Here is a 144,179-nt window from a genome sequence, read left to right as displayed (position 1 = left end):
TTGGACAAAACCTGAACAAGCATGCGTTTACAAGCGATGGTTTGCGAGGGGCTGCCAAAGCAGATATCAAACCACGATTTGAAGCTGGTTCGTAGTAACTGTGGTATGTTGTAATGCTTGAATTCCCAAGCTACAGTCAGGGCTGTTGCACCACCTCAAGAGCCTGCTGCAGCATGGAGATGGGAGTGAACTTTAAAGAAGAGCGCTTGAGCAGATAGAAACAAAAACAGACAAGGAGCTCTAAACCACGGTTTGGCTGTTGTGTGTTTTGAAGCTGAAGCCATGGACCCTGCTCAGACAACACACTAAGCCATGGTGGTTAAGCATTTTGAGCTAAACATTATAGCTTAGTGTGTCATGTGAACCATTCCTAACCATGGTGGCTACATAACCACAGCTTAAACATGCCCACTAACCATTTGCTGCAATAGGGTTAGAGGCCTAACTATGGCTTAGTGTGTTGTCTGAACAGGCCCACTGTGTGGGTTTTTAACTGTGGTTAGTGCAAACTATGGTTTGGTGTGTGAAGGCTGAATTGAGTTGAAATGTATAACATGATGTGATTTATTTGTTTGTTTGTTTCATTTCTACACTGCCCAATAGCTGAAACTCTTGCATCACACATTTTTAATATTTGTAGGTTTTGAGTTGGATTCGGACTTAGGCCTTAGCAAGACCTAAGGTTTATCCCGGGGACATCCCGGGGTCATCCCTGCCTGCTCCCGGGATATCCTGTGTATCATTTACATGAACAGGGATGATCCCGGTATAAACCTTAGGTCTAGCTAAGGCCTTAGTTATATGAAGATTACTCCCACTGAGATCAATGGGATCAAATTAGGCATGGCTAACAGAAGTCCTGTTGATTTTAATAGGTCTACTCTGACTAAGTCTGGATTTAACCCACTTTATTGTAGTGCATATGATACCACTATGTATATGTAGTGCATATGATACCACTATGCTCCATAGAGAGGTGGGGAAATATAGGTGGTGGTCTATTCAGTCTCAGTTCAGACACCATCCCAAACCATGGTTTGTACTCACCATAGTTAAAAATCCACACCATGCTTCAGCTTCAAAATGTACAACAGGGAAACCATGGTTTTCTATTGAATCAGTCATGTAAGTCTTATAATCGCTATGTTCGCACATCACAACAATCCTGGGTTTACTTTAAAAATAAGCATGGTAGTTGTGAATGAAGCAGGAGTGAGCATCCCCAGTTTGTTTAGCATGACATCTGAACCTGGAATTTTGTGGTATTGTCTTCCCAACAACAACACAGAATTCCCAATTTGGATGTCATGCTATAAACTCTCCCAGGTTGTTTAGCCCCAGCAGGAGAGATTTAGCTGTGGAACCAACACACTCCCACTTCGTTTACATCAATGTATTGTGATGTCTGAAAATGGCCAGGGTCTAGTGTTTATCTCATACTTCTGGGTGGTTCACTATTACAGTCCTCAGCTTGACAAAGGAGGAGTTTACACCAGCGATTTATTGTAGGATTGTATTGCAGTCATTACTTGATGTTCACCTGCTCACACAGTGATCTCAGGTCCACCATTCAGTTATACTGGAATATTCCTGACTCCTTTTGTTGCAGTTCTTCCAGCTCTCTCACATCCATTCTGAAGAACATGTGCGGTGTGCCTCCCCTTTACGAGGTAGTTGCTGTTCGCCATGAGTTCTGGGCACAGCGAATAGCCAGTCAGCTGTGAAGGGTGTGTGCATGGGTATCGGAGGTGTGCAGGAGTGGACCTGTCTACCATTTCTCCCATGTTTTGGATGGGTATTGGTGTGTTTTACTGCCAAGTGTGCTTGGGGTGTTTTTTTAATACAAACATATCTCTGCACAGGAGCGCGTATTCAACAGAGTTCATATCCCCCCATGCACTGCTGCATGTCTGCGCTCTTGCACACGCCTCATGAGTCATAAAAAAATCTCTGCCCTGTAGCTACGCTATCTGCCCAACACTGCCCACTTCTGCCAATCCACATGTGGAAGTGATGTAACAGGGCACATGTGCTCCCACAATGGCACTCCTGTAACTGTAGTAAACATTGGTCATGTGTGCCCCATGAGCGCCAATCGTGGAAGCGGAGAACATTCGGAAGCAGCCCTCTTCCTTTGCAAAAGGGCTGCAGGTGTAGAATAGGCCAAAGATTGGGCAGTGTCCTTCAGCCAACAGGAGAATGAAAACCTACATCAGGGTTTGCTGTACAATGCGCAACAGTTACATGTTTTCCACAGGGTGGGTTATCCCTGAACCACCCAAAAACTAACTATGGGTTCTCAGGGTGGATTCTTTGAGAAAATAAGCCACACTGCATGATTAACAAGCCACCCTGGCTGCATTCAAACAATACAATAACCCACAGTTCAACCACCACTGAGTGTGGGTCAGCGTATTCTATGAACATCCCCTTGCTTTTCAAAGGATTTTGGTCAGAACCAGGTTCCACTGCTACAAATACTTCATAAGATCCAGATTCCAGTATTGCCAGTACTGAAAAGTGTCCCTACAGATACTCACAACAGTTCCAGCTCATTATCCCAATTCATGGAAATATCATCATCTGATGCAATAATGATGAGAAAGAAAGAAGGAGAGCATTTTGTTTTCTTAAGGCTGGACATACAACTATATTTCTTCCATTGTCTTTTTAGCATGCAGGATCTCCCATGTGCAGCAGAGTTCCACGGACCGTTGGACTGGCCTGTTTGCCTAGCCAGCACCAGAGATATCCAGAAATGCCTTTCACTTTCATGAAGGCAGGCATGACTGCAAACACTCTTGTTTTTAAAAGCAGCTCATGTCAAAATTACTCATGATAATGAATAGCTCCCCTGTCAGGAATCGCTCAGTGTTAAATGTTCCTGAATGACTTCCTTGGAAATGCACAAGCAGAATAAGGAGCAGGACATCAACCCATAACTATATAGAAAGGTTTTTGAGGTAAAGAAAGGGGGGATTGTATGATGCACATATAGGCTTAACACCTCCCTGAGAACTAGGCCAGAGTCTCCAGGGATAGAGGTCACGGGAGGCCTGAGGAACATGGGCTTTGCTGTGGGATTAATAGTAGGAAATGGAGGAGAACTAATCCAGTTGGGAACATTATTATTTTCTTGCAGTACTATGAGAAAAAGAATAGCAGTCTATGACTGCTATATCCCAACGTGTGAAAAAATCTTCATGGTCGATGAGGACTTGTGTAGATGTAAATACGATTAAAGCCGCATAGTCAAAGGTTAGTATGAAACAACACTTTCTTTCTCTTTCTCTATACTTTAAGCCTCTTAGATATTCAGAAAAGGATTAGGAAGGCTGTACTTTTGCGAGGACAATACACAGTGTCGCTCGGTGTACTTACAGAAGCCAATTCCAAACAAGAATACAATATATGATGATGAACTTGAGACTGACCAGCTGAGGGCCAGCACTGAATCTGCATTTCTCTTTTCATTGAAAAGAATAGCAGTGAAGGGATTACATTCTTTGGAATTTAGCCAGGCACCATTATCCAGGAAGCCACAAAGTCCCTATTCAACATTCATTGAATACATGACATGATAGAGGTGTGCAAAATTATGCAGGGTATGGAGAACGTGGATAGGGAGACATTTTTCTCCCTCTCTCAAAATACTAGAACCAAGGGACATGCCATGAAGCTGATTGGCGGGAGATCCGGGACAAATAAGAGGAAGTACTTCTTCACACAGCACATAGTTGAATTATGGAACTCACTACCATGATAGAAATGCAATAAATAAATAATATTGCCATGTATTCCCCACTTCCAAGAGCCGGGAGAACTTCCAAGAGCGGCACTGTCAGACTAACTTTCCATTACATGAGAGAATGGTAGAGACTTATGATGTGTTTGTAATGTTTGCTTTCTATACCGATATATCTCAGTAGAGGTAAACAGGCACTCTTTACAGGCAGCACTGCAGAGCCACGGTCCTACATCAGATCTCCAGAGAGAGCAACTCTGCACACCACTGTGCTTCATCTTCAGGCAACATAGGGCTCATCTACACCAAGCAGGACATTGCGCTATGAAAGCAGTATATAAAAGGCAGGAGCCACACTACTGCTTTATAACGGTATTGAAGTGCACACAAAGCCTGTCTGGAATGTGAGAGAAGACTATAGCAGTGCAGTTGGGGAGTGATGGGGCTGGGGTTATTTGGGGGGGGGCTTTGAGGGGGGGAGCATTCTCCCCAGGCCAAGTTTTGAAGCCAACATGCCCCATCTGAGGAGAGATGGGAGCACAGACTCAATTACTGCACGTGTTACAAACTCCAAGCCCTATTCAATAACATTGACCTGTTTAGTGGAGGCAACGTGTAATGCACTACGAGGATTTGACCAATTTAGAAACTGAGCAGGCCTTATTATAGAAGTCACACACTGCCTCCTGCCAGACTGTAAAGGAGGCTGCAAGAGAGCTAGCTTCTCTCTCTCTCTCTCCAATTAACAAGCTTAAAAGAAAGAAGCAGTGGTGAAATAGACTGAAGTCTGAAGTCTTCCTTTTAGAGAAGGAATCTTCAGCTGTACTCTTAACTGCAATTTAGGTCAGTGGAATGCCTGCAAGAAACAAAAATAAGTAACCAAGCTGAGAAGAGTGAGGATAAAAGTGAAGAAAGGCTGTGGCATGGGGCGGCGGGTTTCAGCTTTCAATAGGAGGGGGGGTGAGCACGGACAAGATTCAGGGCAAAGTCCAACAGCCTGCTGCATGGAAGATTAAACTGCAAAAAAGAAGAAAAGATTCAGGAGCATTTGTTTGTGGTTACTTTTTAATCATTTACTTATGGTTGTTTATTACTGATTTGCAGCATTGAAATCCTGGCTACCAACTGAAATTCTCGAGGTGAATTATATATTTCAAAGACGATCAAATCGGCAAGATAATATTAGGGAAAGGGAAAGGAGACTATTTATTTATTTATTTATTTATTTATAACATTTATATACCGCCCCATAGCCGAAGCTCTGTGAACGGCAGAACTATGAATGTTCCCCCAGTCCTCAGAAGTTCCAGCAGCCGTTCTGTTTCGGAATCTCTGGCAATGGCACATTTCTGCTTAACTATGCATTAAATTAAATGTGCATCATTGACAGAGTTTGTTTGGGGGTGTTTTTTTAGCTAATACTAGGTTGGATCCCAGATTTAGACACATGGAACTGGGCTGGCAGAAGGTTCCTTTTTCTTGACTTGAGGGATCCCTCATCCCCCCTTCCTGCTGCCTAGTCCAGGGATAGGTAACCTTTTGTGCTTGTGGACTCATTTGGAAATTTGAGAAATTGTCCATATAAGATGGCTGCCGTGAGTGGGCATGGCCAGCCACCAAGGACAAGTACCCTGCCCAGAGGCATCCACAGGAAATTAAGACGGCAGCAGCTAGAGTCTACCACTTCAGTTTAAAGCCATCTCAGCTGCCAGTAAGAAAATACAAAAAAAAAACCCACCATTTTTGATATAAAAATTGGGAGAAGTTGGATGTTCCAGTGGGCACCAAGGACACTGTGTGGGAATACACTGGTGCCCATGGGCACTACATTGGCTACCCATGGCCTGTCCCATTCAGCAGGGTCCCCCAAGCATCTGTGTAACGTTTGGGGGGCTCCAATGGGGAGGGGGGACCCGGGAAGGCTGCTTCTGCCTTCCCAGGTGCATATGCACAACTCTGGACACAGCCCCTGTGTGTGTGTGTGTGTGTGTGTGTGTGTGTGTGTGTTGGAGGATGGGGTTTTAATCAGGACCATGGCATGCAGACGGAAGATTTCACCTTTCTATCTGCAGCATTGATCCCCATGAAAATCCCTGCCTGCCCCAGGTGGGAATTTCCTTTGGGGGGAAAGCTCCCAAAGGCTTAAAGTACTGAGAGCATTTTTGCAACAACGACAACAACAACCTCTTTCACTGGTTTTTACAAAAGGCCTGAGAAGCAGATTGTTGGACTGATTCCTGAATGGCTGGAACGACATAGGGTTTCATTCCACCATTCTTGAATATACCAGACTTACCCTGATTAAAACCAAAAACTAAAACACAAAAATAGTTGCAAAGAACGGGAGAGGCTCAGGAGGATGAGCATGTTGTGTAAGTCACCCACAAACTATTGTGGGTGAAGACTCATGAGCACACAATAAATGCTTCATGTTGAAAGGGTCAGAATCACTGAAAGGGGATGTTGTTGCTCTAACCATTTGGGGCCAATGGGAACTTTCACTAGTACAGGAAATGTTGCCTTCACTTGCCCTTGGAGACATCAGCATATAGCCTAATCTGATTGGTTTTGTTGTTTATTCTTCAATCGTTTCCGACTCTTCGTGACTTCATGGACCAGCCCACGCCAGAGCTTTCTGCCAGTAAACAATCCCTGATTAGTTGGGACCACTAGAGGGGGAATAGAAGTGTGGGCGTGAAGTCAAACTAGCAGCAGAGGAAACAGTGGGGGAAACAGATCCTGCAAATTTTAGTGAGCAGCCATGAAAAAAGACAAGATTAAGAACTTTTCCAGAGGCTTTACCCTCACACCCCTCAATCACATTCAGCTCACATTCAAGTTGCCATATTTTAATGCTCCTTTGCTTTAAGAATTCCCTAATACATCAGGGAGAAAATTTCTCACCCAGCTTACTCCTTCATGTATGAATTTTCTACTGGCAATATTTTTTTTTAACATAATAGAACATTACAAAACCGTGATCCTCCACCCACACTCTGAAGTAATACTGTCCGTTCTACCACCTGATTCCTTCCTTATTCTGCAGCATCTGTAAACTGGGCTTCAGATATACATTCTGTGTGGAATTAAGGAATTATATGACTTTCTTGACGAGTATCAAGAAATAAAGTTCAATGCAGCACTGAGCGTTGGAGCAAGCCTTTAAATTCACCTGGCTTGCACATTGTTTTAACTGTTTTAATTGTTTTTACTGCTTTTAAATTATATATTGGTTTTAACTTGATTGATGGTTTAATTTGTTTTTAGCTGTGTGTATTTATTGTTTTATATTGTGTGATTTTATCTGTACACTGCCCTGAGATCCCAGTGATATAAGGCAGGATACAAATGTTTTAAATAAAGAAATAATAACCAAGCAGAATAGGAAACTTCAGACCACTGATTTAAATTCCACTTTGGTTGTGTAAGGAGGGTATTTGCACCTCCCTGTGGGGGGCAGAGCAAAAGATACAAAAGGGGTGGAGCAAATTCAAAGGCCTGCTGTTGGATAAGTTCAAGATTATTATTTTTAAAAGGCAGTGTATTTTAAAAAGATATGTGCTGTGGTGATTTTCTTCTTTTTCTACTTTGTGATTTAATCACAGCTGCAGTGTCATCATCTCAGAACAGACATGCAGGGTCTTATTAGGTCTGGACACATGGGGCCCTAACACTGGTTCTATTTTCTAGGGTCCCAGATCTCATCCATGGAGCTCTGTCCATTGCTGCCAATGGAAGGGTTGGTTGTTGTTTTTCTCAGATTAATTGCCAGGCAGTTTTCAAGGGCAATTGCAGCTGATGAGGGAAGGTTAACTCTCCCCTTCCCACACCCCGAAATAAAAAAATCTTGCCTTGCATGGCAAGTAAATCTCCTTTTGCATGGCAAGTAAATCTCCTTTTGCATGGCAAATAAATCTTGCAAGCTTGCAGGGCAATTGAAACTGGCAAGGGAGTTAAATCTTCCCTTGCATTGCAATTAAATTTAGGGTGGGGGAGATGTTTTCTAGTGGTTTGGGATGATCTGGGTCAGGGTGCAAGTTAACTGAAGAATTTGTTTTATTTCAGACAATTTGGATGTGAAATCAGTTGGCTGGGTTTGTCTCCTACAAAATTAAATAAAATGTAGTAATTATTTCCAAGTTTGCATGTATAGATTTGAATGAGCAAATGCAGATTTTCTCCAGATTTCTGTCCTTTGTGCCTGAGCCTGGAAACTGTTAAATACCTAGCAATGTCCACATGCATGGCCCCTTTAAGTAAAAAGAGCTGTAACTTTGACATGCTGTTCAAGCAAATAAGCCCACTGAGGGAGCAATCCTGTGCCCCCGCCCCCAAGAAATTTGCCCGAGGGGGCATTGGATGCAGGGGCTTCACTTCCTACTGGCTAGGGTGACCATATGAAAAGGAGGACAGGGCTCCTGTATCTTTAACAGTTGTATTGAAAAGGGAATTTCAGCAGGTGTCATTTGTATATATGGGGAACCTGGTGAAATTTCCTCTTCATCACAACAGTTAAAGCTGCAGGTGCCCTGCCCTCTTTTAAATCTGGTCACTCTAGTATAGCTCCTGCACTTTAACTGCTGTGATGAAGGGGGAATTTCACCAGGTTCTCCATGTGTACAAATGACACCTGCTGAAGTTCCCTTTTCTATGCAACTATTAAAGATACAGGAGCCCTGCCCTCCTTTTCATATGGTGACCCTACTACTGGCAGAGAGGAAGGTCTATCAGCAGAGCAGGAGATGCATCCACACTAGTCTTCCCTGCATGTTGTCAGAAAGTTCTGATGCTGTGGCTACTACATCCGGTGGTATTATATCTACAGTGGGTCAGATAATGGGGCAGTTAGCAGGAGGAGAAAGTTGAGGGTATGTCAGGGCAACCAAGAATTCACAGGATTCTGGGAGCCCTTGTTCTTCCAATAAGACTCAGAGCCAGAAAATTTGCCAGTTCGTGCACTGGTGTTACAAATTCCCTCCGTTAGAGACAATGGGAGGAGAATGGGAAGAAAATGGCCACTGCCACCACACTTCCTGCCATGACCTCTGAGAATGGAAGGTCTCTGGATTCAATGGCGGCTCCACTAAAGATCTTCTTCAGTCTGGGCCATAGGATTGCTCCTGAAATGTACTTTGAAATGCTGTGGATCTAGGCCTAATCTACACCAAGCAAGTCAATGCACTATGAAAGAGGTATGAATGCGGTATATTGTACGTGTCAATCGGCCCCAAAAGTTGTCAGTGGACTTCAATACCACGATAAAGCAGTAGTGTGGCTCCTGCTTTTCATAAACCACTTCCATAGCACTTTCATAGTGCAATATCCTGCTTGGTGTAGATTAGGCCCTTGTCTTCCTGAAAGGCAACCCTGAAAACCAGGCGTATCTCATATTTAATTTGTCTTCTAACCATTGGTGACTTTCTTTCAATTCCAGCTTTGAAATTGATGTTTTTTAAGCGATTAGTTCTGTTAAGTGGTTATCTGTGCTCTGATTTCCTCAGGAAACACAAGTTAGTTTAATCCTCTTATGCTCTTAAATGACGCAACAGGCTACTATGGCTGCTGTTTCAAAGTCCCGCTAGTACCAAAACAAACAAGTTAGAGAGGAAAAGGAGTTTCTGCACAAACTGAAGGGGTTTCTTTTTTCATGCTTTCTTTTATCCTTCCAAGCATTTGTCAAAGATAACGAGCTGCATTTCAGTCAACGCACACATTGGGGAAAAGACTGGTTGACTAATTTAAAAGGACAGCTTAATTTTATTATATACTTATGGACACTCCCAGTGATGCTAACAGAGTGACTCACCTGCAAAATGACCTTTGTAACCTGCAAATCTCTTCCTGCACACGTAACGCAATTGCAGGCTGAGCTTCCCAGTTGCTGTTCTCTTCCTAGAAATAAAAGAAGGGATGTTAGTCTTGGTCATACCCACTGCCACCAAAAAAAGAAAGAAAGAAAAGAAGAAAAGAAAGAAAATGAAATGGCACCTGTTGTATCTCTTTCTGAGGGCGAATAAGGCCATAGCTAGACCTAAGGTTTATCCCTGGATCGTCCAGGGGTCAAACCTGTTCATCTAGGTGACACACAGGGGATCCAGTGCTCAGGCAGGGGCGAACCCTGGATGATCCCAGGATAAACCTTAGGTCTAGCTGTGGCCTGAGTGACAACTGAGCAAGTGGTGCTGAGCTGAAATGGCAGGGTATTTTTTCAAGAGCAACAAAACCGCCCCCCTCTCTGTATTCTCCCCCCCCCCAGGAATTGTTGCAAATTGTTTGAGACATTGATTCTAAGATTGATCCCTGATTGGTTGGATTGCCCATGTGACTAGTACAGGAAGACATACAGTCAGTGGAGGCTAGCGGCTATGATTTTGGCAGGGTTGTGTAGTTTCAGTCAGAACCAGACACAACTCTAAAGGAGCTACCCATGGTGCTAAACCCATTTTGTGCCTAGGATCGGCGCCTTAGACAGCTTCTTTAGCATTCTGGCTGGTTCTGGCTGAAACCTGGAATGGATTCACGGCCCACCAAAATCAGAGCCAGCAGCCTCCACTGTGAGAGGGAGTTTCTGCCCTGTGAGCCAGATATGGCTAGTAAGTGTTCCCCATCCAACCCACCAGTTTGTGTCCCAAGATTGACCCAATGCTCAGTGCTAGAGAAGACATCAGAGAACAGGGCTTAAGAGGGAAAGGTTGGGATTTCAGGAGAAGGGGGGGGGCTTGACATCATCTGGCCCTGGGAGATGTCCCGGGAGGCAACCCAGCCCTCCACTCTAGAACAGTTCCCAACCCCTGATGTACAGGATTCCAGAAAAACTTTATGTAGCATCCATCTGTTGAACCAGGCTAGATGGCTGCACTTGGTGCTTAAGTTTGTTGGGTATTTGTTGCTCATTCCAGGTCCATCTGTTTAATAAAGTCCTGCGCCTTCCACCCAAAAGTTGCATGTCATGGTGTCATTCCGGTGGTGTGCCGGCTGCCTAGATGCACAGCAGAGTTGGAACTGAAAACCTCAGTGGCCCTGGCTGACTTGGAAAAGCTCCATTTCCTTAGCAATTGGATTTCTGCATATTTTTACCTAAACTGGTGCCTGGTTCTATTTATTGAAATTGATTTGCGATGGGAATCACTCATCTTGATATAAATTTAAATTTAGTGCTCAGGAAAGCAACTTATGCATGCACTTCAAATCCCAGGGTATGGAGACACTTCTAGAATCACCTCCATTGAATAACATTTTCTCAATTGACTTGGGTTTGTTTGGTTTTTGAAGCTTTACTGGAAAGGTATGAAAAATATATGACATGGGCATGGACCTAATTCTCACGAGCAAGGAAGAACAACTGGAGACCCAAGGGTCGCACTCAGAGATGATAGATAGATAGATAGATAGATAGATAGATAGATAGATAGATAGATAGATAGATAGAGTCTCATCCTTGATTTCCTGGATATTATGAGTAGCACCATTTTGGTTCCATATTGATGAATCCATGTCCTCCTTCCTGCACCAGCAACTTTTCCTTACATAACCAGCAGTGCTGGCTCCAGGCTTTGGAGGGACCTTGGGCAAGACACCGTCACTGGGGGCCTTCCCTCAGTGAGCCTACTTTTTCACCACCTTTTCCACCAGCTGCTCTTGCTCCTCCTCCTCTTTCTCATCATTGCTACCATTGGCTCACTTGACAGGCAGAGAGCCAGTGAACAAGCAGACAGTGGCACCTGCTGCCCCTCCTTCTCAGCACCACTGTTGTTTGGTCAGACCCATAGGCGTGCACGGCACTTTTCATTAGGGTGTGCACCCAGGGATTTTCTCTTTTAAAAGATAAGCATTTATTGACTACTCAGTCATAAAGGACATTATTTTTATTCATTTATTTATTAAGCACTGTAGACAATGATGCCCTACTCTGCGTTCAGCTTGCCTGACAATAGGAGGGCCGTTGCAAGGGGTGGGATGAGGAGATGCACTTCAAGCCCTGCACTGACGGGGCTTTGTGGTGACACTGGCCTTTTCATTCCTGCTGCCAGGAGCAATGATGTTCTCTCAGAGGCAGCGGTTCTTCGATGCAGCATCAGAGCAGCCAGAGGGCAGTTTCCACTGTTTCTGGATCCCCCTTGAGATCCCTACTCAATACCCCCTCAATTCAGCACTTATTCTTGAGACATTTGGATGTGCCTGGGCACACCTGGCACACCCCTTGCACACGCCTACGGCCATGCACCGATTGTTTCCAGTTCTCTTGCCTTCTGCACCCTTTCTGGCCACCGATCAGGTTCTAATGATCTGGATGCAGCGGCAACACTACTTCCAGCCACAGGGGTTGCTCCCCTCTGCAGCTCTCTAGCCTGTTGTTGTTGTTTTAATCCATGGCTTTGCAAAGTCACTGCTGTGCTTCTTAAACCTACATCTCACTAAACCCCTGCCCTTGCTCTTCGTTCCTGCACCTACCCAGCACTGGGATCTGCCCTTGGTACACCCACTTTGTGAACCCAAACTGAAGCCGCCACTGACAGACGACGAAACAACAGTGGTGACTGTTGCAATGGGAAAGTCTCAGTAAATTTGCAGTTAGAAAAAGCACAGTTTCGCAGGGAAAAGCCCAATGTTGTTGTGAGTTGGCAACTGGGTCATACAAATGATGGGGAACAACTGTGCAGCCATACACGATGAGGTATTTAGACAAGCCTTTAGTCACTTCCCTTCCCTCTGATGCTTCCGAAAGCAAGGGGGAAAGAGAGAGAGAAAAACACTCTAGGAATGGGCTATATGGTTCCTGCCATAAAAGCCTCATTCCTAGAGTGTCACCTGAGTGCCCTAAGAAGCAGGCAGAAGCCTTCACACTCTGCTTCCTCGGACATTCTAGCAATTAGGCTTCTATGGAATAAATAATAATGCCCATTCCTATAGCATGTCTTCCACTCTTTCCCCCTCTTTTTTCAGTGGCAGTAGATGCTGGGGGGGCACCAGGCAGGGCTTGGGAGGGGGCACATGTGCCTCTCATTTTGCAAGCTGCATGTAACCCATGAAGCTAGCAGTTGACACAGTCTCTGCACACTAGAGGTGGCCACTAGACATAGCACCTTTTCGGTGGTGGCCCCACATTTACGAAATTCCCTCCCTAGGGAGGTACACATGACCCCTACTTTGCCATTTTTTTAAAATGGACCATGAACATGCTCTTATTTTAAGTTGCTTTTAACTAATACTTTGACTGCTCTGGGTTGGTCCCATGTGCTGCTGTTCAGCTGCTCTATTTTAAGCTGGTTTTAATTGGCATACACAGTGCTTTGCATTGTTCTAAACTGCTCCTGCATTGTTAGTTTAATGTTCTAATGTTTTAGCATGGGCTGTGATTTCTATTGTTAGATGGTGATTCTATGAGCCCATCCTATTTTAGTAGGATGTGAGCTGCTTTGGGAGGGCTAGCTCAGAAAAGCAGTGTCTCAGGAGTGGGCAAATTGTGCCCCCCTAAATGTTTTGGCCTACAACTCCCCTCACCCCTCACCATTGGTTATGCTGGCTAGAGCTGGTGGGAGTTGTTGGCCAAAACATCTGGAGTTGCCCACCATTACCATATACCAATGTTGAAATAAAATGAAATAATATATCCTAAGCATTTGAATGTAAGTCCTAATGAACATCTGAGTAAACATACATAGGATTGCACTATTAGAGAACTGTCATCTTTCCAGGTTTGAACTCCTAATCATTTTTCTTAGAGTGAGTGCCCAATTGAAGTCATGGAGATTTTCTCCCAGGCCAATGGGTTTAGGGTCATGCTGCAAACTACCACAGTGCCTAATATGATGCCCACACAGGGGGGGAAATGACTGCTAGACCTGGGTTTAATCATGGTAGCTTGGCCCGTCAGGTGGCTTTAAGGTGATGGAAGAAGTGGATCTTAGGTCTAGTTCTGTCTGGAAATGGTGTTTGCCTGCCTCATGGGGAGGGGAGCAGTCACAGTGGGACTGCTCTCAATGGGCTCAGCCGTGATTTCAATCAACAGCCTGGCTGTGTTTGCAACCTTCCAAATTAGAAAGGAAAATTGTGTGATCTACTTAAACAATTAGGCAGGGCAGGGCATGGATTTCTGGCTGATTATCACACCCCTTGGCCTTGCCAAGGTGCTCTAATCACTCAACAAGTGTGGTAATCTCTTTCAAATGTGCAGCCTATTGTGACATTACATGGGTTATGAAAACCCATTGTCACATCATAGTTAATGTGAGTTTGATGAAAATTGTGCACCAAATGATAGCATGAACATGAGAGTTCACATATTGCCTGGTCAACATGCAACTTCTCCCCAAATTATGCTGAAAAAATGTGCACAGGTAAGTGTGTACAAGGATGGATACACACACACACGTATTGTCTAGGCAATCTAGAAACTGTCTCTGATCAATTCAAATTCCCTGGACTCTACTGGCAGTTGTCCATTGGCTGTATGCGAGATCTGCTGTCAATACTCTCAATTGATGCCTGCTCACTGTGCCTTCTTGGAAATAGCCACAATTGCTGGTGCTGTTTCTGCACATTTACAAGTCAACTCACATTAACCTTTCACCCAGATGCATAAATGCAATGATGTATAAGCAGTCTGTAAGCATAACTGTGCAAATGTTACTGGGGGGGAGAAATGGGGGGGGGGAGAAGGTAGCATATTTATCTCAGGCAAATCTGCTTTCAATATGTACATTTACCAATGACACAACTGCGGCAAACTCTTGGTTGTGCTGCCCACTTGGTCTGTTAATTACAGTATTTTGAGTGTGAACATAAGAACAGCCATGCTGGATCAGACCAAGGGTCCATCTACTCCTGCATTCCGTTCAGAGAGTGGCCATCCAGCTGCCCACGAGAAGCCCACAAGCCAGACATGAGTGCAACAGCATCCTCTCACCCATGTTCCCCAGCAACTAGTGTATACAACCTTACTGCCTCTGATACCGGAGGTTGCACTTAGCCATCAGGACTAGTAGCCATTGATAGCCTTCTCCTCCAGGAATTTATCCAACCTCCTTTTAAAGCCATCCAAATGGTGGCCATCACTACATCTCGTGCAGGGCTGGGCTGGGCAGAGGGGCCCGCCAGTGGGGCCCCTGGGCAAAGTTGCTTGATTTTTCTGTGGTTGATGATGAATTTGCCCAAAGAAAAGCACGTAAAGCATTTCTGAATGTGTAAGAAGTGATGTCTTATATACACCTTGAAGAAAAGTGCTTGCCATTACCTTTTTTATAAATCGTTCTAGTACATGTGTATTTAGAACTGATTTGAAATCAGTTTGAAATGGGGCCTACATTTCCTATCTGGCCTGGGCCTATATTACCAGCTTTGCCTGGCCCTGGTCTTGTGGTAATTCCCTAGTTTAACTATGCGCTGTGTGAAGAAGCTCTTCCTTTTATCTGTCCGGAATCTCCCACCAATCAGCTTCACAGGATGTTGCCGGGTTCTAGTTATTATTATTATTATTATTATTATTATTATTATTATTATTATTATTTATTTATTTATTTATTTATTTATTTATATAGCACCATCAATGTACATGGTGCTGTACAGAGTAAAACAGTAAATAGCAAGACCCTGCCGCATAGGCTTACAATCTAATAAAGTATTATGAGAGAGGGGGAAACAGGTCTTTCTGTCCATATTCTCCACACCATGCATAATTTTGTACACCTCTATCCTGTCTTCCCTTACTGGCCTTTCTCAGGCTGAACAATCCCAGCTGTTGTAACCTTTCCTCTTAGGGGAGCTGGTCTAGCCCTTGATCATTTCAGTTGTCCTTTGGTGCAGTTTTTCATTTTTTAGGTGTGGTGACCAGAACTGAGCACAGTATTCTAAGTCTGGTCACTCCATAGATTTATATAAACACAGTATGATATTGCAGTTTTATTTTCAATTCCTTTCCTAATTATGCCTGACATGGAGTTTGCCTTCTTTTTTAACAGCAGCCACATGCTGGGGTTGACATTTTCATCAAGCTGTCGAGCACAAACCCAAGATATATTTCTTGGCCAGTCACTGCTAGCCCAGATGCCATCAGGTTATATTTGAAGTTGGGATTTTTTGCCCCAATGTGCATCACTTTACATTTGCTGACATTGAACTGCATTTGCCATTTAGATGCCCATTCTCTCAGCTTAGAGAGATCTTTTTGGAGCTCCTGACAATCCCCTTTTGTTTTCACCACCCTAAATAATTTGGTGTCATCGGCAAACTTGGCCACTTCACTGCTCATTCCTAATTCCAGATCATTTATGAAAAGTTGATAAGATCTCCCAATACAGATCCCTGTGGGACCCCACTATTCACATCCCTCCATTGGGAGAATTTACCATTTTCTCCTACTCTCTGCTTTCTGTTCTTTAAGCAGTTACTGATCCATAAGAGGACCTCTCTTCTTATTCCATGACAGCCATGTTTGCTCAGGAGTCCAAATGCCTTTTGGAAGTCCAAGTAAACAATGTCTACCAGATCACCCTTGTCTTCATGTTTATTCACACTCTAAAAGTTTAGTAAGACAGGACTTACCTTTGTGGAAGCCATGTTGAGTACTTGGTTTAAATGTTTTATATAAAGTTTTTAAAAATATTTTATATCATGTTTTCATAAATACTAGTTGGTTCGCTGTAAACACAGTTGGTAGAGAAAAATGAAATCTAAAGGGATGTTTAACTTAACCCAAGGTGTATAGAAACTTTTAAATGTTATTTTGTTAAATTTAACAGCTGTTAAATTTAGCAAAATATGTCCTTTCTCAGCAATAATTATGCATTGACTTAGTTACTTTTAACTGTAGGTGTCTCTTTATTCCTTCATGATTTACTTATTTATTGCATTTATATACCGCCCCATAGCGAAAGCTCTCTGGGCGGTTTACAAAAGTTTGCAGGCCGTATGTTACTGGCATGTCATTGTACTTTGACCTGCACCTGTATTTTTAAAGGTGAACAGAGACTTCTTTTGTGTTAATATTTCATTTCTCTCCAATTTGCAATTAATTACATTTGTTTAATTATACCTAACTTTTTTAATGTTAAAAATAAAACTTTATATTACATTGTTAAAGACGATAGCCTAATTCTTTTTTATTCTTTTTTTAAACAAAAAAACAAAAAACCAGCTCAGTGGGTGTAAATGAACTCCTGGCTTTGAATTACAGTGAAAACCATTGTTATTCATGGAATCTGCATGTCAAGAGCTTTTCAATGAAGTGTGTTTCATGAGAATCTGTCAATGGAAGGCAGTCAAAAAGGGATGACTAACTCCTGACTTTGAATAATATATTAAAGATTTTATATAATGAATCATTAAAGTTTTATATCATGTTTTAATAAAAGTTTTATATAAATGTTTTTGTAATTAATATTATGTATTTTAATCTTTCTTTGCAAACTACAAATGAACCGGCAAAGGTGGAAAAAAATAAAAAAGATGTTCTTTTTAAAAATATTGTTTACCACTCCTTTATTTTTTTAATGTTTATTATAGGAATTGCTCTGACATTTCCCATTAGCTTTGTGGTCCAACGATACATGCAACAAATTAACAAAAGACAGGGATTTTTAATTTGATTTGTACAAGTGCTTGTTTGCAGCAAATAAAAACACTTTTTTAAACTTGATATGAAAAGCAAATTATACATTTGCAAAACAGACGTGAGGCAACCAAAGTTAAGCAGCCTTTCGTGGGACTCATAGATGTGTTTTAAAGCTGTTTAGCTATACTACAATACTAACCCATTTTAAATGGTCTTAATGCAATTATATATTTCAAACACCAGGTGGCAGCAAACTGCCGCAGAAAATTGAAAGCGCTGTCCATGCTCTCCTAGTGCTGAAGTGGGGATTGTTGTACACACAAGTAAAACTGACAGTACTGTGCATCCAGTGGCTATTTCACACATTATATAGCAACGGAACTAGGGTTCCCACATTGTGTACAGGTGGCAGAGATCTATAGCCAATTCTGGCTGATTCCTGGAGAAGAGATTCCTGGGGAGACATGATAGCACTCTTCAAATACCTAAAAGGTTGTCACACAGAGGAGGGCCAGGATCTCTTCTCGATCCTCCCAGAGTGCAGGACACGGAATAACGGGCTCAAGTTAAAGGAAGCCAGATTCCAGCTGGACATCAGGAAAAACTTCCTGACTGTTAGAGCAGTACGACAATGGAATCAGTTACCTAGGGAGGTTGTGGGCTCTCCCACACTAGAGGCCTTCAAGAGGCAGCTGGACAACCATCTGTCAGGGATGCTTTAGGGTGGGTTCCTGCATTGAGCAGGGTGTTGGACTCGATGGCCTTGTAGGCCCCTTCCAACTCTACTATTCTATGATTCTACTGAGAGTACACATTTTCCCCAAATACCTTTGTCTGATTCACATATTATAGGTGTATATTTAAAATGTCCCACCCTTTGCAAGGTAACAAGAAGCATAGCTTCCTCTGAAAAAGTCAAAAGGAACTCTATCTTTCATAACCATTTGTAATACGTAACCAGTGTTTTAAATGAAGTTTTAATAGTTAATCTCTAAATCTCTTTCAGATTCTTGTGTTTGTTGGACCTAGCAGGGAATTCTTCCACATGGCCAATGGCATTGTCATTTATATTCCAAATTAAGGAACAGTCAGTTCTGTTCCATTTGGCGTTGGGGGGGGGGGGGATAAATGGCTTTTATTTCCTCCATCAAGAAAGGATGTTTGGTAGGGAATCAATTGGAGAAAATTACTGAAACTGTGGCAGCCTTTGCATGAGTGTCCTGAAAAACTAAAGAATGACCTGATGTTAGTTAGTTAGTTAGTTAGTTAGTTAATAAGAGAAGTTATATCCTTCCTTTAGGAAGCTGCCTCAGGCTAGCCCAGACTAACTTCAATCTCATAGTCCTGGGCAGGATCTACACTACATCTTTAAAATGGTTTATACCAGTAGTGACAACTGTTGGGGCCCAGGACACACTCCACATACCATTTTCAAAGTGTCATATCTGGCCGTGGTCTCCTTTCATTTCACTTTGGTTTTCTTGCTGAATTATGTGAGGAAGCAGGGCATTTTGAGTGAAATCCTATAGCACAGACTTCCCCAATCTTGTGGTCTCCACGTTGGAGAAGGGTTCACTAAACTGGACTTCAACTCCCATTAGCCCCAACTCACATGGGTAATGATCAGGAATGCTAGGAGCAATCATTAAAAACATCTGAAAGACACCAGGGCCAGATCTACACCAAGCAAGATAGAGCACTATGAAAGCGGTATATGGTCTGTGTCTTATGGGCCCCAACAGTTTTCAGTGCACTCCAATACCACTATAAAGCAGTAGTGCAGCTCCTGCTTTTTATGTACTGCTTTCATACCACTTTCATAGTGCAATATCCTGCTTGGTGTAGATCTGGTGCAGGTTGGAGAAGACGGCTCTAGTGAAATGAAAGAGAAGGAGTCAAATGATTCCATTTGGGGTGGAAAGGTAGTTTGCAGGGGAAGGAAAATTAATTATTGTTCCACCATGGGAGATCTTACCTTTTTCTTTTCCTTCCTCATTTCTCTTTTCTTTTTATTTTAGTTCTTCTTTTCCTTTAATATTTTAAGCTGCTGGCTTTATGGGCACTGCCGCTTTGGTGATGCAGCAGCAGCAGCTGAACTTCACCACCCTTCTGCCTTTGTGGACTTTTAAAAAATGTTATGCAAAGGAAGGGGGAAATATCTCTTCTTCCTAGCATTGGCATTGCGGTCTCAGGAAGAAGCCATCCACTTCCCTTGCTTTCCGGACCTTTTAAGTGGAGCTGCTATCAGGGACTGAACTTGGCCCCTTCTACTCCTGAGAGGTAGTCCTTCTCCTTTCCGTGATATAGTGCCAAATGACACTTTGCACTAGACCAGTGCCTCCCAGTTTATTTTACTGCAATTCCCATTAAGCTCAGCCAGCAAGGAGTGGTGGTCATGGATTATGGAAATTGTCATCCAAACATATCTGGGAGAACATGAGGTTGTGCAAGGCTGCCTTACATTGTTTATCCTGATGAAAAGGCAACTGTGGGGATGTTGCTATTTGCCCCCGTTTACTGCAAACCACACTCTCCAGGCCCAAGGGCTGCCAGCATTCTTTCTTCTAGGTGTGGTGTCTCAGTGTGCTCCATTTCGAGGAGGATGGAGATTGCGTTCTCTCACGAATCAGAGAGTCCTGCCAAGTCATCTTTACATAATCCGTCGGTAACCTTGAAGGCTGATCACATCAGGTGGAAAGAGAATTATCTGCACACCTCTGACAACCACACTGAGGAAGTCCCTGGGGGATAAGCAAACCTTACAGCAGATGTTGGATGAGGCTGGCGCTGCTTTGATCCTTGACACATGGCTGGTGCGCTAAACATCACTCCATCACTTAGGGGGACAATGTCAGCAAAGGGGTCATGCAGCAGAACTTTCCCAGAGGGGCTTCGTGAGAAGGAAAATAGTTGTACTCAGCTGATCTCTTTAAGGAGTCTTCCAAAATGGTGGACCAGTATACATATTGGGCTTTGGGAATAAGATGAGCCCTCCTCAGTTATTCCAGCTAAAGATCCGTTTAGGCCAGCATTACCAGCTATCAGATGCTTCCCAGAAGCCCACAAACACGGCAAGAAGGTCACAGCCCTCCTTGATTATTTATCCCCTGAAGCTCGTCATGCTGCCTCTGCTGAGCATGGAGGTTCCATTCAGCTTTCATAGCTAGCAGCCATTGATCGACCTATGCTCCAACATCCAGGCCATGGGAGAAGAATCTGTGGCCCTGCAGATGTTGCTGGACTCCTATCAGTCCCAGGCACCATGGTCAATGGTCAAGGGTTATGGGTAGCACCCCAACTCCTGATCCAGACTGGTGGCTATCAGCCTACCTTTGGGAGGATTGTTAGGGAACATGAACTTCCCATAACATGCGCTTATTTATTTATGCATTGTTCCCTCCTTCTGCCTCCAGTTTTGATTATTCCAGAAACTCCTGTTTCCACTTTATGTAGACCAACCAGGCAATAGAAATCTCCCAAATCAATTGGTCTCTAAGATAAAACAAAAGTGGTTAACAATATATGAAAAGACACCAAATTACAAAGTCAGTAGCCATAACAACGGAAGAGTTCAAACTCATAGCAATAAAGGTGTTAAACCAGCTCATCTCAGAGGTCCCGTGTTTGTGTGTATCATAGAACACTTCCCAGAATCTTCTGCAATGTAAAGGGGTTCCTGGAGGGAGATTTAATGTTGAAGATCACAAACACCCCTAGCAGGGCAATCTCTTCTGGTGTGCAAACCAGAGAAGACAAGGCTGCAGTCAGCGGTAAGTGGGGCTGAAGCCAAAAGTGGGTGTGAGCAGCGGCAGTGAGGCCACCCATTTTCATTCTGCCACTCCCTCACCTTTTCCTCTCCCTCTCCCTCTTTCTTCTCTTCCTCCTCTTCTTCTCTCCTTCCCCCTCTCTCTCCTTCTTTCCCTCTCTCTCTCTCTCACACACACACACACACTCTTCTTCTTCTTCTTCTTCTTCTTCTTCTTCTTCTTCTTCTTCTTCTTCTTCTTCTTCTTCTTCTTCTTCTTCTCCAACTACTACTACTACTACTACTCTCCTTGCCCCCTCTCTCGCCTCTCTTTCTCTCCTTTCCTCCCAGCTAAAATCACCCCTCCTGAATGGGTGGCAATTAGGGATAGGCATATAAGACGTTCCTATTCACATGAATGAGACCTTCCCGCCACCAAGCCTAATTACCGAGGGAGTGATTTTCAGGGGGGTGGCATCATGTGGGGAAAGAGGGTTAACACTTCCTTTCCTAGCTGCCATACCCCTGAATTGCACACACACACACACACACACACACACACCATTCAGAGTTTGGGGCGGGGGGGGAGAGAAGGTCCCATTCATGCCAATGGGATCTTTCTTCCAAGCCAAATTGCTGCTGCAAGGGATGGAGCCATGGAGGGTAGGCCACAGGCCAGATTCAAAGGCACCACAGGCTGCATCCAGCCCACCATCCAGCAGTTCCTCCCCTACCCCCAAGATAAAGAGTTAGGAAGACCTTAACTATGAGAGCAGCTTAACGATAGGATTAGCTGCCTCTACTACCATGGAGAGTTTCAACAGAAGAACATGGTAAATAGACATGAATTTTTGCCAGTGCCCTGTATGCAGGCTTCTCAGAAGCATCTGGCTGATCACTGACAGAAACAGTATACTGGTCAAGATCTAGAAAACCTTTAGTCTGTTGTCAAATATTCAAATTTGGTTTAAAAATGTTATAACACTGCCACTTAAATTTCTGATGAAATAATTTGAATTTGCACTTTGAACATTTTTTTAAAAAAAAAATTAAAATACATACATTTTTGTTTTAGATTAGCTAAGCCTGTGTGCACCAGTTGCTGGGGAACATGGGTGGGAGGGTGCTGTTGCACCATGTCCTGCATGTTCATCCCTGGCCGATGGCTGCTTGGCCACTGTGTGAACAGAGTGCTGGACCAGATGGACCCTTGGCCTGATCCAGCATCGGGGCTCTTCTTATGGTCTTATGTTCTTATTTATTTTGATTTTGGCAAGCATCAACTATAAAAGCCCATCCACTCTCATCTCATTCAAATACTGCCACGCATTAAATCCATTATCTATCAGCTATTGAATGCAATCAGATATTAAATCACTTTGCATACCATCAAATAATAAAAAAAAATCATTGCAAGTCCCCTATTCTGTATCCCATTAGGATCAGCAAACAGTAGGATGTTACATTAACATTCCCTTAGATCAGACTTTCCCAGCCATATCCATCCAATACAATTCCAATTGTCCCCAGTCAGCATGGCCTTCCTGGCTTGAGCTGCTGGGACTGTTGTCCAATGCATTTGGATGGTGCCCAGCTGGGGAACACTACCTTAGATCGACTTTCCATGTTAAGCCATACCTCAAACACATAGCACATTACACACAGACTCAGGAAGAAGAAGGAGAGATTATATCTCTGGGTTTAATCAACGGCTGCAACTTCATGAAACCATCTCTGTAATAGAAGAAACACCTTAACTTTAATTAAACCACCCACAATGCAGGTAACTCCCTGGGCAGAGGCTGCAAATGCTAATAAAGGTGACAATTGTTCCTGAAACAATTTGCTAATCTTACCCTGAAGAGCACTAGGCCCCCATCTATATGACAACGGGATTGCTCCTCATTGAATATAAACCCAAATTTTCGTAGATTTGAATCTAGGCAAAGAGCGTCACACTGCAGCTGCAACAGCAAAGTTGCTCCACTGGGCGTGAAGCTTTTTTATATATATAGTGCAGTTATTACTGCGCACATACGAAGCTACTGAACACTAATGTTTTATCTGTAGAGTTCCGCAGATTCTTATCAAAGAAAAAAGGGGGAACAAGGCAGCAGAGGAGGATGCAAAAGGGGGACTGAACACATCTCCTCCCTCTGGCTGCCCATTCCACCCCTTTTTCTTTTAATTTTATAAGCTCTATCTGCGGAGCTCCACAGATTCATATAATTAAAAATGACAACAGCAGGAAAGAACGAGGCAGCCAGAAAATGATGCAATGGGTGGGAAGGCGGGAAATTGGCTAATCACTTTGTGCTGCCCTCAAAGCTATGGCCACATTTCAAAAATCAATTTAACTCCCCCAATGACACATAACTATAATGCGGTGCAAAGTTGAAGACTGATCAAAAGCCGTACTAAATTGCAATTACGAATCTGCGAATTATCCAGTTAAAAACCCGGTGCTATGGTGAATGGGCGGTTGCATCATGTGTCCTGAATCGCGAATCTGCGTGTTTAGGTCAGGTTAAAGAAGCCATAAAGACACGCCCTAGGTTAGTTGCATGGTGCAGAGCTGAAGTCAACTACTATTGGAGAAGTGGTTTTCCTGCCCTGTGTAAGCCAGGCTGCGTGAGACTCATGCAAGTTGGCCATTGCCTGCACCTCATCACTTGTTGAGCACAAAGCCATCCCACCCATCCATTCACCGCTTGTGGAGGTGCGGGCCAGTGGAGGCTGGTAGCTCCGATTTCAGTGGGGCTGTGAATCCATTCTTGGTTTCAGTCAGAACCAGCCAGAATTCTAAAGGAGCTGTTCAAGGTGCTGAACCCTATCCCTGAGCTAGGTTCTGCATCTTGGGTAGCTCCTTTAGAGTTCTGACTGGTTCTGACTGAGTCCCGGAACGGATTTACACCCCACCAAAATCAAAGCCACCAGCCTCCACTGGTGGGGGTTAGCCTGGCCAAGATTATGCAGAGATCAAATTAGTATCATAGAAACACAGAATAGTAGAGCTGGAAGGGGCCTATAAAGCCATCAAGTCCAACCCCCTACTCAATGCAGGAATCCACCTTAAAGCATACCTGACAAGATGGTTGTCCAGCTGCCTCTTGAAGGCCTCTAGTGTGGGAGAGCCCACAACCTCCCTAGGTAACTGGTTCCATTGTCATACTGCTCTAACAGTCAGGAAGTTTTTCTTGATGTCTATCCAGAATCTGGCTTCCCATAACTTGAGCCCATTATTCCATGTCCTGCACTCTGGGAGGATCGAGAAGAGATCCTGGCCCTCCTCTGTGTGACAACCTTTCAAGTATTTGATGAGTGCTATCATGTCTCCCCTCAATCTTCTCTTCTCCAGGCTAAACATGCCCAGTAAGTAACTAAACTATTAGTGTAAGCAAGAACTGAGTCAGCATGTTGACATAAAGATCAAGAGTTTCCCATGCTAAACAAATGGATGTGATGTGGTTGGAAGATGATGTCACAGGTCAAATGTTCTGAGGCTGGGATTAGGTGATGTTAAAAGCAGCATCCTTCTACCTTCTCTTCCCTCCTCCCCTCATAATGTTTAACACAGCCTTCCCCAACCTGGTGCCCTCCAGATGGAATGGACTACAACTCCCACCATCCCAAGCATGCTAGCTGGGAATGACGGGAGTTCCAGATAGATTATACCCCATGTGTTGGTTGAGGTGATGAGAGAATTGTACTTCAACCCACGTGGAGGATTTCATTTGGAGAAGGCTGGTCTAGCAAGTTTCGACCTGTGATATGCACAAGTTGAGTGTCATCCATGCTGTCCCACCATGCAGATTGTTTTAGGAGAAGTGACCAGGTAACAGTCTGGGAACAGACATAGAACTTCTGTTTTCAACAGCTGCTGTGTGTTGTATTATCTAGCTTTGGCCTGGTTTCATGAGGAGGTGGAAATGTCAAGAATTATTAAGGGCACAATCCTATGCATGTTTAGACAGAAAAATGTCCTACAACTCTCATTATTCCCCAGCTGGCATTGCAGATGGAACCATTTGGTTGAACCCAATGTTAACCCTAGTGGACATGTTGAAATGAATGGAACTTAACTTAGTCCTGACTTAGTCCTTAATTTAGTCATTTCAGTAGGTCTACCCTATGTAGAACTAACATTGGATCCATCCAATTTTCTGGATTTTCAGGATGTTAATTTCAAACATACTAGGTTGGATCCAGGATCTGTCTTCCATGGGCAGAAGGGCAATGCTCAGGGCAGGCGCCTGTACCCAATTTGGAGGACCTTCCCTTCCCTCCTGCATCACAGCTCACTCCATTTAACAGGGCCCTTTGGCCCTCTGTGTAGCATTTTCAGACGACTAGAGAGGATGCCATGAGGAAGACAGGACAGGGAAGTCCACTTCCACCAGCCCAGTGGCATGCTCCTAAATCAGGACCCAATTCCTGGCTTCTACAATACAGCAATGGGATATATGGAAAAAATGCAATATACAATGCCTCACAGTATTAGTTTGGGAAAACAATCTTAAAAAGGAACAGTTGTTAAGAAGAAGCACAGAAAACAAAGTCATCTCTCACATCTCGAATCAAATATCATTGGCTGTCACATGCAGATATGGAAAAAAAGTAGTAAACCTTTGGCAAATATTCAAGTTTTAAGCAAATAGCTGTATAGCAGGAAAAATAACAAAATTTGGGAGAGCAAGTCAATCTAAGCTCCAAGCCATAGCACTGACGATATCTGTCAAGAACATAGTTCATTCCATGCAATTGGGGACATGTTTCATCTTATAGCAATATACATTAATTCACCTGCCAAAAGTGATTCAATCTTTACAGCCAATTAGCCTTTGAAAGCCCAAGAGACGGCTGTCAGATATCTCTGGAACTGGGCTTTTTTTTTTCTTTAACGATTTTTTTCAAAACCATTTCCTGCCATTCCCTCTTATTGCACTGGGCAGAACATTAAGTGATTCATCATATGACTGCATCGATCCACACTTCCCTGGGTTAATTCTTTTAATTGTCCCTATGCATCATTTCCCATGAGACTGACGCAGCCCTGCTTAAGTACACGTGATCTGAGTTATGGCAGCCCTCGAGATGTTAACTGCAGTGCTGGGATACAAGCTATGGGTTCCGGAGAAGAGGGAGAGGTCCCAACTCAGGCCTAAACAAAGTGCCACACCTCTGGTGCTGAGTTCAAGGAGTTTACCCAGAGGGATCGTCTGAGGTAAATATTCAGCCAGCTGGCCTGAGAAAGTACTCGTGCTGCTGTATTGAAATCATGTGACTCACTCTTTCCCAAACCTTCTGCCATTCACAAGAATTGCTTGGGTGGTGTGAGAAAGTAATGACTTACATAATTTAATGTGCACCTGCACACCCTGAAAGCCAAAATTCCCAGAAAGCAGGGTGGTTCTTCTGTCACTGCATGAAGCATTGCTCCGGGCTCGCCTCCAACGTAGCCAGGTAACCGCACCACATCTGTGCTCCAGATGTGCTTGGATCACTCAAGTCACTCTCCTCGGATCAACGCTTTAAAAAAAAAAAAAAACCAGGCAGTTGCAGGAGCCCAGGAGTTCTTCCTGAATGTCTGTTGGAGAGGATGAGGTCACATATTCTCCAGTAGGCATTACTAAAGAACTGCCAGGCTTCTCCAAGTGCTGAGGGTGTTGTTGTTTAAAAAAAATGGACAGAAGCCCCCTCAGCAATTGGCTACACTTTTAAAAGGTATGTGAAAATGCTGTGTTCCCCCTGCCTCACAAAGGAGAAAAATTCTCTGAAATTCTCCCCCTCCTTGCAAAGGAGGCAGAACAAATAATGGCTATTTCACAAGGAGAGAAAAGGTTCCTAAAAAATAGGGGGTAGAATTCACCACAGCACATTCAAGCAACCCAGGAGTCTGCAAGGACAGAATGGGAGGCAATCATAAAAGAGCACACACACACACACACACACACACACACACACACACACCTCAACCGCCTCAGCTTTGTTGTGGTGGGACAGAATGGGCCAGAGCAAATGATGCCAATAACCTGGAGGAAGGCCGGTGAGAGTACATGGCCTGGAGAGAGGACACAGAGGTCCAGGTTGAGAGGCCTGGAGGGCCTCATTTGGCCCACAGAATGGAGGTTCCCACAACTACTATACATGTTTACTCAGAAGTAACCCCCACTGTGTTCAGCTGTCCCTCCAGGTGTGCATCTTGGACTACACATGTGTACTCAGACGTGAGCCCCACTGTATGCAATGGGACTTCCTCTCTAGCAAGTACACAGAAGATGGCTAGCAGACTACCATTTTTAACCTACATCTGATCAAGCCTGTGCAGTGCAGCTTAAGTTTCAAGACCAGATGGTGGATTTTGTTTTGTTTTTTCAGACCAGCTGTTCGTTGAGAGAGCAATCTGCAAACTCACAATGACCTGTGAGATTTTAAATGACGAATGTGAAACCAGCCCAGATCACTCAGAGATCAATTCATAAGCAGAAGCCCAGCTAAATTCCTTGAGTGAATTATTGATTATGAATTATGCACTCAGCCATCCCCCTGGTATCAAAGATGGCTTTGATTTTTCTAAAGGAATCAGCATGGGCACTTGACCTTTCCGTATCTGCCAAGAGAACCTAGACTCACCAAACCTAACTTGAAAATTGAATATGCACTTGGAATGATTTCCCCAGACCATAATAAGACCTTCTTTTAAAATCCCATATACTTTTTTTCATGATCGTCTTTTTTAAGAAACTATTTTGCATATTCCACACTGTAAATCTGTGTATATATTCAGCCACAAGGTGTCACAAAGCCTAAAGTATGATCCATAGATCAGAGATACCGTTCAGCTGTTTCGTTCTGCTAGAGGAAGAACCCCCAAACATTTGAAGCCACATTATATTATTCACACAATTAGCAATTACTTGATGTAGCATTTAAAGCAGGGGTAACTAACCTGCCCCACCCCCTGATATTTTGGACTGTTCATGCCATCAGCCCCAGCCCTTATGGTCAATGGATGAAGACTGTGGGAATTGCAGTCCCAAACATCTGGGGTTGCCAGGTTGTCTACCCTGGTTTAAATAAAGAGCATCTGTTGTTGGAGGGGAGTCTGGTCTGGATTGGGACAGTGTCATGGGGGAAGGGTCCCACCATGGTCCCAGTTCTGGTCATCCTCACCAGTGGTTACAACATGCATTAAGAGGAAAGCTCCCACTGGTGCAAGTCCCGGCATGAAAAGCACTTCCAACGGAATCCGGTGGGGGACTCAAAGGGCACATTCAGCCAGTCCTTCTTAACAATCTCACTGCCCTATTTTGGACCAGCTGAAGTTTCTAGGCCATTTTCAATGGAAGCCCCACATATACTGTATCACAGTAATCCAAATGAAAGGCTCCCAAGATGTGGATAACTAAAGCTAGGCCATCTCCGTCCAGATAGGGTCGTACCTGGTATATCGGCCTTAGCCGACAAAAGGTGCCCCATTCCACTGAGGCCACCTGTGCCTCCAGTGACAATGCTGGATCAAAGAGCCCCCCCATATGCACCCCCATACTATGGACCTGATCCTTTAGTGGGAGTTCAACTCCTTCCAGAACAGGTTCAAATCCAATATAAAACAAATCAAGTGACAAAGACCTCTTCAACAGCTCTTGCAGCCTGAACATCAGAAACAGAGAACAAGAACAATTGGTTAGATCCAGGATCTGCCTTCCATAAGAGGAAGGGCTGGGTTTGCAAAAGTCTCCTTACACACACACACACACACACACACACACACACACACACACACCAGCTCACCCCTATTCAACAGGGTCTCCTGACTCTCTGTGTAGCTTTTTTAGGAGGCAGGAGGGGCTGCCATGGGAAGGAGGAGGTAGGGAAGTCCATTTCTATCAGTGCAGTTGATCCAGCATAAATCTGGATCCAACCCAAGATGATGATGATGATGATGATGATGATGATGATGATGATGATGATGATTTCTCTTTTCTCACTCATGGCAGTTTTTGTAGATGGACATGACAGGCTTTGCCAAGTCATGCTGTCTTTTACTGATTCCGAAATTTCTTGACTTATCATCGTCACCACCACCACCACCACTATCACCATTATCCTTTTCACATGGTGGAGAAGGTAAACTAAACCAAATCAGAAAGCTGGTTTTGCCCAATTTATGGCTAAGAGGTGGTCCATTTGGAAGCCCAATTCATATGACTTTTCCCCTTCAAAATGGGGTGGGGTGGGGTGGGGCAGGGAGATCGCTTGAATCACTATGTATGAGAATTTCATCTTTGTAATTTTAACTTACACCATTGTGCCTCCCTTGCAGGATTGTTGGAAGGATGAACTGAGCTGATGTACAGAAAGTGCTCTGAACACTCAAAAACTCTTTATCAAGGCTACAACGGAGACTGAAATTGAGTGTGTGGATTTGGCAGTGGAAAAGGCGGTGTGACGAAATGTCCCAGGTGCATGTGTGTGCAGTCTCTTGCGTCACTGACTCCATTGGGCTGCAGCCATCAGCTGCCAGCTTGCGTTAGAAGCACATGCCAAGGGTGCCTGCGCATATGGAATTGTCATAAGATGATAGGCATGAAGCCAAGTCTTCGGTAATCAGTAAAAGTTCTCCATTTTCCCTTCGACTGCATTGAGCGTTGGCTTGTAAATTCCAAAGCCGGTCAGGACAAGATTTTTTGGAGTGCAAGGCCTATCTATCACTTCGTTCAGTGTCTAACATGAATTTCCAGATCGTTTCTTTAGTTATATGCATGCAAAACATGATCAGAATGCCCATGGTGTTGAAAAGCTTCCCTCCACTTGCTAAACTGGAAACCTGATTGTCAAGATAAGAAGTTGTAACTCAACTGGAAAAGCTCTTGGCAATTCAAAGAGGTGTTTGCAGGTAGAGTGATAATAGGTGTGGAGATACACATAGTATATATAAGTATATATATTATATGCATGGATTCTGAAGACTCTTACCACTTCCTTGGTCTCTGAACACACTTTTGGATACATTCAAAAGTGTTGCCGTGTTAGTGTATTGCAACAAGAAGAACAAAGGGTCTTGTGGCACCTTAAAGATTCTGGCATAAGCTTTCATAGACTATAGTCTACTCCACCAGATGTATCAAGACAGCTTTGCCACCATGAAGAAAAGACAGCATCTGAGCAAGAGAGGCAATGATCTGACTGGGAATAAGAAAAAGGGCAAACGGAGGTGAGTTCCAAATCCATATAGAATATGAAAGTACATATGGCCCCTCTGTGCAGAGCTTATGTTTGTGTGTTTGGTACTGAGACTGACAATTAAATACTGGATTGGATCCAGACTTCCAGTATTCTGGCTTGAGATCATTGTTTGAGTCTTGAGCCCAATTCTGTGGCATTCAGAGATATTCATGGCTCTTTTCACAGTGCCGGACATCTGCTCAACTCTTTCTTTGTTCTATGCCTGGAATTGTTCTAGAACACATCTGGAACATCATGGAACTTCATTTGCAGCTCTCTGCAGGAGTCACTGGCATCTGGAATCTTTGACACTCAGAGCCCCGAATACCTATTTTGGCTGCATTTCTAGTTGTTGTTCATCAAGTCAGCTTCTTCATGGAGCAGAAGTACTTGGAAACAATGTCTGTGCACTGTATCAGCACTCTCTCGAGTTCCTTGGTGACTTAAAAAATCTGGTAGTGTTGGGTGAAGACATCTATCACTGAGCAGGAGATGAGATCATGCTGAGATGTCTGTTGGAACCCATGTTCTTCATCTCTTTTGTAAGAATTGTAGAAACACATCTTCAGTCTCATCCAGTCACTGCATTATAAACTATGCAAGGTAGTCAGGCAACTTTGTTGAAGATAGGACAAACTTTTAAAGAGTGAAGCAAGTTTATATTGTTCGTGTCTCTTGAACAGCTGGTACCGTTCATGTTCTTCTAGTGTTAAAACTAACTATTTGAATGTGTTAGTTATTATGTATATATATGTGCATGTTTGTGTTAAGATTTTTGTCTGTACGCTCTCTGCTTACCTTGAAGGTGTTATCCAAATCAGGAGAAACAACAGGAACGTGGCAATGCACATGAATCAAATCTATTTGGTTGCCATCTATTTGATTGATCACTTTTTCTGAACAGTTCAGGCCTTCTTGATGTTTTCTATTTTGGAAAATTAAACAAAGCAATTACATTAAAATATTGATAAGCATCCTATTAAGCACCCTAGCCAAGCTTACAATTGATGTGAATGGTGGTTCTGTAAATACAATACAATACAAAGTAAAATAGAAAGGATAAAGGAAAACAATTAAATGGGGAAAGGAAAGGAAAAATAATTGTTGCATGCATTAGTGGAAGTTTTGGATCTTCTGGTAACTAGTAAAACAAAATAGCCAAATATGTGTTTTTCATAATGATAGATTTTAGTTATGTTGGTTTCTTAAAAGAATTCTTGATCTGGATATCTCTAATTCTTGTCGCTCATTATCACAATATAAATAGATTGTATTAATTGACTACATCTTTGATGTTTGGAAAATTCGCATCTTTCTTCTATGCACCAAGGACTCTCAGTCATCAACCTGGTGCTTAGTACTTGAACTTTTCTGTCAATTTTCTCTCAGTCAGACATTCACATTTTTTCTAGATCTCTCTGTCATATACATGCTGATTACTTCTCATTAGCATCTGAAAAAGGTTAAAGCACATATGGACACCAAAGAGTGAAAACACACCGAAACACACCAAATACATTTTCAAGCACGTTTAAGTACTTTATCAACCATGATCTTAGTTAAAACATTATAATTTGTAAAGTCACAATTCAAACAACATCTAATATAGACTGGGTGTGAGTTGATGAATGCTAATGGCTACTCAGATATAAAACAACTCAATATCCATCTTCATTCATCCTCCCTGCCATTTAAATCCTATTACAGACAACAATGGCAGAGTCTTGCTATTTACTGTTTTACTCTGTACAGCACCATGTACATTGATGGTGCTATATAAATAAATAATAATAATAATAATAATAATAATAATAATAATAATATTTCAATTTTTGCTCATGTGGGTTTCATAAATTCTGCACTTTTGTATTTAGAACAGTTAATTTATTTCTTCCCCATTTCATTTCACCACCCCAACATTAACTGAGATCTTAAAAGTTACTTCCTCTTTTTAACTATGTGAAATATTTCTGATATTTCACACTCCCCTGTTCAAAAGTTCCTTTTTTTAATGGTGCTTTGTCACAGCTGCACGAGCGATTTCTGTTCTGTACTTGTCTATTTTAACTCTTTAATTTTTATTTTTCTTCTGTTTGAGTATACACCATGTGTGTTACATTGTGTGTACAATGTACAAACCTAAAGACAAGTTATTTTAATTTATTTTTCACTGGGTTTGGATTTTTACTTCCTTACTCGTCAATATCAGGGAAAGTAAGCTTTTTTTTCTTTTCTTTTTTGCGGTTATCAATTTTTATTGTTTCATGAACATACATGACATAAAAGCGAGACATTACATCTAAGGAAAAAGAAAGAAAAAAGAGAAATGAAAGAATATATATATATATATATATATATATATATATATATACACACACACACACACACACACACACACACACCAAGGTTAAGGTGTATTTTTGGCTCTCTACACATCAAAAATGTGAATTATATTCTCTCCTTGTTTAATACATTTAACTTCTAAGTTAACTATATCTCATACACTGAATCCACAGACAAATACATAATTTTTCTCTGTTTCTTGCAAAAAATCTATCAGAGGTTTCCATTCAGATATAAATGTGGCTGTTGATTTATCTCTCATTATCGCTGTAAGTTTTGCTATTTCTGACAACTCCAATATCTTCCATATGTATTCTTCCATTGTCGGCATCATTTCATTTTTCCACTTCTGTGCATACAATAATCTCGCTGCCGTTGTCATATACAAAAACAAAGTTTCCCCCTTCTCTTTCAGTTGATTGTCCATTAGCCCCAATAGAAAGGCTTCTGGTTTCATTTGTATATTGATCTTTAATATTTTCTGAATTAAAGAATGTATTTGTGTCCAGAATGCCTTAGCTTTTTTACAGGTCTGCCAAAGGTGATAGAAGGTTCCTTCTTCCTCACATTTCCAACATTTGATCACAAATAAGAAGGTCCCAGATGTGTATTTTAAAGAATGTGCAGATCTGGTTGCTGGACCTTTGAGTCCTAGAAATTTCTATCAGATTAAACAAGGAGCAGATCGGAATCCAGAGGAATATATGTGTCAGAGAAGAAAGTAGCAGCTGTAGTGACTTAGTATATTTTGATGAAGAAAAGAGAGGTTGGAATTTCGATGGTAGAATTTTTGTTCGAGGTTTATGCCTGGTTTAAAACCTTGGCAAATTTCTGTGAACCTGAGATAGGGAAAAAAGGAGGATTTGATATGTGTGAGGAAGTGAAGGCAGGAAACTAGAAAAGCATAAAGAAATACAAAATTGCTAATAACTCCAAACATAGTAACTTACCTAAACAAGGAGGCAATCCCACAAACTCATGGAGTGAATAAGCTTCACTTGAAAACTTACTCTCCTAGTACATTTTAGCCAGCTTTGTAGGCGACATATGCCATCTATACATCATCTTATAAAATTCTCTTTAAGTCTTGAACATAATGTAAATTTCAAACCCTTTCCCCATATATTCTCCCACTGTTCCATTGAGATGTTATATCCAAAGTTTTGAGCCCATTTTATCATACCTGCTCATCCTCTGTTTCATACTTAATTAAAGATTATACATCTTTGAAACCGCATGCTCGTTTTTTGTACACAATGCCATTTCAAACTCAGATTCCGATTGCTCAAACCCACAATTCTTTTCGTCTATTTTAAACCTTTCCATAATTTGTTCATACGAAAACCATTGACATATATGACCTTCTTTCAACAATTCCTCCCCTTGGTTTTAATTTACATTCATCTTGGGACATTTCTAATACATCATCATATGTTAACAATTTATGCATAGATGACAATTCCCTCCTGTGAATAGCCTCCTGGGCAGACACCCAAAGCGGCATTTTCTGGCAGAACCTTGGTTTGTACTTATTCCATACTCTTAGGATAGCACCTCACATAGTGATTATTAAATTCTACGTTAACTTTAGCTTTGTCATACCACAAATAGCCATCCATATCTCAATTCGTGTCTTTGCAGTTCTAACAGTCTCCTGTTTTTCAACAGCATCAGTCTTTCATCCACACTAAGCAGCAGGCAGAGAAATACGCCCTGAGGTCTGGCAAACCTAGGCCTCTTTCTTTTGAATCCTGCAATATTTTAATTTTAACTCTTGGGGTTTTGCTTGCTATATAAACTTAGATATATGTATCTGCCACTGCTTAAATGGTAAGCCCGATGTTACAATCAGTATTGTTTGAAACAAAAATAACATTCTTGGCAAAACTTTCATTTTAATTGCTGCAATTCTCTCCAAAAAAGGCAACTTTCCTGGCACAAGCTATGGTCACTCTGCTTCACCCTCATTACTCTAGCCAACCAGGAAAAAAGATGTCTGTTCATTCAGCAGTCACAATGCCTGCACTTCTGTAGCTGACAATGATCCATTCTGTATCACTTTTACTTCTTCTAACTCCATCTGCCTTTGTTCTCTATGTCTGGTGGGAGTTCTTGGCAAATTAAAAGAACTCTGTCCAAACACCATATTTTTGTTTCATGTGCCTTTTCTGCTAATACTATGAATTCTTACAATCACATAACATCATCCTTCTCTTCTTCTCTTCTTGACAAAACTCCTCTACGGGTGTGTTGTTGTTGTTGTTGTTGTTGTTGTTTTCTAAAACCTGCACCAGAGTCTGGCCCATATTTTTCTCAACATTTTCTCCGAAAGCCCCATAGCTTTTCTCCTCCTGCTGCTCAAACATATCTCCAAGGTCTTCCAGAAAGTCATTTCCCTCATAAGGAGGTGGAGATGCATTAGGTGTTACAGTGCATACCAGTTGGACCACTGAACTGGTTTCTCTCATTCCTACAGTGGCTATTACTGTTGTTTTCAATCTCAACTTTTTCCTTTAAAGCCAAAATTGATCAACCTCTTTCACATTTTCACGACTCTTTGGTTTGCATTAAGTTTATTAAGATACAACAAATATGCCTTACTTCTCTCCTTTTCTCACCATAAACACTCCTTTTACTCTATTTTTTCTTTCAGCCATCTGTGTCATTTGAGCACAAACTATTCTATCAGTGGTTCATTCTATCAGTGGTTCATTAAGTTCCATCAAATACCTAACTTGGGATTCGAAGTTAGGTTTTCCTTTTGGCTCAATACTATGGTTTTCCTTTTGGCTCAATACTATGCCCATTAAGCCACAAGCATACAATCCCCAGAGACAAGCTGCTCTCTTTTTTCCCCTCTCGTCTAGGGGTGGGTGGGTTGAATTTCTAAAAACATCAAGGCAAGATCTACACTACTGCTTTAAAAAGTTTTATAACAGTAGCGACAACTGTTGGGGCCCAGGATACACCTCATATAGAGTTTTCAAAACATTTTCAAAGTGTCATATCCTGCTTAGTGTAGATCTAGCCCAAATTGCTCTTCAAAAGTGTACAGGGAATCCTGTACACTTAAATACCCCCTCACTCCATGGATTTTCTCTCTTACTTTTTAAATAAGTAACTATATTCTGATCTTTTTATGTTGTATTTTATTTAAACTTGTTTAGTCACTGAGGCCACAGCTAGACCTAAGGTTTATCCTGGGATCATCCAGGGTTCATCTCTGCCTGAGCACTGGATCCCCTGTGTGTCACCTAGGTGAACAGTTTTGACCCCAGGATGATCCAGGGATAAACCTTGGGTCTAGCTATGGCCTGAGAAAATATCTAGTATCAAGACTTGAACCTCTCTTTTTCTCACTCTTTTCCATATTTTCTGGGCATGGAGAACTTTACCCTCCTCTCTTTCTCTTAAACTACATTTTGTTCTCTTTCGTGTGTGTAAGGGAGAATCACACTAAGGTCTTGCTATTTTTAGTTCATAGACCATAGATAAGAGAATTTTCTCTTCTCTTTGATTTTAGTAGTTAGAAGCAAATTTGTTTTATCTCTTCTCTCAAAACCACTCCAAGTGTAAATCTGAAAGTTTTACTCTGACAACTGCACAGCCACTGGTGGAAGGAGAATCACTCAAGTGTCACTACTCATTACTTCACAACCTCTGGGTGAGAGAAATCACTCTAGGGTTTCTGTTACTGAGAAGCTGATGCTGCCCCAAAATGAGAAGAAGTTTATCTCCCTTTTTGTTTTTCCTCCCTAAGTATTTTTTTTACATAAGTTATTACATTAACCCCAATCTTCCAGATATTTAGCAAAATTTCAAATGAAGAAATAATCTTACATTGTCAATGGGAATTATCAAAAATGCTTATGACTCTTGTCATTTTTAAAGATAAAGAAATGATACTTCGCACCCTAGTAGCTTTAAAGTAGGGCTTTAGCCATGCCAAGTTGGATGCAAATCCATTCATCCCTTGATTGTTAGGATTTAAAAAAAAATCCCCTTCCAACCATTCCCCACACCATACACACACACACACACACACACACACACACACACACTTACTTCAGATGCACTTCATGTTCTCTCAAGAGAGCTTGCAGAAGTTTCTGAAACTAGAAACCTTCTACAAAAATCGAAATCCCCTATCTCCATGTGTGGAACAAGAACACACACACTCAATAACACACAAAGGGGTGTGTGGGGTGGTACTACAAGAAGCAAATAAAAGCAGACAGACAGAGAGAAAAGAGGCAGGGAACAAGAACAAGAAGGAAGTAGAGGGTGAAGACAGGAAAGGGGAAAGCAAACATCCCAGCAATCCCCTCTCACCTTGTTCAGGTACACATTAACTCTTTAGCTCCAGGTTCAATGACATGTAGCCTGAGTTCTGCAAACAATATCTCCTAAAAGACCTTCAGATACCTACGGATCCATTCGGGGCTCCGGACAATCTTTTAACCCCACTGCAGGTTTCCAATGGTTTTGAAGCTGCCCCCTAACCACACTGCAATTTCAGAGGTCCATCAGAGGTCCTTTGGACCCCTGGATTTTCAGTGTGGAGTGCACACCCCTAATTGCTTTCTCCTGATGTTCATAATCGTATCTTGGCATGTCTTTCAGATATCTCAGCTTGGTTGCTTCATCGTCATTTGAAACTTAATATGGCAAAGACAGAATTGCTTGTTTTTCCTCCTAAACCTTCTCCTCATCTCTCATTCTCTCTTACTGTCAATGATGTTACACTTACTCCAGTCAAGGAAGCTCGTAGTCTTGGCTTTATATTTGACTCCTCGCTCTCCTTTATTCCTCATATTGAGGCAGTAGCTAAATCCTGTCATTTTTTCCTATATAATATTGCCAGGATTCAATCATTTTCCTCTGTCTCTTCTGCCAAGACTCTTGTTCATGCATTGGTTATTTCTCGGTTGGACTACTGTAACCTTCTTCTCACTGGCTTTCCTTTTTCTCACATCAGTTCGTTGGTTTCTGTTCACCACTCTGCTGCTATGATCATCTTCTTGGCTCGCCGCTCTGACCATGTTACTCCACTTCTGAAATCTCTTCATTGGCTTCCAATTCACTTCAGAATCCAATATAAACTTTTCCTGTTGACCTACAAAGCTTTTCACAGTCTAGCTCCTTCCTATCTTTCCTCTCTCATCTCACACTATTGCCCCGCTCGTGCTTTTCGCTCCTCTGATGCCATGTTTCTTACCTGCCCAAGGGTCTCTACTTCCCTTGTTCGGCTTCATCCATTTTCTTCCGCTGCCCCTTCCAGAACATTTGTGAACTACAAGTTCAATCGCAGTTTTTAAAGCTCAGCTAAAACCTTTTCTTTTTTCTAAAGCTTTTAAAACTGATTTTGATCTTCCTTTTATACTGCTAGTTTTACCCTACCCTGTGCCTGTTTGGTGCATTCTCTTCCCCTTCTTATTGTTTTATTATGATTCTATTAGAATGTAAGTCTATGCGGCAGGGTTTTGCTATTTTATTGTTTTACTCTGTACAGCATCATGTACACTGATGGTGCTATATAAATAATAATAATAATAATAATAATAATAATAATAATAATAATAATGGTGCAATTTTAAGCACACTTACCAGGGGATAAGCCCCATTGAGCTCAATGGGACTTACTCCTGAGTAAACATTATTAGGATTGCACTGTAAAATTGTTAATAGAACAAATCACAAATCATCACACCTTTACTATCAGATGTGTGCATGCTTGCTCACATAGATATGCACAAACATATATTCATATGTAATACCAGCTGTCCCCGCTTGAGGGTGCATTCACCCAAAATATCCCCCATGTGACAATAAAATCAATTTATAGACTTTACAAAGTGGAATGCAGCAATCACATCTAAGGCTACTTGCGGCTTCATACATACTCACACATCACTTGATGACTCCTTTGCAGTGACTGGCAGCTGGACGTGCGAACCCACTGCTTTGAAAAGTGTGGTTTTTTGAGGTCATGTCAAGGGATGTGTGAGTTCTATCTGTGCTATTAGATGTATTCTTTCTCTCATAGCAATGGCTGTTGAAGTTATCAGGTGCTGAATAAGTATGTGTGAAACAGCCTCTTGTGTTGACTTTGCCTAGAGATGGGGCCAGTGAGGTGAGTTTTATAAACTAGTGTAAAGTGAAAGAGACCAGTAGTGCCAGCATATAGGGGGAGTGCTTTGCAAATACAGTTATTGAGACACTGGTGTGATATTCTGGCTATGTTACTAGGCTTGAATAATGGGGATCTGTGTTGAAATCTGAATAGCCTTCTGGCTTGCTATTTTAATACTGCTCTTTTTGTGGTTGTCTTTTATGAAATGAGATTTCAGTAACTTGATGGAGAGGTTGTGTTTTGTAGTCATCTTGAGTTCACTTAATAATAAAACAAAAGGCAGGGCATAAGGTTTTGAAATTAAAAAATGAACAAACAAATATAATTCCTCCTTTAGGCCTGAAGTTTACTGGGTAGCCTTAGATAAGTCTCTCTCTCTCTCACACACACACACACACACACACACAACAGAGAGAGAGACAGAGAGAGAGAGAGATGTTAATCAGTTGATAATCTGCTGCTTTTACTTTTGGTTTCATCAGAGAATTGAAATCTGAGCGCTACACAAAGAGTGTTTCTTTTCCTGCTTTTCTGCTACATAACCTCTTGATGGCACTGTGGTATAGCAGAATAGCACAAATACACAAGAGGAAGTCACACTTTCTTTCACTTTCACAATTAAATGCTGCATTTCCCCATCTTTAAAAAAATTGCTGAAAGTGCTGGTTAGGCAGAAAAGCAAAACTGGAGCATCATGATGTCATCTAAAGAACCTGTAAAGAACCATGAAAGGGAATGAACACACTATAAATGCCTTGTATGAAAAAGCCCTTAGGTGACCATATGAAAAGGAGGACAGGGCTCCTGTATCTTTAACAGTTGCATAGAAAAGGGAATTTCAGCAGGTTTCATTTGTATGTATGGAGGACCTGGTGAAATTTCCTCTTCATCACAACAGTTAAAGCTGCAGGTGCCCTAACCCATCAAATGTAGTGTTCCACAATCATGGGCAGAGTTCACTGACACGAGTATTGCTGCCTGGAATCCTTTACTCCAGCCTTGCCCAACCTGGTGCCCTCCAGATGTTTTGGACTACAACTCCCAGTATTCCTGACCATTGGCTAAACTGGCTGGAGCTGTTGGGAGCTGAAGTCCAAAATATCTGAAGGGCATCAGATTCAGGGATGCTACTATGGCCAGTTGCCCAGGAATAAGCCCCATTGAACACAGTGGGACTTACTTCTGAGTAAACTTGTATAGGATTGCACTGATTCTCTACCATTAAGCTACAGCCTGCCTGTATTTTTGCATCCATTTTCTCACTCTTCTGTCCAAGAGCTGCTTGTACAACCATGGATTTAAATAATAATGCTTCTTTTTCTTCTTTTCTTTTCTGCATGGAAGGAAAAGTCATTCAGGTCCCCATGAGAAAGAACAAGCAGGCTCAGAGATGAATGCCAGAATGTGTTGCCAACCCCTTAAAAAGATGAAATCTTTATTAAAGACATTAAGTACAAAAGCTATTAAGGAAATGAGCATTCTGAAGATATCAACGACATTAAGCCTATGAATCATTAAGTGTCCTTAACACCAAAACTTTTTTCCTCTACTGTGCAAGAAAGATCCTTGGCTCACTTACAATTGCCTCCCAGGAAAGCTGCATCCAGGGTAGGCATGGACAGGCACTTGCAAAGGACTCACAGCCCAACAGGGGTCCACTGACAAGGAGCCCTGGAGTTGCTCCTCCTTTTCAACTCTGCAACCTATTTGTTCACCTGCCTCTCTCATTCTTGCCCAGGTAAAGGTTGTGGTTAAAAGGATGCCGCAGCTGACTTGCACACTGGCTCTCTGCCTGGCAAGCAAGCAAGCAGAAACAATGATGAGAAAGAGGAGGAGGAGGAGGAGGAGGAGGAGGAGCAGCAGCTGGTGACAATGACAATGAATAGATAGACTCACTAAAGGACATGGGGGGGGTCCATTGAGGGTGCTTTGCCCAAGGGCCCTCCAAAACCTGGAGCCAGCCCTGGGTGCAGCTGTTGTTCTGCTATCTGTCATGCGTCTCTCAAAGGGCAAGTTGATAGGCAACCTGAGTCAGGGAAGAATCATAGAATAGTAGAGTTGGAAGGGGCCTATAAGGCCATCGAGTCCAACCCCCTGCTCAGTGCAGGAATCCACCCTAAAGCATCCCTGACAGATGATTGCCCAGCTGCCTCTTGAAGGCCTCTAGTGTGGGAGAGCCCACAACTTCCCTAGGTAACTGGTTCCTTTGTCATACTGCTTTAACAGTCAGGAAGTTCTTCCTGATGTCCAGCCAGAATCTGGCTTCCTGTAACTTGAGCCCATTATTCTGTGACCTGCACTCTGGGATGATCAAGAAGAGATCCTGGCCCACCTCTGTGTGACAACCTTTTACGTATTTGAAGAGTGCTATCATGTCTCCCCTCAATCTTCTCTTCTCCAGGCTAAATATGCCCAGTTCTTCCAGTCTTACTTCATAGGACTTTGTTTCCAGACCCCTGATCATCCTCATTGCTAGGTAAGGAGCTGATTGGTGGGCCTACATGAGTGTGTCTCCTCCCAGCCCTTTCTACTGAGTGCCTGTATCCAGGGTGCAACCCTACGACCTCATGTGTGTTCAGCTTGTGATATTCCGTAAGACAACGGCCTGGTTCATTTGTAATGACATCCCAGAGTACAGATTGAGTATGGTTGAATATTGGGTGTCGTTGGATCATGGACTTCTCTTCCTGGATTATTGGTGGTATAGTTAAACAATAGTGCAGGGTTCACATATAGTGACAATCCACGATTCAACAACAACCCATGGTTCAGCAACAACCCACACTCAGGTTGTCATTATGTGTGAACCAGGTCCATCTACAACCCACACACACTGCCCTGATCCCAGTTTCTGTGACTGGTTCCATCCATAGGTAAGACATCTGGGGGATAACAAGGATGTGCCTTTCTCCTGGAACCAGCCCAAGACATTTTGCTACCTGCGACAAAGTACAATATAGTGGCCCTCTCTCATTCCACATACAGCAGCATTCCCCAGCCTGGTGGACTCCAGATATTTTGTCCCAAAGAGAATCCAAAGGTCCAGATTAAGAGGCCTGAAGATCCACACTTCACCCATGGGCCAGTGGCTCCCTGCCCCCCTGGGTTATAGCCTTCTCCGGGGGACCCCATGCATTCTCCATATATGTTTCCTCCCACATAAGCTCTGCTGCTGACTGAGTATGGGGATGGGATGTATTATCAGGACTCATGCTATCGGGGATTGCCAGGAAGCTTGTTCTATCCTTTCCTGTCTCCTACCTCTACTTCATTCTTCTTGTCCCTGCCTGCATGCAATGCTGACCACAGGGCTGACCTCAGCCATCTTACCCTAAGATGTAAAGTTTGTCCTTCAAGTAAAGCCTTGTTCCTAATCCACTACTTGAGTGTTTTGTCTACACCTGTGGCTGTTCACTGGGAGGTGGTTCAGACTTCAGGATGTCCATTCTTTCTTCCCTATCTCACCACCACAGTAGTGTGCCCTGCCAAGGGCATGGCGGTGTCCATGTGACTGCCAGGCCTTGTGGCTCTTGTGTCTGCTGGGTTGTGTGATGATGGAGGCCATCCATGAAGTAGTTCACTCCATGCGTGATTACGGCATTGCCACAGCATGTTGCAATTGGTGGGGATTGGTGATATTTCCGTGGGCACAGGGGGAGCACCTGTCAGTGTCAGCTTTTGCATAACTGAGCTGCGATTAGTCTCTAGGATTTGGACAAAGAGTAGAGAAACTCATGAGATTATCATGAGATTTGCTTATCTGTTCATCTACGCCTTGGGTCAGATATGGCCCAAATATGGAACCTCTATGGGCCAGATTAGGCACATGTGCTGGAAATTCCCAGTCTAAGGGAATGTGCAAAATTCAACACGGAAAGCTGTCTTGCCTCAAAATAAAAAGAGATGCTTGCAAATAGCCTTTTGTGTGGTTGCCTGTGGTGAGTGAGAGCAAACTTCAGGTGATCATGAAAGGAAGCTTTACCCAAAAAAAGTTTCAGCGGGCGGCGTGTCTGTAGACCATGAATGCCGGACAAAGAGATTTGAGCACTAATTTGGTTTTGTTGTTTCTAATGTTGGTCAGTAACTTTCACAGATTTATTGTCAAGGATGAGAGAACATTTTTAATGCAAGGCCTCTTCCCTACTGCCAGGTCACACAAGGCCGCCCTGGGAATGCGCTTTCCTGTCACAGCTGAAATGGTCGTTTTTGTCTGTGAACTACCTTTGCTTGAGTTGATGTTTCATTCCAAGACATTTCAGTGGCGCCACCAGGGCCCCAGAGGGCAACGGCAACTGCAGCAATTTGTCTGGGGTCTCTTGCCAAGAACCCCCGGGGCATCTCAACTCCAATGTGTATTGCTTGCCCCTGTCACATTGCTCTCCAGAGCCCCCCACACAAATGGCCCCAGCAGGGACCCCCAAAATCATATTGACCCCCAGCCCCTTCATCTTTCTGGGTCACTTTGCAAAGGTCCCCTTCCTCATGCCCGCTCAATGAAGTCCGCATAGGAATGACTCATCCATCCTATCAGCTGATTTGATTTAGTACGCAGGCTAAATTTATTATGCCCCTCTTAGCAAATGTAATCCCGGCTTCTCCTTGCTAAGAATAAGAATAATAAATGTCGTCTCAGTTCCCTTGAGAAGCAGCCCCTCAGTGTTCTCCAGACGCGACAGGTCCCGCTTCAAACCCACCCTCCCAACTCGGACGGATTCCATTTTCGTGATGGGAAATGGCTTTCTCTTTGATTAAAAGTGAAAGTGTAATCAAATAGAGTGCATTGGCAAACAGGGGCCAAAGATTCCGATACTCTTGGCTGCAGCTCAGCAAGAAGGCAGAGTCAATGTCTCCCCATCCTGCTGCCTCAGCCACAAACCCATTACCACTTATTGCCAACGTGCCGTGCATCTCAACTAAGGCGGGCGCCCTTCATTGCTCTTTCTCTTTCTAAAGCACTCTTGGTTTCTTCCTCCCTTGGCTTCTTTCATGGAGGCTTCCTTGGTGACACCTCTAGAGCATCTCGTTTTAAAAGGCCCCAGTGTTGCATATTTATCATTTATTTATTTATTTTTAAGCTTTCACGGACCTGAAAGTATTGCTGTAGGTGAGGGCTCCATACCTTTGTCATGGTGTCTGTGGCCAGTTCTTCGTAAAGGAATAGAGTGTTTGAGAAATGGATGTGATGGTGAACACTAGCTTGGTTTTCTTTTTTAGGGATTGGGGGGGAAACATGGAGGGTAGATCTTATTTGGGGGTGAGGAACCCCAGGCCTGGGGGCCAACTCCAGCATGCCAGCGTTCACTAAATGACTACACCCTCTTCGCCCAGCACCTCTCCTGTCTCCCAACCACCCTGATTTGTTAGGGCGCAAACCTAGGGAGATAGTCATCAGCTCCTGAACTCAGAGGCTGACAACTATCTAATGCAGGGCAGCCAAAGCATGGAAGCTAGGTGGGTGATTTTGCCTGTCTAGCTGGGGAGATTTTGGCCCTTTCTACACCAGCCTTTTTTCCCAGGATCATCCCTGCATGTCCTAATGATGCACAGGGGATCCCAAGAGCAGGGAGGGATGATACCTCCATTTCCCGGTTTTACAACAACTTGGGAAGGCTGTGCTAAAATGATCCGTCCAGAGGTTAAGTGCCTGGGGACTGGAGACAGGGTCTTCTCTACAGTGGCATCTCAACTATGGAACACCATCTCCAGAGACGCTTACCTGATGCTGAGTTTTAAACTCCGGGATAAAACTGTTTTATTTCCCCAGCCTTATAACGAATAATCTGATTCATTTTTACTACTGCCATTGCTATTTTGCTCTTGTATCATCTGTTGTTCTACTGATTCTATATTTTATGATGCAGCAAAGGCAAAAATGCTGAATTTGAAGTTGGAATTCAAGTTTCAGAGCTGAACGTTCACATTCAAACTGTGAAAAAAATGAAATGTGGAAATTTGGTGAATATTTGCAAAAATTCATTCCAGCTCTAACATCAACCATAATGCTTTGCTAGTGATTAAATAGGGCCAATTTTCCAATAAAAGAGTTTCCAGATTCTTGGCAGTATGATTGAAGGCCTAGGGGGTGGGAATCATACCAGTCCAGTATTGTCAATTGATTGCCTAATACAGTGTGGTCAACAGGAAAGGAAGAACACAAAGGCACCAATTGTAGGAAAGGAAAGGAAACCTCCTGGACTGCAGAAGTACGTTCATTAAGCCCAACGAATTTTGAATTTAAATCCTTCTATTGGAGCACTTTTATGCACAACCAACTTAAGTCTCTGGTCTCTTGTTCCATTACAAAAAGGTTCTTGATTGTGTGTAAGGGCCAAAATAGATGTGATGCTATTCACATCATCTGGCTTTTTTTTAAGACATAACCAGTGAAGGGTTGAGGTGGGTAGGAAGCCTGATCATGACCATGGCATGGAGAAAGAGGGCTTTAACTCATTGTCCCCACCAGAGTTGGTCCCAATCTAGATCAAGATCCCTTGCTCTTGCTCTTCACAATGGAAGGAAAGCCTTCCCCTGGCCACCACTGCTGAGCATTCAAAGGGAAGATGGATAAAAAAAAATCCATCAATCAAACTCCTTGTCCGTCATCATAACCACAGGGCTCCCTTCTTATGGAAGAAGAGAAACACACTAGCAGGCATGAAGACAAAGACTTCAAATGTTATTATTAAAAACTTTGTCCATTTATTTCAACAAATAAAGATGTAGATGAAGCAAATACTAAGCATTTCTTACCAGCATATATATTTGACATGCCTCCATTTCTTTACAACCTTTTAAAAGCAGTGATGAAATTCAAATGTACTGGATATAGTTCTGCAAAACTATATCCCGTACATAAGCCACTGTTTAAGCTTCATTCTGCTATTTGTTCATTCTCTGTTTACAGTTGCATGGCATTGTAACAAAATCTCCATGCATTCAGATGGGCATGTAGGATCTATAGAGAATATACACACAGTAGTCAAAAATCTGAGAAACCTCTTAGGTGATAATTGAAATTCTATCTACCATCATATATAGATGGAAATATTCTATTTTGAAGTCTCCAACAATATTGAATTTTTACTTTACGAAAACATGTGGCATCTTAAATAAAGGACTAATAAATTTATTATAGCATAAGGCAAGCTTTCACGCCCACTTCATCAGATTCATGAAGCATTATCGGGAGTTCAGACCATGAAAGCTTGTGCTGTGCATTTGTTAGACTTCAAGGTGCCCCAAGACTGTTTGTTGTTTTTGCTGCAACACACTAATATTCTAAAAATGGTAAAGATTCATACATTTTGCATCAAAATGACAAATTCATCTACTTTTTTTAAAAATGCCCTGCCTTCATTTCAGTGGTGGTGTCTCACCCACAAACAGACGTGAGACCTTCATTTATATTAGACACATTCCCGTGGAATGAGCCACCCTGAAATAATTTCCAGAAATTGACCATTCAAGTCAAAAACAAGACTTTTCAATGGAGACAATTCATGCAATTGGTTGAGAAGACTTGAGTGCTGGATGACATCAAGGGATAAACATGCATTGTGTGAACTACACAAATTTGGGGTTACTGGAGTGACTTTCCCCATTGCGAATTTCCAGATAAACCTGATGTGTTCTAAGGAAACTATACTGCTCTGCTTCTTCCAGACTGTAGTTTCCTTGGACACTGATTCACACATACACTGTCTCTCTGTCTCTGTCTCTGTCTCTGTCTCTGTCTCTCTCTCTCTGTCTCTGTCTCTGTCTCTCTCTCACTCACACACACTGCTCTGAGCTTAAGAATGGCCCACCCTTCATTCATACTCAAATCAGTTCCAACCTTTTCACACTGGCAAAATACATGGGTGGCCTTTTCCACAAACACATAATACTATGTAACACCAAATGACATGGCATCTGTATAATAAATTATCACTCCTGGAGTAAAATAAATGAACAAATGGAATTAATGAAATAACTGGCCGTTTGCTGCCCTTTAATGCCTCTGGCAACTATTTCATTCTGCCTAAAACAAGGCTGGCCCATTTCAACCAGAGCAGTTGAGCAATGGCAGGAGAAGGGGGAGCAGGAGAGGTTCTGGGGATCCCCTGGGTAGATCTCGGTCCAATCACACTGTTAACTGTGTGTGCAAATGCAGCCAAAACTTCGCTTCTGATATTTTGCTTCAAACATTTTTTTTTCCTCTAGAAGGTCTTGTTTCTTGACCCAGCTTAAGAAAAAGACATCTCAGGAACGTACTGCCAGAGCAATGATTATTTTAAAAGAAGGATGAAGGGAAACAAGATTCTTTATCCCAACAGATTTGAATCTTTTTACCATTTTTAATCAGTGGGGACCATGGGGATGGGGCAGAGAGAAGGGGGGCTTTTCCCATTGCATGACCCTCTGCAGTGATAGCCCAGGACCTTCCCAGAGTGTCTAGCTTGCTTTTCATTTACATTTAACCCTTTTACAATGCAGTCTTATAAGAATCTACTCAGAAGACAGTCCCATCGAGTTCATTGGGGCTTCCTCTCAGGGCAAGTGGGGAAAGGATTGCAGCCTTATTGATGGAAATATAAAGGGTAATACACCGTCATTTTTCTCTGCCCAATTGCTCAGTAAAAGTATGCATGTATGGATGTGCAGCCTTATATTTTATTCTGTTTATACTGTAATGAGATGGTCTTGTTAGCCATGAACCTGTTTGGGGCTAAGAAGTGGGACGAAAAGCTGCTGTTGTTTTGAGTCATAGCAGTAGTAGAAGCAGTGGTGGTGGTAGTGGTGGTGGTGGTAGTACTAACACTTTTACAGCACAGTCCTATGTTCAGTGAGAAGGACATCCCACTGTATTTTGAATTTAGGATTTAAAGGCGTCCACATGCAATATACAAGGGTGCAAGGCAGGTGAGCATCCAAGGTGAACATAAAAAGAGAGAAAAGTCTCAGGATGCCACAGGCAAATTTATTGTGGAAAAGCCCAATGCGTTTCGGCCTCTTGATTTTTATTAGGCCTTCTTCAAAGGGTTGTAACAATGTCTGCAGGAATTATTTACCAGCGCATAAATGGAGTCAGCAGTGTATAAACACAAGGCAGTCTTTTGTAAATAATTTCTGCAGACAACCTCTTGAAGAAGGCTTAATAAAAAGCAAGAGGCTGAAAAAACGTCCGGCTTTTCTTCAACAAATTTGTCTTGTCTCCCTTTTTGTGTTCACGGTCAATATACAAAATGATGGGCATGAATGCCATCATTTAATACGGGGCTGTCTGCACCCAAGACCAGGGTGATTTTGGGCCGGTCACTGACTCTCAGCCTAACCTACCTCACAGGGTTGCCGAGAGGATAAAAATGGAGAGGCGGAGGAGGACGAGGACCCCTCCTGGGCACTCTCCGTTGTGTGGCTCGCTCTGTGCGAGTGGGATGCTGTGGACTGGGCGCTGCCTTTTCGGCTCCAGCGGCTGCCTCTCCACTTTCTGTCGAGCCGCACAGAGCAGCACTTGGCTCAACACGCACAGACACCCTCTGCCCCTGCTCCCTCTTTTCCGAGGGGGGGGGCTGCTGCTGCTGCTCTGGGGTTCAGGCTCTGGTCTTAGCAATTGGCTAAGACTCCTCCATGTGTTAAATTAGCATAAAGAGACGCAGCTGGCCCAGGAACCACTTGGGGACCCAAGCTTAACTGTGCGTCACAACTAGTGAGCGTTGGGGGGGGGTGAGGGAGAAGAACGAGGGGAAGCTGGCTGGGGGCTGGGGGTGGGGCTGGGGCTGGGGGTGGGGTGGGGAAAGAGGCGGGGAAGGCAAAGTCAGAGCCTGCAACTCCATCAGTGCCGCCGAGGGCACCAAGAGGCAGTCCGCGCTTCCGTCAAGCCGTTCCGAGCCAGCCCAGGATGCTGGAGCTGTAGAGGGGAGGCGGCGGCGGCGGCGGCGGCGAGCACGCCCAGATCCCCTGAGCTGGGCGGGGAGGGGGCGCCGGCGATCCTGGCCCCCGCTCTTCTGATTGGACTGATGGATGGGCAGCCCTCGGGGCCGGCCACCTCCCTGCCTTGGCAGGGTTGCTGCTAGCAGACGGGGACGGAGGAGGGGGCGGCAAGCAGAGCAGGACTCGCCCTCCTTACTGCCGAGGAGGAGGCCGCCTGCCCGCTGCCCAGGAGCAGCCCCGGCGCAGCTCGGCCGGCCGACGTGAGCGGAGGAGGCGGGGAGGCGAGCCCGGGCTCGGGCAGGACCGGAGAGCAGCAGCAGCAGCCAGAGGGAGCGAGGACCGGGAAGGGCGAGCGAGAAGTTAGTCGGCGTCCTCAAGAGGGCAAGCGGCGGCGGAGGAGGAGGAGGAGGAGGAGGAGGTGTGGCTGGAAGGGCGAGACGAGCCCGTCGGAGCGCCCAGCGCGGGGGAGCGCGCCGCTGTCCGGGCGGGGAAGGCTCGGCGGAGGCGAGCGGCGAGGTGGCGGCAGGGGAAGGCGCGATGGTCCCGCGGAAGGAGCAGCAGCAGCCGGGGGGCAAGCCCGAGAAGAAGGGGAGCGCTTAAGACGGGGAGGAAGCGGCGGGTCGGCAAGAAGGCGCGCCGAAAGCGGGAGCTGGAGCGCGGAGAAGAGCGCGGAAGGAGGGCAGCTTGGGCCGAGCCTGGGAAACCGGAGCCCGAGGAGACGGGGATGAAGGGAGCGGAGAAGTGAAGGAAAGGAGTGCAGGAGCCGGAGGAAGGAAGGGAGGAAGAAGGAAGGAAGGAAGGAAGGGGTGCCTGCAGGCGGACTGGTGGGGCGAGCGAGGCTGCTGCTGCACCCCTCCGGCCAGCGCCCCATGCCCAGCTAGCGCCTGCTGCTGCTGCATCTTCTCCCTGAGCGACGCGCGCCTTGGGAGGATGGAGCCGGAGGCCGCCGGCCCGGCGGGGCCCCGCTCGGCGGTGGAGAAGCTGTCGGCGGCGGTGGGCCAGCGCACCAAGGCGCTGAGCAGCGCCCTGCAGGAGTCGCACCGCCAGCGGCGCCTCCTGCTGGTGATCGTGTGCGTGGCGCTGCTGCTGGACAACATGCTCTACATGGTGATCGTGCCCATCATCCCGGACTACATCGCCGCCATGGGGCGCCAGCAGCAGCAGCAGCCCGCCGGGGCCGCCAACGGCAGCGCCGCGTGGCCCAACAGCACCAGCAAGAGGTCGATGCTGCGGCCCCACTACCGGACCGACAACGAGGACGTCAAGATCGGGGTGCTGTTCGCCTCCAAGGCCATCCTGCAGCTGCTGGTCAACCCGCTGAGCGGCACCTTCATCGACCGCGTGGGCTACGGCATCCCGCTCTTCATCGGCCTGAGCGTCATGTTCCTCTCCACGCTCATCTTCGCCTTCGCCGAGAACTACGGCACCCTCTTCGCGGCCCGCAGCCTGCAGGGCCTGGGCTCCGCCTTCGCCGACACGTCGGGGATCGCCCTCATCGCCGACAAGTACACGGAGGAGTCCGAGCGCAACCGGGCGCTGGGCATCGCCTTGGCCTTCATCTCCTTTGGCAGCCTGGCGGCGCCCCCTTTCGGAGGCATCCTGTACCACTTTGCAGGCAAGGAGGTGCCCTTCCTGGTGCTGTCCTTGGTCTCCCTCGTGGACGGGCTCCTGCTGCTCTTAGCCATCAATCCCTTTGGGGACAGGACTCGGGAGAACATGCCCGTGGGCACCCCCATCCACAGACTCATGATCGACCCTTACATTGCAGTCGTGGCCGGGGCCCTCACCACCTGCAACATCCCCCTGGCCTTCCTGGAGCCCACCATCTCCACCTGGATGAGCAAGACCATGGATGCCAATGAGTGGCAGATGGGCCTCACGTGGCTGCCAGCCTTCTTCCCCCATGTACTCGGGGTCTACATCACCGTCAAGCTGGCCGACAAGTACCCCCACCTTCAATGGTTCTATGGAGCCCTGGGGCTGGCCACCATCGGGGCCAGCTCGTGCATGGTGCCTGCCTGCAGGAACTTCTGGCAGCTCATGGTCCCCCTGTGTGGCATCTGCTTTGGCATTGCCCTGGTGGACACCGCCCTGCTGCCCACCCTCGCCTTCCTAGTTGACGTCCGATACGTGTCGGTCTATGGCAGCGTCTATGCCATCGCCGACATCTCCTACTCGGTGGCATACGCCCTGGGGCCCATTGTGGCTGGGGAAATTGTCCACTCTTTTGGCTTTGTGCAACTCAACTTAGGCATGGGCCTCATCAATGTGCTTTATGCCCCAGTCCTCCTCACCCTCAAAAACATTTGCCAGGTGAAACCCTCGCATTCGGAGAGAAACATCCTCCTGGATGAGGAACCCAAAGGACTCTATGATACCATCAAGATGGAAGAGCGCCGTGGCAAGGGTAGAAATCTCCAACCTGCAGGGGGTGCTGAAGAGAATAGTGTAGACTCTTGCCATAGAGGCTTCAGAGGAGCTTCTGAAGACGACTCTTCAGACTATGACTATACTTAGAGAGTGGGTATCGTATCCCAGTGGGGAGGTGGAGAGCAACTTGGTTGTTATCTTTATGTGCCAATATATTACACTTTCACCTTTGTCTTGATGTGACAGCATTCTTCTTGACTACTTCTCTTTCTCTCTCTCTCTCTCTCTCTCTCTCTCTCTCTCTCTTTCTCAAGGTATTACCTTAAACACCCTGCCAAACTGAAAGCTGCAAATAACTATCTAACACATGAATGGTGCAATTGTATTGATCTGTGATGGTCCTCTCCAGTTAAAAACTGGGAGGGTACCCCTCCCAAACTTCCTAACAAAGTCTGTCATGCCAAGAGGTTTTCTTGCAATGTTATTATTATTTATTACATTTATATACCGCCCCATAGCTGAAGCTCTCTGTTGTGTCTGACTTTGGACTGGTTCACACATGCATGTACATCACTTGATTTCTTTACAGCCACTAATGCTATTCTTGGAACTGGTGCACACCTGCACTGGTTTTTCTGCATTTGATTATGGTACATTTGCCGGTGGTATGTGTGAAATGACTCCATTGAAAAAAATTCAGTTGGATCCAGACGTAGTCATAGCTAGAGTAGATGACTCACTGAAATCAATGGGACTTAAAATTAGTCAACATTAACTTGTTCCATTGGTTTCAATAGGTCTACTCCAATCATGGCATTATCCTGGATCCAACCCATTGTGATCTAAAGGTATAGTTGTGGTATTAGGTTTACAAGGGTCTAGCCACAAAGGTAAATCTTTGTTAGATGTTCCTGCTACCAAGTGATGCATGTGTGAAGAAGAACCAGCCTAGCCTGTCTGAATATATGTTTAAAAGCAAAACACTAAAGTAATTTTAAAATTAAACAAAAAAACGGAATAAGTTGCAAAAAATACAGATCCAGGGACTCAATAAATCTTGTACATAAATAGATAGGTACCTATGTGGAAACTTTCCATCAGTTTCATATTTTACTGCCGGCAATGAAAGGCACGTCATTTTTTTTTCTCCTTGGGCAGTGGAGGGTGGGATCTGGAACCATTTTCCCCCCTGTCCTGCTGCTATTCTGGTAAATGCAATATACGGTACAATGTTTTAGTCTGAACCTGCTACACTAATGTGGAGCTGAATAAACGACCTTCCAGGGGAACTGTTGTCTTGGTTTCATTGTTTGCATGTCAAGGCTAAAGACACAGTCCTAAGCATGTTTTCAGTGTGCAGTCCAAGGCATATCTACTCAGAAGCATGCCCTACTGAGACAATGAAACCTACTCATAGGTAAGTGTGGATGAAATCGCAGTCTTACTTAAGGAGTAGGCTGCAACCCTATACTCACGTGGGAGTAACTTGAACGTAGTGAGACTTACTTCTAAGTAGTCATCTATGGTTGTGCTATAAGCCCTGTTGATTCTAGTACGACTGACTTCTGAGTAAACAGCCATTATAAATAAACTGTCAATGGGTTCTTTGGAGAGCTTTAGCTAGGTTGTTTTATAAGAGCCACTCAATAAATTTATAGGAAATAAAACTTGCTAAGAATAGAGTGATTTTAGAAAAACTGCTACCACCCAAAATGCCAACTAGTATTATTGACCTCTACCCATCCACCCCACCACCAAAATATTGCTTCATATTTCATGATCAGATGGCATCACTGGCATCACTAGGCAAGTTAAATAGGTGTTTAAGTCTCTCCCATTAAACATGCAGTCCTCTCCTGTCCATGTTTACTCAGACGTAAGTTGCACTGAGTTCAAGAAGATTTGTCTCACGGTGGAGTATAAATAGGATCTCAGCCGTAGAAATACTTAACTTGGGTTGGATCGTCTTGGTTAGTTTTGAATTTAAAACACAGGATGATGATTGATGATGAAGATGATGATTTTTCTAATAAAGATTTGAAGGCAATGGGATTTTCAGAAATGCACGTTTTGGCTAGTATCTCGCTGTCTAATACTTAGTACAATGGAGGGGGGAGCGGAATATGAGTCAGCAAAAGCGCTTCTGTCAGTTTCAGCACGGAAGGGAAAGGATACGGTGAAGGGTCGCGGATAAGAAACACCTTGCGCAATTTATATTCATTTCGACGGAGTTTGCACAGGCTAACTGCCGGGTCAGGTGGATCGTGGCCGTTTCATCAGGAGGCTGAGGCCGCGCCATCCTAAACCGACACACTAAGGCAGTCCAATTGGACAGACTCTTTCTTACTTCTGAGTAAACATGCACCTCTAAGCAGTAAGCCTGCTAGGGAGAAAATCCTTTGGAGACCCATGGGACTTATTCCTGAGTAAACACTTTCGAGATCCTGCTGCGCGTCTCCCTCGCCGCAATGCTGCGTATCCATGGGATGCTTAAGACTGCAGCCCTACGCTTCTTTCCTGAGAGTAAGGCTCAACGAACTTCCTGGCGCTTACTACTGAGCAAACAGTATCTGGGGTGGGTGGGTGTCTGTATGGACTTCCATGGAATGTGTCAACGACACCCAGCTCTTGATTTCAGATGCCTATGTAGAACCCTCTGAGTTCAACGGGGCTTAATTTTAAGTAACGGCATAGGATCGCAAACCACGTCTTCCCAAAAAGCTGCGCTCTTGACCAAAGTTAACCACTTTGCAGCGTACTTTGGTCAATTTCAATCCGCTTGAGAGAGGGGTGTTAACACCTCGCAGTCATTTTCCCCTCCTCTTGAAGGGTAGGCGACCTGGCGCTCTCTTAGATGTTTTGGACTACAGCTCCCATAATCTCTGATCATTGGCCGTGCAGGCTAGGGCTTATGGGAATTTTAGTCCAAATCACCTGGAGGGCACCAGCTTACCTAGCTCTTTCCACCCCGCTTCTCCTTTTGCATTTCCCGGTAAGCACGTATGCGTTCACGTCTCCCATTCATTCATTTTGATTTCGGTCCCTCGAGAAAGATGAAGGAAAAGAGCACATCGAAATGAACACGGCACCAAACTAACCATTCCTCAAATTCCGTTTTTCGTGTTTCTGGACAGCTTTTTAACAACCCTCCCAAAGAGAAAGCCAATTACTCGTAACTGAGGGAGGGGAGAGGAGGGTTCTAGGTTTGAGTCACTCACGCTGGTTTACGATCACCATAGGAGAAACCGGCTGGATGGAGCTTTTCCCAGCTCAACGCTCTGAAATGGTAAGGCGTCCCTAGGTAACAGAACAGGTGAAGGGTGGGGACTCTTATGGGGCATTTCCCTTTTGGCCATCGCCTTTCTGAGAACGGGTTGGATCCAGGTTTAGAGTAGACCCATGGAAATCAATGGGACATGGGTGAGCCATGCCTTACGGTAAGTCCCATTGATTTCAATGGCTCTGTTCTACGGGTGACTGAGCCTTGCTCAAACCAAACAGGGGCGAGATCAAGTGAATAGTCTCTGGAGTCCTCTGGGTTCAAAAGTGGAAAGGCAGCCGCCTCTGTCGGGACGCGTACAGTCGCCCTGCCCCAGGATAACGGTTCTGTAAGCTGACGCTACATTTTTGAGAGACGCTTTCCCACGATCCGTTTGAGCCCGTTTTGTTCTCAGGGCCTCACGAAATCCGTGTTCACCCCCGACCCTAAATATGTCTACTCGGAAGTAAATCCAATCGACGTAAACCAGGTAGATCATCAGAGGATCGCAGCCTTACATCCCCTTTTCCAGTACCTAAACCTCTGTTTATGGGGGCGGGGGTGCAATTGAGAAAGTCAACCAGCAAGGATATAGGATCTGGCCACTGGCAGCTCAGTCCTGCGGTTTTAGTCTGCTCAATCTACTAGAAATGAAGTCCCAGTAGGATTTAGTCCCGTGTGAATGTGTACTAAATTCATATCCGAGCTATTATTTCGTTTCGGAGCTCCGGAAAACCGACGGTTTCGTTTCCCCTAGGAGCGCGGGGTCTCACCCAGCCCAGGCCCGCCTCACCCCCCGCCCACCCGGAGCGCTCCTGCCGCGCCTCGATGTGCTTCGATCATTTCTTCACAGATCTGCAGGCTGCGTGTTTTCCCCTGCAGCTCCCTTGAATAAGCATCAGAAGCCGCGTGGAACACTTGCGGGGTCTCTGAGGAGCGCTTGGGGAATTCATGGCCAAGCGCCCTTGACAACGACGCGCGTTTGCTTTGGACGATGCGGCCAGAGACTTTTAGAAGGCCGGGGAAATGGACTGAAAAAGAAAGTTGTGTCGTGAAAGAATGAAAGAAGAGGGGAGGGAGAGGGGGGAGAAAAGAAGGAAGGGGGAAAGTAAGGAGGAGGGAGGGAGGGGGAGAGAGACGAGCGACGAAATTTCTGCTCGTTTTATTATTTGATCAAAAGAAAAGAGTTCATCAAAACGCTTTACTATTACATCTAAGGCTCGAACCCAATCCACACTTACGCAGGAGTAGGTACCATTCAGCTCAATGGGGCTTACTGTCGAGTAAACATGCATGGGATGGGAGGGAGGGTTTCTAACGGAATGGGCATCTCTAGTTCCATTGCTGCTGATGATGAAAGAGACTGGAGATTCCGGGCATTTGGAGAGGAGAACATTCCGCTCGAATGGGTGGGCTGATGTCTTGATCGCGGTTTGTTCTTTCTGGGCTCCGTTTTAGTGGTCGTGGCGTCGGTAGTTCCAGGCTTAGTGGAAGATAGGGTGGATCTGGATACGGGATTGGAAGGGTGGAGAGAAAATATGACAGGCTGGAAGGATCACATTGACGCCAGTGCTTCAACCGGCTCTTCCGCTCTTAGCCTCTCTATTGCACGTGCATGGCCCGAAAACGGCCTGTTCTGAAACAGCGGATTTTGAGGACTACAACTTTTGCTGGAGAAGAAAGAAGGAGTGTCAGCAGGAACATTCACACGTTTGCTCGGAAGTAAGTCCCACTGAATTCAATGGGGCTTACTCCCAAGTAAGTGTGCGCAGGACCGCAGCTTTGACGCTTATTCGTGGCGGTGGTAGTTGGTTTCCGTCAAAAGAAACGACAGAACCGATTCTCTCTTTTGTTGGTCTTCTGGTGGGTGTGGAAGAGAGTTACGAACCTTTGAAAGCAGCCCACAACAAAGGGACGTGGCAAAGATTGTGTAGGAAAAAACCAGCATGAGATTCTTCCCCAACCCGGCGCCCTCCAAATGGATGGGACTACAAATGCCATCTTCCCCAGCCCAACATATCCGGAGGGCACCAGGTTGGGGCGTGTGGGTATTTTCCCACTCAGCTGCTCTATCTAGTCTGAGGTTCAAGGAACAGACTTAGAAGATCTGTTCCCTTGTGTAACATTGAGCAAGCTCTCTTTTCCCCAGTTTCATCTGCCCAGTCGGGGGAAAAGGAAATATTCATGACACCGGGGCGGGGGGAGGGGTTGAGCCCAGTAAGAAAGAGCAAAGATCTTTGCACAAGTGCTATATAAATCATTCCTGTTAGTGTAAGTTTCCATTACATTTGCAAACGCCAATATCTCTGAAATATACCAAGGAAATGGGGTGGCGGGCGAAAGGCTGAGGAAAAGTTTGCTTTCTATCTGAATCCACTCCAGTCTTCCTATCTGCAACCACCAAATGCATATTTCCAGCAGTTGAACTGACTAGGCTTCCTCCAAAACGCCACATGGGAACTGTAGTCTGCAGGAGCGGGTGCTGAGAATTCCGTGTTCAGACACCTCCAGCCCCTCCCCTGTTGCTAGACAGGTTGGGGACCATAGCAGTTAAGGCTGGTGACCCCGACGTCAGTGGGGCAATGAATCCGCTCTGGGCTACCAGAACTCTGGACGAGCTGTCCAGGGTGCTGAAAGCTATCACTGAAATAGGTTCAGCACCTAGGATATCTGATTTAGAGTTCTCTCTGCCTCCTCTGGACCATAGCAGCGAAGCGGGTAGGAAGGAACCCCATTCAAATGTGCGTGTAACCCTTGTGCTATCTTATCTTTGCTGTGCAAGCGCCACCTTTCTCGTTCTGCCCGAGACGAAGAATGCTGTTTCGTTCGGAAGCCGAGCTTGCCTTTTTTGTCATCCTAAATGGCGGTCCGATCAAGGACACACAACACACACACACACACACACACACACACACACACACACACACCGGGGCCTAGTGTGGTGGTCTTTCCCGGACTCCGTTCCCCAAAGTGGCAGGTCGCGTCTCACCTAGGCGCGAGACCCCGGCGGGACAAGGGAGCGTGTGGCTTGGAGTGCCTTCGGCCGCCGTCGGGTTACCTAGTTTTGATCAACCGCCGCGTCCTCGCCCATCGCAGGCTGCGCGAATAGGAAGGGCGGGGAGGAGGAGTTTCGACAGCCGGCCCCGGGAAAGGTGGCTCGGGCGAAGTCCTCGGAGCGCTCGCGCGCGCCCGTGTCCACCAGGCACGCCAAAGCGCGTCAGGAGGCGCCCGGGTACCATGGTCAGCGCCACTGGCAGCAGCTGAGCGCTTCCTCCTCCTGCTGGCCGAAAGCCCGAGCCTGCCGCCGTCGACGCCGCCGGCTTGCTGTCGCTGCTCCGTGCGATCCACCGAAAGAAAACTTTGCCTCGCCGATCGCGATCTGTCCAGGTGCCCAGGTAAGGAGGGACCTTCTGGGGTGGCTGGGGGCGGGGGCGGAGTGTTTCCAACTCATCCCGGCTCTTTGCTCTCCCAAGGGTTGCAGCCAATGTCAATCCTGCTTAGAGTAGACCAGCGAAGGCTGGTGGCTCCGATTTCGGTGGGGCTGTGAATCCATTCTTTAGTCGGAACCAGCCGGAATTCTAAAGGAGCTATCCAAAGTGCTGAAACCTATTCTCAAACTGGGTTCAGCACCTTGGGTAGTTATTTTAGAGTTCTGGCTGGTTTCCGACTAAATCCCAGAATAGAATCTCAGCCCCACCGAAATCGAAGCCACTCGCCTCCACTGGAGTAGAACCACTTTAATGTAGGGGACTTGGGATAAGGCTAAAATGTTGGATACATCCCAAAGGACGCGCACCGAGCGGGATGGTTCCGTGCGAAGGGTCGGCCAGAGGAGGTTCCTTCAGAAGCGCCACGCCATCCCTTCCTCGCATATCTATCTTCCCACCCCCTCCCACCCCAAAATCCACACCTTTCGAGACACTTAACAGCATTAAAGCAGCGATCCTATACAGATTTCCCTGGGAGTAAGTCCCACTTACTTTTGAGTAGACACGTAACCAGGGGGAACTTCCGTGAGTTCAGTGGGACTTACTTTTAAGTAAACGTGAATAGGATTGTACTGTCAGCTGATTTCTGCGTTTTCAGTGGGACTCATCAGCTCAGATCTCCAGACTTTGGCTTAAGTTGATTGTGGATCCGGCTCTAGGTTGCTAATTAACGTCCGGGGCTGGGGAACTGGGCAAAGCTTTTGGGTAACCTCATATCCACACCACACCACAGGAGGTGGGGAGTGGTGGAAGATGAGGAGATGATCCTGGCAATATCTTTACCAGTTGAATCCTGTGGTTGTGGTTGTGGTGGTGGGGGTGATGGTGGGGGTTATGTGGAGCGACTAAATAATCAGATCTGAAGTCAAGTAATTCAGAGCCCACTTCAAAGGAGAAGTCCACATCTGGAATCCAAATTGAAAACCGATTTTGCCCGCATGCATACTTAGGCGGAAGTGAGTCCCATTGAACTCAGTGCGACTTACTTCCGAGTAAATATGCATAGGAGCGCCTCACGTTGCTGCTCTTTCTCGGTCCCATCGCTCGAACTACAAAAGATTAGAGCTGGAAGGAGCGCAGTCCTCAAGGCGGTTGAGGCTGCAGTTCCGAAAGTGCTTATTCCGGAACAGTAGCCTTGAAGCTAACGGCAACAGCCAACCTCGTGGCTGAACCGCTTTTGGGATCGCAGCACAAATGTTTCCCAAAGCTGCCGAAGACATCGCTTTATTATATACCCCGTTGAACCATCTCTCTCTCTCTCTCTCTCTCTCTCTTACACACACACACACACACACACACACACACACACACGCACACACACACACACACCCTTCTTGACTGAAGACAGTCATTCTTAGCAACTGTTACGTTGCTCAACCGCATCCTTTCCTGTTTAAAGTTTGCACTTCGTATCAGCTGAGCTACCTTCGGAATTGGTCGTAGTACGTAGTACTATTCTCTACTATTTCCTTTTTCATTTAACGCTCTGAACTCCCGAGGGAGGAAGAACCTGAGCAGATCGACGTTTATTAGAGATATATCCCCCCCTCCGTCCTCGCCTCCTCCCACCCGCCTTTGAAAGCCTTTATTGTTACTCACCCGAAGTCTCTCGGCCTGTGGAACAACTAGGGCATCTCCTCCACCCCCACCCCTTTTCTCTCCTTTCCCTTCCAAACGTCAAACCTTTTCCCAGCGCTTCTTGCATGTCCCATCGCAGTTTTCAAAGGGCTTCGCGTCGGAGTAAGCACTCTGGGGAATGAGCAATTAATGAAATGTTATTGGTGTCCTTGCAGCCATTTTCTCGCTGGGTAACTAGCTGTGGAAATTGCATTCCATCTTAAAGACAAGAAAATGTTATGTAGATTGATTGATTGCAGTACAGACAACACGCATGGTGCTTTAAAGCAGTCCTTTCCCCAACCAGTTGTTTCAAACTACAATTCCCTTCAGCCACAGCCAGCACAGCCAATGGTCAGGAATGCTAGGAGTTGTAGTTCAAAATATCTGGGCCGCACGGGGTCAGGGAAGGTCGCTTTGCAGAATAAGAGAAAGCAAGACTCCTGCTCATAGCCCCTTGCAATTCTGCTCTAAAATCGTCTTCCTAACCATTAGCCATGCTGGGTGGGAATGATGGGAGTTGCAGTCTAACACATCTGGAGGGTGGGGGAGGCTGCTGTGAAAGGACTGTCATCAGGCAAAGTTGACAAGGGGAATTGCTGAGATCTAATGATGCTGAGGTTGTGTAGCATTGGACACATTAATTTCATCATCTACTGGTTGAGGTATCTTGGTTGCTGCTCTCTAAGCACCGCATGCCAGAGACAGACTCCTCGTGCCACAGATGTTGCCTCTCTTGTGAATTACCATTAGCCACTTGTCAAAGCAAGTAGCCAAGCAAGTGGCTGCACTGGATTTAAGTGCCAACTTTCAAATGTGATTGGAAGGCCCACTCGCTAATCACCGGTGTTGTGGGGATGGTCATGATTACTCAATGCTGAAGGAAATGCACTCTGCACATGCCCAATGGCACCACCCTCCTTATTGTTCCTGAACATAAGAGCAAGGAATAAGTTTGCCCTGGTGAGCTGTAGCTCAGCTTAAGTGCTTTCAAGAGAGAGAAACAGTTACCTCTTGATGCAGCTCCCAAGGGGGTAAAACTACCTTATGTGAAAGCACTGAAATCTATATGCACAATACACCTAGGATTTCTTGCCTTTGCTTGCGGTTCAAATTTTGTTTTCTTTTTTATCACGTTTTAATTTCTGCCTTCTGCTGAAGGAGAGGAAAGAAAGAGGACAAAAGATGCACAACTAGTCAGAACACACTGCCACTCAGTGAACATAGGCAAACCAAATGCAAACTGAAAAAAATATTAAATAAATTTTTCGTTCACTCTCGTTAGCTGACAACAGACAATAGTTGGAAGTGTTATGAGTTAGACATCAGCATTGCCTTTGCATGTACAATTCTTTTTGCCGGAATTCCATTTCTAGCCAAACAAGTTTGGCAGGGTTTTGAAGCTACATAAACCTGCAAAACCTATTTACCTCTAATGCCCCTTTCAAATAACAATTAGAAACAAAGTTCTTCCCCAGCCAGTGTCTGCTAAGGAAAATTGTTCCAAACTTGAAAGGTTTGAGGTTTGGGCACCAAAAACAGATCCCAATAAGCATCATCAAGTGATGATGACTACAGTCATCAATACGTTCATGCAAATTGACCTTTCGTTACTCAACTTTGAAAATTCTCTGTCAACGATTCTTCAACTGACTTGTTATTTCTGTAGTGTGGTGGTTGTCAAGAAAAGGGGGGGCTCTTATCCATAATGAGGCTCCCCTTGAATTTATGATGTATAAAAGATGCTTACCATGTGGATCATTCAGATCACATAGTTGCTTTCCACACCAATATTAGTGGCACTGATGGAGCTGTGATGCTAGTGCTGAAGGAGCCACATGATCTGGGAAACCCATGTGATCATCCTTGACATTTTTATACACTAATACCACGGCGATGTGTGAGGGAAGCCTTTGTCACACGGCTTCCACATCACAAAAGCAGCCTTTGAACTGGATTGTAGATCAATAGAATACTAGTTAATTGCACTACTGCTGTTTACCAGTCCCAGCATTAGAATACATATATTCTGGGTTTTTAATTTCTTTTAATATTAATAAATGATTGATTTTCAAACATATACACTATCTGTATGAATCTCCAGTTCCTATACACACACACGTTTCCTGAAAACAGCAGCAAATGCCATCTAGTTAGTCTTGGAAGATTGTGACTGATTTTTAATGTGGCCTCTAAGAGTGCAATCCCATGCATGTTTGAACAGAAAAAAGTCCTATAAATCCCAGTATGCCAGACAGCCATGTTGGATGGGCCATGCTGGGAGTTGTTGGGCTATTTCCTGTCTTAGCATGCATAGGATTATGCCCTAAAAGTCTCCTCCCCTCTGCAAATGAAAATTATATCCATCAACTAACCAACCTACTCTTAATTCAATTTCTTATCACCCTACCCCCCCCACCCCCTGACCTTGGTTACAGAGCCCACACTTGCATACTTCAAATGCTGCTGCAGATCCATCATGTGTGCAAACCTTTAGCATAATATAGGGACAGATGGCAAGTACTCCAGGGTCAATGTTGCCAAAAGAAAAGGAATTCATGTGCAAGCAACTGTGATACCAAGGGAATAGCCCTATGATGCTATTTCTACTCACACACATACACACACACCTCTTTTGTGTAAGTGGATGAGGACCTAGGACAACTTAACAGAGATCCAGCAATATAGTCACAAAATGGAGATGTGGTTAAGATATCCTACCTCTCAGAAGTTCAAAAAAATATTCCTAATAAGCTCTTTTAAACCACCACCCAAGGTTAGACCAAGGATTTTTTTATACTGGAGGAAGAGCAGCAAATGGTGCCTCCAGACTCCAGAGTTAAGGTCCATAGTACCCAAAGCCAGTCAAGTTACTTTGGCACCTACATCCGAAAATCCCAATGCAGGATCCCTTTTATTCACGCACAGTTTGCCTTGAAATGAATGCAAATCTCGCAGCAGGCTTTTCCTTCCCTGATTCATGCACAAAAGGGGAAGAAATTCAGCTTCTGGACTTCCTCTTCTGGCATCTGGCTAAGAAGAGAGAGAAAGAGAGATGGGGGTGCGCTCTGGTCCCATGAGAGTCTCCCCACGCTCACCCTCCCACCGTGGAGGGGGTCACTAAAAGGGCAAAGTGGTCAGTTAGGCCTTAATGGAAGCAAATGGGGGGATGAAAACACTGCAAGTCTGTGATAACTGAAACTCTAAATGATCCCAACATGGAGAAAATTCTCTTTGATAACAGCTACTATATGTTGGTGCAGCAGTTCTGATAAGGGGGTGTTAACCATCCATAGAATCGCAGAATAGTAGAGTTGGAAGGGGCCCAAAAGGCCATTGAGTCCAACCCCCTGCTCAATGCAGGAATCCACCCTAAAGCATCCCTGACAGATGGTTCCCCAGCTGCTTCTTGAATGCCTCCAGTGTGGGAGAGCCTACAACCTCCCTAGGTAACTGGTTCTATTGTCATACTGCTCTAACAGTCAGGAAGTTTTTCCTAATGTCCAGCCAGAATCTGGTTTCCTGCAACTTGAGCCCGTTATTCCATGTCATGTATTGTGGGATGATCAAGAAGAAATCCTGGCCCTCCTCTGTGTGACAACCTTTCAAGTATTTGAAGAGTGCTATCATGTCTCCCCTCCAGTGTTGTTGTTGTTATTATTATTATTATTATTATTATTATTAATAATAATAATAATAATAATTTGCTGCCACCACCTCTGGAATGTTTTAAATTGAAGGAAAACGTGCACATGCTTGAACTGAATTTGAATTGAAGAAGAAAGTTATCAAGGATCTCTCTGAATTAGGAATTAATTAACTTGGGGAGCACAATTGCCCCAGATAGCTTGCCCATGTCACTGTACCCCTGAACTTTACAAACAATCCCTAATGCAATTTCTATTTTCCCCTTTCCTTTTTTTAACCTTAAATTACAGTAATTGTGAAATACCACCTCTCATTCTTTCTCTTTCCTATGACTAGCAGTGCCATCCTAGGCATGTTTACTCAGTAGGTCCCACTTACTCCTAGGTAAATGTGCACACGACAGTAGTCTGAATCTATTTGGTTCCAATGTCAAGTTATCAAAGTGCTTCCCCTGACCCCTCCCTTTTTAACTAGCATAAGAGGGTCATGGTGTTTTCTCACTGACAAGAGCAGTTAATTTGAATCAAACAATGATTTAAAGTTCAGATCGATCTCTCCTGTCTATACAGGAAAGGGTTCCTCAGTCCTCCTCCTTTGCTGCAAATTACTGCCATTGCTTTGAAGAACGGTGAAAGCCACAGGATCCTTTAAATGTCAGTTTCCCAGTCATGGGGTGAACTGAAAGAATGGTATGCTGGGCGTGTGGAGCCAGCCTAATCAAAGCAGCTGGCATTCATTTTACTCCTAAAGCCTCCCTGTTCCTTTAAATCACTTGGGTGACCGGCTATAAAAGCCATCCATTGAATTGTTTTCCTTTGGCATATTGGAGACTTCCTTTTACAACATGACATGCTCAAGAAAAGAGCTGCTATTTGATATTTTAGACTGGAGGTGTAAAAAGAGGCAGGCAGAAGGTAGATTGGGATCTATTGGTAGAACACCAAGTGATTTTCTGTCAGATCGGCAAGGGTTTGCCACTCCCAATGTCTTAGCAACAGAGACAACAAGAAAAAGTCTCTGTCCCGCCCACCCACAGCCTAATTTTGGAGGGAATTGAGGAGAAATTGGGGTGGGGGTGAATAGAAGTGGACTTGTGTGCAAGTTCCAGTTCTGTTTCTGAAAACAAATTTGTGGGATGAACATGTGTTTAGAGGTGTCTTTTCTGCAATCCTATGTCTGCCTTTTTCTAGAGCCACTGTTTTGCACCTGGCTCCAGTGGGTAGACCTTGGGGTTCTAAAAAAAGACAATGTAGATCTAGTAAGCCTACACAAGAGATAGGAAACATTTGAGGGCCATGGGCACACTTGGCAATTTGAGAAATGGTGGCGGACACCACCATAAAATGGCTGCTATGAGAAGGGTGGCTAATTAGAAAAGGCAAGTGACCTGCCCAAAAGAACAAGCTTTGAATCAGGCCCATGAGGCCTGTGGGAAATGAAGATGGCAGCAGCTGGAAACCTTCACTTTGCTTTGAAGTGACCCAAGCTTTTGGTAAGAAAATGGGTGGGTGCCAGTGAAGGCTGATGGATCCAATTACGGTAGGGTTGTGAATCCACTCTCGATTTCAGTCAGAAGCAGCCAGAACTCTAAAGGTGCTGAACCCTATTCCCCAAATAGTTTCCATACCTTGGATAGCTCCTTTAGAACTCTGGTTAGTTGTGACTGAAACACAGAATGGATTCACAGCCCTACTGAAATCGGTGCCATCAGCCGCCACTGGTAGGTGCCAACATGGGCACCATGTGGTCTACTCTGAACTAAAGTCTGTCCAACCCTGGTGTCAGATGTAGCATTTACAATATCATTGATCTCTTGTCTTCTTTGGTAAAGGGGTGTGACTTAGCTGGCTCCAGGCTGTGTGTGTGTGTTTATGGGGAGTGGGGCAAATGCCCCCAGTGAGACTTTTCAATGAGTTGGCTCCCTTCCTCACTACTATCACTGCTGCCCAATCCACACAACCTCCGAGAGGGAGCGCTCAAGGCAAGTGGATGATGCTTCTCCATCTCCTCACTCTCATCAATGCTTGAATGTCTGGAGAGACTACATGAACACACAGCAGCAAGAAGGGGGACTTGGAAGAGAAGGACCAGGAAATTCTGGTGATCAGTAGTGAGCGCCCTGCAGGGATGGGGGCCTTGGAGTGTGCCCAACCATGCTGACCCCTGACCCTGGCTGTATATATTTCCTTTGTAACATTGTGATAGGACAATGAAATTTGGTGTGCATGTTGAACAAAACTAGCATTTTATGCCCATGTACAACATATCACTTTGCATCCCTTTCCTTTTACACTTGGTGAGGAAAAGGTAAAATATTTTGCAATGTAGCACCTGCCTTGAATATCAGAATATAGGAATGAAAACATTCTGTTTCTCAAGTTCAAATCCCAGGACTCTACACACACATACACACACACACTTTGGGAAGGGGAAGGAAAGACGTAAAACAATTTTATTTATTATTTTATATCTTTCTGCCGAAATGGTGCTCAAAGTGCCAAAAATAATCAAATACAGAATAAAAACAAGATATAAATTAAAACACATCATAAAATCAAATCGATTAAAACCACAATAAAAAGGGGTATAATGCAATCTCTCTCTTGATGATTGAGGTATAACTATGAAATTTGGTATGTATATTTCTGGCATAGTTGTCAACTTTCCCCTTCAGTGAAATAGATCAGAACAAAGAAGTTTGGAGACATGTGGATATCTGGAACATTATTGCAGAGATTTGTGGAGCTCCATTCATGTGCCAGGTGCTGTAAAGAATTTAGAAATGATCCAGCTCCTGTCCAGAGATCCATCATTTTATGTAAGACAGACAGAACAAGGCACAGGAAGCAATGAAGGATTTATAATGAGTAATGTAAGGAAATGTTAGATACATCAGATGGCAAATGGAGGATTTGGTAAGGTGTAGCTGGATTGATTGAGGGAAAGTTTGGTTAAAAGAATTGCACTGCCATACTGCACAACATCCAGAGAATGGAAAAAACTCAAGCTCAGTCTGAGCATTTTGTGAATTTACGTTGGCATAAAGGGTAATGGATATTTGGCAACGGCTATGCAGGGAGTTGGAGGGGAGCTGTTACTTGATGCATTAACCTTTCACCTTGGAATATCTGTTTCCACATCTTGAGCAGATTGCTGATCAAAATGAGTGTGGCGGGCTTTCATTTCTCGGCCTGTGATTGACTCGCAACCTTGCAAAAGTAGCGACACATTATTCAGTCACTAGGAATTAGGAAATTCCTTCTTCTGCCTTCTAGCACATCCATTACACTAGTGAGCATTCTGTGGAATGTGCCCCCAATCTGTTCTCAATGTTCTGTTGCAGAAATATGATGTTGGATGGAACCATAAGGACTTCAGTATGTTATCTGCATGCCTGTTTGCTCTGGCAGACATGGGTGTATAACATCAGTATACCCACCCCAATAGCGGTCACTAAATGAAGTGTGGCAATCTTGAAGATCAAGTATACATAGCATGAAGTATAGTACTAAGAAAAGAAAGAAATAAGTTTCTGTCATCTAGAAAGGAAAAACCAAAGGGAAATGAGCATCCAAAGCAGGTCACTAAGGAGAAAAACAAGTTCTCAGGATGCAAAATATATTTATTTTAGATTTCTCTCCTTTGTGAGCTGTCATCTAGAAAGGCCTTACAGCTTCAGTGTGCATGTGAAACATTATCTGTATAGCTATGCATTAAAACTAAAAATCACATGTCTTTTTCATTCTTACAATTTTACTATAATAATACTAATTCGTAAAACAATACCAACCCCACAAAAGAGCTCAACCTATAAACATACATAAAATCCAAGAGGGGGGAAATAGAAAAGATGGAAAGATATATGCATTATTCTCCAAACTTGTATTAACTTTGTTTGTGTTCCATCTAGAGTTGTTCTTATTCCCAAAAGCTACAAGCATAGCTGCCATTTCCCCATAAATGCCATTTCCCCCCACATCCATTCACGTAATTGCAGTGAGTTTAAACATGAACATAATGTGCCAGACTTTCCAAAGCCACTGTTCAACAGATGGGTTTATTTCTGTTTTTTACTTCTTCTAATTATTTTCTTTTCTAGACCTAAGGTGTATGACTCTGCAATCACCAGCAAGTGCTTTCGATTTTTGCTCTCCATCAAAAGAACCAAAAGTGACACAAAGATGCCAATCCTAAAGAAAGCCACAGAGAAGAAAGAGAATGAAATGCACAGCCAAGATGAAATGGTGAGTGACTGTTTCTGGGAAATAACATCAGAATGGGATGTTGAATAAAGGGCAATTGCTATGAGAGCTGCAGAGGCGGTGGGTATTCTTAGTGGTAAATGTGTTACTCTTCATAGCCATCCCAAACTTGGACGCATTAAACAATACAGCATGTAACATGGGATGGGGAGATGGGAATGGGGGCACAGTATGGAAAGCAAGGCAATGAACCTCTCGTGCAAGCACTGAGTCATTACTGACTCTTGGAGGGACGCCAGCTTTTGCTGACGTTTTCTTGGCAGGCCTTATAGCAGGGTGGTTTGCCGTTGCCTTCCCCAGCCATTATTACCTTTCCCCCAGCTAACTGGGTACTCATTTTACCAACCTTGGGAGGATGGAAGGTTGAGTCGACCCAAGCCAGCTGCCTGAAACCAGCTTCCGCTGGGATTGAACTCAGGCCGTGGGGAGAGTTTCAGCTGCAGAAACTGCTGCTTTACCGCTCTGCACCACAAAGGGGCTGCCTATATACCCTGTGGTGGCTGCGAAGTGGCACTGCGTCATTTATACAACACAGCTGCCAACTCACACCCATCCCGGGGGTTTTCCAGTGAAACTTCATGGAAAATCCTCCCCAGCTTTTCCTTTTAATGCGAGGTCACCATCTTCTTCATGCCATCTGTCAGTGGTGACATGGCTGCACAGCGAAGCTGGAGGAATTCCAGGGGCAGATCAGGGGGTTGTCCATACAGCTGTTTACACTGCTGTAAATGCGCGCTTTAGAATGTGCACTTTAGGACAGATTATGCAGCCGCAAATGCGAAGCCATCCAGGGCCTGGAAAATCCGCTCCAAAAAAGTCGGGCATTTACCTTGACTTTTTTGGTAGTAGAGGTGTCTCCGCAGCTGTGAAAAAGCAAAAACAAAAAACAAAAAAAAACCATAGAAATGAAGTGCCATTCCTCTCCCCAACCCCTTTTTAATTTTATTTTATGTTCTAAATCTGCAGAGCTCTGCAGAAACAAATATAAATTTGGGAGGACCGGGCAACCCTTAATCTGAATATGCGGAGCTCTTGCAGATTGGGCTGTTTAAATTTTTAAAAAATGGGGGGATGGATGACCCCATTCCTTTCCTCCCTCCACCCCCATTTCTTTCTTTCTTTTTTTTTTTCCTTTTCTTTTTTAAACTTTTCAGAGGTGCCAGGCAGGAAAATTCGCACTTGCCTTCTTTCCTGTGCAGATGCCAGGAAGGAAGGCAAATGCGGGTGCAAGGCGCCTGGTGGTGCCAAAGCGCCTCCATATAGACGGGGCCAAGCTTCACAAGGGGGGCTGGGCAGAGGGTAGGGGGCGAGCTTCATGAGCTCCGTGGCCACTGGCACTGCTCGGAAAGCCTGCATTCCCTCCTGCCATGGGGATTATCAGTACCCCACCTTGCAATTGCAATGCTGTGGAAGAACCGCCATGAAAACACCCCTAAGAACTATCAATGAAGAATGCTTAACTAAGAAATCATCTGTATGTTACAGAACAACCCTTATTGTCATCCGAATCAGCTCCCTGTGAGTAGCCATGCATGTCGACAAAAGAAACACTCCAATGGTGCTTTGAAAGTAGCTTTACTTTAGGAATAAGCAATTTTCCATCCTAGGGTAGGAAGGTCAGTTCAGCCGTGTGGTCAGCAACCCATGAGGCAGGGAACAACAAGAAGAAGGAAGTAGGGGAGGAGACAGGAAAGGGGGAAACAAACATCCCAGCAACCCCCTCCCACCTTGCTCAGGTAAACATTAACTCTTTAGCTCCAGGTTCAGTGACCTGTAGCCCGAGTTCTGCTAACAATCCTAAGCATGTTTACTCAGAGGTAAGTCTCACAGATTTAAATGGGCTTTATTTTCCAGTAAGTGTGTTTAGGACTACAGCCACAATTAATTAAGCAATTACATTTTCATTAAACTTAAAAATGGGAATCACTTTGCTAAAATGTGTAGGACACAATCTGAGCCTTCCAGTCTCACCAAAGATGTAAATGCCTTATTCATGGGAGTAATGACTACATGCCATCAAGCTAGGCTCATGGGAAGCCCAGAAGCCTGGTATAGCACAGTAGTTGTGGCAGGCTGAGCAGGTAAGCTCACCCGTATGGTCCCTATGCCTGAGGGATACTTACCCCCTCCCTCCTGCTACCAACTGTCTCTGGAGAGGCCACCAGTGAGGGAGGAAGCAGCAGCCAGGCACCTCTCCACCGTGCCTGGGTCCAGCTCCAGCTGAGAGCCCCCCCCCCCTCCTGCTGTCACCTGTAACTGCTGAACTTTCCAACTAAGATTGTAGTGCCTGAATTTGCTTTCCTTTTCCCCCTCCCAATCCCCTTTCCTTTTGTGTCATGTCTTTTAGATTGTAAGCCTGTGGGCAGGGACTGTCAAGAAATACTTTTGTAAGCCACCGTGAGAGCCTTTTTTGGCTGAATGGTGACATAAAAATCCATAAATAAATAAATAAAATAAATAAATGGAGCACTGCTCTGTGTGTGTGTATCCCCATTCAGAAGACACGTTAAACCATGGCTTTAACCACCGGTGGTTAAGCCAGAAAGCCTGGCTGTGTTCAGAAGACACCTTAAACCACGGCTTTAACCATGATGAATAAAGCAAAAGGCCTTACTCACTGTGGTTAAAGCCATGGTTTAAGGTGTCTTCTGAAAATGGTCCGGCTTTCTGGCTTAACCACCGGTGGTTAAAGCCATGGTTTAAGATGTCTTCTCAACGGGGCCTGTGTGTGAGAGATTTACAACAGGGGTGGAAAACTGCTTTCAGCTCAAGGGCCAAATTACATTTCAGAGAAGCTCTGGGACACCACATCGGAGTGATGGGTGCAGCTAAAGACAAGGGGGATTACAAAAAAACCCAGCATATTGTAGTTTAAAATAGGGTGACCATATGGAAAGGAGGACAGGGCTCCTGTATCTTTAACAGTTGCATAGAAAAGGAAATTTCAGCAGGTGTCATTTGTATATATAGAGAACCTGCTGAAATTCCCTCTTCATCACCACAGTTAAAGCTGCAGGAGCTATACTAGAGTGACCAGATTTAAAGGAGGGCAGGGCACCTGCAGCTTTAACTGTTGTGATGAAGAGGAAATTTCACCAGGTTCTCCATATCTACAAATGACTCCTGCAGAAATTCCCTTTTGAGTACAACTGTTAAAGATACAGGAGCCATGTCCTCCTTTTCAAATGGTCACCCTAGTTTAAAACTCCTACTGCCAGTAACTAAAACTTAGGAGAGGCATTTCCAACTTTGAATATGGTGGGGGGAGATTGCACAGAATGGGAAATGGGGGGGACTTGTAGGGGAGGAGAAATGGGGGCAGGGAAGGGACGTGGGCATCTCGAGATCCTCAGAGATGTTGGAGTGGAGCAACAATGCTTGTGATAAATCATTTGAACCGGGTTGGGGGGGGGGGATAGACAGAAAGAGAACCTGTTTCTTCCTCCACTAGTTTCTTCTTGTAACTACGTGTTGCTGTAGATTGCAATTCTTAGGCTTCACTTCCTTCCTCCTTCTTCTCAGTTAGTTAACTTCCTGACGTGTGCAACCATAATGGCTGCACTCAACACTCTCTGAAACCACTTTTGTTTTCCCAGGAGCTATAAGCTCTTAACAATGCTATCTTTTAACTAGAAATATCAGTGTGTGTTTTGTTCTATAGCCTTGCCTTACACCAGTTACACACTAAAGTTACTCAGCTGAATTTTACCAAACAAAACATAACAATAACAAGAGTCCCTGGTTTGGCCCCCAGGCTCGAAGTTTCCAATACGTTAAGCAAATGCCATTGTTAGAAGGAAAATCCATTTCTTTGGCAGCCCTTACTAAAATAACACCACAGAATCCAACATGGTTTGGGTTTTTTTGCAATAATTGAACCCTTAGCATCCAGCTTCATTAAACACTGTTGCTCCTACTTATTAATCAACTAAAACTTTAGATTACTCTGTCAAGTAAACCAACTGCAGCATGCAGTCCTACTCAAAAAAGTCTCTTGGCCCTTCAGAGATCTCTGCCATTTTCAGTATATTATTGATGCACACAACTTGAAAAACTGTAGCAGTCTTTGCAGGCAGAATCCATTCAATATTTCATTGATTTTGGAATTCCAAAGGTTTTAAATGTGACACCAGGTAGGTTTGCCAAATTTTACATACCTGGGTTGTTGATATTTGCATAAAAGGGGGAATTTGGATCACTCCCTGGCTTTCTCATAGCTTCACTCACTGCAGCACCATGATAGGAGAAAGTGCATTGGTGAATTCTCCCTTCTGTGCAACTATTTCAGAGACAGCCATCCTGTCCATATGGAATCTGACAGATGTGGTGCAGTTACCTTAAAACATCAAGATTCATGCCAAACGTGTAGTTGTAACAAAATATTAAAGCAGTACCCCATCACTGATTACCTGATGTTGTTTTAATTAGGTAGTCCCCAAGCTTCCAGTGCCACCACTGCAACAGACATTGCACATGTACCTTCAGTGCATGAAACATTTGGTGTCGGAAGAACAGTATAAGAAGACCCAGGTCATAGTAGAGAGGTTTGGAGCAGCAGGAGGCCCAGGAGAGCTCCTTCAGCAAAAGCTTCTCGAAAGACGGGAAAAACTTGACAATTGGGTAAGCCCACTGTTACTTAGTTCCAAATACCTTTTATAATATAATATGTAAAATAGTCTGAGAACAAACTGTTGCCAGTCTATGTTCATGCCTCCCTTTCTCCTTCTACCACCACCACCTCCTTTCCCCTCTGAGATTGGCTGCTCTGGTGTCACAGAATGTTTAGAAACGTTCTAGTTACAGAGGAAAAGTTGAAACACATCACTCCTTTTGTAAAGGAAATGAAAGACTGGTGGGGGTGGGGATCATACAGAGCCTAGAAACATAAAGTGTAAAAAAAACTTTGCCAACCACTGTTGGTGGTGAAAAGACAGGGGCCTGATCTGCAAGCAATGACAACCTCATGTATGGCTTGAGTATACAGCTCATTGAATTATGAGCTGTTGTTGTTAATTGTGGGTAGTCTTTACATGGGAACTCTGCACTGAAGTTTAACTGTGGGTTGTTAACCACGAACAATCCAGACTTCACAACCCAACAACAAACCATGGGTTCTCCTCCTCGGTTGTTCAAGGTTAACAATACATAGTTAAACTACAGTGCAGTGTTCACATATAAAGACAACCCAGAGAGCTTCAGCTATTGGACAGTATAGAAATGCAATAAATAAATAAATAAATCCACGATTCAACAACAACCCATAGTCAGCCTGTACTCAGAGTTGTCATTACATGCGGACCAGGTCAGGAAGAATGAGAGCCAGGAAGATGTGTGAGCAGACAGTCCAGAGGCAAGATGATGAATGAATGAATAAATAAATAAATCACACAAAATGTGGTGTTTAGATATATATTTTACATTTATTTTCTGTCAAATGTGTTTATTCTCAGTTTGCATTTCTAAGCATATTTTATCCTAGAATACACATTTTAATATGCTTCTTGGTACTTCTTTTGACTTGACAACTGCATCACAAAATTCAGAGAGGTGTGAAATATGAAGGATAAATGTGTTTCAATCCACACATTACAGAGGTGTGGATCAGGCTCATTTGCTTTAAAATGCAGCTGGATCCCTGTTCTATAGCATACATAGCAAAAATGATCAATCCAGACTTGGAGACAAGTTAAGCAGTTCCTGACATACTAACTCTGCATTATTTTGCATGAATAAGGACAACCAGAATCTTTGTAAAGAGAATTAAGTACGTGGTGGGAGAAACCAGTTCAATCTAAGCAAATTAAGAATGACTGTCCATTTCAAGGTTAATTCCATTAACCAAACCTGTAATGACAGGAATAATAGCTAATCAATGCCATAGCAATAATATTAATATAATATATATCCAAATGATACCATTTCAGTAAAGATCTAGGAGAAGTTTATTTCTTTAAAATAAAATGGGATGTAGGTTCCTCTGGTTTTGTAACCAAAGCAAATGGATGCATTTATAAAATTTGTTTTCTGTCACATGGTCCTTTTATTCTACAAAATGGAAAGCCTTTTGCAAAAGGAGAGCTGATTTTAAAGTAAATAAATAACTAAATGTCTTCCTGAAAGAGGAAAGCATGATTCATAATAATGCACAATAGTAGCAGGAACACATTTTCCTTCTCCGCACTTAAAAAGGCTCTGGCTGTTAAAATTAAAATCACCAAAGGATGATGTAAACCAGAGGAACTCTAAAGTAGAGATGGGCTTTTGGCCTTAATATTCTAGGACAACCTTGTCAACTTCATGTGGCCTCTTCATGTGAAGACTACAACTTCTATCATTCCTAGCCAGCATGGAGAGCACCAGGTTGGGGAAGACAGCTTTAGGGAATATGGGGGAAGGGTTTTATTTTTAGCATCTGTTCCTACAGAAATGGAAAAAAGAAGTCTCAAAGGAATGATATTTCAGCAGATGCCTAAAATTCAGAAATGAGCGCATAAATAAGCACAGCAGATACATCTTATATGGTTTGTCTATGTAGTCATGTATACATCTTTTGTTCTTTTCTTTTTCATTTTTCCTTCTTTTTTCTCCCTTCTTTTTTGGTAGGTTTTAAACTACTGGCTAGATGATATGTACCTCAACAACCGATCAGCTCTTCCAGTCAATTCAAGCCCAGCAATTATCTTTGCCCACCAACAATTCCAAGACGCAAATGACCAACTGAGGTAAAATCTTTGTGGATTGCACTGAAAAAGAACTATCCTCCCATATTCTATTGTGGCCAAGTAGTAATAAAAGACAAATGGATTTCCACTGAGGTAGAACAAATACTGAAAGTGAAACATTCCACACATTTGGGGTTGAGCAAGTTATTCTCTTCGGCTACCTGAACTATTTAGTTCAGTCTGATTATTTATAATTCGTGGTGCACGGATGAATGGTAGCATGGTCAGAAATAGTTTAAGCAAATGGGAGAATCTACAAATGCCAACAACATTGAAATTCTTATGGAAAACTTGGAATGTAGCTGAAATAGTTAAACCAGGAGTCCCCAACTTTGGGGGACTGATGGGCACATTTGGAGTTTTGAGAGTGGGTGCTCTCACACAATGACTGCCCTGAGAGGAGCTTACTCATTCACAAAATGGCTGCCATGGTGGGCACGGCCAGTCAGAAAACACCCATTTCCCTAAGGCAGAGTGGTGAGGTGAAAAGAAAGGTAATTTGCCTAAGTACAAGGCAGAGGAGTGATCTCAGCCAAAACAGAAAACCGCCTAGTTTCCTGCTTGAATGCCCATGTCACAAAACTGATGAAGTTAGAGATAAGTAAATTGGCCAAGAAACTGAGTACAAGGCAGAGGGCGGTGGGCTGAGGCCAAATGCCAAAGCATATATTCCCACACACGCAACACCACTTGCCCAAACCCCTCCAAAAACCAGACAAAATATGCACACCCAATAAAATACACACCGCACCAAAAACCAAAAACTCAAGCAAAGACTGAGTTCACACAACACGCTAACCCACCCAGTGTGGGTTGTTGTTGAAGCATGGGTTATCATGTTGTCTGAAAGCAGTGTGTCCTCTATGATTAACCATGTAAAGTGGCTTGTAAACCACCCTGAACAACCCAACCACAAGCCATGGGTTCTCAAGATGGCTTGTTCCAGAAAAATAAACCACACTGCATGGTTAACAAGCCATGCACTGTGTTCTGACAACACATTAACCCACAAAACTTCAAGCAAACTGAACCCTAAAATGCACACAGCACAGTGAAAACACCCCCTTCTCTCCTGCCACTTCTAGCCCCCAGGATGTTTTGTACCATATTCCAGCCTCCTTTTTCTTTCTTTTGTGTGGCTGGGCACGCTTCAAAGGGAAGTGCTGGGCGGCAGCTGCCTTCCATTTTTACTTTCTAAGAATGTCTCTGGGGATCACATGGGCCCCAGAAGCATTCTTGCAAATAAAAATGGCTCTTGAGGCCAGAGTATCCCTTTTGGCATGCCAGCCTCCTAGCTAAACCATTTTTAAAATTAAAAAAGAATCTACAAAATAGACTGTGTTCATTGATTGCTGGTGGAGATTTATGGGATAGGGTATTTATTTGAACTTTCACCCCTTTGGATTACAATATTCCAACAAGCTTTTATCAATAAAACAAATTTTACAATCTGCTGTAAGGCAAGTACTTCAGCCTAACTGGACTGTTGTGGACCAAAGCATTTGGATTAGTTGTAAGAGGAAGATTCTGTATTTTATCATGAGGAAACCAGAGGTCAGCGGTCATGCAATTCAAGGAAAATATATTCAGTGTGTTTACACTCTTATAAAGACATAAACTGAAAATCTTCCTAGAAGACAGGCTGTATGTGAAACGGCTTTTGCTGCTTATGACATCCTTTCACCAAACAAGTAATCTTTAGGGAGATGGTGCCCAAACAGAGAACAGCTTCTGTTTTGCTATAGTTACAACTTGCTGAACTGTAGCAAAGCCTGACATGTTACTGGATCTAATATGAGATGTTTGTGTGGCAAAGGAAAATGTCTCTATCCTTAGTTTAGAACCTCAGCAAAACTGAGGGGGTAAGTGGGAAGTGAAAGCAAAATATAAACATCCAGGAAAATTGTTCTGATTTCAAAACCCCATGTAGACAATGCCTGTTCTTGTGCTGAAAAGTGGAACTGATTTACAGGGCTAGGAAAGAGGGGGGAATCATTAATGGTTACACATTTCACTCAGTTACACATTTTAAATGAACTACAGGCCCAGTCCTAAACCAGGGATGGAGGACCTCTGGCCCTTGGACCATATTTGGCCCACCAGGCTGGCCCATCTGGCATGTGGGGCCACAGTCAAGGCCTCCTCCTACCCTTGAAAGTTAACAGTCCCTACTGTTATCTCCAACCACTAATCAGCAATAACAGCAGGGACTGTTAGTGTGCTGTTTTGCCTTCCCAAATGGGAGCATGAGTTGAGTACTAAGTGCTTCACTGACCCCACATCCTTCCCAATGGGGGAAGGTGCAGGACAGGTGAAGATGCTTCAGTTGTGGTGGCTTCGCTGTGCACTAGCTTTCCCTGGCTGCAGAAAGCCCACAGGGAGCAAAGCTGTGGAGCTAACGATGTCAGGTGACGTGGCCCCATTCATTGATGTTCTCTGACCTGCAGTGTGTATGTGGTGTGTGTGTGTGTGTGTGTGTGTGTGTGTGTGTGTGTGTGTGTGTGTGTGTGTTATTAGCCACCTCTGTCTTAAACAGGCTGGATGTGCCACTTATTTAAGTACTTTATGCTATATAATAGTACCAAAATATCTACCCTTATGGCCAGAATAATTTTGTATGCTGTGAGATATTAGCTTTTTGATCACTACACCCTAAGCCATGGCTGGGCAACTTCAGGCCATCTGGGAACCAATTTCCAGCCTCTGAATTGGCCCCCACCCGGTTGGACTAGATAATCTTCAAGGTCCCTTCCAACTCTATCATTTTATGTGGATGGTATTGGTTGCCAGTTGGGTATTTGTAACATGGAATTGCAGCTTCTGTTGCATAGACTTTATGTGACTATTCCAACGAACAGACAAAACTGGGACTTGGGTCCACCACTTTGACCGCTGTCCAGCTCCAAGGTAGTATTGAAGCTGGAACTAACCACAGCATAGGATACAATACCATATGCATATTGCCTGTGACCCTGTTCAGACAACACGCTAAGTCATGGTGGTTAACCATTTTGAACTAAACATTATGGCTTAGCATATGGTGTGCACCATGGCTTAGCGTGTCGTGTGAACCATTCCTAACCATGGTGGCTACATAACCCCAGTTTAAACACTCTCACTAACCATTTGCTGCAAAAGGGTTAGCGGCCTAACCATGGCTTAGCATGTTCACTGAACAGGTTCTATGTCTGTTAAGGGTGTGGTCCTTGACAGATGCAATTTCCTGGCTTTTTGGAGCTTGAATGAACATGAAAAGGTCTAACACCACACATTCAACTGACAATTTTTTTTAATTTATTGAATATTATGTAATACTGTGAAAGAATTCCAGATAACTGTTATCTAAAGAGCTTGGGAGGCACATTCTTAGGTTCCTCCACAGCATGCCTGGCTTGTTCATTTTTCAGACTTGAGGGCTACAATTCTGTGCATACCATGTGCAGGTGTTGAAGGGCTTTCCCTGTGCAAGACTGTAGCCAAGAATCCATTTTCCTTACTATTAACACTCTCTGATTACCTGTTACTGAAATAAAACCAAGTAGAAAATTAAGTACAAATGATATTTTAAAATCTAGTGTCCGTGTTATTCTCTTTTGCATAGACAATGCCCAGAGACTTAAAGAATAACAACAGCCTACTCTACACAACAACATACTTCCTCTCATTAAACTGAATGGCTTCATTGTGACCACTGTTTGTTAGGAAACTATGTTTTGCATCTCTCCAATGTGAGCTGCCCCGTTCCTCTTAGAAACAGAGGGAACTATGCAGTCAGAAGAAAATGAGAGAGTTGCTGTCCAGCTCCTAGGCAAAAGGTTGTCAGGATATTGATTTCAATTAAAAAGCACTTTGGAGGCCTACTTCTCAAGGACAGACTAGATGTGATGGCAGCAGCAAATATGTTTCTTTTCACATGCCTTCCCCATTCATGTACATATAAAGCAAGGAGTGCTTTATATGTGAACTGGTGCCAATGGAGCATTCTTTTCTTTATGTAACGCCATGAGAGCAGAGCTTTGGGAAATGTGACTGATGAAGGAAGGTTTAAACCACCACTCTCCACAGGTAGAGTTGCTGATCCAAATCAGGGCTTTGTGTACTTACTTTAAGCAGGGCTAGGCAACTTGTGGGCCTCTAGATGTTTTGGCCTACCACTCCCCTGAGCCCTCACCACTGGCTAGGCCTGTTGGGAATTTTAGGATGAAACATTTGGAGGGCCACAGGTTGCCCACCCCTGCTTTAGAGTAAAGAACAAAGAGGACAGTCTGAGGCATGCTACATATTTAAAGCTAATGTGTACTTTGACCCTGAGTGGGGCCTTTAAAAGGAGGTTGCAGAAGGGGTACTGAATTCTCTCCCTTCCTTGGACTTCAGTCCCCTTCCAGTCTGTGGCTCCAGCCACTTTTCTGAGTTCCCAGCCAGCTCACTTCCAGTTTCAGGAACAGAAAATAGTGGCTTGAGGAATATACTGATGGGAGGGAATTTATGGGAGAGGTGTGTGTTTCAGCACTTCTCTCCAGTACTCTTCTTTTACTGTTACTAAGACAAACACCACCCAGCTCTTGCTTGGTATGTGAATGGGGCAGACACAGGGCAAGTGTCAGTGCTTAGCACTGTAGGGCACCTAGAGATGTGAAGGCCTGGGGGAAAACCAGGAAAATTCAGGGGAAAACAATTTTTCCATCCGCCCCCTCACCCCCGAAGCCTTCCCCACCCCCACCCCAAAATGGAAAAATGGGTGTGTGTGAAAGAAAAGTGGATTATGGAATGTTTGATTTTAGCATGATGAATAAAATATTCAAGACAAGGTGTTCATATATTTACTTCTCCAAATGATTTTTAAATACTATGTACAGTATCAGATTATTACAATTTCTGTGTACCGAGGACAAGCAAGTCCTAGGTTGCAAACTGAGACTGAAACTGATAGTGATAGCTGTAGCTCAGAGAATGAGTCCGATTAAATTTAATGCATATTCATTGAGTCTTGGTCTAACCTTTTTCTCAGTTCTTTTTATGGGAATGGGTGCTTTATGTCTGTTTGACACTGTGGAGACTAGTGGAGACATAAATAATTTTCTAATTTATTAATGTTGATGATTTCTTCTGTGTGTGTGTGTGTGTGTGTTTAATTGTTTTTTGCCTGCTCCTCATAAACTGGCAAAACCAAAAAGATTCCTTATAGTTCAAGAGTTTGTAGCTCCATTTGTAACCCTAAGGAGGTTCGCTTGGCACCTACATTGTATGCTTTTAGACACCAGGTGAAGACCTTTTTATTCTCCCAGTATTTTAACTGTCTATAAATAAATTTTCACTTGGTGTTTTAAACTTGTAATTTTGCATTGCTGCTGTTTTTATCTAGTTGAGCTTTTATATTGTATTTTATATTATGGTTTTATACTGTTGTTTTATACTTTGAATGTTTTTAATTTTTGTGAACCGCCCAGAGAGCTCCGGCTATTGGGCGGTATAGAAATGTAATAAATAAATAAATAAATAAAGAAAGAAAGAAAGAAAGAAAGGTTAAAAAAAATTAAAAGCAAATTCAATTTGTAATCATTGTTTGAATACAATGTACTTTTAATATACCAAATGTGATAATTTTATGCCAAACCAACTTGTACATAATTACATTTTATGTTCCTAAATTAACAAAGTGACTTTCAATCTGTAAAAAGTGCTAATATTGCATTTTTTTTCATTTCCCCCCCAAAATTTTAGTTTTTCCTCAGAAAAAAAAAAAACCTGGGGAAAACGTCCCCCCCACACCATGGCTTCAAAATTTCCAGAAATTTTGCATCTCTAAGAGCACCTATTTTATGCTTTAACTTTTGTGAACCACCTCAGAGAGCTTTGGATGTTATGTGATATAGAAATTTAACATAAATAGGTGTGATTGTTGTAGTGGCAGACTTTGACTGAAGAATCTGTGGGTGTGAATCCCACTCAGCTATCAGGTTAACTGGGTTACTTTGGGCAATCACTGTCTTTCAGCCTAACTTACCTCACAAAGTTGAGGTGAGAATAAAATGAGGGAGAACTATGCATACTGCCCTAAGCTCCTTGGAGGCAACTTGTGGGCTACCAGTTGGCAAAACGTTCACCCCAACAGCTCTGTCTTGATTATGATATATACAGTGCCCTCAATGTATAGCGTTTAAACACCACCACCACTCAAAGTATAATTCATACTACTTCTGTCTTTCACTTACAGGTTTGCTGCCAATCTCATTTCTGGAGTTCTCGATTATAAAGCTCTGCTGGACACGTAAGTAATTTGGTTCTTGCAAACAGAATCAGTGTTAGGAGCATAAAGAGATGCAAGTAGAAGTGTTAGTAGAGGTCCAGGGGCATATATTGCTTCAGATAGCCATTTAAGGTCACTTACATGACAGAGCAAACCAGTTTTCAAAACTACTTTTGTCATCATCTGGGAAGTGTGTTGAAAGACCTAGAAAGGCACTAGGAAAAGTCCTAAGTAGAGAAAGTCCTGGCTAGACAGAGCTCTAAAGGGCTTAGCCCTATAAACAGTAGACTATTCTCGGATCTGGGATCTGTTCTCAGTGCCAGGGTTCAGCCCTAGAATATGTGAAAAGTATAAAGGCAAGAGCAGCTCTGTGCTTCTTAGAAGCTGCGCTGTGTTGGCACTTTTCTTTTTAGAAATTTACCATCAGACCTAACTAGCTCAAAGAATGATAGTTTCCAGAGTTCCTTGGAACAGAAGCAATAAGAAATAAACTAATAGAAGTTGTAGTGCAGACAAGGGCCAAACTGAAATGGGCCTCTGTCAAGTTAGCTAGGGTGACCCGAGGGGGGGGGGATCTACACTACTGCTTTAAAGCGCTTTATAACAGTTTTGACAACTGTTGGGGCCCAGGACACACTGCATATACAGGTTTCAAAACGTTTTCAAAGTGCTTTAAAGTGCTTTAAAAGCAGTAGTGTAGATTTTTCCCCCCCCCCCTTATGAAAAGGAGAACACAGGGCTCCTGCATCTTTAACAGTTGTATAGAAAAAGGAATTTCAGCAGGTGTCATTTGCATATATGGAGAACCTGGTGAAATTCCCTCTTCATCACAAGAGTTAAAGCTCCAGGCGCTAAACTAGAGTGACCAGATACCAAAGAGGCCAGGCCCCCTGTAGCTTTAAATGTTGTGATGAAAAGGGAATTTCACCAGGTGCTGCATGTATTCAAATGACTGAAATCCCCCTCTCTATACAACTGTTAAAGATACAGGAGCCTTGTCCTCCTTTTTATACGGTCACCCTAAGTTAGCAGTGCAAATTAATATTGTATTAATGTTAATGTGTTTGAAGGAAATGGTATAAATGGGCATCATAAATAAATCAATGAATGGGCCAAGCATAGTGGCTTTGGTGAGTTTTTGTTTCACTTGAGATCAGAATGATACCTTATCTGTTTTTGGCAGAGTTTGTTACCCTCAGCAGCACTTACAGCCCAACAAAAATGCACCATCTTGAACCCTCTTGCATCTGCTATGCCTTTCATAATACCTCCGGCATATGTACTGGGCTACACAGTTGCACCTTCTACACTACAATGCATGTGTTTTATGTGGTTGCTTGAGACCCATCCACTTAATCTTCATCAGTCTGGATCACTGGTTTGGTTCCATGTACATTCTACAACCCACACATTTTTGAGACCTTTTTGCAACTGTTTCTTAAGGACATTCCTTAAGAAACAGTTATATACACCTGTATTGACAAGAGATCATTTTTCTTCCCTGTTGACTAGATAAGTGGTCCTCACCCTCCTCCCTTTATCACCACGAAACAATCTATTTAAAACTAATAAATTCTTACAGCCTCATCTGGTTGTTCAGTTTACAGAATTTTTAAAAATATTATTTTCCCGCCTCTTAAATTATAAAATGGAATGCAAAACTTCCTTTTAGATAACAAATTAGATACACAAGTACAAAATCAAGCTACCAGAAAGTAGAAATGTGAAGGCTGGGGGTGGAGAGGAGAGAACAATGGCTGGGGAGGTGGTTGTTTTTACTGGATGTTTTTTTCCAAGGAGAAAAAAATCCCTGCGGGAAACAACAGTCCCCACCCCCACCCCCACCCCAAAAAACTTTTGCAGTTTTTTCCAGACTTTCACATCTCTACCAAAGAGGCAGTTTACTGATCATGTTTTCAAATTCCTTTTACTAGGGTGACCATATGGAAAGGAGGGCAGGGCTCCTGCAGCTATAACTGTTATGATGGAGAGGGAAATTCACCAGGTTCTGCATGCATACAAATGACACCTGCTGAAATTCCCTTTTCTATGCAATGTTTAAAGATACAGGAGTCCTGTCCTACTTTTCATAGGGTCACCCTACTTTTTTTGCAAATCTCTCCAAAAATATTGGTTGCAAAAAGTTATAGAGATGGACCATTCTGGCCAGTTTTACAAAATACACATGAAAATATAGTAGTATACTTGTTGTCATCTCACACATCTCCCAAACTATAGGAAGTTGAACAGGCTTTTCCTGCCCATTTAGTAAAATAAGTACTTCAGCCCATTTCTGCAAAAACTCAGATTTCCCCTTTCTCCCCATAAGAGGCCCTAACTCTGTCAGGGACTGTGATCTCTATACTGCATGACAAAACATTACTATTTCAGTTGTGTGATTAAAAGTTCCAGTAAAGTGCATTAATTGAGGGCAGTGGAAAACGAATGTATGCTTCTGTCCTTGTTTTGCATGCAGTACTATTTGTTTTTAGTACTCATCCACTGAATGCAAATACAATTGCTTACTATGTTGTTTATAGGCATGCCAAGAATCGTGAATTTCAGCTTTAGTATGGGAATCCATCTATTTCCCTTTACTGTAATCTTATTTTTGTATGATTCTAGCTGTGTTAAGTGTCTAATCTAATTATAAAAAGAATGAAGGACAGATTAGATTTCTTTTCCCTTCTGTCTACCTCTTTCTCTCTCTTTTTTTCTCTCCTCTTGCTCTGTCCCTCCAGCCATGCTGTACCTGTTGATTTTGCTCGTGGGCAGCTGTCTGGCCATCCTCTCTGTATGAAGCAATACTATGGACTCTTTTCTTCCTATCGTCTTCCAGGACATACCAAAGATACCCTCGTGGCCCAGAAAAGCAATATCATGCCCGAACCAGAACATATTATTATTGCTTGTAACAATCAGGTGTGTGAATATTCATCTCGCACAATCCTTTCAAAACTTGTATGATTCTAGCTGTGTTATGTATGTAATTTAATCCTTTCATTTTGCCACTGAATGGGCTAAGCAAGTGGTTTAATTGAGGTTCTTGTAAGGGAGCAAGGGTTGGCTGGAGGGTGTGTGTGTGGATTCTTTCTTTTCTGAAACTATAATATAGGGTAAAGGAGGACAGGGCTCCTGTATCTCTAACAGTTGTATTGAAAAGGGAATTTCAGCAGGTGTTATTTGTATATATGGAGAACCTGGTGAAATTCCGTCTTCATCACATTTAAAGCTGCAGGTGCCCTGCCCTCTTTTAAACCTGGTCACTCTAGTATAGCTCCTGCAGCTTTAACTGTTGTGATGAAGAGGGAAATTCACCAGGTTCTCCATATATACAAATGACGCCTGCTGAAATTCCCTTTTCTATGCAACTGTTAAAGATACAGGAGCCCTGTCCTCCTTTTCATATGGTCACCTTACGCTACCCCTGATGTAACAGGAAAACGACAGAGGCACATCCTCGAACATCCATGACATGTGCCTAGGAGTACTGATATGGCCATGGATGGGTGATGCATTGCATGAATGATACAGGATATGTGTCCACTTATTTATGCTTGATGTGTATGCACTGTATCTGTCATTCATATGCCTTATGGGAAATGTCAGTGTCAAAGCACTGCAGCTGCAGTGGACACAAATGCGACATAAAGAAGTGTACAATTACTCTATGGGAAGAAGTTCAGCTTTTCAAGTGTTAACTGGGACCAGTTGTAGAAACATACCCCCCCCCAAGTTCTTAAACAGCTGCACTCTCAGCACCCTTAAAGCCTTAAGTAGCTTGGGGCCTGGGTTTCTAAAGAATTGTCTTCTCTTACATGAGCCTTCCAAAATGTATATTCATTGTCAGGAGCCCTCTGAAGTCTCCCACCTTCTGGGGTTTTGCAAGGCTATGAGAAGAAAAGGAGGGCCTTTTCAGTTGTGGGGTGCATATGAAATGCCCACCCTGGAAATGACTCACCTGGTATCATCTCTTAAGGGTTTTTTCTTTCTTTCAGTGTTACCGAGTCTGCTAGTTTTATCATTCCATTGTGATTTAGTTGTTGCATTGATTTGAGACTGGGGCTGTGTCTACACCAGCCTGATAGTCCAGGCTGGTCACGGTTGAGCCCCTGTGTCTCACAGGGACTCCCAGGGGCAAGGAGAATGGGGAAGGGTTTTCCCAGGGATAAAAAAAAAACCTGGGAAACCCTGATTCTTCCCTCAGTCTCGGGATCATCCCTGGACTGTGGGAGGTGTGGGTACCCATCCCGGCTTCTTCCCTCCTCCCTGTGAGTAGCGGGGTTCAGCAAAGGGAAGGAACCAGGACAGGGGGAGTCCAGGGCCATCGGGGGTGGGGTGGGCAGCAAGATTCGGGCTTATTTTGTACTTTTGCGCTGGCTCCTTTTTTAAAAAAAAATAAAATGGTGGACGCGACATCCCTTCTCCCATCTGGGATGTTGTGCTTCCGTTTAGACACACAGGGACGATCCCGGAAGCAGGTAAGTCCGGGATCACCCCACTCCCTCTACACCCTTAGGTGGAGAAAGAGCCTGAGATTTTTTGGGATTCTGCAATGGATATTGTGTTTATGAATTTTGGGAGCTGCCCTGAGAGTTCCCAAAACTGAAGGGTGGCATGTTTTTGTTCATGTTTTAACTAAATAACATATACATGTTGCACACAATGTGAGGCAAAGTACACATATTATGAGGTAAATATGGTGTTTCTAATCCCATGTGTCTTGTAATAGCAACTTGGGGATAGGCAACATTTTCAGGGGAGAATCAGCATGCCGAAAATGACTGCTTAACCTTTCTCCCAACCATCCACTCCCCTCCAAAATTATTCTCTTCGGCCATCTTCCTTTGGGTTTTCCCCTCCTGAGGTAGCTCGAAGACTGGAAAGAAATGCCACTGGCATGGAGGAACAGCCCAAGTGTGAGGTATTGCAGAGGAGAACTGCAGTCGAGAAAAAGGTAACATATGAAGAGACTCATAACGCTTTTCCTGGACTCTACTACTTCAGGCTCAAGATGAGGGATATTATTTTCTCATGTATAAACATGAAAAACAACGTACCATCTGCCTATGTGCAGAATGTCATATTCTGCTGTGCACGGGGAAGAGAATAGAACCTGTTGCCACAGCCCATAGTAGTACAGTCCAGGAAAGGCTTTGTCACTGGATCCTCCTTCTAAACCTATAAACTGACTCTCAAAGACATTCAAAATTAAACAAGATAATGCTTATCAGAAGGTGTAATGTGATGTGGCTGTTGCTTACGACCTTTCTTTAAACTGCTGTTGCTTTTTCCACAGTTTTTTGTTTTGGATGTTGTCATTAACTTCCGCCGTCTCAGCGAGGGGGATCTTTTTACTCAGTTACGTAAGATAGTCAAAATGTCAGAGAATGAAGAAGAGAGACTGCCTCCCATTGGTCTCCTGACATCGGATGGGAGGACAGAGTGGGCCGAAGCCAGGACGATCCTTGTTGAAGGTTAGCAAGAACCAAGCCAAATGGTCTCTTATCCTCTTTCCCCAACTTTGCCACCCTTCATACCTCAGAAGGATGCTTTGAATGGGATGGCCACTTATGAATCGCCAACAGAGAGGAAAAGCGTATCCAGAAAAGAGGGCAACGATTTGCATAACACCAGCATATGCTAATGTATATGTCTAGATGCAAATTTAGAAATAATAAAGTACATCCCAATACAGTGTGGAAGACTCTGACCGTGTGACCTGTGTGCCTGTGTTTCAGTCTGCTGCCCAGGTGCCAACTGTGGATGGGCAGCAGTTGTTATGGTTCTTTATCTTTAAACTGGAATTGGACCGGGTAGCCCTTTAAATAGAGGACGGTCTTCAAATAGAGGATGGTCTTCTAAAGAAGAGGGAACATGGCCAGCCTCCCTTTGAATTTCAGTTCTAAAGGCAATCCATCCTATTTAATGGCAATCCATCCTAAATCCTATTTAGTTCCAACAGCTATAAAATCCAGCTCACAACTTTTTTTTTTAAAGAGTTATGCATGCAATGTAAGTATACAAATTTAAAGTTTCATAACCTTTCCATTTTATATGAAGGGCAGATCTCAGAGCATCAGAGTCCAGTTGGCCCTTGGCACAGTCCCCCCCCCCAAAGTCCCTCCTTGCAGACCCTCACCCACTCCCCACCTGCCATGGACCCTCACCTGCCTGCCCACCCACCACCACCTCTCTCAACCAACCACCTGCTGCAGCCCCTCACTCACCCTCCACTGCCCCCACCACCACTGCAGCAGACCTGCTGCCACCACCACCCACCCAGGTTTTTTTTTACCTGGCCAGGTGAGTGAGGAAGTTGATGGCAGCTGAGGCAGGGATGGGCCTTCCAAGCCTCTGGGCCCTCTGCACCTGCCTGGATGAGAAATAGACCTACTTCTCACAAACAGCAAATGACATGGCAAAACTGTTTCTGGACTTCACTACTTTAATTTGTGGGGAGGGCACTTACATAACTGTATGCTTCTCTATTGTGGTTAATTTCCTGCAGATGCTAGGGAAGAGGCCTAGCCTTTCTCTTGACATGGTGCTCTTAAAAAAAAAAAGAGTATTTTTATTCTTGGTATTTAAACAGTATTTAATCATGTAAACCTCCCCCTGGAGTCTGAAGGAGTACGGCTCAGAAACAGCTTTACTTTCTCACAGGAAAGGACAAATCAACCTATTTTCCATTCATGTCATCATAGAATCATAGAATAGCAGAGTTGGAAGGGGCCTACAAGACCATCGAGTCCAACCCCCTGCTCAGTGCAGGAATCCACCCTAAAGCATCCCTGACAGATGGTTGTCCAGCTGCCTCTTGAATGCCTCTAGTGTGGGAGAGCCCACAACCTCCCTAGGTAACTGGTTCCATTGTCGCACTGCTCTAACAGTCAGGAAGTTTTTCCTGATGTCCAGCCGGAATCTGGCTTCCTTTAACTTGAGCCCGTTATTCCGTGTCCTGTGCTCTGGGAGGATCGAGAAGAGATCCTGGCCCTCCTCTGTGTGACAACCTTTTAAGTATTTGAAGAGTGCTATCATGTCTCCCCTCAATCTTCTCTTCTCCAGGCTAAACATGCCCAGTTCTTTCAGTCTCTCTTCATAGGGCTTTGTTTCTAGACCTCTGATCATCCTGGTTGCCCTCTTCTGAACACGCTCCAGCTTGTCTGCGTCCTTCTTGAATTGTGGAGCCCAGAACTGGACACAATACTCTAGATGAGGCCTAACCAGGGCCGAATAGAGAGGAACCAGTACCTCATGTGATTTGGAAGCTATACTTCTATTAATGCAGCCCAAAATAGCATTTGCCTTTCTTGCAGCCATATCGCACTGTTGGCTCATATTCAGCTTGTGATCTACAACAATTCCAAGATCTTTCTCGTTTGTAGTATTGCTGAGCCAAGTGTCCCCCATCTTGTAACTGTGCATTTGGTTTCTATTCCCTAAATGTAGAACTTGGCATTTATCCCTATTAAATTTCATTCTGTTGATTTCATTCTCAATTTTGTATGTCAATTTTGTATGTGTTCAATTTTAAGTCCATTTCATCCTATTTCTGCACCAGTCTACAATTTTATTTTATTTTTTTAAAAAAACACTCAAAATAAATTAAATCGCATTTATTTTCATAAGCATTTTCCTCCAAACTACACATTTTGTATGCAGAGTTTCTTAATATGGACATTTCTGTATGCAACATTTGAGCCAAAAGCTGCATCATGAAATTCGGAGAACTACACAGTTTGAAGGATAACTGTGCTCTGATTTGCACATTAGTCCGGGAAGTATGAATTAGATCAGTTATCTCAAAAATGGAGGCCAGACAAAATTCTCCCCCATTCCTACCTCCTAGTCTGGTCTTAGTTTGTGTCCAGAAAATTGAACATTTCTGCATTATACATGTGAAGAGTCACTGTGGAACAAGTCCAAACCCAAGGCATGCAGAAAGGCTATGCAAAATAAAAGAAATAATAATTCAATGTAACAGAAATGGCTAGTAATCAAGCAGTATTGGGTAAATCCGTTTAGACTTGAAACTCACCATAGTGTTTAGTACAAGCCCTTCTTCAAGCAGGTGTGGTGGCAACCAATACCTTGTAGCCACCAACCATCGATGCTTATTTAAGCAAGCTTTTTTTTTTAGCCAGCCATGCCCTTTGAGGAAATACTTTTAGCCGTTAGGTAAACAAAAGCCAAGTGAAAAGTTCACCTCCTCCCTTGACAACTAGCTATAGCATCTTTCCTGTCTACCTATGGATTACAAAGAACATGCGTTTTCTCCCAGCCACCACGTTTCCTTGTCACAAATGTTTTTCCTAATATGTTTGTTGCCTCCTCATCCGCACCACCCCATAACATTTTATCCTCCTGAATAATGTTTACATTTTTGAACATATGAGTTAAAACAGGCTTGAGCAGAAGCTAGATATGGATCTATTGGTAGATTTCTGTGTGATTTGCACTAGATTGGCAAGGGTTTCTGACTCCCAGTTGTCTAATAGTAGCAATTAATGGGGAAAGGAATATCCAATGGGTTGTTAATGCTCTGAACTTCCAGTTACACTGATCCTCTCTATATGTATATAAACCATTCATCACAAAAACACCATAAGCTTCCTGTGATTTCATTTCATGGAAACAAAACCCTGGGTAATTGTATCACCCCAGGACTTCTCACCACCTGGAGAACAGGGGTGTGAGGGTGTAACGATGTATTATCCTGGAGGGAAAGCTCATTCATTGTACCAAACCAATTGTTTTATCCCCCAGATTCTACAAACCGAGACTCACTTGATATGATTGAACGAAGCCTGTGCTTAGTATGTCTTGATAGCCCAAGTGGGGAAGAACTCAACGATACCAACATGGCTTTGCAACTTCTACATGGAGGAGGCTACAATAAAAATGGTGCCAACCGTTGGTACGATAAGCCCATGCAGGTAAGAACTCACCATTATTGCATGTGGGTTCTTGTGTCACAAGGACAGAGAACGCCCAGGGGCTAACTCCATGCTCAGTAGCTATAAAATGGATCCAGCAGTTGCAGAACAATACCGGAAAAAACAGTCAGCAGTCATACCAGCTGCAACAGCAAAATAGATATGGATATTTTGTATTTTGAACACCAGGGAACACCTCAAGGGGAAAAAATGCCTCAGAAATATAAGTAAGGCAGCAGTGCTCGAATTATGAGGGGGAAAATGGTGGCAGCCTTAATTAAATCCACAAGCCCCAGCCTAACTCCCTCTCTTATTTTAGCCAAGTTGTGGCCATCCTCTAACTTCTAAAAATAGTTGCTGAGGAACCATTACAAAAAACCCTGCAATTTTAGCACTGTAAGGCAGTCGGATATGGCTCATCCATTCGAGTACATATTTTTGTCTTGTATACATTTCTTACCCCACAGTCCTATGCATGTTTAGCCAGAAGTAAGCACTACTGTGTTCAGTGCTATTCCTAGAGAAAACTGTGCATGGAATTGCAGCCTAAGCCTCTTCAGACAGTATTATAACCGCTCAAATTGATTTCAAACCTAAACACTAATGCACAGAGCCGATTCAACTGCATTAGTAATTTGTGGATCAATTTCTCCCTTGAGAAAAGACTGGTGTGTGAAAAGTGTTGAGCAATTAAAGACATTTTCCCCGTCCACGGTTGGGACTCCTATTTCTTGCTTACCAGTGGTACGGTGCAGGTGCTCATCACGGCAGTCCCCATAAATTATTTATTTATTTATTTATTTAGCACCATCAGTGTACATGGTGCTGTACACAGTAAATCAATAAAATAGTAAGGCCCTGCCACGTGGGCTTACATTCTAATAAAATCGTAAATGCCCCAAAGGAGAGACCAAAATGCAGTTCTGGCAGTTTTCATCCCCACCAGGAACAGATCTTTTGTAAAGCTCCTAGGTCTTAGGGTTGTAAAGGAAGAGCGCCCAGTGACCAGCTGGCTTCTCGACTGGATTTAGCATGGATCCCCGGGCCAGACACTCAAAGCTCACACAAATGAGGTTTAAGACCATTTATTTGGAAAAGGGTAAGAATACATGGGATTAGCAGAATAAAACTTAATAAAACATGCATAAAAATGTAAGAACCCAGCACAAGCAAGCTGCGAACTAAAACTACAAAGTCATACATCACCCAGACCAGCCTCAGCCGACGCCTCCCTGTTCCCTTCACAGGGGGGTCTTTATACTATTCTTTTTACTCCTTCCCCCCTCCCTTCGGCTTTGATGCGTGGAGTTTCTTCACACTTCAGCCCGGGATGGTTAATCACTCAAGGACACAAGACAGTTACAATCGGCCGGTCTTCTCCCCCTCATGCAGCTGCCTGGTTCTTATCTCCCCTCCTAAAGAACCATAAAAAACCATAAAATTCATACATTAAAAAACATGCCAGTCCCAAGGTCCGATTAACCCTCACCTTACCCTTACAAGGGTGACCATATGACTGAATTTGCCCGGATTTGTCCGGGTTTTTGATGACAAATCCGGGAGGGGGAGGGGAAATCCAGATTTCTCCAAAGAGCAAGTCTAATGGAAATTAACAAAAATGATTATAACTCCATCATTTTTTAAGATAAAGACATGAAACTTGGCACGATGGTAGATCTTAGGAAGGGCCTCAGACATACCAAATTTGAAACAGATCTGTTCATCCATTGATTTTCAAGGAATTTTTTAAAATTGAGGTTTTAAAAATATTATTTTTAAAATCGTCATTTTTAAAGATAACCCTAACCCATCCATTGAGTTTTAGGATTTTTTTTAAGTCTGAGTTTTTTAAAATTATTTTTTTTTAATGACATTTTTAAAGATAAAGGGCTGAAAGTTGGCACCATGATAGCTCTTAAGGAGAGATTTAGCCATGCCAAGTTTGAATCAGATCTGTTCATCCATATATTTTTTTAGGATTTTTTTAAAAGTTCAAATCTTAAAATTATTGTGTTTTAAAACTGCTGGAGCCATATCCTTCAAACTCAGGTTGTCAAACCTCCTCTTTGGGGTGTTGCATATTGAGCAGTTTCAGCCCTTGGCATTAAGGGGATCTCCAGTCTTTAGGTAAGAAGTCCTGGGCAAGCAGGGCACCTTTCCTGTTGCAGATTTGGTGTGCAGTCGGGTACCTGAAGCTCAGCAGAGGCAAGGCATCCACAAATCAAAATGTGGGAAAGGAGAGGTCAGTCAAAGCAGCCCACAGGGCAAAACAGAATGGGGCAGAGGCCTTTTTAAAAAAAAATCCACATCATGGGCGATGAAGGGTCATCTTTAGAGGAAAAACTCTCATGACCAACAGTAAGGTGCCACTCGAGAGAGAGGCTCCCTTCTTTGCAGATGCCCTGTTGCTGCGAAGGTTGGAACCTGGCATATCATTGCTTTGCTTCGCTACCACTTCCCTTCCACTTCACTTTGTACACTTGTGAGCTAGGCTCTGACTGCACTGCTGGGATGCAATGCAGAATATTTGAAGTGCATACCAGAGAAAAATAGATAGATTTGTGGCTTTGGCTGGCTGGCATATCTCTTAGAGACAGGGTTAGACTGAAGACACAACTCAGAGATGGCTGTAGCTGAGCCCTGAGAGGCTGCTGTACCACACAGAGCCTTTTTAAGAGTGTCTCAGAGTCCAGTTTTGGTGCAAGCAGAGGCGGCTGGCGGTGGAGTTTTTTTAAAAAAAGAGTCACTGGATGCAGCCAAACTATATGCTGTTGCCCCACCCCCGGCCACAGGGTACAAGTGCACAGCCTGGCTAGACCGTTGGGAGACTTTGGCAGAGAGAGAGGAGGGTGGGGAATTATTTGAGGGTGGAAATGTTGGTAGGCCGGCATAAGGCAGAGAGAGGCTGACGGCAACCCAGATGCACCTGTAGCTTGGCCCTGAGGCTGGCTTGCCACGCAGAGTGTTTTAAGAGTGCATCAAAGTTGTGCAGGAAGAGAGGAGGTGAAGGCGGCTGGTGGCAGAGTTTTTTAAAGTATTGGACAAAAGGTGGGAAATAATAATAATAATAATAATAATAATAATAATAATGTAAGAGTCACCAGACATGACCAAGCAATAACCTGCAATAAGCAATATCCCAAGCCACAAGTGTGCAGCCTAGCTGGACCATTGTGAGACTTTGGGAGAGAGAGAGAGAGAGAGAGATTGTTTGAGGCTGGAGGCTTTGGTTTGTCTGCAATGACTTAGAGTGAGAGACAGCAGAGGCTGCACAGACAACCCAGAGACATCTATTGTAACTTAGCCCCATGGTGCTGGCATGAAACGCAGGGCATTAGGAAGAGGGTCTCAGAGTTGCATGTTTGTGCAGGAAGTAGACAGGAGTCCAAAGTCTGGATGTGCGAAGTGGTGCCAACACACAAGCCTTGAGAAGCTAATGTATATAAGTGAGAAGTGTGAATGGGCAAAGTAGTGTTCACTGCCACAACACCCACCCTAATGTTAGAGTAGAGAAACTTGTGACAATTATACACAAGCTTTTTAAAAAAAATGAAATTAAAAAAAGCCAGCCATCCGGCCGGCCAGTAGCAAACCCTGTTAACAACAACAGCAGCTTGCAATGAGTGAAGATACAGTCAGAAAAGATATTTGAGGGAAGGGGAGAATGTAACACACAGAGTATAGCAAAAGTTTCAAAGTACAGCAAAACCTATAAAAGTAGGAATGAGTGAAATTAATTTCAGATACATTGAATCTCTCACTTGTTCTTTATTTCAGTGATTTTAACATTAAGATGTTATGTAGAAGACATTTGTCTTAAATGTGTGCTGTAAAATCAGACATGTGACCAAGGCTATGTTCGGGTGGGCACGCCCCCTTGGTGCTGGACACGCCCCCTTGGGGGGGGCACCATGTTGTCCTCCTTTTTGGTTTCCAAAATATGGTCACCCTACTGGGTCTTCATTGTCCATTCCAGACCAAGCCACCCCAAAGTATTTTGCATTACAACAGGGGACAATATATTATTGCTAGGAAAATGCATCCTCCCCCTTCCTGGATTCCAGGAAATGATTCCCCACCCCCAATGTTAGGATTCCTGAGGCAGTGTATGTAAAGTGTACGATTAGTTGAGAGAGACATGACAACCCTTATTGCCACCCAGAGCTCCATCTGACGAGCGTTTTATTGCACGCTCATTACTGGGCACTCACAGATTTTTCGCAGGTCCCTCACATGACGTCGTCTGCCTCCCGCCCCTTCTGGCCTTCCTTGTGGTGCAAGAAAAAACAGAAAAAGTCCAGTTGCTGCTCTCTCTTGCTGTGTGTGAGAGAAGCAGCATGATTACAATGCCCAACTGAATGGGCCTCGGGCTCATTGTTTACTTCCTGTTTTTAAAAAGGAAGTAACTGAGTGACGAAACCAGGAGTGGAGAAGCCACAGTAGCCAGCATTTTTTCCCAGGTGTGATGGAGCTTCCAGAAAGGATTTGAGCCCCATGCTGGCTGCCAAATGTACTCTTGCTGACTGAAATTCTATGACCTACTCATCTATCACATTTTTGTTGGGCTTTTCCTCCGTTTTGTCCTCCTAGTTCCATATTATCTGCACAACAACCCTAGAAGTTAGATGAAGCTGAATGTAAATGGCTTGCTCAGTGCCACCCAGTGAGTTTCGCAGCTTAAGCACATATCCAAAAAGAGGACAAAAGAGGATCAGACGTATATAAAATTTGCATGTGCTAATTTGCATGTAGTATTTGGAAAACACTATTATTTAAACAGAAATACAAAATGTTTGCTCATAACAGGAGTGACTGTGACCAGGTAACTGTGTACCTGCTCAGTCTGCTGTCCAGGTACTAACTGTTAGATGGGCAACTTCAAAGACCGTGCTCTGCTTTAAACCAGACATGGACCATACAGCCCTTCAAATAGAGGATGGACCCTTGTAAAGTAGAACACATGGCAATCCTCGTTCCTAGCCAAGGCTAGCATTCTGTCTGCAACCCCAGGTCAGCTGGCTCTCTACAGCAAATGTGCATACAGTCTAACACAGTCCTCTCCTGGCCTCTAGACTGAGGGGGAGATCAACTCAGCAACTTTGCATGAGCAAGCTCATGGGTGTTTGGAACAAGTGTCCCACTCTGCACAGAGTGGCAAAATGTCGCCCATCTCCATTTATCACATTCTGATTGGTGGGAGATTAAGGACAAATAAAAGGAAGTACTTCTTCACACAGCACATAGTTAAACTATGGAATTTACTACCACAAGATGTAATGATGGCCACCAATTTGGATGGCTTTAAAAGGGGGTTGGATAAACGCCTGGAGGAGAAGGCTATCAATGGCTAGTAGCCCTGATGGCTAAGTACTACCTCCAGTTATAGAGGCAGTAAGACTATATGCACCAGTTGCTGGGGGACATGGGTGGGAGGGTGCTGTTGCACCATGTCCTGCTTTGTTAGTCCCTGGCCAAGAGCTGGTTGGCCACTGTGTGAAAGGTGCTAGACTAGATGCACCCTCAGTCTGATCCACCATGGCATTTCTTATGTACTATTTTTGTTCATGAGAATGTATCTTTAAAATGAAGGGCTGCATACTCAGATGTGTCAGACATGGGTATTTCAAACCGCTTTTGCTATTCTTGGCCTACCTGTGTCCAAAGACACCAGGAAGGCTAATTCTCATTGACTCCGATCCCAAAGGGGAGTACAACACGCCTACACACACACACACACACACACACACACACTCACACTGCTTGTATATTGCAAAGACACCAGGAGTCTTTGCAATATACAAGTACTCCTCCCACATAGCAGTTTTCCAGTTACGACATCAGGCCTTTTGCTAGGATTTCATATTCAGAAGCAGAGCTGACACCAGGTTAGGCATGGTTGGGACCTGCCAAGAGCTCACACCCCAGCTCACACGGACAAGATCACTTTGGAGTTGATCCTCCTCTTCATCATTTTGGTCTTCTTGGTCTGGCCCAGGCAATGGTGGTGGGGTGATGAGAAGGAGGAGCAGATGCCACTGCTTACTTGCTCTTGACTCCCTGCCTGTCAGCAAGCCAATGGTAGCAATGATGAAAAAGAGGATGAGGCATAATAGCATCTACCAACAATGGTGATGACAAGATAGACTCACGGAGAGAAGGGGCCCATTCAGGGCTGGTGCTACCATAGAGGCCACTCAGGCGGCCGCCTAGAGCGCCAAGCTCAGAGGGGTGCGAGCGCAGTGCAGCACTAGCGTGCGTTGGCTGTGAGCCGGCCCGGCCCGAGGATTCAGCTGGGCCTGGGCAGGCGAGATGGTGCCCCGCGCCCGCCCAGCCGAAGCGAAGCCAGAGACGCTGGGGTGGGGGTGGGGCAGCTCCACGTTCAGACTTCCGGAACGCACCCAGAAGAGAGAGAGAGAGAGACTATATGGGTGCATGGGGTCTTTGAGTGAATGCATGTGTTCATGCGTGTGTTTGTTTGGAGTGAATGATGCTGAGTGTGTGCGTGCACGTGTGAGTTGGGGGGGATGATTTGGAGGTGATATTCCTATTTAATAATGCATTTTAGACCCATAGACGTTCCTTTCCAATTTGTTTGCTATAATTGGCATGACGTATTTCTTGCACTTTAAAATAAATTCAGCAGTTTCAAGTTTTGTGCTTCTTATTTTTCCCAGGAAACATATGTTCTTAAAAATCAAAGTTGGCATTGGGGGGGGGGGCGTGAAAGTAGCTCACCTTGCCTAGGGCGCAAAATAGTCTGGCACCGGCCCTGGGCCCATTGAGGATGCCTTGCACAAAGGCTCCTGCAAACAGGGAGCCAGCGTCGTTCAGAAGGCATTGAAGTCACGCGTCATTTCTGACCACTTCTATTTCCCCACTTAGTTTGTCGTCGGAAGAGATGGAGTCTGTGGAACGGTGTGCGAACATTCCCCTTTCGAAGGGATTGTCCTGGTACAGTGCATCGAACATTTGCTCAGACACATGTAAGTCACCTCCATTGGTTTGCTACATCAATAGGAGACCACTTCCCTTCTCTCCTGTAAGGTGTCCATTTTGATCTTGCTTCTTTTCCTCAGTTGTTTGATCTGGGTGGTCCTTTCAAGGCCATTCTGATATTCAGTGAAACCTTGATGTCATAGATATTTAAATTTCTAATCTATTGCAGTTTATAACTTGCTTCTGTAAAACAGTGCAGAAATTTAAACACAGCGAAACCCCCTTTTTCATTATTAACAGTTTGTTACATTGTTTTCATTTTTCAATACAATACAAAGAGTAAACCCTTCCTGTACCCTCACTTCCCACATACCCTCCCTGGAAGGTTTCCCCCTCCCATCTTCCTATCACCCTGTCTTTAAAGAGTATCCGTTCCATGTCTATAAGTAAAATCATTAAATAAAAATCGGATAAACAGTTACATAGCAAAAATAAATAAATACATGTTTAAAAGGGTTGTGTCATGTACCTCTCTTTGCTGGCCTGTGCTGGTTTTGCAGTGGATCACATTACTCTGCACATATTTCAAGAATATTTCCCCATATAAATTGGAATTTATTTTCTTTTAGTAGTTTGGGGCAACTTACCTTCTCGTAGGTGGCTGAAGTCAATAGATCTTGAATGCAGTTGTTGTGTGTATTTGTAATTTTATTTGGGATTGAATCCTTCTTACATGCAAAATGATTCTTGCAATAATGGCCACCTTTTATTGAGGCTTCCCCCCCAACCCCTTTGACATAAAAAAAACCATACCCACCATGCGGTGTGGGGGGGACACTCCCTAAGTAGTAGGTAATGTGATGAAATTATTAATCTGGGAGTTCTGCTTCAACGTTCTAGCATATCAAGCACACCAGCAACAGCAAAAGCAAAAAGCTTTCCTGTTTCACCAGTTGGTAAAATGGCCTGCCAGACTAGGACTGACAATATTGATCAAATGGCCTGCCAGACTAGGACTGAAAATATTGATCAGTGGTGGTAGTAGCAATGGGATGACCAGCTAGTGGGTGCTTGGCTGAACCCATGCTTTATATGTCCAATGGATGTACATAACTAACTAGGGACTCATGTAACTAGTAGTATTTTACCAATGTACGTATTAACATTAGCTAGGGTGACCATATTTGGGAAACCAAAAAAGAGGACACCTAGTGTGTGTGTGGGGAAGCAGCTTTCTGAGTCCTGCAGAAAGTACGTTATTCCCCCGCCACCTTAAAGAACCCGATTGGAGTGGAGGAGGGGAAAGGATTTCATTCTGCACCACCACCATCCACTCCAATTGGGGCCTTTTCTATAATGTCCATGAATGACCCACTTTCCCCTTTAAGACCTCAATTGGAGCTCGGGGTGGGGGAATGATGTGCCTCAAGAAAGCATGTCATTCCCTCCTGCCATGCTAATGGCAGCCTTAAAGAGGAAGGTGTGTCATTCCAGGACATTATTGAAAATTATAGAAAATCCCCCCTGACACCATGGAAAGAACAAAAACCAGGACAAATCCGGGGAAATCCTGACAGTTGGTCACCCTAACATTAGCCACTCAGAAGCAGCTATTCACATACATGCAGCAGTAATGTGAACCAGCAGCTCTGGCAGGGCCTTCAGTCATCTCCTTGATATCAGCATAAAAAAAACCCTACTGAAATCTGCAGCCATTCGTCTGATTAATTGAAACTCTATAACCCTTAAAAATTCTTTTGAAACCAGGAAAGAAGGTGCAAAGAAATTGGTGAGAGCAGATTCAGTGAGCGAACTTCCTGCTCCAAGGAGATTAAGGTGGAAATGTTCCCCCGAAATTCAGGGACACTTGGCATCAGCAGCAGACAAGCTTCAAAGGTACAGAGAATTTATACAATTCACAGCTTGATGTTTAACACAAAGGTATCTGGGCTGTAAGATTTTTATACAATTTATATTGTATTGTGTATTTGTGCTTTTAACCTGTTGATTGTCTTACTATGATTTTAATTTTTGTGAACCGCCCAGAGAGCTTCGGCTATTGGGCGGTATAGAAATGTAATAAATAAATAAATAAATAAATAAATAAATCAGTTTAAAAGGTGTATAAATCCATTTCAGTGTTACACCATGAATGAGTATGGGTTGCTTTTTTATCAGTTAGGGGCGATATTCATTGGTGAGGGTGAAAGTTAAAACACACACACTTGTTTCTGTTTTTGAGGCCATGTAGATTCTAGTGTGTCACTGTAAGGAAGAATAAAAAAGAAAGATGGTCTAACAATGATAACATTTGTTTATTAAATGATCTCATACTTCCTTCAGTGACTCAGAAAAACCTCTGTGCTGAAATTTTGGAAATGTGTAAGTTTATTTATATTTTATCAATTCATTCATTGATTAATCTGTTAAAAGGCAGAGGATGATTCACTACAATGGGCAGTATCCAACAGTGCACATCTGCTTACACTATTTTAGTTATTGCATATATATCCCGCCTTTTTTCCTCCAACGAACCGAAGGTGGCATACATAATCCTCCTTCTCCTCTCCAATTTATCCTCACAACAACAACACTATGAGGTAGGTTGGGCTGAGTGACTATGTTAGGCCCAAAGTCACTAAGTGGGCTTCCATGGCTGAGTGGGGACTAGAACCCGGATCTCCCAGCTCCCAGGCCAACACTTTAACCACTGTACCACGCTAGCTCTCTATTGATACACCACTAGCAAAAGTAACCTCTAGCAGTATGCCAAAAGCATAGGCTGGTTCGATGGCTTTTTCCAGGGATCTCATCACACTAGCTTACACTATAGATGTACCACTAGAGGTTGCTTACACTTGTGGTACATTGATAGTTAAGTGGACTGGCAATGTGAGATACTGTCCAATATCTATTGTTTGATAACCCTAAAAGAAACACATACCATTGAACATATTTCCCCCCAATATATTTTATTTTTCTACAACATATTTTTACAAATCATATTTCTACAAATTGTGACCCTCACAATAATCTGATAGTAATTTATTTAATTACCCAAAACTCTATTGCAACAGTCTTATTGGGTGTCTACAAAAGCTGAAGGTTTAGATGCCATCTATGTTTTATTACCAAATGGTAACTACTATATTAATGGCTAAATAACAGATCATAGAGAATTCAGCAGCTCAGCTGCAGTTCTAACCATGACAATACCACATCAACTTTTCCTAAATTATTTCAGAACAAAATTCAGTTGTTCCACCCATCTCTAACTGCAGGCATACCTCTAAGCTATGTAATTAAAGGGTCAAACTAGACAAGTTGATGGAGATCCCTGACTCAATTTCCCATGTCTTGCTAAACAGCAGCCAGAGGGATTGATCTGGATTGGGATTGTGGGGCTAACAATTTTCCAATGAAACCCCCACTCCCCATTTAAGAAAACTATAGGAGTTGGCCCGGTTCTAGAGGGCAACTGCATCTAATCTTTCATATAATATGCAGACATGGAGCAACTATCCTGAGGTGAATGGAACGAAACCCGAAAAGAGAGCTGAGTTATCTCACAGGACTTGCCTCTACATTCCCCATGGCAATGTAGTACATATTATTATCGCTATCCTCCTGTCACATAAATAATGACTGCAAACATGACAGGAAGTAAATTGGATATGGCATTTAGTCTTTGCATTTTATGCAAAGGGTGGCCTCTGTATATACGGTGTGTTGAAGGCAGACCATGGAATAAGTCTAGACTTTCAGAGTGTGGAGAGAATGTATAGACATGAATGACAGTAAACAACTCATTTGGATAGGCAATTTGAATGGAAGTATTATTTTTTGCATGTTCCCATACCGCCACTACAAAGGTTGTTTCTTCTGAATGGCCTTTTCTAACTCACAATAGGCTCCTATGGCTTTTTACTGCATATTCCTGAGAGCCATATGATCACTTGGCCCCTATCTATACGACAACCGGATTGCTCCTCATTAATAAAAAACCTGATTTTTCGTTGATTCAAATGTAGGTAAAGAGCATCACACTGCAGCAGCAACTGCGATTTATTTCCTGAATTTATTTATTTTTATAGTGAGTTATAAATGCGCAGGTGCGCATTATTGCATATACAAAGCTACGGAGGAGAGAGGAGTAAAGCTATACATTTTATATGCGGAGCTCCGCAGATTCATATATAGATGGGGGCAGACAAACTGGGAGCGGGGTGGGAGGGAGGAACGAGGCAGCAGAGGGAAAGGAACGAGGCAGCAGAACACGTCTCCTTTGTCTGGCTGCCCGTTTCCTCCTCTTTGTTTTTGTGAACTGCCCAGAGAGCTCCGTATATTGAGTGGTACAGAAATGCAATAAATATATAAATACATAAAGAAATTTGTTCTAAGCAGCGTTCTCTGAGGAGCTCCACAAAGAGACATTAAACTAAAATCGGCACAAATGAACGAGGCAACCGATAGGTGCAAAATCGGGAAATCGGCCAATCATGTTGTCCTACCATCAAAGCTCCGCCCACGTCAAAATCTGATTTAACAAAGACACACAGCCATAACGCCGTGCAAACTCAGACGTGATCTAAAAGTCGCGGTAAATCACAAATGCGAAGGTGCACATTATTGGATTAGAAACCCGGCGCTGTGGCAAATGGACAGCTGCGTCATGTATCCTAAAATGTGAATATGTGCATTTAGGTTGGGGTAAACAAGCTGTATAGACAATCCCTAGGGATTTGAGGATTTGGCAAGTGTCAAAAGGTCTTGGTGAACGCACCCACCTGCTTTGGAGTACAAACCAGGGAGAGTTTGCTGTGTGACATATATTTTAAAATTACACGAAAACTTCCTGTTTTTACTTCTGGTGTTTTTGCTCATTTTCTAGGACGGTGAAGAATCTAGATTTTATTGTTTATAAATTTGAAAACTACGGAAAAGAGTTTATTAAGAAACAGAAGATGAGCCCAGATGCATATATCCAAGTGGCACTGCAACTGACATTTTACAGGTATGTGAAGCCATATCAAACTAGCAATCAGCTCAACTTTGAATTGTGCAATTCAAGAGGAAAACAGAGTCTCCCACCAGGGCAGAGTCCACGGGAGCCCCAGACAACAGAGACAAAAAGCAAAGGTAGCTGTCTTGACTGTAAATACAATTCCAAAACCCATATTGGTGTAACACCTTTATTAGGGCAACCAAAATTTCACAAACTCATGTGCAATCTTTCAAGATCTCCAGATCTCTTCATCAGGGAAGATGTTATAAAACCTAGTTTCTCTCCCCCACCCACCATCACCCCAATCTGCGCTAATAAGGATCCAGACAAGAGAGTGTTAGCGAACTGGGAGAGATTTCTTTTACTTCAAAAGGACCCCACCTTCATGCTCCCCAAACAATTAAAGTAATTAGCAATGGTGTGAATGGTTTCATAAGTGTAAATTGCAGGAATGTGGGGTGGGGCAACCCAAATCAAGACCTAGTATGAGGGATTTAATCCTTTGACCTCCCCGCAGTTGTCCTGATCCAGATTGCCCTCTCCCATGCCTGCTATTTGCACCAGGACAACAGCTCCCAGTGATGCCAGTCAATGTCGTGACAGATCGCATAACTGCTTCTCTGAAATTGCTCAGGTTTTGAGTCTCTGACAAATTCAGGTGCTTTGCAAAATTTGGATTAGCACTTGGAACCAGGAGTTCCCATCCCTGCCTAAGAAAAAAGTAAGCACCTGGAACAGACCTTTGGGACTTACCTGTTAATTCTCAGTGATCTGGGGATTAGGGCAGAACTCAGCATCGCAAGAAACAGGAGACTGCTCTTTTCAGGCGCAACCCCATGTTCTTGCAATGCTGTTCTGCCCTTTCACGGGCTGTCCATATTGCCACCCGTATAACCCCGAGTATGACCTATTCTGTGTCCTAAGGTTAGTACACTGTGGGTTTCCTCCAGGAACGGGGCCTACCATTAAGCAGAGTGAGGCAGTCATTTCAGGCAACTGTTGCAGGGTGGTTCAGAGAAGGGAGCAGTGCAACTCACTGTTGTTGGCAGGAATGGGAAATCAGAGCATGAGAAAAGTTCGACTAGATGTTAGGGGAAGGGAGGAATGTGTGAAATGGCCCAAAGGGCTGCCATCAGGTATCCCAGCCTTCCCCAACCCACTGACCTCCAGATGGCCTAGAGTAGACTACAACTCCCAGAATTCCTCACCATTGACCATGCTGGCTGGTGCTGATGAGAGTTGAAGTCCAAAATATTTGGAGGGCACCAGGTCAGGGAAGGCTACTGCATCCCAACTGCTTCTCCCTCTTTGTTTTGCATAAAATGCTTTGGCTTTCCTTCATTGCCAGCCCTCCCATTAAGCAGAGTGAGGCAGCTGCCTCAGGTAGCAGATGCTGAGAGGGATGGAGCAGTGGCTAGGTGTTGGATAACAAGAGTTGTATGCATTATGCAGCCTGCCCTGCACACACACCCCTGAGTAAGCCTGCTGCCCTCAGGTTTGATGGAGGATGTCTCTAGTGCTGAAGTATGATTCAATTCAGATCCAGCCCTACCATTCGGCAGAGTGAAGCAGTCACCTCGGCAGCAGATACTGGGAGACAGCAGCAAAATGCTGAAGGGGTGAGCTGTGTACCTGTACTGTGCCCCTTAAACTACCCTGCTGCCTTCAGGTGCAATGGAGGACACTGCTCCTTCACCAGCGTCAAAGAAACAGTCAGGCAAATTTCCCACATGGAATAGGAGAGGGCGCTATTTTTGTCCTTTGCATCAGGCAGCAAAATGTCTTGGGCCTGCCCCGGTTTGCTTCAAAATTACCCCCTACCCTACCACTTTATATGGATTTGGTGGCAGACCCATATTCTCCCCAGGGGTCCCCTATCACCATTGCATCTCATTTGGGCTCCCCTGAGATTCATAGCCCCAGGCTACGTCAGTCCCTCCACTTCTGGCATGCTCTTTAGTGTTTAACATTTGTAGCACAGTGATAATTGATGTCAGGCAGGGAAATAACAAAACACCCACCTTTAGTCATAAACCCCCTCTGCATTAACAAGCTGAAGAGTAATAGGGCCTAATTAGCAGGCGAATTGGAGTATGGAGGCAGATTATCCACTTTGCCATTAGAATCTGAATAGCAGCAAATATTCCACGCTTAAAGCATCATGAATTTAACGGGGGAACTAAATGAAAGGCCCCAGAGCCAAGTTTTTAAAAAATCAGCTTTATTAGACAGCAAACATTTATCAGTGTAGCGTTAAAAAAAATGAGGAGGGGGGAATACAAAAGCGAAGGTGAACAAAGGACATCCTACAAAATCAAGGAGTTCAGCTGCATCTCTATTACCCAGGTTCAGTTGCAGTGCACATAAATGGCTCCAAAATCCTTTTTAGCAGAATTAGCAACATGCACATTTCCATACAAACAGTAGTGCTGTACTGGTGTGGTGACCTTTTTTGGCCCATGGCTATGCCCACTTTAGGCTGTAACCCATAATAATACTTATTTTCTCAGTCACATCACAAAACAATGGACAGGCATCCTCTGTACAAGTACAAGGTAGCCAAGTTAGTTCAAACATCTGGCATCCCCTGCTCTCTCCATTGCTCAGTTGGTGGTTAAGGCTTGAGCCATCCTTTCTGGGAAACAGCGATGTTTCAGAGATTACCCTACACCCGTCAACTCAATTGTAGTATGGGCTGAATCAGGGAATCCCAATATCTTCCTTAGTCCAAGGGTGGGGAATCTGTAGGCAAAATCATCTGGAGGGCCACAACTCCCATCAGCTACAGCCAACAGTGGGGGATAATGGAAGTTGTAAGCCAAAACATCTGGAGAGCCACAAGTGGCCCACCAGAGAACAATTTTTTTATTATTATTATTCATTTAAAGAAAATTAGTTGCCATGCTGTAAGTAAATGATGAATCACACAACATTATTACATGGCGCAAGGGAAACATTCCGTGAACTTACAGCAAAACAGTTTTGCTGGCCTTGCTGTCATGTGTAAAGGATTTCTTTCCTAGTGCTGCATAACCAAAATGAATCCAACCGTATGTGCATCGATCCTGATACTTAACAACAGCAAAAAAAAAAAGCAATGGGTTGTGATGTACCCTTCATATAGAATTCTATTAGCATAAAATTGCATTCTTATTATACAAACAAAACCAGACTGCAAAATGGAAACCCAGCTAGGTCATTTTTCTTTCCGACCTTTTCATCCCCCAGGGGGAATAAAACGCTATTCATTTTTCAACCCACTGTAGATTGAACGGGAGACTTGTCCCCACCTATGAAAGTGCTTCCATACGGCGATTTGAAGAGGGAAGAGTAGACAACATCCGGTCTGCAACTCCTGAAGCTTTAGCTTTTGTAAAAGGAATGATAGATAAAAAAACATCCTTAAAGGTATGGCGATTTTCTCCTTCTCCACCCCTCCCCTATCTTTTTGCTTATATTTGGTAGAGGCCTGAACTGCTGGAATGGTGTCAGCTCTAGAAGATTTGTGGGAAAGGGGGGTTGGTCAAAGATGTCCTCAGTAAGCTCCACCAAAAAGCGGCCCACCTCCCTTTCACAGGTACCCATTTTCATGCCCTTGTCTTCTGGCGGCATGTCTACACAAAGGGTTTCGCCCCGGGTCGGCTTCGCAGTGGCAGCTCGTTATCTACATGACGCAGCTACTATTGTGAAGCCAAACAAGGGCAAACCCTGGAAACTGTGCTCCAAAAAAGTCAGGCACTTACCTTGACTTTTTGGGCAGCGGAGACTTGTCACAGCCCATGGCGCCCCCTGATTGGTCGCCATGGGCTGGACAGGGAAGGGGGCGGAGCTCAGGAGAGCCCTGTGCCCCGTGGAAAATAATAATTTTTAAAAATGGGGGGAGGGGGAGAGGAACAGGCCCCACACCTCTTTAAAAATAAAAAATAAAAATGGGGGAAAAGAGAGGAACGGGGCTGTTCCTCCCCCCCTTTTTATTATTATCGGTTTCTGCGCACCTACAAATAATAAAAAGGGGGAGGAGGAACAGGCAGCCAAACGGAGGTCAGAGGGAGGAGAGGTGGTTTGAGCAGCTGGCATCCCTCTCCTCATCCTCCTGGCTGCCTCGTTCCTTTCCCTGTCAGCGCTGCGGGGAAAGTTTGCATTTGCATTCCTTCCTGTGCAGATGCCGGGAAGGAGCGCAAGTGCGAGAGTCAGGGCCTGGGTCTAATCTATATCGCAGCCCAAAGGAGGAGAATGCAATGACCAGCAGCTGATACTAGTTTCATCACCCACATATTCAGAACGGTACATCAGCCTCCCCCAACCTCCTTCCCTCCAGATCCCATAATCTCAGTTCCAAATCGCACCAGATTTTCCAGCTTCAAATACAGATGTAAACATGTATCTGGAATCTTGCAGGAGAGAAAGAGTTTGGCGGGGAGAGGGGGGATTTTATGTAGAAAAATAGCAGGCAGGCAAAGAGTTAATTGCACACACACACAACCCCACTCAAAATGACAGCCTCCCAAAGCTGCTTTTCTGAACAACAAAAGTCAACCAGATCATTGTTACACACAATTATAAGGAAGCATGTACTCTCCCCTAACTAAAGCAATTCAATCCTGCTCAGTTTACAAATGACCTCAGCGGGGAGCTCTAAGGGCTGGCTCTGTACCCTCTCTGACTATAATTCTTCTGTGGTAATTATCCCATGTCTCCTCCTAGCATTTAAACTCATTAAATTCTTCCAGTGGGGGGGGGAATGGAATATATTTTTGTGTTCCCACTGAACATTTCTACTTCCTTTACAAATGGAGATTTTCTTTTTTCAGGGACTGAGTGGTACTGCAGAGGCACCGTTGTCCTCCCTTCTTTGCCTAGATATCATCTGTGGCCAAAGAGGGTTTGGCATGTTTTAGAAGCACCACACCACTCTGTGAAACGTGCAGGCAGACCATCAACTGCGAAAAAAGACAGTCTTCAGACTAGAACTATAGCCTTCTTCAGGTGTTCTTCTGGACATGTGAGGGCTCAAAGTGTATAGGTCAGAGCTGGGCAACTTCTAAATCTTTACCATTGGCTACATCTAAGGTCCTCCTCTGGATGCCTACCCCAAGGGAAGCTTGGAGAATGGCAACCAGGGAGAGGGCCTTTTCAGTGGTGGCCCCTCAATTATGGAATGATCTCCCCAACGAGGCTCGCCTGGCGCCAATATTGTTATCTTTTTGGCGCCAGGTCAAGACTTTTCTCCCAGGTATTTAACAACATTTAATAGCATATGCTGAGTTTTTTAACTGACCCCAGAATAGTTTTTTTAAAATTGATATTGTCTTTTTTTGTTTGTATTTTATGCTTTTTGTGGTTTTAAATTTTGTATATTTGTTTTTAATGTTCACTGTTTTTAACTTTTGTAAACCGCCCAGAGAGCTTCGGCTACAGGGTGGTATATAAATGTAATGAAGAAGAAGAAGAAGAAGAAGAAGAAGAAGAAGAAGAAGAAGAAGAAGCTGCTGCTATGCTGTCTAGGAATTATAGGCCAAAACATGTGGAGCGCCATACATTACCCACCCCAGTTCTTTAAAAAAAAAAGCAGCATTTTAATGCACTTTGGGGTGTGTGTTTTACTCTTGTAATGGTTCCCATCAAGAGTCTGGTAAACAAGCAGGTTGCTATGATGAAGAGGAAAAACAAGTCAAGGGGGTTCTTTTAAGGTGCTCAACCATGCCTATGCTTGAGGAATTGAATTGCAAAACTTGGAGAAATGTAATTTTCTTTTAACTGACCCCAGAATAGTTGTTTTAAATGGATATTGTTAGTTTTTGCTTTTGATGGTTTTAAATTTTTGTATATTTGTTTTTAATGTTCATTGTTTTTAATTTTTGTAAACCACCCAGAGAGCTTCGGCTATGGGGTGATATATAAATGTAATAAATAAATAATTAAAATCCAAAAGATAATTATATTCCAATCCGCACATTATTTCAGGGTGTGGGGAACAGGTGAGTTCATAAAGATGCAATTCCACAAGCGTCAGTACTAGGAAGTAAATCTTGTAAAATGAACCCAGTAGGACATACTTCTGAGCAAGCGTGCACACAGTTCCATTGTTCAGTAGCCTAACAACTCCTAGTTCGTATAATCAAAGCATATTGCCATTCAATTATGGAATTATTTCTAAAAAGGTATTATGTTTCTTTTCTTGGTCTACAGGACTCTGAGAAAATGCAGCGTTTTAAGGATGCAATAACAGCTCAAACAAATTACACTATTTTGGTAAGCAAAACATTATTCTGTCTTTAAAAAAATGTTTTTCTTTTAAAGTTGCAATAGTTTAAGCATGAAATTTAATTACTTCTTGCTTCTAAGGCCAAATGCTGGATTAAGCTATTTCTATCTCCCCACAGTTACTGCCTTCATTCTATATGCTTTGTGGGGGCAAAAGTACAATTTGGCATTTGGGGGTTAGACCCCCACATCTGACGTGCACTCAGTTTTTGGTCACATTACTTGTCTCTAAGGCCTCAGCTAGACCTATGGGTCTAGCGTGATAGAGGGGTGAGGATCTCACGATATTGTTATCGTGAGATCTCCCCCTCTGTTTACACGTGATGCACGACGACCTCAGAGAAACAGAATGTCGTGCCCGCCATTTTGTTTTTTTAAAGAAAACTAGAAGGAGCACAGAGCACTCGTGCGCTAAAAGGTAGGGTGTTTTTTTTTTTAAAAAAAAAAAACCCGCTTCGCCCACCCCAACGGGTGCAGAGCTCCTGAGGAGCTCTGCACCCCATGCGCAGTTCCAGGCTCCTTGCGAGGAGTAACCGCGAGGAGCCGGGACAAACTGTGACGGTGGGCTACACTTTCCATGGTCTCGGGATAATCCCAAGACCACGGAAAATCCACGACTAAAGGGTAGGGTGATATCCTGGGGAAAGGGAGGGGTCATCCCTCCCTGCTCCCGGGATCCCTTGTGCATCATGTGGATGCATAGGGACGATCCCAGGGTGATCCCTGGGATATCGCCCCATCTAGCTATGGCCTACATACATGCATACATTTTATTATGCGGTCACAGACCCAATAGAACCCACAATCATTAATTTAAAACCATAAAATCACAGTCATTTGTTCATTATACGAACAGGCTAAAAGAGTTATTTAAAACATACACATATTTAAAATATATAGGCATAGTTAGAACACTTGGTACAAACGATAAGCAACAGCAGCATGGGATAGAAGTTATAATTAAGATGAAATCGATTTGCGGGACCTTTGTATGGAGAAGAGGAACTTAGCCACTAACTCTGTTGTTAACTTGTTTGTACCTGCCAGAAAATATTCCAAATACTGTTTGGGTGGCCTTCCAGGGCATTTTCTCATAAGAGGGCCAAGAAATCTATTTCTCTCCTCCCTGTGGAAGCTACATTGGAAAAAAACATGGTCTAGTGTTTCGACTGCTTTGTCACCACAGGGACACAAGGCTATGGCCTAAGTTTCATCAGTTTGCTTCTGTGAAATGGATGATGGAACAGAAAACTGGCAATTCAAATTAGTGATTTCTGTTTTAGAGTTCAAACCCCACTTCTGCCTTATGCTTAGGTTCTTGGACAATTATTTTTTTCACTTCTGTTTTCTCCAGCTTGCCTCCTGGGAAATATGTTTTTTATGACAGCCATAACCACCATGGTACTCATTTTGTGAAGGGACAAGCCTTTGAGGTTCTCTAGATGGGGTGGGGACGACCCGCAACCTTACCAGGTCTCGGATCTTTTCGCTTTCAAAATGGGTTCCTCCAGACAACAACCACATGATTTTGAATTGAAAAGGGAATGCCATTGAAAAGAATAGGCTGCAATGAAACAGCACCATCTACTGAAACCGTGGGAGACATCCTGGCTGTTGACAACATTATAAAATTAACTTGCAAACCAGTCACAAGCATGTTAAATTTCTCATTTATCATAGAATCATAGAATAGTAGTGTTGGAAGGGGCCTACAAGGCCATCGAGTCCAACCCCCTGCTCAATGCAGGAATCCATCTTAAAGCATCCCTGACAGGTGGTTGTCCAGCTGCCTCTTGAATGCCTCTAGTGTGGGAGAGCCCACAGCCTCCCTGGGTAACTGGTTCCATTGTTGTACAGCTCTTAGAGAAGCCTGTTGTGTGTAAAACCATACACAACACTCTTTCAAAATCCTAAATGTGCCCACTGGCCCAAAAAGATAGGGGACCCCCATCTATTGAGTTATTTGGATCAGAGTGTGTTAATGCTGTATTTGCACAATGCATGAGGAGGTGCAACTTCGATATAAATCACAAAGAATGCTTCCCTGCAAATTATCAAAGCACATGACTGTTCTCTCAAAACCACGATAGAAGAACTCTACTGGAATGTGTTGAGCCAAGTTTAAACCGTTGGGGCATTTTTGGATGTTCAGATGGTTTCACTGATAACATTTAATTGGGATTTTATTTTTATTTATTTTTATTTAGTAATATGGCATTTTAAAAAATTATGGGTTGGATTCAGACTAAGTGAGCAGCAATTTAAGTCCCACTGACATAAATTTGAAATGTCCTTTGGGAATAACTCAAATCTTGTTGATTTCAATGGGATCTAAGTGCAACTGACTTCTCTAAATAAAACCCTGTATTTATATCCTGCTTTTACATGGGGAGCCCAGATAGCCTTCTATCCTGTGTGAGTCCACACTTGCTTAGCTTCAGCAATGCTGCAGCATCTGTTGCTATCAGAGCACTTTATCCCACAACATGGCACATGAATGCACGACAAATCTGTGCTGTGCTTACGGTGGGATCCGGGTTGAAATAAGCAAGTAATTAATGGCACCTCCCTATAGGAGACCGAGGGATTTAATTCTAGCAGTCAAATTTCCTGACAATTTTGATAGTTTATTTTTCCTACTTATTTTTGAAGTAGCACACTTAAAAAAAATGTAGCTCATCCATTAGATGTGAATAAGGACCAACCTATCGCCTGAAACCAAATCAAAGTTGCCAATGTTTGAACGGGCCCCTGCTGCTGGACCTTTAACAGCCATTTGGTCTCCAACTGTTAATAGGCAATTGTGTTGATCTCCATGTACTGAAAAGCTTCAGTTGCTCATTCTTGTCCTCTCAAGCTTCTGTTCAGAATGCAAGAGCAGATAAACTCTTGGGTTGTCTCTCTGGCTAGCTGGCAACCATAAATCTTTGAAACTTTGAAACTGAAGAGGAAAAAATACAAATCTCACAGGCAGAGGTGGGGCAGTGGCCCAAACCACCATCTAAGATTATTTAATTATCCATTTGTTAGGGAAGCAATGCTGCTAGATTAAACTTGTAGCCTTAAATAATTCAATTTTGTATGTTTTTCCCTCCCGTGCTTTGACTCACTCTTTATTTTGTTAGCCCATCTCAGTCTCTTTCTGTTCAGACATGACATTAATCTAGGTTGGAAAAATGTCATTGCTAAGAGCCTTATAAATCATGTTGGATACCAGCAAAATATTTCCATTGATCCTCCAGTTCATTCCTCTTGATTGGGGCGGTGGCGTGGGGTGAGGAATACCATGGTGACTACTCCTTGGTTTTATGATCCTTCCGCACAACTCATTGAATATGTGCACCCGTGGACATGCCAGATTTGTCTCCAGGGTACATGTTTTCCTAATGAGCCATGAAAGGTTATTTACTCCTTGCCCTTAGCATCATTCATCTGCTTAGATATTAGCAAAGAGAGGAACCCTTTTGCTTTTCCAGAATTCCATTCTTCTCCATTCCTAATTGCTGTGAATCTGTAAGTCCAGATTTTGCCCCTGCCATAAACTTTACTCACTCAGCAAAGCCACCCTGACTGAGATCTCAGTCAGGGTGGCTTTGCCTGCCCGTGCACTCCCCCACTGGAGAGAACGCAGCGCAGGCAAAGCACTTGGTGTGCCACTCGCCCTTCCAATTGGGCTGGCGAGTAGCAGGCTAAGGAATCTTGACTGTTACCTCTGAACACTGATCAGAAATTATAGTGGAATTCTTCTCTCTGCTGTCCTTTTGGGAATGGGGGGGAGGGTTTCAGGAGGGGAGGGCCTTTGCCCTATGTCCCACAAGCCGGATGGGTTGGTCTGGCAGGCCAAATTTGCCCTCTGGGCCAAAAGCTCTCCAAACTTACTCCGTAGGGCACTATTGAGCTACATCAGAATATATGAGTTTGTCACATTGACCAATAACTGTGAATGGAACAATTATGAAAGGTTCACACACCCATCAAGCACCCATCTCACTTGTGTGGAAGATGGGTATGTGCATATTCAAGACAGAGGGTGCCACTGAAAACACACATACCCCAAAACTTGCATTGGCACATGGGATTGCCCCTGGGGTACATTACAGACAAGAGTAATTCTGTTGACTTATTTTCCAGTAGACCATCTGAGCTAAGGAAATCACTCACAACAGCATATGAACCAACCCCTTTAGCATGGTAACTGCACTGTAGGCAGTATGGTCCACACAACCAAGGATGGGCATTCTCAAAACTTTTCAGCCCTAGAAACCACACAGATTTTCTCTTCTGAAAAAAAATCTCTCCAATCTTACTAGCTATACAGGCCGCACTGCTTTACATAGATTTGTCAAGCTTCCATTGACAAGTCAAAATGGAAATCCATTAAAGACAATGGAAGATGGGTCTCTCTCCCTTCATTCTGACTTTTACAAAGATGATAATGTGTGACATTATGCTTTGAATACTTGAGAGCACATTTACAGGGACAGGTTTTGAAGTGCTTTGCTGACTTAGTCGTACTTCGAATAGATCCACTGAAATCAGGGGAAATTGATTTCAAATTCTAATGACTAACTTAAATCCCATTTATTTCAATGGGTCGAGAATGGTAAGTTATAGTCCTTACATTGACAGTATATGCTCTATACATGTCTACTCAGAAGTAAGGTCCATTGCATTCATTGGAGCTTGCTCCCAGGTAAGTGGGTCAAGGATTGCAGCTTTAAACTGGGAAAACTGACAATACCATCTAATTCAACCAAGTAGCATGAAATTAAGTTCAGTGGTATCAACCTTTGTGGGATGTATGTGCAATTTTGTACATGTTCACTTACACCCTATTTTACACTGTTGTGCCTAGGCTATTACAGGAATGGCAATAGACAATCATTTGCTGGGACTGAGAGAGATGGCCCGTGAACACTTCAAACAACTGCCAGACATATTTACTGATGAAACATATTTAACAAGCAATCGATTTATTCTCTCCACCAGCCAGGTGAGTGAATTCATACACTGGGATTAGTCATAAAAAGAATCCCCATTATTCTCCCTGTGACAGACGTTATGAATCAGTGACAGCCTTTGACGAACCTTGTGAAGGTTTCGTGAGTCCAACAGCTCTCAAAAAGATGCCTGGGGTTTTCATTCGTTATATTTTTGACAACCCAAATTAATAGCCAATGGCAATTAAGTTGGTTTGTAAAAAAAAAAATGGTAAAGGATGAATTCTAAGGGCTAGGCAAACAGAGTTCCACAGACTTGGTCCCTAAATAACAGTATAAGAAGTTGTGCTGTTATTTAGTTATGCTGGATTAGACCAAAACCCCATTTCTCTTCACTGTCTTCTTTCCCACAGTGGCCAAACAATTGCTTATGGGAAGCCCACAAGCACGATGAGAAGGCGCTGGCTCCTCTCCTACTGTTGTACCCTAGCAACTGGTATTCTGAGGCCTACTGCCTTTGATCCTGGCAGTAGCATATATAGCCATCATGACTAGTATTTATTGATAGCTACTAGATAAATAATTTTTATCTGATCTCTAGGGGTTGTATGTATCCAGTAGGTTGTTTTCAATGGTGGTTGTATGCAATGCAAGTCTAACTTAAGTTTATTCATTTCAGAGGGCCTAATTTAAATAGGATTAACATTGGATACAACCCTGGTAAATCCAGCTGCGTTCCTAAAGGCATTCACGTTGTTTTCAAAAAGGTCTCTTATGTGTATGCAAGTAAGAGAGAGGCCATACTTCGTTACATATTTCTTCAGGTTTTATGTGTGATAGCCTAGCTTTATTACTAAAAGTAGTGCCAGTTTCATAAATCCTGGTAATCTCTAAGGGCCCACAGACCTGTGATGGAGAATAGAATCAGTGTACACTTACACCCCATTCCTGAACTATGGCAATAACTTTCCTTAAATTTTCCCAACGCTACATAGTCCTATGCACTTGCCCAGGAGTAAGCCCCATTGAACACTGGACCTTGTGAGTAAACAAGCTTAGAAATGCACTGTTAGAAACTCTTTCACAAAGCATGGGTCTTTAACACAAAGGTAAACAAAGCCAAAAGTGTTAGGTATGTTCAACAATACTTGCAGATATATCACACTGAAAGTTGTATATTTTTTCCTCAAGAGCTTTTCCTAAGGTTATGAAAGCATCAATTCCATATAAATCATAGTCAGAATACTAAACTCACATGTATTTTTGTTTGTATATCATACTTAAAACCAATGAGCATAAATTGGTGGGTTGAATTTTGGGATAGTGGCAACTTTGCTTGTGTCTCCTGTTCTTACAGAGAACAGCCAAAGAAGTTGCTTGCATTGCCTTTGTAAAGGAAACCATTTATTCCTCTGTCAGTTGCCCATGAAGCCAGCTATACTGAACAGCAAAGGAGAAAGAAATGTGTAACAATTGTGTTTCAATTTTTAAGTCAGGACTAGTACAACATTTTTAAAAATCCAGGCTAGGCTATTATAGCCTCCTTTGTGTGGGGCTGCCCTTGATGACTACTCTAAAACTTCAGCTGATGCAAAATGCTCTAGTCCCCATTCTGAAGTAGGCCAGAAAAACACAGCATTTCCAGAGCCCTGCACGTATAAGTAAGATCAATGGGGAATGTTTGCTTAAGTATAACATGTATGCCCCAAGTTAGAACTACAAGGGTGCACAGAGCAACATTCTTTGGATGGCTTGCCCTTAAATTTGGACTAATTTCCCCTCTAGAGCAGAATGGGTAACATCTGGGGGGCACGGGGGCACATTGGCCCCCTGGGAAGCCACCATGGGGCTGCATCCTACCCCCTGAATTTGCTGGTGATTTTGCAGGGAAGCAAGGCAATTCTTCTTGCAAATAAGACGTGTGCTCCTCGTGCACCTTATTACTCTGTAAAAGTGGAAACATAACCATCCTTTTGCCGACTTTTACGACTGTATACTGAACATTACTGTTTTATATGGTAAACCAGCTTGGAGAAAGCATGATCTCAAAAGGTTGTTAAGAAATACATTAAAATAAGAAATAATCAATTTATTGTAGCTGTACACCAAATACATAAGACTGGCAAAAGAATTCTGCCTTAAAAGCAGGTGGGGGGGCGGGTGCATAGGGAAAGCTTCTAACACAATGCACAAACATAAAAAACTCTCATAAGTAATTTGATCTTGTCATGATGTCTGTGGATTTTCAGACATGACTGAGTGTAACCAGAATACCACTACATAAATTCTCCAAGAAACTATCCGTGGGCAAAAAAGTGAATCTGAATAGCTTTATGGCCACCGGCTGTTGCACAACAAATTTATCTGACAGTTCTGTGACTCTATTAGTTGGACTAATGGCCTGTCCTGGGCCATTAAAAAAGCCAAATGCCATTTTTGAAAGCTTGTGTACAACAAAGGCAGGAATGTATGGATGTTTTAACAAACAACATATTCACTTTAATAGGAAGCATTTGTTCCCATTACAATGTTATAATAAAAATTAGAGCTTTAATTGGTAAAAAGGGATACAGATAACACATTACATCAGAATATACTGATTCCTAGACAACCTCTTGATAATAAATTTTTGAGATTTATATAAACCCTTCCAATAAACTAAGTGAAATTTCAATAACTATTCAACATTAAAATGTGTAGGAATAAGACAGCAGTCTTTAACTACCAGTATAGTTCTAATTAAAACGGAGCAATGAGCAAAACATCCACCTTCAATAAATACATTTTTTCCAAATCAAAGAATGCAGTTAAGGGATTATTAGAGTTCAGTAGATAATTGATATTTAATAAGGATAAATGACGTAATTTAACCCTGCCCTATTTTACCTAGGGGTGGATCCAAAATAATTTAAGTCTTGTTGATTTCAAAGGGCCTATTTTAAGCATGACTAAGTCTGGATTCAACCCAGAAACTTTAGAACAGGGGTGGGCAAGTTGTAGCCCTCCAGATGTTATTGGACTGTAACTCGCATCATCCCTCACAATTAGCGATGCTGGCTAGGGCTAGTGAAAGTCCAAAACATCTGGAGATCACCAGGTTGGGGAAGGCTGCATTAAAATATTCCAAAGTACATCAAATTAGGGTCAAAATATATTTTAATTTAAATGTATGTCTAGCAACTGTGTCCTTTCACTTTTTTTTACTCTAGAGTAGACCAGTGGCAGCTGATGAGCATTGTTACATGGGGGAATAGCATTCTTTTTTTTTACCGTTGCTTCTCTGCCCCCGCTTCTGTCCCTCATTACTTCCTCATTCTTTCTGGCCAGGAAAGAGGAAGTAAACAGAGACCACATGGGCCATTCAAGGGCTTTTATTGCACTGCTTTTCCTGCACACAGCAGGAGTTCGCACCACATTCCGTTTCTTTCTTTTAAAAAAAAAAGACAATTAAAAGGGGTCTATTTTGTGACGGAAAAATGTGTGGAAGGAGCGGGAGGTGGACAACGTCACCTAAAGGATGCACACACATCCGTAAGTGGGCAGTAGTGAGCATGCGATAAAACGCTTGTCTGATGACGCTTGAGGCCTGGAGTTTGTGGGGGCAATTTCTTTCTTTTGCTTGTGCATAGGGTGAATGGCTACAACATTTGTAGTAGCACACATGTATGTGTAGGTGTATACGTACACATTTGGATGAACCAAGGATTCTCTAAACCAGGGCCCACTTAAGACAGCTCAAAATGACTGAGACCCACCAGATACAAAGAGCTCCATTACACCTACTTTTTTTTCCTGATATGCACCTTCAATTTTGATCTCCATTTCATTAGCACAAGTGTTGGTCACTTCCATGTGCGTGCATTGTTGCGCTATTTCATTTTGTTTACTCACTCCACCCCACCCCTTCTCCTTCCCCCTACAGTTCATTGGTTCTTGTAGTTGATGGTTGGCCACCTTCCCCCTTCACTCTGGCTTTGTTGTCTAGTAGCGGTTCTGCTCAGCCACAAACCATTCCATTTTCGGATAACCACTCTATTATAGCCTATGGGAATTAACCAAAATGCTCACAGCTCTGTCATTTTTAAAGATGACAGAGCATGATAGCTCTTAAGTAGGGCTTTAGGCATGCCAAGTTTGAAACAGATCGGTTCATCTCTTGATTTTTAAGATTTTTTTTAAGTTTGAGGTTTTATTTTTTAAAAAAAACACTGTCATTTTTAAAGATAAAGAGATGAAACTTGGCACCCCGTGATAACTCTTAAGTAGGTCTTTAGGTATGCCAAGTTTGAAGCAGATCGGTTCACCCCTGGATATTTTAGGATTTTTTTTTATTTTTCTCCCCTCAACCTCCCCCCATAAACACACACACTTCTCTGATTCTGCATTAATTCACCCCTGTGCATATATGGAGGGAGCTTTTATCCTTTACTTTGGCGATATGCAGCTGATCTCTATTTTTATGGTATATGTTTATATGACTCAGCTGCCAACTCATAGCCACCACAGGCTTTCCCCCCGAAACTGCGCTTTTTAAAAGTGCTGACATACCTTGCCTTTTTTCTTTGCTCCAGGGTCATCACTTTCTTTCCACCATCTTGTCGGTGGTGACCTTGCTTTGGGTTGAGACTGGGGTCATTCCAGGGGCGGATCAAGGCCCAGAGTAGGTCGCCGGAAGCGCAGGGAGGCTGGGCAGAGGGTGGGCGCCAGGAATTGAATGGCTGCCAGTGCTACAACTTCTATAGGTAGAAAGCCCTTACTCCCTCTTGCCGTAGAGATTTACTGTTCCTACGCTGCAGCAGTGATTTGATGGAACGAGTGGCCAAAGCTTCGTTGTCAAGACACTTAAGATACGGAACATAAGAAGCTGGCTTATACTGAGTCAGACCATCTAGCTCAGTAGTGCCCACAGCGATTGGCAGTGAATTTCTAGGATTTCACACAGATCTTTCCCTACCCGGAGATGCCAAGGACTGAACCTCAGACTTTTAGCAGTGTCAGCATTAGGGGAGCTTTAGCACACAACACATGTGTTCCATCACTGAACCACCCCCCTTGTGCTGACCTATATATTTCACATGCAACATAACCAACTGCATGCCAAAATACGAAATGAGTTTGGCCAAGATGGCAGTATTAGCAATTAGTATGCTCAGGGGAACCCTGAAGCGGGTAGGAGTACAAAACGTTTTTTAAAATAATACCAAAGGGAGGTGGGAAACAAAAAGCAAAGAAGCAGCCCAGTAAGGACTGAATACACGCAGTGGCCCCAAGGAGCAATAGAGAAATGAAACCTGAAAAATCGGTGTATGTGTGAATTGGCCTAGTTGAGCCTCTCACTCCCAGGAGTAGACAAGCTACTGCATTCCGGACATTTTGGACCATAATTCCAATTAACCCCAACCAGCTTGGCCAATTGTCAGCAATTGTGTCCTAAAATATATAACGCCACACTCTGTAACTAAATAATGCCACTCTGCGTTGTTTTTTTACCATTAATCTCTGGTTTTAAGTTTTTGCAATAAATAAATGAATTAAAGAATGAATGGTATTTTGATCTTTGCATTCTTATTGTACATTGCCTTGACCTCTCACTGAGTGGACAGGTGATTCAAAAATATTGAAAATAAATAATAAATAGAGGAGTCCAGCTGGCTGGCACCATGAACAGGAGCATTCCTGTTAGGAAGGGCTGAGCATATACTGCAGCATTTGTTGCAGTACTCCAAATTGTGTTCGTTATTTTGGATTTCTTCTTCTCTCAGACCAAGAAGGCAATATCTGAGCTGTATTAGGCGAAATCATTCCATACAATCACTGGGGTTATCTTGTCAGCACGGCTGACCCTTAATGTTGCTACCTTTTCTTTGTTCCCGGAATCAGGTTCCAACCACCATGGAAATGTTCTGCTGCTACGGCCCTGTGATCCCTAGTGGCTATGGAGCCTGTTATAATCCACAGCCAGAGCATCTCTTGTTCTGCATTTCAAGCTTTAAAGACTGCAAAGAGACGTCCTCCAGCAAATTTGCTAAAGCCCTGGGAGAAAGCCTTGTGGATATGAAGGAGCTGTGCAACAAATGCAAATCGATTCAGGCAAGCCCCCCAGTGAAACAAGAAGCCCCCTCAACATCTCAACCTGGTCCTAAGCACTAACTCCAGGTGCTCTCCATAACCCCTTCCTTCCTTCCGTTTTGCAGATGCTTCTTAAGGCAGACCAGTGTTGCTGTACAAAAAGCAAGCTGTAAAAGGGAGCCTATTTACGACAGAGAGGAGATGGCCATTTTTCTTTTGCTAGGATTTTTCTACTGGTATTTATCACGGTGATAGCTTAAATGATCTTCAAAAGCTGACATTTCAGTTCTGCACAAAATGAATGCACTAATTATCAACTGGACAAATGGACTCATGTACAACTCATATCTCAGTGTGTGTGTTTAGAAATAGCCAGTTAACAATCAGTAGCATTTTAGGAAAGGTTGTGGGCGGCTCAAGTGCAATATATCGCCAAGGCAAACATTCCCATTGCTCAGAAGCCAAATATTTCCTATCAAGGCTCCCAGCTTGAGTTCCCACCCACATATACACATGCTGCTTTTAGGGATGCATGTCTATCCTTCACACTTGATGTATTTACTGCGATATAGCCACAGCAAATGTCGCTGCTGCATAAAGTGTGAAGCAACCATGAACCTTGTGTTCCCGTAGGGTGACCATATGAAAAGGAGGAGGACAGGGCTCCTGTATCTTTAACATTTGTGATGAAGAGAGAGTTTCAGCAGGTGTCATTTGTATGCATACAGCACCTGGTGAAATACTCTTTTCATCACAACAGTTAAAGCTGCCAGAGCGCTGCCCTCTTTTGTATCTGGTCACTCTAGTATAGCTCTTGCAGCTGTTGTGATGAAGAGGGCCCAGGCTGGCCCATGGAGGGTTGAACACCCTCTTTGAGCCATGCCCCCTTACCAAAGCTCCGCCCCTGAGGGTAGTGGGGCAAAGGGGAATCTCTTTCTTGTCTGTGGAGATAAGCTGGGGATTCCCCTGCACCACTTCTTCTGCCACTTGCACCCCAATTGGGACATGACCAATGAGGGAAGGGGGAGCTGGATTCAGCCAGAACTTGCAGGATTTGGCTCCTGCAATTCCCAGCTAAGTCCCTTTCTCCACGCAGAAAGAGGCACAGGGCTACATGCCTCTTTCTATATGGAAGGATTAAAACAAGTGGGCAGGATGGATGATGTCAAAGGAGTGGCTTTGAGGTGAGGCTGTGAGAGCCATCAGATGAGCGTTTCATTTCACTGTCATTACTGGGCACTCACAGATTTTCATGGCTCCCTCTTATGATGTCATCTGCCTCCCGCGCGCCTCCCACTCTTTCTAGCCTTCTTCGCGTGACAAAACCCCCCACAAATCCAGTAATTCCAACTTATTTTTAAAGATGGAAGTTGCTATCTCCTGCTGTGTGCAGAAGAAGCAGCGCGGTCAAACAGCCCACTGAATGGGTCACGTACAAGTTGTATACTTCCTCTTTCAAAAGAGGAAGTAATAAGAGACAAATGCGCGGGTGGAAAAGCGATGGTAAATGATCGCTATTTCCTCTTGTGTGATGACACTGTCTCCACCTGACAATATCCAGTCTGCCAATTTGGTCTGGGGGATCAGAACCCACAACCAAAAGTGGTTGCCCTCCCCTGAGTTAGATGAACAATGGTCTGACTTGGGTTGACTGTTCTTCCTATATTCACTTGATCACGCCCATCAATATAAATGAGCTATTGCTCTGTTTTCACTGTTTTTTTACCCACAATTACTGTCTAAGAAACTTTAGGATATATCGGGGAAGGATTTTTAAGCTCTGCTCACTGCAAGTCACTTGGCAGCTTGTGTTTATCAAACAGTTGATGCAGCTGACAAACTCAACACAGGGGCTGAGTTGCCCTGTAGAACATGGTATCTCCATTTTTTTCTTGGACTGCTTCCCACATATCAAGTTTAACGCTAAAGCTCTGAAGCAGCAGCACAGGACGTGCCAGACATGCCCTGACTAACTGATTTTGGCTCCAGAAATGAAAACACAGCTTAATATTAAAACTTTAAAACTGGTTATCAGTTAAAAATAAAAACGTCAGAGTCAGGGATATGTATTCTAGTACCTTTGAAGTACCTCTGTGCCCAATACAATCCTTTAGTTCCTGGCTGAAGTGGTGTCTGTGTGGAGTATGTGTAACTGGAGAAAACTCATATATCCATGTGCTGTTCTACGACGCATGGCTGATTTCTGCACATATATCTGTGCATCCTTCTGTGAACATGTCATGTCACGTAATAACTCTGTGAGGTTTTTTGTGTGCCTGTGGATTTCAGGGAATCATCAGTACTTGATAACTTTATTTAAAGTTAGCTGTATTAGAGCAGTAGAATGCAATTTTCTTCTGCAGCTTTGAAGTATATAACTACAGCATGTGTATCTATGCAAACATAATAGAAAATGTACACAAGTCTTCAACTACAGAACAGCAGAACAGGCCATGCATGAGAAGTGCTTTTGAGACATTTAATGGAGAGACCAAATTTAGAAATATTATATTCATCTAGGTTTAGAGGTTACTCTATTAATAAAGCTCAGCCCTCCCGAACTTCGTGAACTCCACATATTTGGTCAACAATTCCCATGAGCTCCAGCCAGCATGGTCAGTCATCATGATGGGAAATGTAGTCACAAATAACTAGAAAGTACCAGGTTGGGGAAGGCTGTTGCTCAGGAAATGTTCTGACCCAATCTTACTTTGCCTCCACTGCAAGTTTCAATCCCAAGGCCCATGGATCTTGGCAGTAGAAAATAGCAATGGCTTCAAGGCATTCAAGAGGCAGCTGGACAACCATCTGTCAGGGATGTTTTAGGGTGGATTCCTGCATTGAGCAGGGGGTTGGACTCGATGGCCTTATAGGCCCCTTCCAACTCTGCTATTCTATGATTCTACAAGGCCAACAGCTGCCACGTACAACAGAATTTAAGGGAAGTGTCCTGAGAAAAGGCAGGTCATATTTCCCAGGACACTCATAGGTAATCAGACATGCAAATTGAGCCACCTGGTCTGGTCACACTAGTGACATGTAAAGTAGATTGAATCTCCATCTTGGAATGGATAGTCCAGAGTTCAAATCGCTGCTCACCCATAAAGCTCACAGGGTGATCAGCCCGAGGTCACTCACAGCCTAACTTACGCCACAGGTGTTTATTCTTGTGGCAAAGAGAAAATGGGGGTGGGGGACACATGAATGGCGCCCAAAGCTCCTTGGAGAAAGGGCAAGATAAAAATATAATCAGTCATCCTAGGAGCTGTGTGGATTGTTGGAGGAACCAACAGAGGCCAAAATATCCTGCTTGTGTGTGTTTGCAAGGATTGGATACGCCCAAACAGCCTGATTAATCGGCTGTTCCAGGTTTTAATAGCGGCAACATTTCACATTAAGAATACAACTTTGATGCAATATAACTGTATACACACATGCACACATGCAATCTAAGGCCACATCGAGCACTTTATTGAAGTTGTGAATTTTTCTGAGTTTTCCCTTTTCACTCGGGCTGGGGAAAAGATTTTCATCGGTGTGTGTGGAAAGGCTATGGTCCTGATCGCCACCCACCCACCCCCACAGCTGCTATTTACAGTGGAAAAATTAGACCTGCTAACTGCATTCACAAATTAGTGTCAGGCCTTGTTTGGCCAAATATACATAGAAAAAGCAAAATAAATTTTGTTCATAGTGATAGTAGATACAAGACCCAACTTTTCTCCTGGAAATAGTCAGAACTGAAGCTACTGATATAATAACAAATGGCAATATATCCCAACTTTTTATATTGTGTGCTACATTATATTTAAAGTTAATATTTTAGTGATAATTTATTTTTATACCATAGTATAGATTTATGACAAATCTAAGGTGTAATTATAGTTTCTTTAGTCTGAGCTATGCGTTTAATGCTTCAAAGTATATAAATCATTCTGATAGACAACATCAAACTGTAATTAGAAATTCAGAATGCAATGATTACAAGTCTGTAGTCAATAAAAAGTGTATCAAAGAAAAGGTGTACGGATTTTATTTTGAACAAAACAACAAATGTGTTTGCCTTACCTTTAAAGAGATCTCATCAAAGCTGGCTGTTTGCTAGCAATGTTTGCACACACATTGCAGAGGCGAGGAAAGGGATCCTTGCCCCAGTATTTGATGAGGGATTATGACTTGGGTTGATGCCTGTGGTTTCTATCTTTATACTTCAATACATTCCTATACTTTTACCAGACATTTGGGGTCTTGCCACTGGTTTATCCGGAAGGGCATTGCTGAAATGCCAGAACCAGTGGCAGGACTTAAAATGAGTAGTAAAGTATATCTAGTCTTATCTTACCTGTTACAGTCATTGCTGTGTGGTGTGCAGGTCTCAAAGGAAAAGTAGATAGGATCCAAAATGGTTCAGATGAAACTTTGACTTCAGGTTAGTAGTCTTTCTCCCTGAGATGCAACGTTGGTTATTCTACTAGAATTGGTCCAATAAAGAACACCCTTTCTCTTGACATCGCCCATTTAAAATGGCACACTGCCAACATATAATTTCTTAGTACTAGTTAGTTAAATGACAAAAAACACATGTACCATTAATTTGTAAAAAGACGTCAAGGCTGCCTGGAAGCTACACCCAGAAGCCTTGGTGAAGGAGAAGCACCTTGCGTTGTTTGAGAGCTCAGCTTCTCTTCTGCTTCTCTCCTTCTGCTTGTAAGGCTTAATTATCATTAGGGTTCAAGCACATGGTGGCCCAGAAGATATCTGAAGTAGAATGTGCACTCCGGCAGTGGCAAGCCCAGAATGCCCTTAGGCCACACTAATTGAAGGGCAGAAGGTTCTCTGCTCTCAGCCCCTGGAGAACAGGTTTGTGCCTGGAAAAGATGCTGCCAAAGAATAACAAACCCCACCTGATGATGTGGCTCCATGGCTCAAGCCTAACCCAGTGGTGTAGTGGTAAATTTCAAAGTACAAGTGTTCATCATGACAGTTCCACAGCTATGCCAAGTCAAAAAACACAGAGGCAGTTGTGATGATCTATACATGTTTGTGTGTGCAAATACTTCAAAGAGCAGCAGTAGCCACAAAATTCCCAGTTCATTAGGATCAGCTGACAGTCATAGAATAGTGAGCTGGCAAAAGGCAGTGTAGTGGTTAGCATGTTGGACTTTGGCCAGAGAAACCAGGGATTGCATGAGAAAGGGAAAGACAGTGACACACATGTCCCTAAACAGCAAAAGACCACCACCACCTCGGATTTTTCCAGGAATTTCTTTGCCTAGCAACAGGGAGAAAATTAAATTTTCCTCCAGTTACTATGAGGTTGCAGCTAAGCTCAAAGAAAGTGAACAGAGAAGCCTGAGAACAGTGGCAGACAGTGGGTGCTGGTGGCTTTGATTTCGGTGAGGCTGTGAATCCATTCCGGGTTTCAGACAGAACCAGACAGAACTCAAGGAGGTATCCAAAATGCTGAACCCTCGCCCCAAAATAGGTTCTGCACCCTGGATAGTTCCTTTAAAGTTCTGTCTGGTCCTGAGTGAATTCCAGGATGTAATCACAGCCCCACCGAAATCAGAGCCACCAGCCTCTACCAGTGGGAGATGATGTCATTATCCCTGTTAATCACAAAGGCCTGGCACATTAATTTATTTATTTATTTATTTATTTATTTATTTATTACATTTATATCCCGCCCTATATCATTAAGATCTCAGAGCGGCGTACAGACATTGGCCCTGAACACCCTGGCTCCACTACACCACTGACCCTGACTTAGGAAACAGATTGCGAGAGTGAACCCTGAGCCTGAACGAAGTACAGCCCATTGCCCAAAGTGGAGTGCTTTCATTTGTGCCAGGGCTCAGCTTCAGAATGCGCTTTCCAAGCCTGAGGGGCTAGGAAAATGCCTTTAGTCTAAACGTCTGCAGAGTGTCTTACCCTCACCACTAAGTAACCACTGCCTGTCTCCACAAAACTAAGCCTCAGCACTTACCTCTCCCTCAAAATGCAGCACCGCAAAGTTGGGCCTCAGCAGCTGCCCTTTGTGACATCACATCACCAAGAGAGGGAACCTACAGGCCTCACCATGGCTACTGTGGGTGATGCAACTGATACAATCGTAGGCTGCTGGAGAGCAGAGGCAAGCAGAGGCAGCTAGGTTCTTGCCACGCTGCTCTCCCTCACCTTGTAAGGTAGAGTCTAGCCAGCTGGTTTCCCCCTCTGGAGCCTTCCAGGGGCTTCTGACCATTCCCTCCTTTAGCATCCTTTGGTAGAGAGTACAGCAGCCTGGCCCAGCAATGCCAAAGAATGCACTGGTGACGCTCAAGTACGGGCCGTACAGGAGCTGCGGTGTGGTGGAACACAGGACATTCCACCTTGAGGGCTTGCAAGGTGCGTAAGATTCACCCCATGCTGATGGAAAGACATGGGGCAGAGTTGGGTGTAATGGGGCGCATGAGGGGAGGGAGGAGATGCCGGAGTGAAACAAACATAAAAGGAACCACCTGAACCTGAATGGCTGTGGCCTCCTGAGCAGAAGGTAGATTGGGATCTACTAGTGACAGCAGCAGAGAGGGATTTCATCTTGTGAAAGAATGTAATGTGCCAGGGGTTAAAGATGGCTTCTCTGCCAAAGGGTGGCTACATGCCAGATTTGCATTCCTTAATGGTGGACATCATGTGTTAGCAGACAAAGAGAAAAACTTTCAGCCAATGGAGCACAGAATGTAACTAACCTATGACTCATTGAGATTGTGCACCCTAACTTGCAAATTGAATGTAACTTAACTTGCTAACCCCGCCCTGACCAATCAAGGGGTTAGAAAGAAAGTAACACCCCATGTATAATCAGAGCATATATAAACTGTAAGATTCCTTTGTTCTGGGTGCCTCCATTTTGTAGAACCGGAAAGCACCCCCATACTATAGTATTGGAAGTATAAATGATTAAGAGCATTTTCCAGCCTCTTGTGTTTGATTGGCTACTAACGCACCGGGGTAGCAAGCTTAACTCCTTGTTGAGGGACAACACTAGATCTCTGGGACATGTGTACTAGATTAGCAAGGGGTTCCAACTCCTAATGGTTGAACAACAGAAATGACCACACACAAAAAACCTCCCATGCGCACACACAGAGATCACTGCTGGAATCAAGGAAGCTTAGGGAGAAACTGCCGATACATGTGCAAATAGTTTTGTGTGAGCTTCAGTTCTGCTGAAAATGAATTCCTATGCTCAGAGGCCCCTTGTTCAGCAATCCTATGTCTCCCCTCCCACGTCCTGAGTCACTATTTTGTACCTGGTGGGCCTCAGGGCTTCCCTAAAAAACAAAATAGACCCCCCCACAAGCCTAAGGTCAGTTTACTTCTGCTCCAGGAAGCCAAATCAGTCACACTTTCAGCAACAAAAACTCACCTCAGTAGATCTCTGAAAATAGGATCACACAAAGATGAGTTCCCTTAAGTACTTTCTAGTTGGCAGCTGCCATGGAAGTTGTGTGCTGATTGATCATGTTGATTTCCTGTGGGCAGGTTCTTGTCAGTTTCCAGGGAGGGTCTGTGGCTCCATGATAGAGCACAGGTTTTGCATGTAGACAGTCTCAGGTTCAATCCCCGGTAAGACTGGAAAAATTCCTCCCTAAAACCACAGAGAGCTGCTGCCAGTCAGTGTCAACAATACTGGGCTAGATGGACCAATGGTCTGACTTGGTATAAGGCAGACTCGTATGTTCTTATGCTCAATTTAGAACAAGCCGATGAAGATCCACTTACACTTCAGGATGTCAAAATTCTGTTGTTGTTTGCCAGCAAATGCTGGCATCGAAGGCTGAATACCCATGAGCATGTGCAGAGACCATGTTCCTCTCAGCAAAAAATGGAAAAGGGCTGTGGGTAAAATGCTTGTGGGAAACAACTCTTTGGGGAGGGAGGCTGGTTAATTTATATGTACCATTTCTCCCCTTTTCTTTGAACACACTTTTTTTTCTGGCTTTACATACCTGTCTTCTGGCCACTGGCCTTAGGAAATTCTGGATAAGCCAGTAAGATTTTGACCACTTAACAGCCCTACTAATACTTGCTTTTCATGGCTTAAAAAACAAATGTTTGAGCCTCTCTCTCCCACTTTGTCCACATTTGTGAATATTTGTAATACAGCCTGTCACCAGATGAGTGTTTTATCACACGCTTGTTACTGGCCACTCAAGGTTTTCGCAGGTACTTCTGACAACGTTGTCCACCACCACCACCACCACCACCACACACACACACACACGGCCGTTTCCCACTCGTTTTAGTCTTTTTTCCGCAACAAAATAAGACCCTGTAAATCTTTTTTTTTTTTTTTGAGGCAAAACTTGCTGCCATTTCCTGCTGTGCGCAGGAAAAGTAGCAAGATAAATACGCCCACTGAATGTGCCATGTGGTCATTGCTGCTTCCTCTTTCTTCCCCATTCATCAATGTTGTGGGACAGCAGCAGGAGGCTAAAGTGATGGTATGGAAACGCGATCCTCCCCCCTCCCATCTGATGGCACTCACAGAACGGAAAGCAGAAGTGAGTCACTTTTAAATCAAGGATAAGTACTTGCCTCACGTTCAAATCCCAGAGAAGGCAACTTTGAAAAGCAATTAATGTCCTGAGCAAAACCACCTTAACAGCACAATACTGTACATGTTTGGTCAGAAGAAAGTCCCATTGAGTTTGGTGGGCTTACTTCCAGGTAAGTGAGAACAGGATTGCAGTCTAAAAAGAAGTTATTAGCAAGAAAAAGATTGTGGTCCCTTGGAGGCTAACTACTGGCTCTTATGGCATGTGTCATTATAAAGATGTTACCCTCAACAGCAGTTCTCTTAGTGCAATCTACCTCCTATTGTACTCAATAGTAGCAAATCAGTGGTTGCTTCAATGACTATGGACCCCCTTCGCCGTTTTATGAAAACCATTAAAAGCTAAAGCTAGAAATATATTTAAAATGCAGCCAAGTTTTTGTTTTTGTGTTGCTCATAGTTCATGTTTCTCCCTTGCTTGAATTCATAAGATCATACAAAGAGCCTTGCTAGATCAGTCCAAAGGCCTACTAAATCCATCAATGGATTCCCACAGTATTCAACCAGAGGTCTATGGGAAGCCCTCAAATGCAAGTGCACCATCCCACTCACGTACCCCAGTAACTGGTATATAGAGGCATACTGTCTCCAGTACTAGAGGTAATATATGAACATAATGACTTGTCTCATTACCTTTTAAACCGGTCCAAGTTGATATCCATTACTACATCTTGTGGCAGTGAACTGCATAGTTAAACTGCGCTGTGTGAAGAAGTGCTTCTTTTTATTTGTCCTGAATGTCCCACCAATCACCTTCATGGGATAACCCTGTGTTCTCATAATACTAGAACCAGGCTTATCCAATAAAGCTGAATGGTGGGGAGTTAACCCTTCACTCACCATTTTTTTAAAATTAAAAAGGCCCGAATGTTGTAACCTGTCCTTATAGGGGAGTTTCTCCCATCCCTTAATCAAGTGGGTTGCCCTTTTTTGCCCTTTTTCTACCTCTACAATACCCTTTTAAAGGTGTGATTTAAAAGGATATTTAGAATTAATTTATTTAAAACATTTATATTCCGCCCTAAATGTATTCCAGACATAATCACACCCTAGGTTTGAATAAAATATTACAATATTGGCCAGTAGACTGGTATGAAAATTTGATTTATAGAGTGAAACTATGATGGCCTTATTTACATCTTCAAATCATTACTTGATGTTGCAGTCAAATATGCAAATCTGTACCCATTGGCACTAAGCCTTCTATACTATTCTCACCAAACATGGGTAGGCAACCCAGTACCCTCCAGATGTTTTGGACTACAACTCCCATAATCTGGGAACATTGGCCATGCTGGCTGGGGCTGATGGGAGTTGCAGCTCCAAACATCTGGAGGGCACCAGGTTGCCCTCCCTGCACCAAAGAAGAGTGTAAGGGAACAGAAAGATCTCACCTAAATTCAAGATGTGAGAGCGCAGGAGGAGAGCACCTTCTGTTTACCTTTCTGCATTTTGTAAATCACACAAGTCCATTAACCCTCTTCAGAAAGTACTAAAAAGCACTTGAAGAAGATTCTTTCAAACTGTTGAACCATTTCCTAAAACCTCAAGGGAGCCCAGCCTCATCAACTGGACTTCTTGCTGGGGGATTTCCTGCAGTTCTTTGAGAAGTTAAATTAAACTTCAACAATTAGATTGCAGTGAGGGTCACAGTTGGCTGTCAAGAAATGCAGAACTTATTTGACAGTGAAGTGGACACATGCCAGCATTAAAAACTCGTAACTATTCAATCATGAGAAATAATTTAAAAAATTGTCTGCCTTTCCTGAAGGAAGATAGATCCAAAAGAGGAAAGAATGAAAACATGTGTTGTCTTTCACAGGGTCAGTTTCAAGGGTAGGCATGGTTGGGCACTGGCCAAGGACCCATATCCCAGCAGGGGCCCACTGACTTGCTGCTCCTCTTCACCATTGCAACCTGCTTGTTCAGTGGCCTCTTGCTCTGGCCCAGACAACAGTGGTGGTGAGAAGGAGCAGTAGATGCCACGGCCTACTTGCTCACTGTCTCTTTGCTTGTTAAGCAAACAAGTGATAGAAATGACAAGAAAAAGCAGCTGGTGACAATGGCTGTGAGAAGGTAGATTCGCTGAGGGAGGCGGCCAATGAGAGTGTCTTGCCCAAAGGCCCTCAAAAATCTGGAGTCAGTACTGAGCTTCTAGGACAAAAGTCCTACTACTTTTGGAACACTGTTATGTGAACCAGCACAGTCAATCCAGTGGAGGTGGGAAATAATCATGATGAAGAAGAAGAAAAGCCTAGGTTTTCAACTATGAATTTTGATAATCTTCCCACTTCACTGTGGAGATTTTCCTCAGCTCTGCTGACAGGAAGCAAGGCATTGTAAAGGATCCTTGAAACTGCTCAAAGGACTACCTCTTTGTTCTTATTGTTGTTATCATTATAATAATAGTGAACTCAGGTGGTTTAGTTGTGGCAGGATTGGAGCCAAAATGGGGCTACTGAGAAACAAGAGGGAAGGATCAGCATTCTCAGGTGACCCCTGTGGTGTGCAGATGCAGAAAACATGTTTTAATAACCAAAAGGGGGCAAAAAGCCCCCCAAAACAGCCCAGGGAGGACTGAGCATGCTCAGTGGTTTTCAGGAACTAGAGAATGTTGAGTGTGGCCTGGGTCAGACGACACGATAATCAATGGGGTGGGGTTAGGCAACTGTCCATTGGGTTGATTGTGTCATGGGGGGAGGGGGACCCAACGGACACACAACTGTCAGTACATTATTTTGTTCATTGAAGCGACGCAGATAAACAACGGGCTGCTCCGTTGCTTATCAAATAATTAATTGATTAAAATGTCGTGTGGAGGGCTCCCTCCCCGCCGAATGCACTATTCCATTGGCCATAGAGTTCTCCAGTAGGAGCGGCCAAAAATACCCCAGCTGCTCTTGTACAGCCGGCAGAACTTGCAGTGGCTGATGGGATATGCCCGGGAGGACTGAGGGAGGAGCACCAACAGCCCAGAAGGACTTTCAGCTGCGTGACAGGGGGAGAGGCAAGATGTCGTGTGGGGAGTATTAGTGTGTTATTCCCCGCTCCGTTGCCTAATATGTCATTGGAACTTGGCCGGTCTGTTGGGGAAAAAAACAAGGAAATGAGATGGAGGGGGAGGAATTGGCCTGCTTGAGTCCCTTACAATTCATTGCAACCCCTCCCCCCATGTTCAGGGATGAAATTCAAAAAAATTGTATATGCTAATTTATATCTAGAGATGCAAATTTAGAAATAACAATTATAATTTAAATAGAAAGACGGTACATCACACCATAGAATGTAAGACTGTGACTGGGTCTTAGACTGCTTCAGGTGCTAATTGTTCTTAGAACGCTTTATCTTTAAATTGGAATTGGCTAGGACAGCCTTTCCAATAGAAGATTGTCCTCTGTAAAAGAGGACAAAAGGCTAGGCTAGCCCAGCCTGGCCTACCTAGCTATTTTAAAGGGCAGGCCCCAGTTACCTAGTCAGGGGGCATCTTGGGCTGTTAGTACTTAACCCTTTAATTATGTTAGGTAAACATAAAAATAAAACAAAATATTTAGAATATTTTCATTAGTATGTTTCATCTGTAAATGGATTCCCCCCCCCCCTTCTGCCCTACTTTCTAGAGAGAGAGAAAAAAACCACCCATTTTAAAACTGCTTAATTGCTTGATAATACGCTACAGAAATCCATTAAGGAAGAAAAGACAATAGCCACACATTGCCTTTTGGTTGTTAGTGCTAGGAGCTGACTGGAAGCACACCTTATTTCAGCATGCCCTGCTCCCAGTACAAAAAGAATATTTTAAAAGATGACAAAGCTAATTTTATGCATATTTGGTGGGAATGCCCTTTAATTTGTTATTTTGGGGGGAACGCTATATGTGCAATATCAATAATAACATATGTTTCTATATCCTGTGACCCTCAACAATCCTGGTCCAGTATGTGGATAAACAGATAAATCCCTTACATAAAGAGATGGTTCAGAATCTATTGATTCGAGCCAAGGTTTTGGGTGCTAGAAACTGGAGGTGTTATTCCCACTTTGAAAAAATGGTTGTGCAAAGTTTAGAAGGTTGTACAGATGACTAGGCTAACCAAGTATGCCCAGTTAAGAGATTCTAGACAAAAAACTGCAGCTGGGTTCAGACATTAATGCTAACCCACCGCGGGTTGTGTTTGAGCGATCCATGGTGGGTTAGGGAGTCATGGGAGGTGTTTCACACACACACACACACACACAGGCACAAAATGTATCCCGGGATGGGATGGGTTTCCATGTCATGCAGCAGGGGCAGTGCCATTAAATCCAGCTGCTTCGTGGACAAAATGTGGCAACCATAGAGACACCTAGAGCGTCCAAAACTTCCAGTGATGCTCTAGGCAGTGCAGCCAGACTCTACGGTTGCAGTTGCATAGCCACAGATGTAGTGGCTGCTGGGATAAGCAGTGGAAGCAGCAGGAGGGCAGGGATTTACCTACGGAACTGGGTTCCAGGTTCTGCTGCATGGTTCCGGTTGTATGAGGGATGGTTTTCCTACCCTTCCCTCCCCCAAAGCATAGTTCCCCTAAACACACACACACACGTGATCATGTGAATAGGCCCTGGTGTCATGTCTAACTCTACTGCCCCTGTTTTGGGAGAAGGTGTTTCAGGTAATCAATCAGAATCAAATTCAGACCTAGAGAAGGCGGCGCCAGACATGGGCCAGCCTGTACCAGTGAGGGAGGAAGCTCTCACGGGTGATTCACCAGCTGGGAGTCAGGCCTCTCCAGAGCTTATCTCCTCAAGGCCAAATCCTACACACTCAGTGGGAAGTGAGCCTTCTTCCGGAGGTGAGCGTCCCGACAAGCTAGCTGATGCTAGGGTCCACTGGAAGCTAAACCGCATGAGCGGAAGGCATAAGAAACTCAGTCCGACTAGGATTGCGCCAGAACCTGCCTCCATGCCAGGCTCTCTGAAGTTACGGGTGTTTAGGAAGGGGCTTCCTGTTATCCTTGGTCGGACAATTATCTCGCTTTGTTTGCATAGTTTTGCCTAGGGGGAAGTTTCCAAGAGATTAGACTCTCTTCAGGTAGGAGAGATGTTTGCTGCTTAATAAAAGCTTTGTGGATTACCTAGCAGGCCTCGTCATTTGTCTCCCATCGAAAGCAGGAGCTTTCTGAGAAACACAACGCCTGCTTGTTTTTCCAACGTTTGGCACCCTTTTATTGTCTTTATGAGGGCTAGATACAAGTTGTGTATTGACATATATAAATGTTTTCCTCGTTATTATCTGATTAAGATGTGAATTTTGCCAAATTTTGATAAACTATTTCAAGAGCAAACCTACAGCCCCTAGACAGCGTCTAGCAGGGAGGGGGACATAGGATTTTTTGGATTCCTGGTTCTGAGGCTAGAGACAGTGCTGTGTCCTCAGACCCAGAAGTCTGAGCTCCTGACCTCCCTAGCAGCCAATATGGAGGAAACCATGCTAGTTGCCTCTGCTGGTGGGCAGGGAGAGGGGATGGCTTATGCCGTATCTCAGCCTCAGCTAGATGGTCGAAAATGCCTGCCTAGCTGCTTTAGATACTCATAAGCCTTCGAATCCAGAGGCTTACAAGTATCAAGGGTGTCTCTAATAGGGTTGCACCCTTAATTATTTTGATTTGTTTCACGGGTTTTCTAACATATTTGCTATCTGTTTAGGATATTTTGTCAGAATGTTAGATAATTTTATATAAGAATACAGTAATATCAGGCTTATTACTAGAGATCTACTAAACCAATTTTGCTCATTTTTGTTTTAAACTGAAGCTTGAGCAGTGTAGACATGCTTGAGTTCAAAGCTCAAGGTTTGGCCAGCTCAGGAAGGGAGAAGAATGAGGCAAAATAGAGGTTAATGTATATGCCCCACACGGTGTATGTATTGTAACACGTGACACAGTGTATATATAGATGCGTAATAATATGTACTCCTGGGCCGGTGCTGGGCCAATGAAAAGACAGGCACAGAATGTTGGGAAAGGGGGCTGAAGAAAAGTCAGTTGGTGATAGTTAGAGGAGGAGGAAGTGAAGCTAGGGAGAAAAAGCTGAAAGGACACCAGAGGAAGGAGAGAAATTTGCTGGTTTAGTTGTAGTATATCTATTTTTAAAGTGTAAAGTTGTTCCAGTTGTAAGGAAAACAGGAAAACATACTTTTATCCACTCATTCTCAGACTACTAACACCCATGGCAACACAGGATTTGCACTAGTACAGATGAATGCTACATTGTTTATGTTTTGTATAATATTTCCATAAATATTGAAATAAAATGCTTTTTTAAAAACTGAAGGGGACAAGAAAAGCAAAAAAAAAGTAGCAAAAGAACAGTTCAATGGGGCTTGAACAAGCTCAGTAGATTCTGTGATACTGGATGACAACAGCTTCGGAATTTAGTAGCATTACCTGCCTACTACTTTTCTGCAGCTGTGTTGAAAGCAGATGGACATCAGATAATTCTTGAAAAAAGTCCAGATTGGAATGATGTGCAGCTCATAGTGAATGGAGAGATAGTCTTTCAGTGTAACATCAATGACTTGGATTTCGGTAAGTACAAATGGGGTCCACATGAGCCTATCTCAAACTTGATTTCAGTTCACGGAAATGCTTTTACTTCTAAGAAATGTAACAATTGAAGAAACAGTTTGATGTAGATTCTATTTGTGATGTAAATGTTGGCCATCTCTCTGTGTCTCTGTCTCTCTCAGGAGGTGACGGTCAGTTGGACCCACTTTGCCAAGAAGCTAGAGAAGCAGTGTTAAAAGCCTACTGAATGAGAGGTCCAATCTCTTTCTTTCCCTGATTTACAATATGCCAAAGAATGATGTTCTTCCATTTTTCTAATCAGCCTCAGTGTGATCTGACAGCATATTTTATGTCTAATAAATAAAGAGAATCTTTTCCCCTCCCCCGGTGCTCATTCTGTCTTAAATCCTGGCTTTCAAAATGTTTCTGGTTGATCGTCTTGCATCACCAAAACCATGGCTGGAAGTATACAGAGGTTTCCATCCTCCATGATATATGCATAGATAGATTACAGTATTTGAAATGGTAAGATTATATCTGGAAGTTTGCTCCATTGATTTTAATCCCTCTCTTCTTCCAAGGAGCTCAGGGCAGGGTACAAAGTCCCAACCTACTTCCCCTAGTGACAGCTAAGTGGGGATTTGAACCAATGGCTTGCATCCAGTGTAGACCCACTGAAATGAGTGGGATTTAAGTTAAACACTGGATACAACCCCGGGTTTCCTCAGATTAAGCTGAATATTCTGACCACTATACTGGCTCTGTTTGGTGATGTATCAGATAATTCATAAGACAGGTTTGGGAGTGCTTCAAAGAAATCTTTCTTAACCAAGCCTAGACTATAGCAGCACAACATTGTTCACTCAGATATGAACTTTAAGCTTCAAGAGATGCCCTAAAATGTACCAAGAGTAGTGTTAATTAAATTGCTTTACAGCTTTTATGTCTTGACTAATTGCCTCATTAAGGCACATTTCTCATCACTGAAATGGGTCTGAAGTATCCTTCATCATTGAAGAAAATGTATCACTAAGTGCCTTTCCCCCACTTCCCTCAATCCTCAGAACTGTTTGCAGTGGGGGAGGGGGGACACACTTAGGGTTTAGCCAACTGTGCAGCATTAGTGCTGCAATCAACCATCAAGTGGTACTAATAGCAGAGTAACACAATAACGGCAAACTCTTTTCTTTTTTCAAGTCAAAATCTTACATAATATTCCTAATTTCACAAATTACCAATTGCTCTAAGTGGCAGAAGTGGGGTGGGTGGGGCAGACATCCCAGTGTTTCAGAGAGAGAGAGTTTGCATTTGACAGAGGGAGAGGTTTACAAGATTGCATTGTGACAGCAACGGCTCACCTATTTCTTGGTAGAATATTTGCTTCTGTGAGATGTGTTCTGTGTTAAAGGCAGACTAAGGGCTCATTTATACCAAGCAGGATATTCCACTATGAAAGCGGTATATAAAAGTCAAGAGCCACATTCCTGCTTTATAGTGGTACTGAAGTGCAATGCAGGATCTACACAACTGCTTTATAGTGGTACTGGAGTGCACTGACAACTGTTGGGCCCATGACACATGTACAACAAGCAAGGTATAACACTATGAAAGCGGTATATGGTATGTGTCAATGGGCCCCAACGGTTGTCAGTGTACTTCAATAGTGCTATAAAGCAGTAGTGTGGCTCCTGCCTTTTATATACTCCTTTCATACTGCTTTCATAGTGGAATATCCTACTAGGTGTAGATGAGCCCCAGGATATCATATTCAGGGGACTGCCACCAAATATGGTGGTCTCATGTCAAGGCTTTCTTTTTTTGCAGTTCCATGCAAATTCTTTGGGCATTTTATTTGTGGCACATTGTTGTATCTCCTGAAAATAAAACTGAGAAATATTTGTTTCATCCTTACGATAATTCTTTTACCAGTCCCTCAGTTCTTCCTAGCTACACCTCTCTTAACTCATTCTGAGCTAAGTATCTTCCATTGCTTGTTGGACTTCACCAGTACTGTTATTTTAAACACATTTAATGTGTTTTTAATGAATTTATTTTATAATTTTTAACTACAGGTTTTTGGGTTGGTTTTTTATGTTTTAATGAATGTTAGCTGTCTTGAACACCATTTTCGTGGTGGAAAGGTGGGGTATAAATTGAAAAACTAAACAAAAAAGGAACACTACCAGGTAGCTCTTAAATTCCCAATATTAAATTATTCACAAACTATATTATCATATAAATTATATTATAATATAAATATTACTTTATAATATTCACAAACCTATTGATAAATGCTTGACTGAACGGTCCTACCGAGCTAAGAACAAGAAATGTCAGAAGGTCTTTGATTTTACTGCATATATTTCCTTTTTGCTCATTCAGAGGGTTGCTTTTTGTTTTTTTTAGGCAGTAAAGCCACAGTGCTAAGTAATGAAATAAAAAGCAACTGAATCAGTTTCAGAAAGTGTCAGAAAAGGTTACAAGAAGACACACACTAATGTAGAGGTTTTGTCTGGGGAAAAATAGGCTATATTCATTTTTTAAAATTTCAGTCTAAGCAATTTTTACAACTATCCTCTGATGATAGCATAGAAAATGGCTTACCCTATTGATCATCTAATCTAATGCTACATAGGAAAAACTCCTTATGCTAATCAGCAGACTGTCTAATTGTGGCCTTTAAATTATATGGCAAGTAATACAGCAATCTTTAGGATGAGAAATTAGTAACCTTAAAAAGTTAAAATATGGAATTACACTGTAGAATTTACCTCTACTGCTATTACAGCTTTATAAAGGTAATGGCTTACCACTACTGGTAAATGAATGGAACTACTTTTGTTTTTTGTTTAATCAGAAGTGTATATTTCTGTTTTATTAATTCTTTTTGCAGTCACTTCATTTCTCTTCCACTACTACTACACTGTAATTCATTGATTTATTGTTCTGCTCCATCTTTAGACTTTAAGGGAAAAATCCCTCCTCCTCTGCCCCCTCGTACCCGGTGCAAAAAGAACCACACTGCCTGCCCTCCAAGGCCAGAAAATTAACCTCAGAAAGGGGGGAAAGGGGATGTTTCAGTGGGTGGAGAGGGGAGGAGACTAGAGAGGACAGGATAGGAATAATCCAGGTCGTCTTCCAGCCTCTCTCCCTCACCTCCAAAGCTCTGTCACTACATGGGTAAAAAAGCCCATCCAGAGAAAAATGCATGGCAGGAGGACAGGGAGGTAAAGGTTGCCTCTGCTTCTCTTCCCACCCTGCATTGGATGACCAGAAACCTCCATGTTCACAGGTTTCCGATCATTGAAGGCACAATCAATACCTAAGTGATTTTAGTGTGAACATAGTTGTGTATGCTATATTGCTATGAAATTTTTTGCATATTTATTCTTTTATCTTCCAAATTCCTGAAAGCTAGACTTCTGGAAGTAAGACTTTATATGGCAACATTTAAGACCGCTAAGTCAAACTTTCCCAACTTAGTGCCCTCCAAATGCTTTGGACTACAACTGTCATAACCACTTACCATTTGCTGTGCAAGCTGGGGCTGATGGCAGTTGTAGCCCAAATCATCTGGAAGACACCAGCGGAAGGCTGAGCAACATATTTATACTTCTGCTTCTCCAACCACACTGACGAGTAGAGGGAGACACACCTAGAGCTGCCGTATATGTTCTGTGACAACTCAAGACCAGTTTCAGATCTACTGTTCTAGTGATAAACTAAACTATTGTTAAGTTGAAATACCGTATTTCTTCGATTGTAAGATGCCATCGATTGTAAGACGGACACTAATTTCAGTACCACCAACAGGAAAAAAAAAAACCTAAGACACACCTGCGATTCTAAGACGCACCCCATTTTTAGAGATGTTTATATGGGGAAAAAGTGCATCTTAGAATCGAAGAAATAGGATAAGAGGTTCAGCATATGGAAAACTTTCCATTAAAATATGGAAGGATTCTTTGGGTAGTTCTGCCAACAAATGAGATGAACAGATTGGATTAAGAGAATGCTGGTTATATTAAGTCTCAATTTATATGCCGAAAACTAATTTGGGACTTTGTGTCCAAACTACAGACAGATAGGCAGATATATATAGGTCTTTCTCTCTGTATTTGTGTGTGTGTGTGTGTGTGTGTGTGTGTGTGTGTGTGTGTGTGTGTGTGTGAGAGAGAGAGAGAGAGAGAGAGAGAGAGAGAGAAAGGTAGGTAGGTAGGTAGGTAGGTAGGTAGGTAAGATCAGGCTAGGCTGTCAGGAAATTGAGCAGACTGGCAGGTCTTTTAGTTTGCTTAATGCAATCAACCTTTTGAAAAAAAATAAAAATAAAACAAAAGACGTTTGTTCAAGGAATTGTACCCAAGGAGTCTAGGATTTTTTTTTTTTTACTGTATTAAATTCTAAGCCTTCAAATCAAAATCCAGAGAAGACAGAACAACAGAAATATACATGAAAGAAAATCCAGAAGATGCCAGCATTTTTGTGAATGGGATGCTAATGCAAATCCCCAAAGGAGAAGCTGTCATAAAACCACCATAAAGAAAACAGACTTTATATTCCACTATTTATTTTTCACATCTTTGGATAGAATTTTTTTTTTAATATAATGCCACAGTCCACAAACAACAATGAAAATGGAAACCTGCCATTTCCTACTTTTATGTCTATGTTAATTTTGCTCTCTAAATTTGTGCGTTCCCAGACACAAGAACATTTATCACTGAAAAGGAGACAGAAAGTATTTCAAGTTATACTGAGATGGCCTTCCTTGTAAAAACAGAGCAAAATATATAGACCCATTATTATTTAAACTACACCCAGTCCTTGTCTTTGAAATTATTATTTATTAACCCCCACCCCTCAAACTGTTTTACCTTGGGTCTACTTACAGCACAATCCTATACATGTTCACTCACGAGTAAGTTCCATGGTGCCTACTCCCAAGTAACTGTGCATATGATTGCTGCCGGAGGGAGGATTGTTCCGTTTCTGCGCTCCAACATCGAAAATGGCTCTGACCTTGGAGCCCAGAAACTCCCAACCACTTTCCCATTATAGTGTGGTTCCGGCTACATCGTCACACTCAGAAACAGAGCATGGAAACAGGAAAAGGGGCATTCCCAGGGATGAGGAGAGGAGACTGGGGCATTGGCCATACGGTCAGCTGCTAGATGGGCGAAAACACTCATCTAGCAGAACTGCAGGATGCCTGGAGAGCGGAGGCGAAGATTACCTTCATGTTCCAGCTGTTCCGCATTGGATAGGCAGCAGCTCCTGGGTTCGGAGGCTGCTGACTGCGCCCTTAATTATTTAACCGATTTCACTCAGAGCTAAATGAATGTAAAGCAAGCAAGCAACTGCAAATTCCAAATCATTTTAGTACCTATTCGAACTGGGGGAGGGGAAACCTGGGCCTAGCAACCTTGTTTAAAGAATCCAAATATTATACCTACTTACTTCATAGGTTGTTTCAACTATTCTGCAGCATTTAGGGTTTCAAGAATGCTCCAAATAGATCAGCAACAACCAATTAATGCCAGATCTGAGTCTGGCTGTATAACTACCTAAATCAGCCTTCCTGAACTTGGCACCCTCCATATATTTTGGACTTCAGCTTCCATCAGCCTCAGCCACCATCATCAAGAATGCTGGGAGTTGTAGTCTGGAAGGCACCAGATTGGGGAATGCTGATCTAAAACATGCCTTGTGATATTTAAATAGCAAAGTAGGTTTTCATGTCGTTGGGTACACCAGGAAGGGGCAAAAAGATTTCAGCATTTTTATTGCATTTTTATACCGCCCAATAGCTGAAGCTCCCATGAGCTACAGGAGTGTTAGCTGTTGTCCACCTATGATGAAGTACAATGATAGCCCATGAATAGGTATTTGTATTGAAATAAAGTGAGGCTGCACCTACTGATATCACTCTGTCCTTATTGTGACACAACTAATATGTCAAGCTCAAGTATTATCAGGGTTGGAGCTCATGTTGCATCCTTGACATTCTCTCACTTACATTTCCCAACTTCTAATGGGGAAGGGAAATGGAATAGTATTTTTAGGGTCCTACTCTATGCACCACTTTGAATAAATCTGTCAGGAATGCACACTATATTGATTTTGAGAAGGGACTGATGGAAGGGGAAGATGGGGCTGCCCCCTTTGAGACAAAATGATTTGACATTTCATAGTATCCTGACCCAAGCATTTCTCAATTTTTTTAAAAAAAAGTTACATACAGATGGAGTATTTTTATTTTTATCGATAGGGCCACAGCTAGACCTAAGGTTTATCCTGGGATCATCCAGGGTTCGCCCCTGCCTGAGCACTGGATCCCCTGTGTGTCACCTAGATGAACAGGTTTGACCCCTGGATGATCCAGGGATAAACCTTAGGTCTAGCTGTGGCCTAGGCTATGGACACACATTTATTTCTTAAATGAGCTCCTAGGGAATATATCCCCTCAATGACATTAAGGGCACATATTTATTACATTATTATCCTGCCCTTCCTCCAAGGAGCTCAGGAAAGTATATGTAGTTTTCTCTTCTCCCTCATTTCATCCTCTGAACAGCCTGTACATAAGAGGGTGCGGCAGAGAAAAGCATTCTAAAAAACCAATATCAACTGGAATCGTTTGAAAGAAAAATTCTGTACTTGAATGTCTGTTCACTATCCAGGTTTTTAACAAAATAACATTCGAGAAGAATGTAATTTATTTCTTGGTCTCATTAAACTTATCCTTAATGTCATCTCTCCTCTTCCAGAATCTTCAAAAGGTATTCTGTTCATTAGAGCTTAATAATAATAATAATAATAATAATAAGAAGAAGAAGAAGAAGAAGAAGAAGAAGAAGAAGAAGAAGAAGAAGAAGAAGAAGAAGAAGAAGTCTTGAACAGGGATAGGCAATTCTCTCAAGGTCGACAACCGCATAGGGGCTTGGTTGGGCGGCCAGGAGCCACATACCTCTGCTTGTGCACACACATATCACAAATGCACAAGCACCCAAATCTTACTGCAGATTGCTTTTGTGGGGAGGCTTTAACCTGCCCAAAGCTCAACAATATTAGCCCGATTCTGCAGGGAAAGAGGGTGTGTGAGAAGTGATCGTGGGGATTCCTCTTTCTCTGCAGTACTGGGCTCCCACCAGCCCACCAAACATCTATTTTGCAGAAGCCTGATTCTGCAGTGAAAGTGGGCGCATGGGAGAGGACTCTTCATACACTTCCCCCACCCCCCCAGACTGCATGGGAATTCAGCAGCACCTTTGGGCTGTATGTTGCTCATCCCTGGTCTAGATCTATGCAGAGGTGAAGCTGTAGCATATGAAGGTAATATTTACCAAAACTTACAGTTATTGGTGGAATATTTCTAACATATTGAATATTTTTATTACTACTACTACATTTTATACTGCCTATCCAGGATCTCTTCTCGATCATCCCAGAGTGCAGGACATGGAATAATGGGCTCAAGTTACAGGAAGCCAAATTCCAGCTGGACATCAGGAAAACTTCCTGACTGTTAGAGCAGTACGACAATGGAACCAGTTACCTAGGGGGGTCGTGGGCTCTCCCACATTAGAGGCATTCAAGAGGCAGCTGGACAACCATCTGTCAGGGATGCTTTAAGGTGGATTCCTGCATTGAGCAGGGGGTTGGACTTGATGGCCTTATAGGCCCCTTCTAACTCTACTATTCTATGATTCTATATAACACTGGCCGACCTTTTGAGAATTTAATTGAAAATTAAAAGCTGGGCTGCAATGTGAAAAAGTGCCATGAATAACTATTTTGACATTCAAAATGATGGGTCAGAACTACTCCAAAAATGCATTTTAAACATATCCATCATAAGAACTTTTTCTTCTATTGAATGTCGGCATTCTTAAAGGATTAACATACTCCTGCACCTGTTTTCACTATGTACTTGTTGATTTAACTGTGAATCTTAACAGTGAAGTAGATAGATGTGCATGTAACTTTTCTCACATGACATCTTCAAGCACCAGTCTTTGTATGCATATATAGGAAGCAATTCCAATAATTAGTTCCGGTGACTAAATGAAAAGTGAACCCCATTCTCTACTAAGCTGCACGTTGTGTTTACACATGCAGGAATGCAAAAAAGAAGGGTTGGCGGGTGTACGTGTGTGTGGAATGTGTCAAAAATGAGATACTTAAGAAGATACACAAACTGCTATAAAACAGAACCTGATCTCTGATGTAAAGAAATGCCATTAAAATACACATACTGATCCAGTCTAGTTTGAATGTTCCAAAACGTAAAGCAAAAGACTTTTTTATTCTGTCTCTTCATTAAGAGGTAGCTGTGCTGTAATCCATAAAACCACATTAACTGGAGCAGAATTAAGAGGTGCCCTTAGCATTTACAGCATACACAATAGTTTAGAAGAGATGCGCTTAGCAGTCTTTTGAAAGAGCAAACCCAACAAAATCCCAAGTAGTTTCCCACTGATTTTTAAATTTCCTTTTATGGTCATGACCTTTCCTAAATACTATATAATATACATAGAAATGGGCCTTTATATTAAGTTCAAAACATCTTTCCTTCAAATGCTTCCAAGTTGAAAGCTGTGTCCAAAAATCTTCTGAGTGACACCAGATGAGTGTTCTTGTTACCAGTTGCTGGAGCAGCAGCTGGTTCCCGGCCAACATACCTTGAGATAAAAGAGACAAGAGAGTAGGTGACAGAAATGAGGTAAGAACACTTTTGTTGAAGCAGACACATACTACAGATATTTCCTATAGACTGTTGCTTACATCTGAGAGAAGCTGGCAACAACTTGCCATAGAATTGTAGCCAATGGTTGTTTCCAATTTAAATCACATTCATTTAAATGGATCTACTCGAAGTAGGACTAACATTGGATACAACCCACAGACAGCATTGGTGTGACCTATTTGCTTATGTTATTCACTTCTTAAATTGGTAAAACCTTGTTCAACTAACTTGTCTTGTCAAGCTGCCTTAATTAAAACGAGACAAGTTGTTTTGAACACACATTTCCACAACCAATCTCTGAGATATTTTCTGACGAGTGTTATTGTTTAGGGACTTTGAGGTATCCATCTACAGTACAGTTCTTTATTATTTATTTATTTATTTATGCATTTTTATGCCGCCATTCAGCCAAAAAAGGCTCTCATGGCGGTTTACAAAAATATTTCTTGACAGTCCCTGCCCACAGGCTTACAATCTAAAAAACATGACACAAAAGGAAAGGGGATTGGGAGGGAGAAGGAGGGGGGAAAGCAAAGCAAATACAGGCACTACAATCTTAGTTGGAAAGTTCAGCAGTTACAGGAGACAGCAGGAGGGAGGGGGCTCTCAGCTGGAGCTGGACCCAGGCACGGTGGAGAGGTGCCTGGCTGCTGCTTCCTCCCTCACTGGTGGCCTCTGCAGAGACAGTTGACAGCAGGAGGGAGGGGGCTCTCAGCTGGAGCTGGACCCAGGCACGGTGGAGAGGTGCCTGGCTGCTGCTTCCTCCCTCACTGGTGGCCTCTCCAGAGACAGTTGGTAGCAGGAGGGGGGGGGCTCTCAGCTGGAACTGGACCCAGGCACGATGGAGAGGTGCCTGGCTGCTGCTTCCTCCCTCACTGGTGGCCCCTCTCAGTTCTTTGGGAGCATTTAGCTGCCTGTTTACCAACTATAGCAAATTAAATACTTCTAAACAATGTGTACCTCAAAAATTACTTCATGGGTTACAAAACAGGTTTTGGATTAACTAGAATTAGTACAGGAAAATCTTCTTTGATCCATTTACCGTTTTTGGGGGTGTTTGGTTTTTTTAGAAATAAACTTACAGCATCACATCAAAATGTAACTTGCATATAATAACATAGAAACATTTCTGCTGTAAAATCTTCTGCTAAAGATCCTTAGCTCTTAATAGATTAAAAATAGAATTATTTCAACATTTCTTGTTCTTAGTCTTCTAATCTTAATATAATAATAAAAAAAGAAAGATCTCATTCTAAGTACAAAGATTCCTACTCAATACTGAATAGGCTATTCAGCTGACAGGTACACATGATGGGTAAACTTTTAATAAGAAGCTCCTGCATTCCAAAATCTGCACGTTTATGCCTTTTTGTGTAGAAGTTACCTCATAACTAATATTATGAGCTGTCACATAAATTAGGGCTCACAGTCTTAATTATCTCATTGATATTAAGCATTCCTAAAAATTGGAACATACTTGTAAGGCTTACGCATACACCTTTCAGACTAGATAAGATCACTTTTGAATTATACGTTTGAGAAGATAAGTCTTTACTCAAAGTTTGCCAATTAAACTTAAGTCTATGAAGTCTTCTAGACCTCTGTATATCAAGGTTTTTGATGTGCATACCTTACTCAATATTTTATGCTCACTTGATGTATTACAGTCTCATCCTTGTTCATTACTCAAATAACTGTTTGGCCCAAGTGATAAAGCTTTAAATCAGTATTTCTCTTTGGATACTATCCAGGTCATCTTGACTATTATTTTTATGCTAGTTACCCAGAATTCATAATGAACCTGCTTGTGAACTATCTTTCTTTAAAACAATACTTCTTAGTTATTTATACTTTCACATTTTAATTATTCA

At 43.3% G+C, this 144,179-nt stretch overlaps 4 protein-coding genes across 6 annotated transcripts in view; 3 read left to right on the top strand and 1 right to left on the bottom strand.

Annotated features, from left to right (window-relative positions):
* Positions 1-43,729: 43,729 nt before the first annotated feature.
* On the top strand, positions 43,730-51,172 carry SLC18A3 (solute carrier family 18 member A3). 2 transcript variants are annotated; one of them, XM_063131650.1, is made up of 2 exons: positions 43,730-43,744; positions 49,598-51,172. In XM_063131650.1, the coding sequence occupies exons 1-2, from the start codon at positions 43,730-43,732 to the stop codon at positions 51,170-51,172; spliced, it is 1,590 nt and encodes a 529-aa protein (XP_062987720.1). The 2 variants fall into 2 exon arrangements, with proteins under 2 accessions (XP_062987720.1, XP_062987721.1); XM_063131651.1 differs by lacking the exon at positions 43,730-43,744 and having other exon boundaries at positions 49,586-51,172.
* A 16,046-nt stretch (positions 51,173-67,218) lies between these two features.
* CHAT (choline O-acetyltransferase) lies at positions 67,219-118,690 on the top strand. 2 transcript variants are annotated; one of them, XM_063131648.1, is made up of 14 exons: positions 67,219-67,281; positions 71,728-71,919; positions 73,903-74,021; positions 80,236-80,289; positions 83,010-83,190; positions 85,568-85,745; positions 89,038-89,207; positions 96,090-96,190; positions 97,911-98,039; positions 101,035-101,157; positions 104,415-104,556; positions 107,338-107,400; positions 112,268-112,405; positions 118,233-118,690. In XM_063131648.1, exons 1-14 carry the CDS (start codon positions 67,219-67,221, stop codon positions 118,500-118,502), a joined length of 1,923 nt encoding a protein of 640 aa, XP_062987718.1. In that variant the 3' UTR covers positions 118,503-118,690. The 2 variants fall into 2 exon arrangements, with proteins under 2 accessions (XP_062987718.1, XP_062987717.1); XM_063131647.1 differs by having other exon boundaries at positions 67,219-67,285; positions 71,732-71,919.
* Positions 118,691-124,711: 6,021 nt separating this feature from the next.
* C8H10orf53 (chromosome 8 C10orf53 homolog) lies at positions 124,712-133,809 on the top strand. The gene is made up of 3 exons (XM_063131646.1): positions 124,712-124,805; positions 133,464-133,583; positions 133,745-133,809. The coding sequence occupies exons 1-3, from the start codon at positions 124,712-124,714 to the stop codon at positions 133,807-133,809; spliced, it is 279 nt and encodes a 92-aa protein (XP_062987716.1).
* An 8,030-nt stretch (positions 133,810-141,839) lies between these two features.
* Positions 141,840-144,179, bottom strand: part of OGDHL (oxoglutarate dehydrogenase L) — a 66,232-nt gene continuing 63,892 nt past the window's right edge. The window contains exon 22 of the mRNA XM_063133136.1: positions 141,840-142,243. Within this exon, the coding sequence (XP_062989206.1) occupies positions 142,120-142,243 (124 nt within the window). The 3' untranslated portion in view covers positions 141,840-142,119. The remainder of the gene's footprint in view (positions 142,244-144,179) is intronic.

Source organism: Elgaria multicarinata, chromosome 8 (genome assembly GCF_023053635.1).
Source record: "Elgaria multicarinata webbii isolate HBS135686 ecotype San Diego chromosome 8, rElgMul1.1.pri, whole genome shotgun sequence".
In the NCBI taxonomy this organism is placed as follows: domain Eukaryota; kingdom Metazoa; phylum Chordata; class Lepidosauria; order Squamata; family Anguidae; genus Elgaria; species Elgaria multicarinata.
The sequence above is the reverse complement of the archived record's forward strand: the minus strand, read 5'-3'. Positions and strand labels throughout refer to the sequence as shown.

Excerpts from the sequence above, each read along its gene's own strand:
- CHAT (XM_063131648.1), top strand. The coding sequence starts at position 67,219 with ATGCCAATCCTAAAGAAAGCCACAGAGAAGAAAGAGAATGAAATGCAC. Across the intron at positions 74,022-80,235 it reads GACGCAAATGACCAACTGAG|GTTTGCTGCCAATCTCATTT; the intron begins GTAAAATCTTTG and ends TTTCACTTACAG. Across the intron at positions 98,040-101,034 it reads GCAGCAGACAAGCTTCAAAG|GACGGTGAAGAATCTAGATT; the intron begins GTACAGAGAATT and ends CTCATTTTCTAG.
- C8H10orf53 (XM_063131646.1), top strand. The coding sequence starts at position 124,712 with ATGCCAAAGAATGCACTGGTGACGCTCAAGTACGGGCCGTACAGGAGC. Across the intron at positions 124,806-133,463 it reads CCACCTTGAGGGCTTGCAAG|CTGTGTTGAAAGCAGATGGA; the intron begins GTGCGTAAGATT and ends ACTTTTCTGCAG. Across the intron at positions 133,584-133,744 it reads CATCAATGACTTGGATTTCG|GAGGTGACGGTCAGTTGGAC; the intron begins GTAAGTACAAAT and ends TGTCTCTCTCAG.